The sequence below is a fragment of the Microcaecilia unicolor genome, chromosome 4 (assembly GCF_901765095.1).
Source record: "Microcaecilia unicolor chromosome 4, aMicUni1.1, whole genome shotgun sequence".
Taxonomy (NCBI): Eukaryota; Metazoa; Chordata; class Amphibia; order Gymnophiona; family Siphonopidae; genus Microcaecilia; species Microcaecilia unicolor.
The window spans coordinates 366,074,819-366,182,972 of NC_044034.1; the positions used below are offsets into that span (position 1 = coordinate 366,074,819).

The window sequence follows — 108,154 nt, forward strand, 5'->3', positions numbered from 1 at the left end:
CAATCTAATAGATAAGAGTGAGACAAATATAGGACAATCAAGCCATTGTGACATCACTGATGAGGTTGGCTCTTAGGCATTGGTGGAATGAGGCATTATGACATCACAATCTCAGCTCTGGTTAAATCACTGCTATATGTAATACTACTACTACTACTTAACATTTCTAGAGCGCTACTAGGGTTACGCAGCGTTGTACAATTTAACAAAGAGAGACAGTCCCTGCTCAAAGAGCTTACAATCTAATAGATAAGAGTGAGACAAATATAGGACAATCAAGCCATTGTGACATCACTGATGAGGTTGGCTCTTAGGCATTGGTGGAATGAGGCATTATGACATCACAATCTCAGCTCTGGTTAAATCACTGCTATATGTAATACTACTACTACTACTTAACATTTCTAAAGCGCTACTAGGGTTACGCAGCGCTGTACAATTTAACATGGAAGGACAGTCCCTGCTCGAAGAGCTTACAATCTAAAAAGACAATGTACAGTTAATCAGATAGGTCAGACAGATTGGGGCAACCTATATGTTCGAAAGGTTAGGTTTCCGAACGCAGCATTGAAGAGGTGAGCTTTAAGCAAGGATTTGAAGATGGGTAGGGAGGGGGCTTGGCGTAGGGATTCAGGAAGACTGTTCCAGGCATAGGGTGAGGCAAGGCAAAATGAGCGGAGCCTGGAGTTGGCAATGGTGGAGAAGGGTACTGAGAGGAGGGATTTGTCATGTGAGCGGAGGTTACGGGCAGGAACGTAGGGGGAGATGAGGGTAGAGAGGTAGGGTGGAGCAGCAGAGTGAGTGCATTTGTAAGTAAGGAGGAGAAGCGTGAATTGGATGCGGTATCTGATCGGAAGCCAGTGAAGTGACTTGAGGAGAGGGGTGATATGAGTATATCGGTTCTGGCGGAATATGATAGTAGATTTCGTATGTATATATTGTAATACCATTTCATATCATGTTCATAAATCACACAAGTTTTAATGTATATTCTATATATCCTATATAATAAAACGCACCTCCAACATTCTGAAGCTGACTGCATGGCTGAGGCATTCCTGCTCTCTGTATCCATCTCCTGAATTGACATCACGTACTTCCGGGTTCGTCACAAGCAGAAGTGACCAACCACACGAGGTTTCTCGGCTTCAGAATGTTGGAGGTGCATTCTATTAAATAGGATTTGTCAGTTCCTTGAAGCACAGCCAGAGCTCAGCGTCCTGCACAGTAATGCTCAGACACCAGAGAGAGAGAGGGGGGGGCCTGACACCAGAGAGAGGAGGGGGAGGTATCTCTGTCACACACACACACTCTCTCTCTCTCTCTCTCAGTCAATGTCTTTCTCTCTCTCACTCTCACACACTGTCTCTCACACACTCTATGTCTCACACTGTATTACATTCACTCTGTATGTGTCAAACAGTCACTCACACACTCTCTTGGTCTCATACACTCAGTCTCATAGAGAGTCTGTGTCTCACACACACTCTCTCTCTCGCACACACTGTATCTGTGTGAAACACACTCTCTCTCACACTGTGTCTCACATACGCACTTGCACACACTCTCATTCTCACACACACACTCTCTCTCTCACACACACACTCTCTCTCACACACACTCGAACCCAGACTCACTCTCTCTCTCTCACACACACACACACACACACTTGCACATTCATTCTCTCTCTCACACACAGTCACTCTCACACACACTCTCTCAAACATACACACTCCGAGGAAAACCTTGCTAGCGCCCATTTCATTTGTGACAGAAACGGGCCTTTTTTACTAGTATGTATATATATATATATATATATATATATATATATATATATATATGTATATATATATAGTTTCAGATTCCTGATGCAGGCCTTCTGGCTGAAACACAGCGTTGTGTAGAGTCATTCTTAATTTTTTAATAAGCTTTGTTTTAACTAAGATATTGTGTGCTCCAGTCTCTGGAACTCGTGGTCCTAGTTCCCATTTTTCTTCTCTTCTTGAGTATCTCCGTGGGATCTTTTGAGTTCTCCACATACGTGGATTCTCTTTGGACGTTTCCCATGTGGCCCATGAGACCATGGAAAATATATGTGGAAAGCATCATTCACCAGAGTTTTGGTGATTTTTAAATACTGTATTTTGCAAATGTTTTCAGGATAGCCACTCTAGCAGCTTGTTTCCATTGTTTTTAGACACTTTTTAAATTATTTATATATTTATCAGAGTCTATGAAGTTCTGTGCATTTCCTGTTCCGACATTACATAATGTTGCAACCCACTAGGGGTAGTTCTACTACTACTACTTAACACTTCTATAGCGCTACAAGGCATACGCAGCGGTAGTACTGACATAAGAAGTATACTATGCCATGTTTTTACTGCTGTAATTGCCTGTTGCTAATGTTTGATTTATTTATTTATATGCTGCATTTGTATCTCACATTTTCCCACCCAGGGCCGTGCCTAGGGTCTCTGGCGCCCCCCTGCAGACTATCAGTTGGCGCCCCCCCCCCCCCCCCCGTGAAAATGATCACCCCCCCCCCCCCCCCCATGAAAATGATCGCTCACCACTTGCCACACTGAAAGGAATTATCAGCAATATTCTTAGAAACAAATTGCTATATTCTTAGAAACAAATTGCTAACATTGCAAAATAAGATAGCAGATGTAAATTCTCAAAGTGGACATATTCCAAACGCTAAAATGAAAATAAAATAATTTTTTTCTACCTTTGTTGTCTGGTGACTTTCTTTTTTCAATCATGTTGGTCCAGTATCTGATTCTGCTGCTATCTGTCCTCGTAACTCCATTTCCAGGGCTTCCTTTCCATTTATTTCTTTACTTTTCTCCTTTCTTCTTCATTTCTTGCTCTATATCCATTTCCAGCAATTTCTCCTCTCTCCCTGGGTCCTGCCCTCCCATCCATGTCTATTCTTGTCCCTCTCTGCCCTTCCCTCCTCCATCCATAGCCAGCAATCCTCCTCTCTCCCCTCCCCTCCATTTCCAGCAATTTGTCCTCTCCCTGGGCCCCCATGTCCATCCTTGTCCCTCTCTGCCCTTCCCTCCTCCATCCATAGCCAGCAATCCTCTCTCCCCTCCCCTTCCAGCAATTTGTCCTCTCCCTGGGCCCTGCCCTCCCATCCATGCCTCTCTGCCCTCCCATCCATTCAGGGTCTGCCCTCCCTCTCACTCCCCATTCCATCCAGGATGTATCCCCCCTCTCTCACTGCCCCCTCTTTTCGGCTCCCAGTTCCCACCTGCGGCTGCCCTTAGTTCCAGATCCATTGATTCTCCCATCCACCCCTACCCCAGGCATGACCCTCCTGCTCACTTTTCAGACCCCAGTTCCAGCTCCATGCCCCTTCTCCCATCTGTCTCCCACCCAGTCCCTTCTGCCCATCCGAGTCCCCCTCACCCCATCTGTCTCCCACCCAGTCCCTTCTGCTATCCAAGTACCCCCCACCCTCACCCCATCTGTCGCCCACCCAGTCCCTTCTGCCCATCCGAGTCCCCCTCACCCCATCTGGCTCCCACCCAGTCCCTTCTGCTATCCAAGTGCCCCCCACTCTCACCCCATCTGTCTCCCACCCAGTCCCTTCTGCCCATCCGAGTCCCCCTCACCCCATCTGTCTCCCACCCAGTCCCTTCTGCTATCCAAGTGCCCCCCACTCTCACCCCATCTGGCTCCCACCCAGTCCCTTCTGCCCATCCGAGTCCCCCTCACCCCATCTGGCTCCCACCCAGTCCCTTCTGCTATCCGAGTCCTCCCCCACCTTCACGGTCACCCATCTGTCCCCCACCCTCACCCTGCCTCGTCTTCTCCCTGCCACCCGTCTTTAAAAAGAAATTGCCGACGTGATAGCGAGCGCAGCACCTCGTGTGCAAGTAAAAGAAGCGAATCCGATCATCTCATTGGGCCTTCCTTCACTGTCCCGCCCTAGAGGAAATAGGAAGTTGCGTCAGAGGAGGGCGGGACAGTGAGGGAAGGCCCAATGAGATGATCGGATCCGCTTCTTTTACTTGCACACGAGGTGCTGCGCTCGCTCGGCAAATAAATTTAAAGGGCTGGTGCGGGAGGGGGGGTGCCAGGATGAAGAGCAGCGGGAGCGGCGGCACCCCCCTCTCTGGTGCCAAAAGATTTAAAGTCCTCAGCGGGGCGAGGGTAAGCACCGCGGCGGCGCCCTCCAGAGGTGGGCGCCCCCCTGCGGCGCTTACCTCGCTTACCGCATCGGCACAGCCCTGTTCTCACCTATTTGCAGGCTCAATGTGGCTTACAATATTCCGCCCTGGCTATTACCATGGCTGAGTAGAGATACAATTAATAATAACACAAGAATATGAGTAACGTGGTGGAATAAAACATTGGGTATAACAAGGTCGATGATGAAATAACAATTAGAACAGTAATGTACTAAAGTTCAGGTGATGGGTCATTATGATATGTTCTATTAAAGAGATAGGTCTTCAGTGCTTTCCGAAAATAGATTAGGTCACTTATTTTTTTCACATCAAGTGGTAATTAATGCATTCCAAAACTGCGTTCCTATGTAAGAAAAACTGGATGAATGTATTAATTTATATTTTAGTCCTTTACAGCTAGGGAAGTGTAGATTTAGGTTTACTGTACACCAGTGGCGTAGCCACAGGTGGGCCTGGGTGGGCCAGGGCCCACCCTCTTAGGGCTCAGGCCCATCCAACAGTAGCACACATTTAGCGGTAACTGGTGGGGATCCCAAGCTCCACCAGCTGAAGAGTTTCCCCTGATGTTAATGAAAATGCTACTCTCCACGATACTGGCACCTGCACATGCTCAGTTTTCAGTGCATGCCTGCTGCAGACTGCCAAGGTGGAAAGAAGCGTTTTCCCACTAGCTGAGATTTTTTTTTTTGGGGGGGGGGGGGGAACACTTGGTGTTCACCCACTTCTTGTCTAGGCCCACCCAAAATCTGTTGTCTGGCTACGCCCCTGCTGTACACCGCTTTGAGTGAATTCCTTCAAAAAGGCGGTAAATACATCCTAAGAAAGAAATAAATAAATTCATGCAGCCCTCTGTGTATAAAGGTTACCCACCCCTGTCGTAAGAGAATAACTGTACACCGCCTTGGGTGAATCTCTTCGTAAAGGTGGTTAATAAATCCCAATCAAAAAAAGATTCACATAGTGAGCATTTTATTGATTTTGGGGGGGGGGGGGGCGGTGTTTGGTTTTTTGCGCTGTAAATTGCCTTTGAATATTGGAGTTTTCTGCAGAATTCCATGAGTAAGTCTCTACTCTTATGCCAGAAGTAACTAATCCAAGAGTGATTAGACAATTTTATTTTCTCAAGCTTTTAATTGAAATTTTTGTTTTTATTATTTTTAACTTCTTATTTACACAGTTCAATTACTTTATTTTCAAATCTACAAGCAACTTAATAAACCCCAACCTTAAAAGCCACTAAAAAGAAGCAGGAAGCAATCAGGAAAGAGTCAACATAATTTCAATAATCAACGTGAAGAAAAAGTGAATATAAACAGAACAAGTGCAGCTCAAGCCAAGCTAATACACAAATCACTTTAACCTGGGTAACAGATCAAGGATTTACTACCATGCAAGGAGAACGTTTAGCATCCAAGAACCCCTCAGCAACTGTGGATCATTAAAAAAAACATACTGATTATTATCACGTTACCAAACGTTTACAAACCGAGCAAACATGGTGACTTCAAGAGTTTCCAACTCAGGGTGCATTGAGAGAAATTGCTCCTGTTTATTTTGTGTAAGCAAACTCTGGGTTACGGCCAGACTATCAGGCTCTTTTTTGAAAAAGATGGACGTCCATCTTTCGACATAAATCGAAACATGGACGTCCATCTCCCAGGGACGTCCAAATCGGTATAATCGAGACCCAATTTTGGACATCTCCAACTGCAGTCTGTCGCAAAAACGTCCAAATTTCAAGGGGGCATGTTGGAGGCATGGTTAAGGTGGGACTTGGGTGTGCCTAAGACTTGGACGTCTTTGAGCCATAATCGAAAAAAGCAGGGACGTCCTAAAATAAAACTTGAACTTTTTCACCTGGACATTTTTTTTTTTTTTACGAATAAGGCACAAAAAGGTGCCTGAAATGACCAGATGACCACCGGAAGGAATTGGGATCACCTCCAGTTACTCCCATAGTGGTCACTAACCCCCTCCCACCCTGAAAACATCTTTAAAAATATCTCATGCCAGCCTCTGTGCCGGCCTCAGATGTCACACTCAGGTCCATGACAGCGCATGCAGGTCCCTGGAGCAGTTTTAGTGGGTACTGCAATGCACTTCAGACAGGCGGACCCAGGCCCATACCCCCCCACCTGTTACATTTGTGGAGGAAACAGCGAGCTCTCCAAAACCCACCACAAACCCACTGTACCCACATATAGGTGCCCCTCTTCACCCGTAAGGGCTATGGTAGTGGTGTACAGTTGTGGGTAGTGGAATTTTTTTTTTTTTTTTTTTGGGGGGGGGGGGCTCAGCACACAAGGTAAGGGAGCTATGTACCTGGGAGCAGTTTATGAAGTCCACTGCAGTGCCCCCCTAGTTTGCCCAGTTGGTGTCCTGGCATGTCAGGGGGACCATTGCACTAGAAATGCTGGCTCCTTCCACGTCCAAATGGCTTGCATTTGGACGTTTTTGACATGGACGTCTTTGGTTTCGAAAATCGCCAAAAGTCAAGGACGTCCATGTCTAAGGACGTCCAAATTCAAGGATGCCCTTGGTATTTTCGAAATGAAAGATGGACATCCATCTCTTTTTGAAAATACGCTTTTCCCCGCCTCCGGATTTGGACCTTTTACAAAGACGTCCAAATCCAAACATAGATGTTTCTTTCAAAAATGCCCCTCTTTGTGTCCTACAAAAGACTTGTATTTATTTTGAAAAGTAAAGTTTCAATATCCATCCATGCCCTGTCTGGCTCCAAGATGAATGGAACCAATAAGGGCAGCTCTTAGTCTTCCTTCTACAAGAGAATCCTCCAAAGCCTGTGTTTAATTGAACTATTCGTGTTCTGTGTAGGGTATTGATTGGATTATTTATGGAGCTGATCAAAGGCACTTATCTGGTTTGCAGGTTTGCTAGCTGGAAAAGTGCCGCTGAATATATCTGCTGACCGCTTCAAGTTTTCTTACATCTTTAGCAAGATTCGGCCTCCGAAACTGAACACAATGCTCCAGGTGAGGCCTCACCAACGACTTGTACAGAGGGATCAACACCTCCTTTATGGGCGTAGTTTGACAGTTTCATTTGGGAGGGGGGCGTGTCTATCTCGCTGCAGTAAAAGGGGCCCTGGCATGCCACAAAAAAGGCCACTGCCGCTAGCGCAGGTCCCATTTTTACTGCAGCTTAGTAAACGGGCCCCCTAGTGATTAGCACTTTGGGCAGGAAACATTCTTCACATTGGTATTTCTATGATCTTGCAGCAGTGATTTGTCTTGTTACATCGGGTACTGTCAGCGGGTCTCCCTTCCACTCCTTGGCCCGGGTCAACCCTGCTTAGCAGGAATGCTTCAATGCAGGCTCCTGTTTCCTCTGGCACCTGCCGCCTCTCAGCTTCTGCCTCACACATCCGCGTCTCCCTCAGTTTAGGCGCTCCCTGAGGTTGCACTTAAGTGGCATTCCAACAAATGACCAGCAACTCCCATCATTTCATAAAAAGGATTTTTCTTTTATTTTCCACAGCTCAGTTATCGCCATTTCCACAGCACTTGATACTGCCTCATCTCAAGTCATTGACATTTGTTCAAATTCACAATGCCCAATTGAGGTTGCTCTTAAACCTTGCTGAATATAGTTCATCACACTTTAATGCCACCTTATCCCTCTTCAGATAGCTACCAGTTGTCCTGCTGATCAAAAGTTTTACTTTCCTGCTCCCTTAATGCTCTGGGTTACTCGCTGCCACAGATTCTTTCCCAGCTGCCTCAATTCTCTCCTTCCAATTTTAATCAGTTGAGGAAATACAGCAGCCAGTAAACCCCTCACATTAGCACCGGCAGCCTGGGCGAATGCAGACACCTCCATCCTCTCCTCCTTACCTCCCTTCTGCCTCCTCCATTTTATCCCATTCCATATCTTCCTCCTCCACCCAGGGCTCTCTCAGCTGCTCCTCATCCCCCTGATTGGAAACCATCTCCCAATCTTGCCCCTCCCCCTCCTGTGAGTCCTGTAGTGGGTCAGGTGCATTGTGGGGATGGTAGTCCCTAGCCTTACTCCTCATTCTAATTAATCTCTTACCCACCATGGGCGAGCTTCCCGCCTATAAGGGATGTGTGCCTGCCTCTTTAGCTCCTTCCTGGGCTGCTCTCACTTTCCCTGATGTCGTCCTCTCAGCAACCCCTTACAGTACCCATGTACGTTATAACCTCTTTGGGGAAGAGAATTGTTGCATCCAAATTCTGAAAGCTGCCCTGAGAATTTCTTGGTGGAAAAAAATAGAGCAGATGAGTGGTAGGTGTACATAAACTTTAATAGTAGAGTTTCCAACGAGTATATTACCCGACACAGGCCGTGTTTCGCCCAGAAGGGCTGCATCAGGGGCCATGTTGTTATCGTCACAGTCAAAAACTTGTTAAAAGATGTGTATATTATTCTCCAGCATATTCAAAGCCAAAAGTCAGCCACACCATAGTTAAAAAAACAAAACAAAAAACAGTACTGGGATAATAAATAATGTCAATACATCTACCACTGATCTGTTCTATTTTTTTCCACTTTGGAGTTTGCAGATTGTCTGCCTTGCTCTTTCCTGAGAACTTATTGGAAAGAATATAATTCCAAATTTCCCTTTGGCCACTGCTGAGTGGTGCCCTCTTATTTCTAATGCTCAGATATTTTAGAAATGCTACCATCAGATCAGTGCGTGATGGTTATGGCATTCTGGTGCCAGGAGCTGTAGAGTTTGGATCCGATTTCTTGGGCCAGGCCATCCTTTGAGATGGTGTTTATTCACGTGGCTTCAGAGCGAAGGCAGCCTTACTGCAACACCACCGACCACAGAAATGTCATCTGACTGGAAATCCCAAAGAGGAAGAGAGATTGTGCAATAAACTTATAGGGCTGAGACAGTCCTGTCTCTGGGCACAACATCCTCACGCACTGCCTGCAATTTCTCAGGGATAGAAAGTAGGATTTGTTCTATCCCCGGCAGCCTTGTACTTTTCTTTACAGTGTTTCTCTAAAATGTGTTTAATGCTGTTCTCAACTCATAAGGATTTTTAGTACTGCAGTCACTTCCTTTCATGATATGTGAGCAATGCATTGTGCGTAATGTAGTCCCCCCCATGCTTACTGCAGCCACTCCTGCTTAGTGTATAAGCTTTACACCTAGTGGTAAAGCTTATACACTAAACAGGTTGTAGGATTTCCCTTCTTCTGCACTGACAGACATGGGAAGCAACTGCTTGCCCTGGGATTTGTAGTATGGAATGTTGCTTCTTGATTCTGAATGGAATCTTGTCACTCTTTAGGATTCCAGAATCTTTCTACATGGAATATTGCTACCCTGTGAGATTCTGCGTGGAATCTAGTTACTCTTTAGGATTCCAGAATCTTGATGTTCTTTGGGGTTCTACATGGAATCTTGTCACTTTAGGATTCCAGAATCTTGCTATCCTAACCATGACTCTCTTACTCAACACCCTCACTTATCACCCCTACCACTGCAATTTCCCCACCCCTAGCTGTCTGTTCGTCTGTCCAATTTAGATTGTAAGCTCTGTTGAGCAGGGACTGTCTTTTCATGTTAATTTGTACAGCACTGCGTAAGTCTAGTAGCGCTATAGAAATGTTTAATAGTAGTAGTAGTATTCTTTGGGGTTCTATATGGAATGTTGCTACTCTTTGAGATTCTGCATGGAATCTTGTCACTCTTTAGGATTCCAGAATCTTGCTATTCTTTGGATTTCTACATGGAATGTTGCTACTCTTTGAGATTCTGCGTGGAATCTTGTCACTCTTTAGGATTCCAGAATCTTGCTATTCTTTGGGGTTCTACATAGAATCTTGTCACTCTTTAGGATTTCAGAATAGAATCTTGTCACTCTTTTGGATTCCAGAATGTTGCTATTCTTTGGGGTTCTACATGGAATGTTGCCACGATTTGGGTTCCTGCCAGGTACTTGTGACCTGGCTTGGCCACTGTTTGGAAAACAGGATACTGGGTTACATGGACCATTGGTCTGACCCAGTATGGCTACTCTTATGTTCTAACAGTGTGTACAAAACATTTTCCATGTCTCTATATAAGCCTTGTCCACCTAGCAATGTTCTACTTTTATATCTAATCTCTCTCTCTCTCTTTTTCTTTGCATCAGATACACCAATTCAATCTTTTAATAACCTTAATGATGGGGGGTGTTTCTTCTACACATAAAATAAGGCAACCAAGTCCGCCAAGTTTTTGTATCTGCTAGTGAAATCAGGCAATATTGACAGATCCTCCAAAAGTACCACTTTATCTTAGAAAGATATTTGTAGCCACCTTATTCCTTTCTTAAGTTCTGTTTCTAAATCATTCCCAAAAGAACCATTCGGTGGCATAACAAGACATCATGAATTGTGGTGCCTTTACTTGGTTTGCATTTGAAACAGTTTGGTAATTCATGTAAATCCAACTTAAGTACATAAGTATTGCCATACTGGGATAGACCAAAGGTCCATCAAGCCCAGCATCCTGTTTCCAACAGTGGCCAATCCAGTACAAAACATTTTATACTGCTTATCCCAGAAATAGTGGATTTTCCCCAAGTCCATTTTAATAATAGTCTATGGACTTTTCCTTTAGGAAGCCAGCCAAACCTTTTTTAAACCCCGCTAAGCTAACCTCCTTTACCACATTCTCCGGCAACGAATTCCAGAGTTTAATTACACATTAAGTGAAGAAACATTTTCTCTGATTTAACTTTACTACTTTGTAGCTTCATCGAATGCCCCCTAGTCCTAGTATTTTTGGAAAGAGTAAACAGATGTTTCACATCTAACCTTTCCACTCCACTCATTATTTTATAGACCTCTATCATATCTCCCCTCAGCTGTCTCTTCTCCAAGCTGAAGAGCCCTAGCCACTTTAGCCTTTCCTCATAGTGAAGTCGTCCCATCCCCTTTACCATTTTCGTCGCCCTTCTCTTCACCTTTTCTCAGGGGCGTATCTGAGGTTCTCCGAGGACAAGCAGGCTGCTTGTTCTCACGACTGGGTGACGTCCGCGGCAGCCCCCACCAACCGGAAAGAAGCTTCGCGGGACGGTCGGCACGCAGGGCACGCCCACCGCGCATGCGCGGCCGTCTTCCCGCCCGTGCGCGACCGCTCCCGCCAGTTCCTTTTTTTCCGCGTCTGGAGAGAGTCGTGCCTCGCCGCTCTCTCTGTTCAGCCGCCGGATTTCGATCGCGTTTACGCCGATCGTGCTTTTTTCTTTGTTTATTTCGGTCTAGTTACCGTCCGGTTTCTTTTTTCAAAAAAAAAAAAAAAAAAAAAGAAACCCTGCGCGTGTGGAGCACGCACTCCCCTTTTTCCCTCGCTTCCAGCGGGGACGCTGCGTTGCGGCCTAGTGGCCGCACGGTCGTTTTTCCTTTTCGAGGTGTGATTTCAGCCACCATTGACGACTTTGACTTCGCCGACGCGATTTTTCCGTCGATGTCCTCGAAGGTCCCAAGTGGATTTAAAAAGTGTGGTCGCTGCGGCCGGCCGATCTCGCAGACCGACACCCACGCTTGGTGCCTCCAGTGCCTCGGGCCGGAGCACAATATCAAGTCGTGTTCTCTGTGTCTCGGTCTCCGGAAACGGACTCAGGTTGCGAGGCAAGTTCTGCGGGACCGTCTTTTTGGAACTTGCGCCGGCCCCTCGACGTCGACCTCGAAGGCATCGGTATCGACGCCCGGCCCTTCGGTACCGGTATCGATGCCCGAGACATCGGCACCGATGGCAGCGACCCCAGGAGAACAGGTCCCGTCGGCCCGCCGGTCCTCCGGTGAGAGTGGGGGTGAGAGGCCGCGTGGGCAGTCGGCCCCGGTCACTCCCTCAGCTCGTGGGCCACGGGACCGAACCCTGTCTGACCCGGTACCTCGAGACCGAGGGGGATCGACCTCCTCCTCCTCCATGCCCTCCGGCGCCGGTGACGGGCATCGCAAGAAAGATAAGAAGCGTCGTCACCGGTCGCCCTCGGTGCATCCGGATATCGGAGAGGAGGCGACGCCGAAGCGTCATCGTCGAGAGGAGAGGTCTCCGTCGGTTGTGGAGGTACCGACGCATCGGGGTTCCGGCACCTCGGTGCCGTCTCCTGGCCCCCAGCAGCTTCTGGCGCCGACACCCCTACCGGCCCCACCGCCTTTCCCGGCAGCGGGCCTGGACGAGTGCCTCAGAGCCATCCTTCCGGGGATCCTGGAAGGGCTGATGCGCCAGGCTGTGCCGGCGCCGGGGGTGCTTGCGCCCTCGGCGCCGATGACTGTGGCGCCGGCGAGCTCTAGCCCGGCGCCAGGGCTGTCGACACCGCCGCCGCTTGCGGTGCCGGTCTCGACCGCCACGCAGGTGGAGTCCCCGTCGACGTCGATGGAGGGAGCTCCGTCCCCGCCGGCGCGGGAGTCCACCGCTCGACGACACCGAGACCTTGGTGCCTCGACGTCGAGCCGGGCCCGGTTCAGGACTCAGCTACATGAGCTTATGTCCGACACCGAGGATGAGGACTCGTGGGGGGAAGAGGAGGACCCTAGATATTTCTCCTCAGAGGAGTCTACGGGCCTTCCCTCGGACCCCACGCCTTCACCGGAGAGGAAACTCTCGCCTCCCGAGAGTCTCTCCTTTGCCTCCTTTGTGCGGGATATGTCTATCAGCATTCCCTTCCCCGTGGTCTCTGTGGAAGAGCCGAGGGCCGAGATGCTCGAGGTCCTCGACTATCCATCACCACCTAGAGAGTCCTCCACGGTGCCGCTGCACAATGTCCTTAAGGAGACGCTGCTTCGGAACTGGGTGCGACCATTAACTAACCCCACCATTCCCAAGAAAGCAGAGTCCCAGTACAGGATCCACTCCGACCCAGAGCTAATGCGGCCACAATTGCCCCATGACTCAGCGGTCGTGGATTCTGCTCTCAAGAGGGCACGGAGTTCGAGGGATACCGCCTCGGCGCCCCCGGGGCGGGAGTCTCGCACTCTGGACTCGTTTGGGAGGAAGGCCTACCAATCCTCCATGCTCGTGACCCGCATCCAATCATACCTGCTCTATATGAGCATTCACATGCGGACCTATGTGCAACAACTGGCGGACCTGGTCGAGAAGCTCCCGCCGGAGCAGTCCAGGCCTTATCAGGAGGTGGTCAGGCAGCTGAAGGCGTGCAGAAAGTTCCTGTCCAGGGGTATCTATGACACCTGTGACGTGGCATCTCGTGCTGCGGCCCAAGGTATAGTGATGCGCAGGCTCTCATGGCTGCGTGCCTCTGACCTGGACAACCGCACCCAGCAGAGACTGGCCGACGTCCCTTGCCGGGGGGATAACATTTTTGGTGAGAAGGTCGAGCAGATGGTGGACCAACTGCATCAGCGGGAAACCGCTCTCGACAAGCTCTCCCACCGGGCGCCTTCAGCATCCACCTCCACAGGTGGACGTTTTTCCCGGGCCCGGCAGGCTGCACCCTATTCTTTTGCGAAGCGTAGGTTCAACCAGCCGGCCCGAAGGCCTCGTCAGGCACAGGGACAGCCCCAGCGCGCTCGTTCTCGTCAACAGCGTGCGCCTAAGCAGCCCCCTGCGCCTCCACAGCAAAAGCCGGGGACGGGCTTTTGACTGGATCCACGGGAACATAGCCGCCCTACAAGTGTCCGTACCGGGCGATCTGCCGGTCGGAGGGAGGTTAAAATTTTTTCACCAAAGGTGGCCTCTCATAACCTCCGACCAGTGGGTTCTCCAAATAGTGCGGTGCGGATACGCCCTGAATTTGGCCTCCCTGCCTCCAAATTGTCCTCCGGGAGCTCAGTCTTTCAGCTCCCATCACAAGCAGGTACTTGCAGAGGAACTCTCCGCCCTTCTCAGCGCCAATGCGGTCGAGCCCATACCACCCGGGCAGGAAGGGCAGGGATTCTATTCCAGGTACTTCCTTGTGGAAAAGAAAACAGGGGGGATGCGTCCCATCCTAGACCTGAGAGGCCTGAACAAATTCCTGGTCAAAAAAAAGTTCAGGATGCTTTCCTTGGGCACCCTTCTGCCAATGATTCAGAAAAACGATTGGCTATGTTCCCTGGATTTAAAGGACGCATATACTCACATTCCGATACTGCCAGCTCACAGACAGTATCTCAGATTCCGCCTGGGAGCACGGCACTTTCAGTATTGTGTGCTGCCCTTTGGGCTCGCCTCTGCCCCACGAGTGTTTACCAAGTGCCTCGTGGTGGTAGCGGCCTACCTACGCAAGCTGGGAGTGCACGTGTTCCCATATCTCGACGATTGGCTGGTCAAGAACACCTCGGAGGCAGGAGCCCTCCGGTCCATGCAGTGCACTATTCAGCTTCTGGAGCTGCTGGGGTTTGTGATAAATTACCCAAAGTCCCATCTCCAGCCAACCCAGTCTCTGGAATTCATAGGAGCTCTGCTGAATACCCAGACGGCTCAGGCCTACCTTCCCGAAGCGAGGGCCACCAATCTCCTGGCCCTGGCTTTGAAGACCAGAGCGTCTCAGCAGATCACAGCTCGGCAGATGTTGAGACTTCTGGGTCATATGGCCTCCACAGTTCATGTGACTCCCATGGCTCGTCTTCACATGAGATCTGCTCAATGGGCCCTAGCTTCCCAGTGGTTCCATGCCACCGGGAATCTAGAAGATGTCATCCGCCTCTCCACCAGTTGCCGCACTTCACTGCTCTGGTGGACCATCCGGTCCAATTTGACACTGGGACGTCCATTTCAAATTCCACAGCCCACGAAAGTGTTGACGACGGATGCATCTCGCCTGGGGTGGGGAGCTCATGTCGATGGGCTTCACACCCAGGGTCTGTGGTCCCTCCAGGAAAAGGATCTGCAGATCAACCTCCTGGAGCTCCGAGCGATCTGGAACGCACTGAAGGCTTTCAGAGATCGGCTGTCCTGCCAAATTATCCAAATTCGGACAGACAATCAGGTTGCAATGTATTACGTCAACAAGCAGGGGGGCACCGGATCTCGCCCCCTGTGTCAGGAGGCCGTCGGGATGTGGCGTTGGGCGTGTCGGTTCGGCATGTTCCTCCAAGCCACGTACCTGGCAGGCGTAAACAACAGTCTGGCCGATAGACTGAGCAGAGTCATGCAACCGCACGAGTGGTCGCTCCATGCCAGAGTGGTACGCAAGATCTTCCGAGAGTGGGGCACCCCCTCGGTGGACCTTTTCGCCTCTCAGACCAACCACAAGCTGCCTCTGTTCTGTTCCAGACTTCAGGCACACGGCAGGCTAGCGTCGGACGCCTTTCTCCTCCATTGGGGGACCGGCCTCCTGTATGCTTATCCTCCCCTACCTTTGGTGGGGAAGACCTTACTGAAGCTCAAGCAAGACCGCGGCACCATGATTCTGATAGCGCCCTTTTGGCCCCGTCAGATCTGGTTCCCTCTTCTTCTGGAGTTGTCCTCCGAGGAACCGTGGAGATTGGAGTGTTTTCCGACTCTCATCTCGCAGAACGACGGAGCGTTGCTGCACCCCAACCTTCAGTCCCTGGCTCTCACGGCCTGGATGTTGAGGGCGTAGACTTCACTGCGTTGGGTCTGTCTGAGGGTGTCTCCCGGGTCTTGCTTGCCTCTAGGAAGGATTCCACTAAAAAGAGTTACTTTTTCAAGTGGAGGAGGTTTGTCGTGTGGTGTGAGAGCAAGGCCCTAGAACCTCGTTCTTGCCCTGCACAGAACCTGCTTGAATACCTTCTGCACTTATCAGAGTCTGGCCTCAAGACCAACTCAGTAAGGAATCACCTTAGTGCGATTAGTGCTTACCATTATCGTGTGGAAGGTAAAGCCATCTCTGGAGAGCCTTTAGTCGTTCGATTCATGAGAGGCTTGCTTTTGTCAAAGCCCCCTATCAAGCCTCCTACTGTGTCATGGGATCTCAACGTCGTTCTCACCCAGCTGATGAAACCTCCTTTTGAGCCACTGAATACCTGCCATCTGAAGTACTTGACCTGGAAGGTCATTTTCTTGGTGGCAGTTACTTCCGCTCGTAGGGTCAGTGAGCTTCAAGCCCTAGTAGCTCATGCTCCATATACCAAATTTCATCACAACAGAGTAGTGCTCCGCACCCACCCAAAGTTCCTGCCGAAGGTGGTGTCGGAGTTCCATCTTAACCAGTCAATTGTCTTGCCAACATTCTTCCCCAGGCCGCATACCCGCCCTGCTGAACGTCAGTTGCACACATTGGACTGCAAGAGAGCATTGGCCTTCTACTTGGAGCGGACACAGCCCAACAGACAGTCCGCCCAATTGTTTATTTCTTTCGACCCTAACAGGCTAGGGGTCGCTGTCGGGAAACGCACCATCTCCAATTGGCTAGCAGATTGCATTTCCTTCACTTACGCCCAGGCTGGGCTGACTCTTGAGGGTCATGTCACGGCTCATAGTGTCAGAGCCATGGCAGCGTCGGTGGCCCACTTGAAGTCAGCCACTATTGAAGAGATCTGCAAGGCTGCGACGTGGTCATCTGTCCACACATTCACATCTCATTACTGCCTCCAGCAGGATACCCGACGCGACAGTCGGTTCGGGCAGTCGGTGCTGCAGAATCTGTTTGGGGTGTAAATCCAACTCCACCCTCCAGGACCCGAATTTATTCTGGTCAGGCTGCACTCTCAGTTAGTTGTTCTTCGTAGGTCAATTTCTGTTGTACCCTCGCCGTTGCGAGGTTCAATTGACCTGGGTTCTTGTTTTGAGTGAGCCTGAGAGCTAGGGATACCCCAGTCGTGAGAACAAGCAGCCTGCTTGTCCTCGGAGAAAGTGAATGATACATACCTGTAGCAGGTGTTCTCCGAGGACAGCAGGCTGATTGTTCTCACCTACCCTCCCTCCTCCCCTTTGGAGTTGTGTGTTTCATCTTTTGCTAGTCATTCAACTGGCGGGAGCGGTCGCGCACGGGCGGGAAGACGGCCGCGCATGCGCGGTGGGCGTGCCCTGCGTGCCGACCGTCCCGCGAAGCTTCTTTCCGGTTGGTGGGGGCTGCCGCGGACGTCACCCAGTCGTGAGAACAATCAGCCTGCTGTCCTCGGAGAACACCTGCTACAGGTATGTATCATTCACTTTCAGCGGTAGGGGGTCAGGGGCTAGAGTGAGGGGGCACATTATAGCCCCCCCTACCGCCGTCAACCCTCCCCCGCCTACCGCCGTCACCTACCCCCGCCGAGGTCCACTTCCTCCTGCCGGTGCCTTTAAAAAATTACTTCAGCTGGCGGGAGACCCCAACCCCCGCCAGCCCAGCCGAGGTCTTATTTTAAGTTCTTCTTCCTCGTGCTGTTGAAAGCTGCAGCCTGCATCCCTTCCAGTTTCGGATGTCGCAGCACGTTGTAAGTGCAGGATGTCAACGTGCTGCGACGTCAGACTCCGTCCGAAACTGGAAGGGATGCAGGCTGCAGCTTTCAACAGCACGAGGAAGAACTTAAACAAGACCTCGGCTGGGCTGGTGGGGGTTAGGGTCCCCCGCCAGCTGAAGTAATATTTTTAAAGGCACCGGCAGGAGGAAGCGAACCTTGGCGGGGGTAGGTGACGGCGACGGCGGGGGAGTGGGAGGGTTGACGGCGGTAGGGGGGGGGTCCAGGGCGAAATCTGCGGGGGCCGAGGCCCCCGTGGCCCCACGTAGATACGCCCCTGCCTTTTCTAATTCCACTATATCTTTTTTGAGATGCAGTGACCAGAATTGCACACAATATTCAAGGTGCAGTTGCACTATGGAGCAATACAAGGGCATTATAACGTCCTCATTTTTGTTTTCCATTCCTTTCCTAATAATGCCTAACATTCTATTTGCTTTCTTAGCCGCCACAGCACACTCAGCTTTCACTTCAATGACCACTCCTCACACAGAGGATGGTTTTCCAACTACAAACATTTATTTAAAGTTCAACTTCTTCAAGTATAAGGATCTGAGACAAAACACATTTCTTAGGAAATGAATGCATGTTTTCAAGCTGTATCATCACAATCACATTCTTTCTCAGCTGTATGACTCAGGAAGTGCTATTGAGTGGACTTTGAGGGCTCCTTAACTTTCTGGGATGCCCCTTGGTCCAAACGTCCACCTCCTCTGCTATGATATATTGTGGGACATTTTTCTTGCTCCTAGCTTTAAGACTTTCTCTCTTTTCTTCCCTCAGGAACAGTGGCTGGGTGGCACCGGGCACACTGATTGAAGAAAGTAAGATGACACTCCTCTCTGAAAACTAAAACGGGGTTTGCTCCTAATGAACAAAAGTATTAAGGGGCCCTTTTACTAAGCCACGTAAGCGTGTACGCGCATCAAAATGGAGTTACCGTGTGGCCAAAAAAAATCATTTTTATTTTTGGACGCTTGTATCGGACGCGTGCCAAGTGGCATTTGACTCGCGTAGGTCATTACCGCCCGGTTATCGCGCGAGACTTTACCGCTAGGTCAATGGCTGGCGGTAAGGTCGCAGACCCAAAATGGACACATAGCAGTTTTGATTTTGCCGCACATCCATTTTCGGCAAAAAATTTTTAAAAAGGCCTTTTTTACAGGCACGCTGAAAAATGGATCGACGCGCACCCAAAACCCGCGCCTACACTACCGCAAGTCATTTTTCAGCGCACTTTAGTAAAAGGACCCCAAGTATGAAAGCTGCCATCCAATCTGGGAGAAACTCTCACCCCTTCACCAGTTCCAGCTCTTAGGACCTGGATACTCCAACAGTGACAAATTCAAGAGCCAGTGTCCCCAAAAGATGAACTGATTAACCAATCCATTTCCTTTGAGCTGGTAGCCAGTCTCAGGACACCCCATCTCACATGCTGTCTGTGTCCCTCCTACAGCTCACGGGGGGGGTCCTTTTACAAAGGAACGCTGAAAAATGGCTTGTGGTAGTGTAGGCGCGGGTTTTGGGCGTGCGCCAATCCATTTTTTAGCGTGCCTGTAAAAAAGGATGAAAATGGACATGCGGCAAAATCAAAATTGCCGCGCGTCCATTTTGGGTCTGAGACCTTACCACCGGCCCTTGATCTAGCGGTAAAGAATCCGGGTGGTAAATGACCTACACGCGTCAAATGCCACTTGGCGCGTGTCCGTTATGTGCGCCCAAAAACAAAAAAAATATTTTCCAGACGCGCATATCGAACGTGCGCCAAAAATGAAATTACCGCAAGAGCCACGCGGTAGTCGGGGGTTAATTCCATTTTGGTGCGCATTGGGCACTCGTAGACACTTAAGCAGCTTAGGAAAAGGGCCCCCAGAGCGGAGGGGAGCTATTCTTTTCCTACAAGACTCCCACTTCACTCTTTCCTCTGTGTCTCTCTGCTGCCTGTGGTTGGGAGAAGCCAGCAGTAGTGAAAGACATGGGCAGGACAGTATGCTGGGTTTATGGGGTGTCAGAGACAGAAGCATGTTTTATTAAAATATAAACTATTTTGACATGAAATGTCCTGTGTATGAAATACTGTAAGCAGCAGAGTATTATAAAATTCACCCATTTGATGTGCCCAAACTGTAAAAGCACACTGAAAAACACCACTTTTAAGCATCACCCCCTCCCTCCAACACATACACAAAAGATTCTAATTAGCTGGAAAGTGAACCCTGAAATTTGCATTTTAAAAAAGTGTTAAAAATCAGAAGCTGTATTCGAACTATTTTTGTTCTGTGTGAGGGTGGGATGCAGTTGGTTGCTGGGGTGGGGGGGGGGGGGTTGGGAGGGGCAACGGAGAGACGTGGGGAGGAACTGTATGTATATAATACTCTAAAATTTTAGAAGTATATGTTAGGTTTTGGTATTTCTTCTGTGAGAATATTTTCGTGCTGTTTTTAGGACTATTGAGTTCCTGTTCCCATATCAGCTATTTGTATTCTGATAAGCTATTTCGTGGTTGTAGGCTATCACTTTTGTTGTGTTTTATTCAATAAAGACTTCTTAAAAATAACAAAATAAAAAAATCAGAAGCCCTACTTAAATCTATACCAGTAAATAAAAGACCTTGTTCAAGGTCACACAGAGGGACATTTTCGATATGACATCTAAGTCCGACTGAACGTTTTGGAAAAAATGTCCAAAATCTGAATAGCAAAGAAGGTCATTAAAAAAAAAAAAGTCTATCTTTTATTTTCGAAAATAGAAGGTTTTGTGATTTGGATGTTTTATTTTTTAGGTCCATTAAAAAAAAAAAGTCCAAGTGCAAAACCCACAAAATCAAGCCATTGGGATGTAGGAGGAGCCAGCATTTTTAGTAGACTGGTCCCCCTGACATCCCAGGACAGCAGTAGGGCACCCTAGGGGGGCACTGCGGTGGACTTCATAAAATGCTCCCAGGTACACATCTCACCATTGCTCCCTTACTTTGTCTGCTGAGCCCACCAAAACCCACTACCCCCAACTGTACACCACACTACAATAGCCCTTACGGGTGAAGGGGGCACCTATATGTGGGTACAGTAGGTTTCTGGTGAGTTTTGGAGGGCTCACAGTTTCCTCCACAAGTGTAATAGGTAGGGGGAGGTAGGAGGCGGGGTCCACCTGTCTGCAGTGCACTGCACCCAACACTAGACTACTCCAGGGACCTGAGTATAACATCTGAGGCTGGCAAGTAATATTTACAATCACATTTTCTGGGGGTGGGAGAGGGTTAGTGACCACTGGGGGAATCTGGTTATTTAGGGCACCCTTTTGTGCCTTATTCGTTATAAAAACAGGCCTAGCTCAAAACGTCTTAGTTTTAGTCCTGGACATTTTTGTTTTCTTCCATTATGGCTGAAAAACTAAGTCTCAGGAAAGCCCAATTCCCACCCTAAACATGCCCCTGATAATGCCCCCTTGAGATTTGGACGCACTTCTGAAAGACTTCAAAGAAAAACGTCTAAAAATAAGTTTCGAAAATACTGATTTTGATGTTTTTGTGAGAAAAACATCCAAATGCTTCTTTATGCCACATTTTAGACTTTTTTTTCTGTTTTGAAAATGAACCCAACAATGATGCAAGGTCAAACCAGGATTAGAATCCCCCATATCTAGTTTTCTGTGTCTATACAAGATAATTATTAAAAACAGAGGCAGAAGTTCAGGGAAGCTAGACTAAAAAGCATCTCCCATTAATTCTTGGGAGCCAACACAATTTAACACAGTTTACACGTAAATGGATGAAGGCCTCAACCAGTTCTTTTGTCGCTGAACTGAGCACTCCGTCTGCTACCGGAGTTAGAAGTTCTCTTTGTTAAAAATGAAATGTACGCCCCTCGGGTCAGCGGAAGAGTTACCGATGCTCTGTTTGCTGAGTGTTTCAGCGAGGCTCTCTGGTCCACACAGGAAAACGCCAACCCTGGAGCTTTAATTCAAAAAAAGAATTCCATTTATACGAATGCCTTTGTATAGATACATGCACAGAAAGAAAAACATGAAGAGAATCCACCAATACATTGCTAAGGTCTAACGGCAGTGATGTGAATTTCCATTTCAGTCAAAGCATGGGACTGAATATGGGTCTGGCATTCACTGCTGTCCTGTCCTTGAGGCAAAATGTTCCTTGACACGATTGTGCGCTCTGGGGTTCCTTTTACAAAGCCGCATAGGTGCCTATGCGCGCCCAACACATGCCAAATTAGAGTTACCGCCCGGTTACCACATGGCCTTTGCGGTAATTTCAATTTTGGCGCGTGTCCGCTATGCACATCTGAAAAATATATTTTTATTTTATGACGCATGCCAGCTAAGCACGTCGAGTGGAATTTGACATGCCTAGACCATTACCACCTGAAGGGGCATAATCGAACGGGGCCGGTCATCTCTAACGCCGGCCCCGTAAAGCGGCATACTCAACCGCATTATCGAAAAAAGATGGCCGGCCATCTTGCGTTTCGATAATACGGTCGGAGCCGGCCAAATCTCAACATTTGGGCCGGTCTTAGAGATCGCCGCTATTGGTTTTTGCCGATAATGGAAACTAATGGCGGCCATCTCAAACCCGGCCAAATCCAAGCCATTTGGTCGTGGGAGGAGCCAGCATTCATAGTGCACTGGTCCCCCTCATGTGCCAGGACACCAACCGGGCACCCTAGGGGGCACTGCAGTGGACTTCAGAAATTGCTCCCAAGTGCATAGCTCCCTTACCTTGTGTGCTGAGCCCCCCCCCCCAAAACCCCCCAAACCCACTACCCACAACTGTACAACACTACCATAGCCCTTAAAGGGTAAAGGGGGGCACCTACATGTGGGTACAGTGGGTTTCGGGTTGGTTTTGGAGGGCTCCCATTTACCGCTCTCAGGACAAATCACTCCTATCTGTACCCTTCTCCACCACCGCTAACTCCAGACTCCGTCCCTTCTGCCTCGCATCACCCTATGCCTGGAACAGACTCCCCGAGCCCATACGCCATGCGCCCTCCCTGCCCATCTTTAAGTCCCTACTCAAAACCCATCTCTTCTCCCTTGCTTTTGGCGCCTAACCACCTTCCCCATTCATGATACCTACACTGACTACATAGTTTGCTACCTTTAGATTGTAAGCTCTCTTGAGCAGGGACTGTCCTTCCCCATGTTTTAACTTGTACAGCGCTGCGTAACCCTAGTAGCGCTATAGAAATGCTAAGTAGTAGTAGTAGTGTAACAGGTAGGGGGGGATGGGCCTGGGTCCGCCTGCTGTACGATAGTTTTGCTTATGTTTAACTGTTGCGGCCCACTTTGAACCTGAAGCTTATGCGGGATATAAGTGCTGGAATTAAATTAAATTAATCAAAATTTGGCTTTTAACATGCATGAAAACTGTATCTTCTACTGTGCTAGAGGTAACTTCAATGCAACGTTACTGATATGATACATCATTTGTCCCAACATAAGAAAAATCTTAAATGAGCTGCAGGTAACATCTACTCATTTCCAATCAGGGAAATGGGAATTTGCAGCAGTTTAGTAAACCCCATTGACCCCAGACCATCTTAACACAGCTACAGACGAGCAATAGAAGCATTCTTTGTCTCTGTCGTACACAAAATAAGAATAAAAAGACCTCCAAAGAGAGCTGCTTTACCTCGGGTGTGCACTGGCAATGTTTTTGAATTCATTCTCCCAGTTTGGTCTGCCGTACAAGGTCTTCTGTTTCAGGCCGGTGATCACGTCCTTCTCTTGGTCGTGATGCACTGTAAAGTGAGTGGCCTGTAGAGAAAGAGTGGAAACAGAAACCCAGAGGATGAAACCCTCCATCTGCACCTCTGCTCAGTTCTTTCAAAGTGCAATACTACAGATGGGGACTTCAGCTGTGATTTTACATTCATCTGACCAAATTTTTAAGTACTTAAGTATTGCCATACTGGGACAGACCGAAGGTCCATCAAGCCCAGCATCCTGTTTCCAACAGTGGTCGATTCAGGTCACAAGTACCTGGCAAGATCCCAAAAAAGTACAATACGTTTTATGCTGCTTATCCTAGAAATAAGCGGTGGATTTTACCCAAGTCCATTTTAATAATGGTCTATGGACTTTTCCTTTAGGAAGCCATCCAAACTTTTTTTAAACCCCACTAAGCTAACTGCTTTTACTACATTCTCCAGCATTGAATTCCAGAGTTTAATTACACGTTGAGTGAAGAAAACTTTCTCCAATTTGTTTTAAATTTACTAGTATGTAGCTTCATCGTGTGCCCCCTAGTCCTAGTATTTTTAGAAACAGTAAACAAGCGATTCATGTCTACCCATTCAATTCCACTCATTATTTTATAGACCTCTATCATATCTCCCCTCAGCCATCTTTTCTCCAAGCTGAAGAGCCCTAGCCATTTCAACCTTTCCTCATAGGAAAATCTTCCCATCTCCTTTATCATTTTTGTCTCCCTTCTCTGTACCTTTTCTAATTCCACTATATCTTTTTTGAGATGTGGCAACCAGAATTAAACACAATATTCAAGGTGTGGTCGCACCATGGAGCAGTGTTGTGCAAACCTGCAGTGCTGGGAACAGCAGGGTAGGGGTATTCCCCCTCTTATAAAAATTATGATCAGTTCTCTCAAATCTTAAAGTCTGTTCTTTAAGTTTCTTGATATAAAATATTTAGGATCCTGTACAAAAATATCTTAGGCTGGCAAGTATGTCTCACCCACATAGAAAAGAAATATGAACCAGAAAAGCCAAAATCCAGCTGTTTGCAACATATGTAACTGTTGTGTGGGATATAAATTCAGATCCTGAGCCTTTGAACTGGGTCCCAGGACATTTTACATTGATGAGTTATTGCTATTCTCTGGCCAAAAATAAACATTTCCAACAGGTAGTATCTGTACTTGATTTTACAGCTCTCTCTTTCTCTCTCGCTCTCCCCCCCCCCCCCCCCCCTCCCTCCCCCTCCCTTTCTCTCTAGTCTTTCTCTGCTTCTTTTCTGCTTTTCTCTCTCTGGTTCTCTTTTCTATTCCAGTTCTTTCTGTCTCTGTCTCCTTTTCTTCTTTCTTCTCTTGCTAGCCTTCCTGCCTACTCCCCCCCACCCCCACTTCCTCCTCCTCCTGTTCACCTTGAGCAGGCATAGCCTAGTGATTAAAGCAGCAGGCTTGAACCAGAGAGACAAGGGTTCAAATCCCACTGCTGCTTCTTATGTCTTTGGATGAGTCACTCGACCTTCCATTGCCTCAGTTAGGGGTTTATATTCAAAGCGATTTAATTGGGTAGGAGAGGCTCCTGCAGGGCTGTCCATCTATATTCAGCTAAATTTAACTGGATGGTGTCTCTGAATATCTCTTCTAACTGCATGGCTGCATGGTCGGGAGACAGAGTCAGCACTTATACAGAAGTGCCATTATCCAGCACTTAACCCCGGATTAAGGTAACCGGGTAAATTGGAGTCCCATCTGTGTCTGGTTTCATCTATCCAGTTAAGGGGTAAATATTGACCTTATCCAGATAAATGCCGAGCTGGCCACACATACCCGGATATTCAATTCCGATGCCCTATCCTCCCACCCTTGGCGTTATCACTTTGCCTCCCTTCTTCCCTGAGTGATAAACACAGGTTTGCCCTACCCCAAGGAAGCCGCCAGAGGGCGCTCTTCTACAAGAAACTGGGAAAATGCCATGATAGAGCCAGTAGAGGGAGCTCCAAGGGAATATCTGGGTTATACCCTGAAGGGACAGCTAGAGGGCGCTCATGTCATAGGATCAGCTTTTCCCTATGGAGGCCACCAGGTGGAGCTATTGAAGTGGGGGAGGAAAAGGTAGAGAAGGAGAGTTCTAGACTGAGACCTGACTGGAACCAAAGGGGCAGGGCCTAAAGAGGTGGGGAGGATTATTGATCACCTCATAAATTCCTTTCTCCCAGTGGAGAGAGAAAGGAGGGGGAGCCAGATGCCTAATGTTTGCTGCTTGATGGGGAAGCCTGATGCCTAATGTTTGCGGCTTGATGGGAAGCCAGATGCCTAATGTTTACTGTTTGATGGGGTATGCCTGGTGCCTGGGAGAAAAGGTCTCAAGGAAGGAGGGCCAGGAGGAGCCTCTCAAAACCAGGAAGGTACTAAATGCCCTGATGTTATAAGGCTGTTGGAGCTGATAATTGGCTAAGTATCTTGATGCTATGCAGCTAATAATCCTGGCAGGTTGCTGAAGACTTCAAGCAGGGTCTGTGATGAAATGCTCTGATGTTACAAAGCTGTTGCAACTGATAATTGGCTAAGTAGTGGGAGCAGTGTCCTAAGAGACTGAGCACACATTAAGGACCTCTTGGAGAGGTATTCTGGACTGTGTTAAAGGGCCACGTGCACAATGAAGGTTAGGAATTGTGTGACTAAAGCTTAAACCAAATAAAATTCTTAATTATAAGAAGCATTGGAGTTGCTGTGTGTTTGTCAATGAAACCTGTTAGGAGGAGAACAGAGGGTGATGATCATTTACAAAGAGGGCTGGAACCTGAGAGTGTTGAATGAGTGCTAGACCGTAGAGTAAAGCTTGCCACCCACGTGGTACTTGGAAGGAAGCTAAGCAGGGTGGGTCCTGGAAGGGTGACCCTGTTACACCTGTTAAATATATAATCCATCTCCCAGAGTGCCCGTCCAATTTTCTTCATCCCCTAGAGTCTCCCCAATGTATGATGCAGTGGCGTAGCTAGGTGGGGCCATGGGAGCCTGCCCCCCCCAAAAAATTTGCTCTGGGCCCCTGGTTGGCTGGCGGGGGTCCCCAACCCCCGCCAGCTGAAGACTTCATCCAGCGCTGGTCTGCAGCGGTGCCTGAAATTGAGCATGCTCAGTTTCACCAAAAGGAGGATGCCGGACGTGAGGGGAAGAGAGAGCAGGGCAGGCAATGCAGCGGCACCAGAGACCAGCGCTGGGCAAAGTCTTCAGCTGGCAGGGGTTGGGGACCCCCACTAGCCAAGGTATTCATGGTGGCGGTGCTTCAGCTGGTGGGGGTTGGGGACCCCCGACGTTACAGTGGTGGCAGAGGGGGGTGATAACAAAAATGCGCCCCCCCCCCACCTTGGGCTCTGGCCCCCTCCCACCTCGAGGTCTGGCTACGCCCCTGGTATGATGTCCCCATATAAATCCGTAGAGCATGGTACACAAACCCTCAGGGGCAAGTCTTCCAATACATATTTCCCAGTGCCAAAGATCTCGACAATATAAAACTCCTTCTTCCCAGAGGCCTCAGCTATTCCCCAGCTTGAAGGCTGCTCCTCATCCTTCTCTGGTCTGCTTTCCAGACCACTCTCCCAGTTCTGTTGGGTGTTTCTACGCCAGGGGCGTGGCCAGACCGGCAGGAGGGAGGTCCACAGCCCGAGGTGAGGGGCACATTTTAGCTCCCCCCCTGTGGCGCCAACCCCCCCCCCCTGCCACCACCAACAACAACTTTGACCCACCACCCCCCCGGCTGACGACCCTCTCGACCCCCCCCCCCCTTCTGCCACAACACTCCCCCGCCTACCTTTGCTGGTGGGGGACCCCAACCCCCGCCAGTTGAGGTCCTCTTCTTCCTTCATTCTGATTCTGACGTCCTGCACATTGTACGTGCAGAACGTCAGACTCAGAAACAGAACAAAGGAAGATGAGGACCTCGGCTGGCGGGGGTTGGGGGTCCCCCGCCAGCAAAGGTAGCAGACGGCGGGGGAGGGTTGGCGGCGGGAGGGGGGTCAAGAGGGTCGTTGGCAGGGGGGTCCAGGGCCAAACCTATGGGGGCCCAAGCTCCCGTGGCCCCACGTAGCTACGCCCCTGTTCTACTCATTCCTCCTGCATCCTGTGTGATCTGAACTGCACAAGAAGGCGAGGAATCACTCCAGGAGAAGCAAGTATATCATCGGTCTTTTGTCCTGCCGGTTGGGGGAAGGGGAAAACGCTGCCACTCACAATCAGTCCTGATCCTTTCCCATGCCAGCAGCAGGAACGGTGCTTAATAGCACCTCAGTTTACTATGCCAGTCTGACAAGAATCTGGAAAATAGGATAAGCTGGCGTGAGGGAGGGAAGAATCCTAAGACCAGGTTGAACCGTTGACATTTCACTGCACCTCTCTGAAACTGGGAGAAGGTGGTTAGTGCAGACGGTTTAGCCAGGACCCTGTTCTGAAAGCAGGGACAATCCTGAAACCTTACTATACCTTCACTTCTAATGGCTCAGTGGCCTCATGATTATAGCAATGGGGCTAAAAACCAGAAAACTCAGGATTCAGACTCCACCTTGCATACGATACTCATTACATCGGGTGTTCTGCTCCCATTTACATGGAGGCAGGCTGTTTGTTGTTTCTATATATATATAAGTTAAGCATTGTCTGTAACAGATTACATTGCCTGCGTCTTTAAATAAGGTTGTGCCCTTGAACTACAAATCCCTCTAATCCTGTAGTTCTCTGTAATAGGCTCTTCCAGATCCTTCAGAAAGTGGAGAAGAGAACCAACTGAAAGTAACAGGATAGATCATAAGGAATGCCAAGCCAAATGCAAAGCGGAGATAAGGAGGGCAAAAAAGGACTTTGAGAAGAAATTAGCGTTGGAAGCAAAAATACATAGTAAAAATTTTTTTAGATACATTAAAAGCAGGAAACCGGCCAAAGAGTCGGTTGGGCCGCTGGACGAAAATGGTGTTAAAGGGGCGATCAAGGAGGACAAAGCCGTAGCGGAGAAATTAAATGAATTCTTTGCTTCGGTCTTCACCGAGGAGGATTTGGGGGGGACACCGGTGCCGGAAAGAATATTTGAAGCGGGGGAGTCGGAGAAACTAAACGAATTCTCTGTAACCTTGGAGGATGTAATGGGTCAGTTCAGCAAGCTGAAGAGTAGTAAATCACCGGGACCTGATGGTATTCATCCCAGAGTATTAATAGAACTAAAAAATGAACTTGCGGAGCTACTGTTAGAAATATGCAATCTGTCCCTAAAATCGAGTGTAATACCGGAAGACTGGAGGGTAGCCAATGTTACTCCGATTTTTAAGAAGGGTTCCAGAGGAGATCCGGGAAATTATAGACCGGTGAGTCTGACGTCGGTGCCGGGCAAGATGGTGGAGGCTATTATTAAGAATAAAATTGCAGAGCATATACAAAAACATGGACTGATGAGACAAAGTCAGCACGGATTTAGTGAAGGGAAGTCTTGCCTCACCAATCTAATGCATTTTTTTGAGGGGGTAAGCAAACATGTGGACAATGGGGAGCCGGTTGATATTGTATATCTGGATTTTCAGAAGGCGTTTGACAAAGTGCCGCACGAAAGACTCCTGAAGAAATTGCAGAGTCATGGAATCGGAGGTAGGGTACTATTATGGATTAAGAACTGGTTGAAAGATAGGAAGCAGAGAGTAGGATTGCGTGGCCAGTATTCTCAGTGGAGGAGGGTAGTTAGTGGGGTCCCGCAGGGGTCTGTGCTGGGTCCGTTGCTTTTTAATGTATTTATAAATGACCTAGAGATGGGAATAACTAGTGAGGTAATTAAATTTGCCGATGACACAAAATTATTCAGGGTCGTCAAGTCGCAGGAGGAATGTGAACGATTACAGGAGGACCTTGCGAGACTGGGAGAATGGGCGTGCAAGTGGCAGATGAAGTTCAATGTTGACAAGTGCAAAGTGATGCATGTGGGTAAGAGGAACCCGAATTATAGCTACGTCTTGCAAGGTTCCACGTTAGGAGTTACGGATCAAGAAAGGGATCTGGGTGTCGTCGTCGATGATACGCTGAAACCTTCTGCTCAGTGTGCTGCTGCGGCTAGGAAAGCGAATAGAATGTTGGGTGTTATTAGGAAGGGTATGGAGTCCAGGTGTGCGGATGTTATAATGCCGTTGTATCGCTCCATGGTGCGGCCGCACCTGGAGTATTGTGTTCAATACTGGTCTCCGTATCTCAAAAAAGATATAGTAGAATTGGAAAAGGTACAGCGAAGGGCGACGAAAATGATAGTGGGGATGGGACGACTTTCCTATGAAGAGAGGCTGAGAAGGCTAGGGCTTTTCAGCTTGGAGAAGAGACGGCTGAGGGGAGATATGATAGAAGTGTATAAAATAATGAGTGGAATGGATCGGGTGGATGTGAAGCGACTGTTCACACTATCCAAAAATACTAGGACTAGAGGGCATGAGTTGAAGCTACAGTGTGGTAAATTTAAAACGAATCGGAGAAAATTTTTCTTCACCCAACGTGTAATTAGACTCTGGAATTCGTTGCCGGAGAACGTGGTACGGGCAGTTAGCTTGACGGAGTTTAAAAAGGGGTTAGATAGATTCCTAAAGGACAAGTCCATAGACCGCTATTAAATGGACTTAGAAAAATTCCGCATTTTTAGGTATAACTTGTCTGGAATGTTTTTACGTTTAGGGAGCGTGCCAGGTGCCCTTGACCTGGATTGGCCACTGTCGGTGACAGGATGCTGGGCTAGATGGACCTTTGGTCTTTCCCAGTATGGCACTACTTATGTACTTATGTACTTATGTACATGTGTCTTAATAGTACTCTTTCTATTGGCTTGCCTTGTTTTCTGTGCATGCTGGACTAGTTCCCCCTCCCCCCGTTTTCTCTCCCTATCGGGTCTGTAAGAGTTAGTCTGCAGCATATCTCCTCTGTGAACTGAAACTATCTATGCTGTATTTTGCTATCCAGGCAAGACAGGATACTGGACTAGATGGGCCATTGGTCTCACCCAGTATGGCTATGGCTATTCTTATGCTGTATGACCCCCTTCAAGCTACTGTGACACTATCAAGATTTCACCAGTGTAAAAGTATAAACAGCATCACTATTCAGCATGTTGTTGAATTCCTCCAAATTTCTCTCTTGCAGAGAGCTGGTGAAGAACAGACTCCCATTTTGCAAGGCAAAAACTCTTATCCGGCACATCTGAAAGAAGATTTTGGTTCAAGAGTTCTGAGCAGGGGTGTATTTGCGTGGGGCCACAGGGGCCTGGGCCCCCGCAGATTTCGCCCTGGACCCCCCCTACCGCCGTCAACCCTCCCCCGCCGTCGCCGGACATCGTGCCGCGACGTCAGACTCCGTCCGAAACTGGAAGGGATGCAGGCTGCAGCTTTCAACAGCACGAGGAAGAAGAACTTAAAACAAGACCTCGGCTGGGCTGGTGGGGGTTGGGGTCCCCTGCCAGCTGAAGTAATATTTTTAGAGGCACCGGCAGGAGGAAGTGGACCTCGGCGGGGGTAGGTGACGGCGGTAGGGGGGGCGGCGACTGGGGGGGGGCTATAATGTGCCCCCTCACTCTAGCCCCTGCCCCCTCTACCGCCGAACCTCAGATACGCCCCTGGTTCTGAGCCTTCTCATAGTGTTGTTCTATACTACGGTTTAAGCTGTATGCAAATCATACCCAGAGAGAAGGCAGAACATAAGAATAGCCAAACTGGGTCAGACCAATGACCCATCTAGCCCGGTATCCCGCTTCCTGCAGTGGCCAATCCAGGTCACAAGTACCTGGCAGAAACCCAAATAGTAGCACCATTCCATGCTACCAATCCCAGGGCAAGCAGTGGCTTCCCCCATGTCCATCTCAATAATAGACTATGGACTTTTCCTCCAGGAACTTGCAAACCTTTTTTAAACCCAGATACGCTAACCGCCATTACCACATCCTCCAGCAATGAGTTCCAGAGCTGAACTATTCTTTGAGTGAAAAAATATTTCCTCCTAATTCTTTTAAAAGTATTTCCATGTAATTCCATTGAGTGTCCCTGGTCTTTGTACTTTTTGAACGAGTGAAAAATTGATTCACCTCCACCCGTTCCACACCACTCAGGATATTGACCCCAAAGTACTTTTAGTACTTTCAGTTAGAAAATAAGATACCATTCTGATTCCTCTTACATAGTAACATAGTAGATGACGGCAGAAAAAGACCTGCATGGTCCATCCAGTCTGCCCAACAATAAACTCATATGTCCTACTTTTTGTGTATCCCTTACCTTGATTTGTATCTGTCATTTTCAGGGCACAGACCGTATAAGTCTGCCCAGCACTATCCCCACCTCCCAACCACCAGGCCCGCCTCCCACCACCGGCTCTGCCACCCAATCTTAGGTTTACAGTTGTGAACCTAAGAATAGCTATAGTGGGTCAGAGACCAGTGGTCCATTTAGCCCAGTATCCTGTTTCCAAGTACCTGGCAGAATCCCAAATAGTAGCAAGATCTCATTCTACTAATCTGAGGGCAAGCAGTAGCTTCCCCATCTCAATAACAGACTATGGACTTTTCTTCCAAGAGCTTGTCCATCCTTTTTTTAAACCCAAATATGATAACCACTGTTATCACATCCTCCGGCAACAAGTTCCAGAGCGTAACTATTCGTTGAGTGAAAAAATATTTCCTCCTATTCGTTACCATGTAACTTCATTGAGTGTCCCCTGGTCTTCGTACTTTTTGAAAGAGCAAAAAATCAATTCACTTTTACCCATTCTACACCACTCAGGATTTTGTAGACCTCAATCATATCTCCCCTCATCCATCTCTTTTCCAAGCTGAAGAGCCCTAACCTCTTTAGCCTTTTCTCATATGAGAGGCGTTCTATCCCCTTTACTATTTTGGTCACTCTTCTTTGAATCTTTTCTAATTCCGCTATATCTTTTTTGAGATACGGCAACCAGAACTGAATGCAATACTCAAGGTGCGGTGGCACCATAGAGCAGTACAGAGGCATTATAATATTTATTGTCTTATTTTTCCACCCCTTTCCCAATAATTCCTAACATCCTGTTTGCTTTTTGATTGCCGCTACACACTGGGGCAGAAGATTTCAGCATATTGTCTACAATGACACCTGGATCATTTTCTTGAGTGCTGAGTCCTAAGGCGGACCCCAGCATCAAGTAATTATGATACAGATTATTCTTCCCAATGTGCATCGCTTTGCATTTGTCCACATTAAATTTCATCTGCCATTTGGATGCCCAGTCTTCCGGTTTCCTAAGGTCTTCCTGTTACTTTTCACAGTACACATGTGTTTTACAACTTTGAATAGTTTTGTGTCATCCTCAAATTTAATCACCTCACTTGTCGTTCCAATTTCCAGATCATTTATGAATACGTTAAGCAGTACTCCACTATTCACCCTCCTCCACTGAGAAAAATGGCCAATTAACCCTACCCTCCGTTTTCTGTCCATTAACCGGTTCCTGATCCACAACAGAACCTTGCCTCCTATCCTATGGCTTTTTCATTTTCTCATGAGTCTCTCATGAGGGACTTTGTCAAAAGCCTTATGAAAATCTAAATACGCTATTATCTGGCTCACCTTTATCCACAGGCATTTTTCGCAACCTGGTTCAATCAATGGTGTTGAGTCATCTAGATTATTGCAATGCGTTGTATGCTGGCTGTAAAGAGCATACCATCAAGAAACTTCAGACAGCCCAGAATACCGCACCTAAACTCATTTTTGGAAAGTCAAAATACGAAAGTGCAAAACCCCTAAGAGAGAAGCTCCATTGGCTCCCAGTTAAGGGACGTTCTGTGTTTAAAGTTTGCACTCTGGTTCATAAAGTCATTCATGGAAATGCTCCGGCATACATGTCGGACCTTATTGATTTACCACCCAGGAACGCTAAAAGATCAGCACGCACATTCTCGGGTCTTCACTTCCCTAGCTGTAAAGGTCTAAAATACAAACTGGTTCATGCGTCCTGCTTTTCTTACATTGGCACGCAATTGTGGAATGCATTACCGCTTGCTCTAAAAAAATATTCATGACCTTATTAACTTTCGAAAATCACTAAAGACTTACCTTTTTAACAAAACTTACCATAATAATCAATAATTTTTTTTTGTTGATGTTACATTTCTACCCCACGCTTTCCCACTCATAGCAGGTTCAATGCGGCTTACATGGGGCAATGGAGGGTTAAGTGACTTGCCCAGAGTCACAAGGAGCTGCCTGTGCCTGAAGTGGGAATCGAACTCAAAGTCCACCACCCTAACCACTAGGCCACTCCTCCACTGTTGCTACTATTTGAGATTCTACATGGAATGTTGCTATTCCACTAGCAACATTCCATGTAGAAGTCGGCCCTTGCAGATCACCAATGTGGCCGCGCAGGCTTCTGCTTCTGTGAGTCTGACGTCCTACACAGGACGTCAGACTCACAGAAACAGAAGCCTGCGCAGCCTTCTACATGGAATGTTGCTAGTGGAATAGCAACATTCCATGTAGAATCTCCAATAGTAGCAACATTCCATGTAGAATCTCCAATAGTATCTATTTTATTTTTGTTACATTTGTACCCTGCGCTGTTGCTACTATTGGAGATTCTACATGGAATGTTGCTATTCCACTAGCAACATTCCATGTAGAAGTCGGCCCTTGCAGATCACCAATGTGGCCGCGCAGGCTTCTGCTTCTGTGAGTCTGACGTCCTACACAGGACGTCAGACTCACAGAAACAGAAGCCTGCGCAGCCTTCTACATGGAATGTTGCTAGTGGAATAGCAACATTCCATGTAGAATCTCCAATAGTAGCAACATTCCATGTAGAATCTCCAATAGTATCTATTTTATTTTTGTTACATTTGTACCCTGCGCTGTTGCTACTATTGGAGATTCTACATGGAATGTTGCTATTCCACTAGCAACATTCCATGTAGAAGTCGGCCCTTGCAGATCACCAATGTGGCCGCGCAGGCTTCTACATGGAATGTTGCTAGTGGAATAGCAACATTCCATGTAGAATCTCCAATAGTATCTATTTTATTTTTGTTACATTTGTACCCTGCGCTTTCCCACTCATGGCAGGCTCAATGCGGCTTACATGGGGCAATGGAGGGTTAAGTGACTTGCTCAGAGTCACAAGGAGCTGCCTGTGCCTGAAGTGGGAATCAAACTCAGTTCCTCAGTTCCCCAGGACCAAAGTCCACCACCCTAACCACTAGGCCACTCCTCCAACACATCACTACTTACTAGATAATCTATCTGTTTTCTGATTTATTGACTTGATTATATCCATTTTGTTACGCTTGTTCTTTATGTAACCAATTGTTTATCTACTCTTGATTGACGATTGTCATGATGTATTATTGTAAGCCACATTGAGTCTGCAAATAGGTGGGAAAATGTGGGATACAAATGCAACAAATAAATTCATGCCTTCAAAAAAATGAAACAAATTGGTGAGGCATGACTTCCTTTGGCTGAACCTATGCTGACTCTGTCCCATTAAACCATGTTTGTCTATGTGCTCAGTAATTTTATTTTTTATAATAGTTTCCACTATTTTGTCCAAAATTGAAGTCGGGCTTTAAAAATCAGCATTATTGACCACCCTCCAGGCAGTGTGGACGATTTTAACGACAGGTTACAGATCACTAACAGCAGATTAGCAATTTCATATTTGAGTTCTTTCAGTACCCTAGGGCATATCCGCCTGGTCCAGGCGATTTACTAACTCTTTAATTTGTTGGTTTGGCTCAGTACGTCTTCCTGGTTCACCAAGATTTCTTTCAGTTCCTCCCCATCATCACCTTTAATTCCTGAGTAGTTATCTAGTTAAGGTATATCATGTACTGTCATGTGATCGGGGAACAGGTTATTCCCAGAGCATATATGGAATTTTCTCACTAGTGGTACCCCTTAAGAAAGTGGAGGTGTAAATTCATAGGCCTGACAGAACGTTGGTCATATGCTAGCTAGGAACCTTCCTTCCACGTTGGCTTTTGTCATTCTCTTTGCAAATAGTGGAAACTCCCAAGCAGCCTGAGATAGCATGATACATCAAAAGTCAACGTATTTCTCAAAAGATGCATAGGTCATAACCCCCTCACTTCATGGTTTGTAGTACCACGTGGTCCTATTTCCACTATACCATCACCTTTTGTAACTAAGGATCACCTTGAGCTACTACTGAAAAAGGTGTGAGCAAAAACTAAGTAAATAAATGCTCAAAAGAATAAACCATGTTAACTGTTACTGGCACTGCAACTCTTTGTCAGGGTAGTGTGGGTAGATTAAGCCCTGCCTTTCTCTTATCTCTGCAATACACACCTACTTCTGCCTGCATTCAGTGCATAGTTCCTGTTCTTTTATTTTTAAACTAGTATAAAAGGCCCGTTTCGGTAGGCAATGAAACGGGCGCTAGCAAGGTAATCCCCCCCCCGCAGCGTCCTTCCTGTCTCCCCTGCCCCCCCGCAGCCACCCATCTGGTCTCAGGGCCCCCTCCCCACCAACCCTCCTCTGCCCCTGCAGCCACGCATGTGCAGCGTCCCTTCTGTCTCCCCTGCCCTCCCCTGCAGCCACCCATCTGGTCTCAGGACCCCCTCCCCACCACCCTCTTCCCTGCCCCCCCTGCAGCCATCCATGTCCAGCGACCCTCCTCTCCCCCTGCAGCCACCCATGTCCAGCGACCCTCCCCTCCCCCTGCCTCCCTCCAGCCACCCATGTCCAACGACCCTCCCCTCCCCCCTCGGTGCATCACCCAAACCCCTACCCCCACCAGTGCATCACCCAAGCCCCTACCCCCCCTCGGGCACATCAACCCCCTCGCCACCCGCAGCCGCCAATACTAACGCTGTGCGGCCGCTGCTGCATCTCCTGTTGAGCAGCAGCGGCCGGTGCAAAAAGAAAAAAGCCAAAAAAAGATTTTAAACCTGAAACACGGCTCCGTAGACAGCCATCTGGCATTGGCTGTCATCTCTGCAGCCGCTCATCCTCTCTCCTCTGACGTCGCTGCGCTCCTCCGGGGTCTTCCTGCAGTGGCAGTGACGTGGAGGGGAGAGGAGGAGCGGCTGCAGTGACGACAGCCAATGCCAGATGGCTGTCTACGGAGCCGCGTTTCAGGTTAAAAATCTTTTTTTGGCTTTTTTCTTTTTGTACCAGCCGCTGCTGCTCCACAGGAGAAGCAGCAGCGGCCGGACAGCGTTAGTATTGGCGGCTGCGGGTGGCGAGGGAGTTGATGTGCCCGAGAGGAGGGGGGGTAGGGGCTTTGGTGATGCGCCGGGGGGAGGGTCTTGGGTGATGCGTCGAGGCGGGGGTAGGGGCTTGGGTGCTGCGCCGAGGGGGGGGCACTGAGAGCTGATTGGTAGGCAGGGGGAGGAGTAGGTTACTCCTCCCCCTGCCTGGCTCGCGGTTTTGCAGGGCAGGGGCTTGGGTGTTGCGCCGAGGGGAGGGCACTGACAGCTGTTTCCCAGGCAGGGGGAGGAGTAGTTTCCCTACTCCTCCCCTTGCCTTGGAATCAGCTGTCAGTGACATCACTGACGTCAATGCATTCTAAACTGCCTAGCAGACCACCTCCGAGGGAGCCACGGTACCAGGCACATTAGAACGTTGGAGGTGAGAATTATTATATAGGATTGGTTGAATATGAATGGACGCATGAAAAGTGGTTACATAATCAGAGGTAATTATCTAGGATAAAGATATATGAAGACTCTAATTTTATTTTATTTTTTCTAAAGCATGCATATCAACAAAGTATTATTAAATGATCTCTTAGGAAAAGGAGAAGTTAGTGTTTACTGAGGATGGGCAGACTGGATGGGCCATTTGGCCCTTATCTGCCGTCATATTTCTATGTTTCTAAATACACCGACGCCTCCAGTCAGTTTTCCTAATTCTCTTGCCTCAAGAAAAGCCTTGGTGAGCATTTCAGTAGGAGAGATTTATCCTAGCTCTTTCTCAGTCTTTTTCTCAGTGATCCCAGTAGCGTGTGAACTAGTGGCATAGCCACAGGTGGGTCTGGGTGGGCCAAGGCCCACCCACTTAGGACTCAGGCCCACCCAACCGTAGCACACATTTAGTGGTAGCTAATGGGGATCCCAAGCTCCGCCAGCTGAAGACTTTCCCCTGATGGTAATGGAAATGCACCTGCACATGCTCAGTTTTCAGCGCATACGTGCTGCAGACTGCCAAGGTGGAAAGAAGTGTTTTCCTGCCAGCTGAGATATTGTTTTGATGGGGGAGGGGAGAACACTTGGTGCCCACTCACTTCTTGCCTAGGCTCACCCAAAATCTGTTTTCTGGCTACGCCCCTGGTTGTGAACCAAGTCTGCTGTTGCAATGAACTAGATCATCAACAGACAGCAGTAGAAAGAAAACATCAGGGTGGCTCCTGATTAGAGCATTAGCCAGACCTTCTGCTGACCAGTAGGAGGAAAGTCCTGATACAGACTTCTAATAACCATATGATGGGTACCGAATTCTGATCCTTGACAGCCACGAGCAATCACATTAGCACTGACCCTACATGAAATATTTTTATTTATTTATTTATTTAATGCACTTGTATCCCACATTTTCCCACCTTTTTGCAGGCTCAATGTGGCTTACAATAATCATGAATAGTGGAAATACATTAGAAAATAGACATTTAGTGTAACAGAAGGATCTTGGGTAACATAATGGTGATGATGTGGAGGAGTTGTGTGTATTCACATTGGTTGATCCTTGTGATATGCCTTGTTAAAGAGATGGGTCTTCAGTAGTTTGCAGAAGTTCGTTAATTCGTAAACTGTTTTTAAGTTGCACGGCAATGCATTCCATAACTGTGTACTCACATAGGTAAAGTTTGACGCATGCATTAGTTTGTATTTCAGACCTTTGCAGTTAGGGAAGTGCAGATTAAGGAATGTGCGGGATGATCTTTTGGCATTCCTGGGTGGTAAGTCAGTCAGGTCTGACATGTAGGCTGGTGCATCTCCGTGAATGATTTTGTGAACTAGGGAGCATATTTTGAACGTGATGCGTTCTTTAAGTGGGAGCCAGTGTAGTTTTTCTCGTAGGGGTTTAGCACTTTCGTATTTTGTTTCACCGAATATGAGTCTAGCTGCAGTGTTCTCCGAGGACAAGCAGGCTGCTTGTTCTCACGACTGGGTTGACGTCCACGGCAGCCCCCACCAACCGGAACAAAACTTCGCGGGCGGTCCCGTACCCAGGGCACGCCCACCGCGCATGCGCGGCCGTCTTCCTGCCCGTGCACGACCGTTCCCACTCAGTGTTTTTTTCTATTCCGCGCTGGAGAGAGATGTGTTACCGTCTCTCTCTCTCTCTGTCAGCCCCAGAAACCAGATCGCGGCCTAGCCGCAAGTTTTTTCTTTTTACGAACGCTTTCGCGTATTTTTTATTTCTTCTCTAAAAAAAAAAAAGTTTGTCCCCTTGTCGTCTTTTAGCCGCGGGGGCGCCGCACGGTCGTTTTCTATTTTTGGGTGTGCTTTTCACCGCCACCATCAACGACTTTGACTTCGCCGACGCGATTTTTCCGTCAATGTCCTCGAAGATCCTGAGCGGATTCAAGAAGTGTGGTCGGTGCGGCCGGCAGATCTCGCAAACCGATACCCCCGCTTGGTGCCTCCAGTGCCTTGGGCTGGAGCATAATACCAAGACGTGCACCTTGTGTCTCGGCTTGCGGAAGCGGACACAGGTGGCGAGGCAAGTTCTTCATGACCGTCTTTTTGAAACTTGCACCGGCCCCTCGACGTCGACGGCCGGATCTTTGGTACCGGTACCGATGTCGACGAAATCGACACCGACGATGGCACCGACCCCAGGAGTACAGGTACCGTTGGCCCGCCGGCAACGGCGGGGGTGAGCGGCCGCACGGGCAATTGGCCCCGGCCACTCCCTCTACCCAGGGCCATCGGGACCAAACCCTGTCAGACCTGATCCCTCGAGGCCGGGGGGGGTTCTACCTCCTCTTCATCTCTGCCGCCGAGCGCCGATGACGGGCACCGAAAGAAAAACAAAAAGCACCGTCATCGGTCGCCCACGGCGCACGGGACTACCAGCTCCGGCGCCTCCAGAGATGATTCAACGCCGAGGAAGCGGCAGTGCCGAGAGGAGCGTTCCCCCTCGGTTGAAGAGGTGTCGCTGCATCAGTCCATGGGTGCTTCGGTACCGTCTCCTGGACCCGAGCAGCTTCCGGAGCCAACACCCGCACCGGCCCCCCTGCCTTTCCCGACAGCGGGCCTTGATGAGTGCCTCCGAGCCATCCTTCCAGGGATCCTGGAAGGGCTGATGCGCCAGGCTTTGCTGGCACCGGGGGTGCTTGCGCCCCCGGCGCCGTTGATGGAGGCGCCGGTGTGCTCTAGCCCAATGCCGAGGCCTCCGACACCGACGCCGCTTTCGGCACCGGTGTCGACCGCCACGCAGGTGGAATCCCCGTCGACGTCGATGAAGAGACCTTCATCCCCTTCGGAGTGGGAGTCCACCACTCGACGCCACAATCGAGGACATGGTTTCTCGCAGTCAAGACAGGCCCGGTTCAGGTCTGAGCTGCAAGAGCTCATGTCCGAAACCGAGGAAGAGGCCTCATGGGGGGAGGAGGAGGACCCCAGATATTTCTCCTCAGAGTAGTCTGAGGGCCTTCCCTCCGACCCCACTCCTTCACCGGAGAGGAAGCTCTTGCCCCCTGCGAGCCTCTCCTTTGCCTCCTTCGTCAGGGACATGTCTATTTGCATTCCCTTCCCCGTGGTCTCTGTGGATGAGCCGAGGGTTGAGATGCTCGAGATCCTCGACTATCCATCACCACCTAGAGAGTCTTCCACGGTGCCGTTGCACAATGTCCTCAAAGAGACACTGCTTCGGAACTGGCTGAAGCCCTTATCTAACCCCACCATCCCCAAGAAAGCGGAGTCCCAATACAGGATCCACTCTGACCCAGAGTTGATGCAGCCCCAATTGCCTCATGACTCGGCGGTCGTGGACTCTGCTCTCAAGAGAGCACGGAGTTCCAGGGATACCGCCTCGGCGTCCCCGGGGCGGGAGTCTCGCACTCTGGACTAGTTTGGGAGGAAGGCCTACCAATCTTCCAAGGAAACAAAGGGGCAGACGATCTGCAAGCTCCAAGATGGAAAATATACAAAGCAGATCGTTGATGGATAAAAATGATTTTAATAATAAATTAGAATATGCATACAATAGCCCGACACAGGCCGTGTTTCGCCCTACTGGGCTGCTTCAGGGGCTCTTCAATGTTTCTCCACTACCAAAGGAGGAGTAAAATGATAAAAGCAACTGTGATATAATATACAGTTGATATCTTGAAAAAACGGCTCTCTCAGAGATGTTGAAACCAATGATCAATAGCATACAATCAATCAGACAGTCACTTATCTCCCAGAATGCCGACACGTTTTGCCTTTGCTATCTCAAGGCTTCCCCCTTATTTTGTATCACAGTGCATTTGCATCCTGCTAATCAGCTGTTATAAGAAAGTTACAAAATCTATATGAATTAAAAAAAATTGGACTGATGACGATTTAAGGTGTGTTCGCCCGCTTTCACAATAGGGGTTCGTCCCCCAGTGGAAGGTCACCTCTGATGGTCCGTTAAATCCTAATATGCAATTGTTTAATCATTTCAGTTTATGCAATGATACTATTTTGGGTGGATGAAATGTCATAGGACATGTGACATTTTCCATGTCATTTGAAACAAATGTGCATCCCTAATGCTTAAATCCAAAGATGTTTTACAAGGGAGGGGAAATTCTGCATTTATTTATGTAACATGTAAGATTCTATAGAAATTGTGCAATCTCTCCGGGGCACTTGGGGCTTTCCACTGTTAATAAAGAACCAGGAGGTTATATATCAGGAAGGCTGGCAGCTGACAGCCCTTCTATTAATCAAACCCCATCCTAAAGCTCTAGTCAAGGAGAAATGATTTTTTATTACCTAATCTCTCCTGATTCCAGTAAGCTATGTGTAAATGTTATAAAAGCAGCCAGCAGCTGAGGAAGTCCTGATCATGTGGTCTTGATTTATTTATTTTATTTCATTTATTTATTCATACTTGTATCCAGGGCTTTTTTTGAGGGGGTACTTGGGGGTACTGAGTACCGGCACCTTTTCCATTGTGTGCTTAAGTAGAGGAGCGTGGTAGCCGTGTTAGTCCACTCTTAAGGTTATCAATAGAAATCAAACAAAATAAAACATGGAAAAGAAAATAAGATGATACCTTTTTTATTGGACATATTCTCCCACCCCCATCCTCCCACCCTGTCAGACTGTCATAGTAATGCTTGAATGTTTTCACTTATATACACTGTCAGCTAGCACATTTGCTTATTTCTGATCTGAGGAAGAAGGGCAACCTTCGAAAGCTAATCAAGAAATGTATTAAGTTATGTCCAATAAAAAAGGTATCATCTTATTTTCTTTTCCATGTTTTATTTGGTTTGATTTCCGTTGTGTGCTGAAATTGGCCCATGGTCCCCAAGATTTAATGAAAGAGCTCAGGCTCTACACACCAATTCTGTCTTGTCATAGATTCTGTGACTGGTTGCAGGGGTCCTGGCTATTGTGGGGTGAGTCCCTCAGTGATCACCTCATCCCTGAAGGGTGGCCTGAGATTTGAGTACCGGCACCTTTTTTGCTAGAACAAACACACTGCTTGTATCCCACAATTATCCAAAAACGAGTTTCGCTTCAATGTGGCTTAGATTTAACAGTTGTTAGAGATTACATTGATTCTATTACATTGATACGGTTGAATGATGCTGTGTTTTACAGTGGTTGAAAAGCGGAAAAACCAAAAGAAGCTTTATTTGTCTGCAACACCAAACAGACAAACGGCAAAGCAGACAGGAAAAAGTCTAAACAAATCTTTATTGAATGAGTTCGAGTCCCAGCGTGGCCACATTTCGCCAAATAGGCTGCATCAGGGGATAATATTGACAACTAACCAGGGAAAAACAATTTCTTCCCTAGAATCAACCAACATCAAAAACACTGCACATATAATAAACAAATCAACAGCACATAAAAAGGCACGTAGGAAATAAAGAAATAAATACACAAAAGGCACATTAAAATTAAAAAAATATATAAAAATATAAAAAATGAACTGACTGGATACCGACCATTTATTACATTCAAAGTAAAAGCTAGATCATAAGACATGTTTATATATAAAAAGTATCAAACACATAAGCATCAGACGCATAAAAAGTCCATAATCAGATCATGTGCCCAACTTTGGGGCCCTTTTAGGAAGGTGTGCTGAAAAATGACCTGTGGTAGTGTAGACAAGTGTTTTGGGTGCGCGCAGAATCATTTTTCAGCGCACCTGTAAAAATGCCTTTTTAAAAATTGTTGCCAAAAATGGACATGCGGCAAAATGAAAATTGCCATGTGTCCATTTTGGGTCTGAGACCTTACCGCCAGCCATTGACCTAGCAGTAAGGTCTCACGCGGTAACCGGGCGGTAATGGTCTACACACGTAATATACTTATTACCGCCCGATTACCATCCACGCGCCCAGAAAATAAAAATATTTTCCAGCGCGCATAGCGGACGTGCGTCAAAAATGAAATTACTGCAAGGACCACACGGTAGCCGGGCAGTAGCTAAACTAGGCACGCATTGGGCACACGTAGGGTCCTACGCCTACATGGCTTAGTAAAAGGGCCCCATATTTTGGTATGTACCTGCCTCAGGATATTTTAGGGTTCTTTTATTGAAATGTGCTAGAATCTGGGCTTACCTCACACTAAGCCCAGGACATTGGGGGGAATTTAAAAATATATTTTAGTGCATTTCATGTACTAATGTCATCAGTGCGCAGTACCTGCGTAGAAATAATATGGGAGCAATTGCTGCCTCCTCTCACCTCTATTTAAGAGACACTAATGGCCTCTTTTACTAAACTGCACTATCGATTCCCGGCACAGCAAATGAAAGGAAGCCTATTTGCCGTGCGGTGTAGTAAAAGAAACCCTAAGTGCTCCTGCATTAACTCTGCGTTGGTCAGGTGGTACATGTTAAGTACAATGCGCTAGATGATTAACGCTTCCACGCCCACTCTCTGCCTATGACACGCCCCTTCCCAAAATTTGGATTTTGGATCACAAGTAGCAGCAGTGGGATTTGAACTGGCCACCTCTGGATTGCAAGACAGGGTGGGAGGATGGGGGTGGATAGGAGGTATGCATGGGGACATCAAAGCATATCATTGATATTCTAACAGGATGGGTGTGGATAGGTGAGGGATGGGGTGATCAACAGAGACATACAGCTTTATGGTTTATAATGGGCTAGGAACCCCAGATCCTTGTTAAGTCCTTTCTGTTGGGTGTTAAAATATTCAATCTTTCTGACTTCAAAGGTCTTACTTTCTTGTATGGTTTTAAAGTTACCTTTCAGGATTCTCACTGTGAAGTCACTGGTACAATGTCCTGGTCCTGTAAAATGTTGACCAACAGGTGTGGGAACCCTACTGGCACCAGTATTGTTCATGTGATGTCTATGTAAATTGAATCCCACCCTGTCAGACTGTCATAGTAATGCTTGAATGTTTTCACTTATATACACTGTCAGCTAGCACATTTGCTTATTTTCGATCTGACGAAGAAGGGCAACCTTCGAAAGCTAATCAAGAAATGTATTAAGTTATGTCCAATAAAAAAGGTATCATCTTATTTTCTTTTCCATGTTTGATTTTGTTTGATTTCTATTGATAACCTTAAGAGTGGACTAACACGGCTACCACACTCCTCTACTTAAGATGGAAAATAAGCCTGAAAGTTATTCAAAGTCGTTAAATTGCGGGAGGATTGTGAAAAATTACAAGAGGACCTTATGAGACTGGGAGCCTGGGCGTCTAAATGGCAGATGACGTTTAATGTGAGCAAGTGCAAAGCGATGCTTGTGGGAAAGAGGAACCCGAATTATAGCTACGTCATGCAAGGTTCCACGTTAGGATTCACGGATCAAGAAAGGGATCTAGGTGTCGTCGTAGATGATACGTTGAAACCTTCTGCTCAGTGTGCTGCTGCGGCTAAGAAAGCAAATAGAATGTTAGGTATTATTAGGAAAGGAATGGAAAACAAAAATGAGGATGTTATAATGCCTTTGTATCGCTCCATGGTGCGACCGCACCTCAAATATTGTGTTCAATTCTGGTCACCGCATCTCAAAAAAGATATAGTGGAATTAGAAAAGGTGCAGAGAAGGGCAACGAAAATGATAAGGGGGATGGGACGACTTCCCTATGAGGAAAGGCTAAAGCGGCTAGGGCTCTTCAGCTTGGAGAAAAGGCGGCTGAGGGGAGATATGATAGAGGTCTATAAAATAATGAGTGGAGTGGAACGGGTAGATGTGAAGCGTTTGTATATGCTTTCCAAAAATACTAGGACTAGGGGGCATGCGATAAAGCTACAATGTAGTAAATTTAAAACGAATCGGAGAAAATATTTCTTCACTAAACGTGTAATTAACCTCTGGAATTCGTTGCCAGAGAATGTGGTAAAGGCAGTTAGTTTAGCAGAGTTTAAAAAAGGTTTTGACGAAAAGGGCGGGGGAATGGACAAATGTTGTAATTCAGAGTTGTATTTTTTCCAGGAAATTTAATAAAAATGTTTTAAAATAAAAAAGGTTTTGACAGCTTCCTAAAGGAAAAGTCAATAGACCATTATTAAATGGACTTGGGGAAAATCCACTATTTCTGGGATAAGCAGTATAAATTGTTTTGCACTTTTTGGGGATTTTGCCAGGTATTTGTGACCTGGATTGGCCACTGTTGGAAACAGGATGCTGGGCTTGATAGACCTTTGGTCTTTCCCAGTATGGCAATAAATATGTACTTATAATACCAAGCTTCAAGTACCAAATTTCACAGCAAAGGAATGTGAATGTTTGTTTTTTTGAAGAGGCTTCGTCTGCTCTTAGCACTCACTTAACTCCCCTTAGTTCCTGCTCACCACACACCCTCTGAATAATTTTACATGTTTGAGTATTACAGACAGCAAGTCTTGTTCCTCACACTGTTGAATTTCAAACCTCAGCATTTACATCCTCCTATATAATAACTAGCCGTTCAGCCTGTAAAAATGGGCTAGTATAGGAGGGGGGGTTGAAAGGCCCCCCACCCCGCCGCCGAGTTCACCGCTACCGTTCCCCCTCCGAGTTGGTCCCCCCCCCAGGAGCCGTCGCCACCCACTTTCCACCCGGTCGGGCCCTCGCTCCGCTATTGAAACAGCGAGGGCACGCAGCACACAGCTCTACTGCTGAGCTGCCGTGGCCTTCCTTCTTCTCTGCCTGTGTCCCGCCCTCGTGTGACGTAACGTCGTGGAGGGCGGGACACAGGCAGAGAAGAAGAAGGAAGGCCGACGGCAGCTCAGCAGTAGAGCTGTGTGCTGCGTGCCCTCGCTGTTTCAATAGCGGAGTGAGGGCCTGACCGGGTGGAAGGTGGGTGGCGGCGGCGACTCCGGGTGGGGGGAGCGTTAGCGACGGCAGTGTCCCTCGCAAATGCGCAGTAGAGACCCTCTCTGTTCCGCCCTCATCATCACGTATTGACGCGGGGCGGGGCAGAGAGGGCCTCTACTGCGCATTTGCGAGTGAGTACGACACTCGCCATTTATATATATTGATTCTCACTTCCAACGTTCTATGCTTCTTGCTGCCTGTGTTCATGACTTCTTCGGAGTTGGTCTGCTAGGCTCCGTAGCACAGGCTGACGTCAACATCAGAACCCGGGGTAAAAAAAAATACCATGCCTCACAGCTGATCCAACCACCCCCCCCCCCCTCCCAAACTGCCATACAGCTTGACAGCAACACAAAAAAAAAAAGGTTTGAGCCTGCCTGACGCCACTGACACGCTCAACAGCCGCCCTCCTGAAACACCTGGGGGGGTGCAGCATGACACCCACCCCTCAGCGCATCACCCAAGCCCCTCCCCGAGTGCATTCTTGCCTGCCGTGTGCACGCCGTTGGGGGGGGGGGATGTTGGTTCCGCTGGTTCCCTGCTCCCTCTGCCCCGGAACAGGAAGTAACCTGTTCCAGGGCAGAGGGAGCAGGGAACCAGTGAAGCTGACACCCCCCCAGCAGCGTGCACCTGGGGGGGACCGCCCCACCACCCCGCCCTTGATACGCCACTGGTCAAGGGGAAGATGCTGGATAGAGGAGTAGAGAGAATAGGGAAGACAGGAGATACTGGATCAAGGAAGGATGGAAAGAAAGGAAATATGCTTGCTCAGGGCGAGAAGGGTAGATAGTAGACATGGTGGGAGTAGGGTGACAGAAGGGAGATGCTGAATTGGGATGGAGAAGAAAGAGAGAGGGAGGGAGGGAGGGACCCTGAAACTCGGAGGGAGGGAGACCCTGAACCTCGGAGGGAGAGGGGATGGGCCCTGAACCTCGGAGGGAGGGACAGACCCTGAATTTCGGAGGGAGGGAGGGGACGACCCTGAAACTCGGAGGGAGAGAGGGGATGACCCTGGCAATCGAAGAGAGGGAGGGAGGGGGGGACGACCCTGGAACAGGGAGGGAGGGAGGGGGGCCCCTGGCACACACTCTCATTCTCACACACACACTCTCTCTCTCACAGACACACTCGCACCCAGACTCACTCTCTCTCACACACACACACTCGCACATTCACTCTCTCTCTCTCTCTCTCACAGTCACTCTCACACACACTCTCTCAAACATACACACTCTGAGGAAAACCTTGCTAGCGCCCGTTTCATTTTTGTCAGAAATGGGCCTTTTTTACTAGTTATTGTATAAAATTTTCCTCCTCAATTTCCTGAACCCCCCCTTGGAGCAACCAAGTTTGGGACGATGTCACAGATGACCTGAGACGCAGTGGGATCTGATTGGGTAATGCAGTGTGCTATGTGTATGATGTCATGCTCAATATGAACCAATCAGATCCAATCGGTATTAAGCTACGTTATGACTCCATTCTTATCATGTCTGTTCCAAAGGAATAAGAGAGCAGCTTTAAAATGTTCATTGATTCTAAGTTGGAAATGTTCCATTTTTTTTCACTGTCAGCATTTATTGGTGGTAGTTTACATTTTGTTGTTTAGAGAAAAAAAAAAAAGATTTGTCTAGTTTAAAAGCTAAGCTACCCTTGTGATTTAGAGAGGGAGAGAATTCTCCTAGGAGTGAAAGAGGAAGTAGGGAAAGAAATCTATTTACAGCAAAAAAGATAAACAAGTGATTTTGTGACAGACAATCTGCAACTTGGAAGGATGAAAAATGGCCAGTTTTCTAAAGTCCCCAACACAAGATAAAATTCACTTGCTAACAATATCATTTGAATGCTGAATGCAACTTCAGCTATTGAAAGACAGAATTATCTTGGATTTCACTATTTGGAAAAGGCAACTATGTTTGTTCATTTATTAACTGGAAATTGTTAGAATGTCTTGGAATTTGTCTGCAGTGGGTTAGTTCACAAGTCAGCCTTTCACATGTAGGCACCCTGCTTCTAGTAGCCTATCAATGGCAGGGCGGCTGGAGCAGTCTGCCCCGGGTGCAGGCAGCAAGGGGGTGCGCAGAGCAGGCGTGCGGCTGTCGGCTTTACCGGTCCCCTGCCCCCTCTGATGTTACTTCCTGTACTGGGGTAGGGCACTGGTAGAGCTGACAGCCACGTGCCTGCTCCATGCGCCCCCTTACTAGAAAGAAAGGTGGTGGGGTGACGTGTTTTGGGCGGGGGTGTGGTGCACCTTGGGGAGGTGATTTACCGGGGGGACACAGCGGCAACCCGCCCTGGGTGGTGAACAAGCTAGATATGCCACTGCCTGCTTCTGGAGAAAGAGGGCTCCAGTGAAGTGGCCTCTAGAGAGGGGCATAACCAGCAGAAGAAAGGAGGTGATGCCCCTCTACAAGTGGTTGGTGAGGCCTCACTTGGAGTATTGTGTTCAGTTTTGGAGGCCTTATCTGGCTAAAGATGTAAAAAGACTGGAAGCGGTGCAAAGAAAAGCTACAAAACTGGTATGGGATTTGTGTTGCAAACTGTATGAGGAGAGACGTGCCGACCTGAACATGTATACCTTGGAGGAAAGGAGAAACAGGGGTGACATGATACAGACCTTCAAATATTTGAAAGGTATCAATCTGCAAACAAACCTTTTCCGGAGACGGGATGGCAGTAGAACTAGACGACATGAATTGAGGCTGAAGGGGGGCAGACTCAGGACTAAAGTCAGGAAGTATTTTTTCATGGAAAGGGTGGTAAATATGTGGAATGCCCTCCTGCGGGAGGTGGTGGAGATGAAAATGGTAATGAAATTCAAACATGCATGGGATAAACCAAAAGGAATCCTGCTTAGAAGTAATGGATCCATGGAATCTTAGCAGAGATTGGGTGGCAACATCGGTAATTGGGAAGCAAAATCAGTGCTGGGCAGACTTCTGCGGTCTACGCCCTGATCATGACTGAGTAGATATGGATGGGCTAGAGTGTAAGTTTTAAGAGGCTTCTATGTTAGCTTCAGAACTTTTAGTACAAGAATAATGCTGGGCAGACTTCTACGGTCTGTGCCCTGAGAATGGCAAGGACAAATCAAACTCGGATTTACATATAAAGTATCGTATACCATGTAAAATGAGTTTATCTTGTTGGGCAGACTGGATGGACCATACAGGTTGTTATCTGCCGTCATTTACTATGCTTCTATATGTTCTGACATCTGAACTGTTAACTGGAGTGGAGGAGTAGCCTAGTGATTAGAGCAGCAAGCTAAGAACCCAGAAGAAGTCTGGTCCAAATCCCACTGATGCTCCATGTGACATTTTGGCAAGTCACTTAACCTCTCCTAAATGACTAGGCGTCCCCCCAAGGGTGAGAGAATTGAGAAAGGGGGAAGAGTAGTACTAGCAGCATAGCAGTGGGCCTTTGAGTATCTTTGCGTGCTCAAGGCTGGCTGCTACCGGCCTGAAGTACAGATAGATACTCAAAGACCACCTGATGTGTTTCCTGCTCAAGCAGAAGATGGAGCTATGGAGTGGAGTGCAGAAGTAGCCTAATGGTTAGTGTAGTGGGTTGTAGACCTGGAGAACTGGGTTCAGTTTCCTCTGCAGCTCCGTGTGACCCTGGGCAAGTCACTTAACCCTCCGTTGTCCCAGGTACAACAGTAGTACATTGTACTACTTAGACTGCGAATCCACTAGGGACAGACCCAGTGCCTGTAAAATGAAACTGTAAACTGCTTAGGTCTAAGCGGTATATAAATAATGAAATGATTGAATGAGGTACGGTGTAGAGGGGTGTTACACATGGCAGGAGGGGGGAAGGAGCAATTCTGGGCACATTTTAAGCACTCATAATGCTCCAGATTCTATATATGGTAACTAAAGTTGCATGTGTAAATCAGCACGCATAGCCGATTTGCGTGCGCAACTTAACCGATTCATGAGCCAATCAGGGCCAGTAATTGGCTGCTAACAACCACTTATTGGCGCTAATTGGGCTTAATTGGGATTTAATCACAGATCATATTCTATAACGATTTGCACAAACAGACTCGATACAATATCTCCTAAACTGGGAAAACAGATGTCAAAGCATATTAGACGAAATAGCACCACTACAAACAAGAACCTCCAGCAGACACGACTCGATACCTGTCTCGATTGTGGTCGTGACCCCTCTCAGACTCACCTTATTTCCGGCGGTCAGCTTCTGAGCTGGCTTCTGTCTGGTCTTCCTGAGTTAGTTCTGTCTCTGTGTGCTGGCTGCTTCCAGCATGGCTCTGATTACTCCACTATACTGCGCCTGTGAGTGTTAAGCCTTCAGTATGCTTTCTGCCTGTGTCCTGTAGTTGTGACATCATCAGTCAGGGCCTTGATAAGGAAGTGGTGTTCTTCCATTCAGGGCCTTTGCATCTCCAAAGGTCGAGGGTAGTTTGTATGCAGTTTGCATTTCTGCCTTGCTTCTAGTTGGTGTGCCTGTGGCACTTCTATTTGCTCTTGTTCAGAGTTCTGTTCTGTTCTCTGTCTGTGTTTGTCAGCTACTTGCACTTCAGCCTTGTCTTGTCTGCGTGCCTGTGGGCACCTCTGTTTTGATTCCAACCCTGTCTGCTTTTGGTTTCCTTTCCCTCCTGTCTGAGAACCCTGAATCCTTTGTGCTTAGCACTTCAGCTTTGTTCTAGTCTGGGTGCCTGTTGTTACACTCTGTTCCACTCCTCCAGAGGTGCAGCCTGCTAGCGCAGGGTATGGGCATTCGAGGATGCGGCGGCCATCTTGGATGTGGACTTCCAGGATAGGATGGCCATCTTGGAGATGGGCGTCTCAGGTTGTGGCAGCCATCTTGGAGATGGGCAGCTTCAGGAAGGAAGCCCATATTTGGGCATAGGACCTCTCTTCTGATGGAGGCAGCCATCTTGGATCAGCTGCACATGTTTGAACCTAATTCCTACACTATTTAAAGCCCTGCCTCCAGTCCTTCCTTGCTTCGGCTTCTAGTGCTTAGAGGTCGTGGTCTACGTCTGTGTTCTACAGCCGGCTATCTTTGTTTCTGTGATCCCTGGATTGTTGCCTGACTACGCGCTGTGTTGCTGCCTGCCTAGACCTCGGACTGTTTCTCTGACTATTCGCTGCGCTGCTGATTCCTTGGCTCCTGGACGGTGTCTGCTCTCCCTGCCTGTCGGGTCAGTGGCCGTGCAACCCCGCCGGTTCCGGAAGTCCTGGTGGCCGCCTGCACCTGGGGGCTCAACTCTCAGGGAATGGCGGTCGCTTCCCAGGTGAAGCTAGGGGTTGTCTGGCTGCCTGACTGAGTGCGGTGTCACTCCATCTTCGCCGTGTTCAGTCGGCTCAAGGGCTCACATTCCCAGACATAACACCTGTGGGCACTTCTGTCTTGATTCCAACCCTGTCTGCTTTTGGCTTCCTTTCCCTCCTGTCTGAGAACCCTGTTTCAGTCAAGCTTGTTTCTGTATCCGATACCCTGTCTGAGTCTCCTGAATCCAGAAGTCCAGAACCCTGTTTTAGTCACGCTTGTTTAGAGTCCTGTGTCCGTTGTGAGAATCCTGTTGGTCCAGTCTGTCTGCAGGCTCAGTCCAGTAAGTCCTGCTGGCCGCCTGCACCTGGGGGCTCAACCCCTGGGGAACGGTGGTCAAGCGCAGGGGAAGACCAGCTTCTCTGTCCTGCTTATTCCCTGCTTGCCTACTGCTGTAGTTCCAGTTCGGTTGTTCCAGCTTTGCCAGTCTACAGCTTCTCCTGCCTTCCTTGTTACCCAGTCCTGGTTGGGGTCTTGTCTACTGCTGCCGCTTGTCGGCAGTGGTCCAAGGGCTCACGTTGCTCCAGTGTCCGAGAGTGCGAGACCGTGACAATACCATGGTACAACGAAGAACTGAAAAAACTAAAAACACTAACCAGGAGGCTGGAACGAGCATAGACAAAAACATAAGATGCGCACACACTCAACGAATGGAAGCAAATGCAACGAAAATACAAATATGCAATAAGACAAACTAAAAGATCCTATTACAAAACCAAAATAGGATTAGACTATAAAGACACACATAAATTATACCAACTTGTGAATAAACTACTAGACACCACATCGGTCACCAAAATTAATACAGACACACCATCTGCAGACAAACTCGCCAAATACTTCGAAGAAAAAAATTACAAACCTACGATCTACACTACCTCAGAATTCCACTGACATCGATAAATTCATGGACTACAATTGAGACGCTCCTTGTGCTTCTTTTGGCTGCTTGATACGAGTGTGTTCTTTCCTATTAACTAATGGTGTTCCTTTCTTTAACTGTCTGCTTTTCAGGGCCATTCGCGTAACCAGGCAGTGCTCTAGTCCGTGCAGGACGTCAGGATTCACAGCAACAGAATCCAGATCAGCAACGCGCCAGAGACCGGCGTTGAAGAGGACTTCGACTGGCGGGGATTGGGGACCCCCGCCAGCAAAGGTACCTGACGCCGGGTGAGGGTTGGCGGCAGCGGAAGGGGGGTCGAATGTGGCGGGGTGGGTTGGCGGCGGGGGGGGGGGGTGGTGGTGAAATCAGCGGGGCCAGGGCTAAATCTGCAGGGGCCCATGCTCCCATGGCTCCACCTAGCTACGCCCCTGCCCCCAGTGCCAAGAGTTCAGGTTTCATAGCTAAAAAAGCCTGAGCGGTGTGGCCCGCTTTGGAGGTCTTTTGAACCTAAAATAAACAGAGTAAAGTGAGGTCTGTTTTCAAGGTTTCTGAGGTCTTTTTCTTCCAATTTTCATAGAAAAGGTTTGAATTGTTACTGCTGTATTCAAGATCAGACCTTTTGTGATAATTAAGACAGGGGGATATCTACCATACCTGAATTGTTTTATAGAGTTCATTATACCCCCTTATCTGGCATGCAGGTCAAAGCGATTTACATAAGGAAATTCATAATACAATGGGAGAAACTACAAATGCAAATGATGCCAAGAGGGCAAAGAACATGGAAATGAATCTTAAGTTTTTGCAGGTGGTGTAATAAAAGTGAATTTTAAAGATTGTTTTTCAACTCTGCCTTGACCGACCAGTGCACTCGGGATCTGTATCTTTAATTAGAAGTAATTCTGTTTAACTTTGATTGTGTGAAAATAAGTTGGAATGTAGGAGATAAGACACAGCTCTAATTAATTTGGTATTTGAAGAGACCAAGTCTCCCAATCTCCTTTGCTCATCCCCAATCTTTTCTTCTTCATTTTCCCTACACCATACCCCTCCCTATCTCTTTTCCCCTTGCTTATCCTTCTTTGCTTACCTCTTAATGTTCAATTTGCATATTCTCTAAACCTTATGTTTACTACAGTTTGTAATATTCTCCTTACTAGACTTTGTAACTCTACTTACTATGTAAGCCGCATTGAACCTGCTATGTGTGGGAAAGCGCGGGGTACAAATGTAATAAAATAAATAAATAAATAAAATAAGAGGGGGATGGTGCTTGCTTTCGAGTTCAGACTGGCCACCTGGACTTGGAAACATGTGACCACATTCCCACAGTATGGCTTGTTTATCTATTATCAAGCATTCTGTAATTTTCCTTAGCTCTGAACATGAGTTCTAAACCTAATAAAAAAGGGAGGCCTCTGGCAGTGAAGTGGGAGCTCATCTGGGAGTAACATACGAACTGCGCAGAGAACCTTGTTTCCTGGTCAAAGAAGCTCCTGGCTTTCGCTTTGAACAGCCCCCCCCCCCCCCCCCCCAAGCTGATAAGAGCCTGGATGATGTAAGGACCAGTGATGATTGTATGTAATGTATTATTGCTTCTTTTCCTGGTCTAGGAACTCTTAGCATTGCTTAGATGTAGAGACCAGTGATGTAATGATTGCTTATAGATAGGTATTGTTTCTTTTTAGTTATATAACTAATCATTGTATATGTCTTAATCATTATATATATCTTAATTATTGTAGATTTTAGAACCTCTAATAAAGATCTCATTTACCTAATACGAATCCAAAAGAATCCACAGTAATTACTGAGTAGTCTGTGTTAGTGAAGCAGGCTGTAAATCCATTGCAGTACAGGTGGCATTGCCTTCTCTCACAAGTCCTAGGGCTTGATTAGAAGATAACCGGTTATGTTGATACTCAGACTTAGCCGGTTACTTTCTAACTGGCCAATGATATCCCACATATTCACGCAGCCAAATATAGCTGCTAAAGTGGGGTTGAAAATCTACAGATAGCCGGTTATGTCGGCCGATATAACCGGCTATCTGCTAGACGCTAACCGGCAATATTCAGCAGGAGATAGCCAGCTATCCCCCGCTGAATATCGCCAGATAGCCGGGTATGGGGTATTTAACCAGCCAGTTGCCAGATATTGGGGGGGGGGAGCCTATATCTTCAAGGCAGTTATCCAAAAATTTCTTACGGGACAGTTCAGCATGGACAGGAAGGGGAATAGCATTCCAGAGAGCTGGAGCCATGAAGAAGAAAGCGTTATATCCGGCACACACCAGAAGAGCACGTGATAGCACTAGGAGGACCAATCGGTGGTCCTGAGCCGACCTGATTAATCGCGATGGTCAAATAGCTCCTAAGGCCTGAGCGAAAACATACTAAAGTACCTGTGATTCATCCCAGCCAGTCAAGTAGATATTGTAGCTGAGAAAATCTGCATTGTTCCGTTCCTGAAGCTGAGTCTCTACGGATTGCAGCAGATCGGCAAACCATTCGAAGGCATGTGTGTCTCGGCACAGCCAGTAAAAATAGATCTGAAACAGGCAGTAGAAGAGATGGGTTAGTAACAGCTTTTCTGACTGCAGAGATAAATAATTCAGGGGTCCTTTTACTAAGGCTCACCGAAAAATGGCCTGCATTGGTGTAGGCACGTGTATTGGACGCACCCAGGTCCATTTTTCAACGCACCTGGAAAAAAAGGCCTTTTTTGTGGCCAAAAGTGGGCGTGCGGCAAAATTAAAACCAGCGCACGTCCATTTTCGGCTTAAGACCTTACCGGCACCCATTGACTTAGCGGTAAGGTCTCGTGCGTTAGCCAGGCGGTAATCATCAGCCAGACCTCGCCAGGAGGGGGGGCCAGAGACTGAGGTGGGGGGCACTGTTTAGCCCCCCCCCCCTGAACCGCTCCCGCCACCACCACATTGGACCCCCCTGCCGGCCTGCCGACGATCCCCTTGAACCCCCCTCCCGCCACCAACCCTCCCCTGCTGCCGCATCAGATACCTTGTTTGCTGGCGGGGGTCCACGAACCCCGCCAGCCAAAGAGAGTCTTCTTCAGCGCCAGAGTAGCGCCTTCATTCAACAAAGTTCCTGGTGCGATCAGCTATTTCTGATGCCTTACGTCCTGCAGGGGGCTACATGCATGGTGCAGGACGTAAGGTGTCAGAAACAGATGATCGCACCAGGAACTTCGTTGAACGAAGGCGCTACTCCGGCGCTGAAGAAGACTCTCTTCGGCTGGCGGAGTTCGGGGGACCCCCGCCAGCAAACAAGGTATCTGATGCGGCGGCGGGGGAGGGTTGGTGGCAGGAGGGTAGTAGTAGTAGTAGTAGGGGAGTTCAAGGGGATCGTTGGTAGGGGGGCCAGGGCCAAATCTACTGGGGCCCAGGCCCCACGTAGCTACGCCACTGGCGCATATATTGTTGATTACCGCCCAGATAGCACCATGTGGTACAAAATATGCATTTTGGGCACGTGTCAAAAATAGAATTACCGCCCAGGGCATGCAGTAGCCGGGGAGTAGTTCTAATTTGATGCGTGTTGGGCGCACGTAGGCACCTACGCGCCTTAGTAAAATGGCCCCTTATCCAGGTTATCTAGACAGATGGGGTGACATGTCAGTTGTTGTTAACATAAGAACATAGGCATTGCCATACTGGGATAAACCAAATGTCCATCAAGACCAGTATCCTGTTCCAACAGTGGCCAGTCCAATCCAAGCACCTGGAAAGACCCCAAAAGAATAAAACAGATTTAATGCTGCTTATCCCAGGAATCAGCAGTCGATTTTCCCAAGTCCATCTTAATAATGGCACATGGATTTTTCCTTTAGGGATGTGTCCAAACCTTTTTTAAACCCTGCTATGCTAACTGCTTTTACCACATTCTCTGGCAACGAACTTCAGAGTTTAATTATACAAATCTGACCTAGGAAGATTTCGCTACAAAACATTCCACCTGGGAAAAGGGATGGACCAGTACAGTACAGTAGTTCTCAAATCCACTCCTGGAGTACCTTGAATAGGTCTGGTTTCCAAGAAAGTACCAAAAATTTGATTGGTCAAAGAAATAGGTTAAGTTGAATATTTTGGTGTACTCTGAAACCCAGATCAGTTGGGGATAAGGGAATCACTGGGCCATATTACCTCTTTTGAGTTCACTTCCACCCCTTTCTATGAATCTGTAATACTGAACTGGGTTCCTTGTTTTCTTTCGCACCTATTCTGCAGAGCTGGCCTGTATAGCTTTTATGCAGTACGGATGTGCAAAAACTGAGCATATGCAGGGGGCTGGCAGAGACAGCGGCAGCCACTCTGGGACACTGCCAAATGGCTGCCCACTTTCAAAGAGTTTGGGCCAAGAGAGGTCTTCGATTGGCGGGACCTGAGTATCAACACCAGCTCAAGCAATTGGAGTTGGAGGAGAGGGAGAGGGAGGGGACAGGATGGAGAGCAGGGGAAGGCAGTGGCGTAGCCATAGGTGGGTCTGGGTGGGCCGGGGCCCACCCACTTAGGGCTCAGGCCCACCCAACATTAGCACACGTTTAGCGGTAGCCAGTGGGGATCCCAAGCTCCACCAGACTTCCCCCTGATGGTAACGAAAACGCTACCGTCCACAATACCGGCACCTGCGCATGCTCGGCTTTCAGCGCATGCCTGCTATAGACTGCCAAGGTGGAAAGGAGCATTTTTTTCACCAGCTGAGATTATTTTTTTTTGGGGGGGGGGGGATGAAGGGAACACTTGGTGCCCACCCACTTCTTGTCTAGGCCCACCCAAAATCTGTTGTCTGGCTACGCCTCTGGGGGAAGGGCAGAGGCGGATAGAAAAATTTCATACCCACCCACTTTGGACTCAGGCCCACCTAAAATTAGACATCTGGCTGTGCCACTATATTCTTCCCCGGATTTGGTGCCGAATTTTGTATGCAGTCATGAGATGCGCATCCATCTTATTTCCTTAACAAGCCATTTAACGCCAATAATTGAATGCTAACATTGAATTATTGGTGTTAATTGGCGTCAATTGGGAATTGCGCTCACATCTCACTACAAAAGGGGGCGTGGCCATGGGAGGGGCAAGGGTGGGGCGTGGGCATTCTCACAAGATGCACACAAGTGTTATAGCGTTCGGGGGATCTGCACCTATCAGGATTTATACCCGGTTTTACTTGGCGTAAATCCTCATGACCTAAGTTTGGCGTAGGAATCGGCTCCAAGTGGAATTCTATAAATGGCGTGCAACTCTGAGCACCATTTCTACAATAGCGCTCCGTGCCAGGTTTTTTTCAGAGCCGTTTTTTCAGCACCATTTACTGAATCTAGTCGTCTATGTCTTCCAATGGATATTTGCCATGTTGGGATCTCAACATTTCTCTCTGTCCTGGTTGATATGGAATTATTTCAACACAAGAACACCCTCTCCCCACCTAATTTAGCTGCTGGCCATTAGACCTGGTTTCAGCAGGTGTAAATGCAGATGACTTAAGTTAGGCATGGAATAGGCGTTTAGGCGCTATTCTATAAAATGTGGATATCCGCCATGCATAATTTTTTCTGTCCCAATTTTTTGGCAGAAACAGACCTCACTTTACTCTTTCTCAGGTGTGACCCACCATCTATTTGGCCGGCGCCGTTCGATTATGCCCCTCCATGTTACTCTTTGGGGTTCTACATGGAATGTTGCTACTAGTTGGGAATTCCAGAATCTTCAGAACTTTTAGTACAAGAACAGTGCTGGGCAGACTTCTACGGTCTGTGCCCTGAGAATGGCAAGGACAAATCAAACTTGGGTATAAAGTATCCGGGGCTAATTGAGGGTGTCCTGGCCGCCAGAGCTTATGCGGGTCCTGGGCAATGTTCAGCAGAGCCCACATAAGACAGTTCTACAGGTCCCAACTGAATATTGGCCCAAGACCCGCATAAGTTCCCATCCTAAGAAGAGAGAGCCCAGCGGCATCTACTACTGAGCCTACAGTTTCTGAATGTATGAGTGTGTATTTTCTGTATCCTTTGGTTGAGTGTTTCTTTCCTATTATATTATGGAGTTCTGCTTTTAATTTTCCTGACTTTATTGTACAGTGCTCTGACTTTTCCTTCAAAAAGAGCGGGATATTAAATTTCATAAATGATAACTTTTCATAATGTTTTGATTCTTCTGATTCTCCTCCCAGCTCCCCCCCCCCCCCCCAAGAACGTTCCCCTCTTCTGATCTCCCTCCCACCCACCCGAAACAGCCCCCTCCCACCTCCAGGCCTACTTAGGATTCTTGGTGGTCCAGTGGGGGAGGTGGAGACAGGAGTGAATCCCACTTCCTCCTGCCTCTAACCACTGAAACAGCAAATGACTTCTGCAATCTCCAGCAGCAGCCTTGCAATAGTTGATACTAGTTATATTTATGATTTTTGTAAATGTGTTATATGTTTTTATTTGATTGGTTACTGATAAGAGTTTGCTGTTGCAGTTGACTCTTGACGCAGCCCTAAAGTGAATAAAAGGACCTCAACTGCTCCTGTGTGATTCATAACCCTTCATGAGAAAGTGGTTCTGTCTGACATCAGAGCAGTAAGACCGTGTCTGGATCCTCATGGTTTGGTGTATCCATAGGCTGTGTGGATTCTTCATATTTCCATTATCTTAAATTTTTACTATTTACATTATTTATATTTTTAAACATCTGTTTCAAAATTCTGCCTTTATGTTTTTAGACCCCTGAGGAAGGCTTTGTTGCCGACACACGGACCGTGTAAGGTCCTTTGTGCTAATACACTTTTTCAACCTTTTTACCTTCCAATTGAGCTGGTCTTTTGGACTTGGTTTTGCTTCCACCCCTTGTTGTTGTGCTTTCTTCTTCCCTGTGGAAAGTGTGCCCCCCCTCCCCCCCCCCCCATTTTTCTCCATAGTTTGATCACCCACATTCTACAAGAAACTTGCAACATAATTGTTCAATCAAACTATAAATGTTCTTAGTTTTGTTTTGTTTTTAAATATTCTGATTCCTTGAATGATACAGATTATTCCTCCGTTTAGTTTATATCTTACTAGTAAAAAAAAGGCCCATTTCTGGCTCAAATGAAACGGGCGCTAGCAAGGTTTTCCTCAGAGTGTGTATGTTTGAGAGAATGTATGTGAGAGTGACTGTGTGTGTGTGAGAGAGAGAGTGAATGTGCGAGTGTGTGTGTGTGAGAGAGAGAGTGTGTGTGTGAGAATGAGAGTGTGTGCAAGTGCATATGTGAGACACAGTGTGAGAGAGTGTGTTTCACACAGATACAGTGTGTGCGAGAGATAGAGTGTGTGTAAGACACAGACTGTCTGTGAGACTGAGTGTATGAGACCAAGTGTGTGAGTGACTGTGTGACACATAGAGAGTGAATGTGATACAGTGTGAGACATAGAGTGTGTGAGAATGAGAGAGAGAAAGACATTGACTGTGAGAGAGAGAGAGTGTGTGTGTGACAGAGATACATCCTCCCCCCCTCTGGTGTCAGGCCCCCCCTCTCTCCCTCTCTCTTATGTCAGGCCCCCCTCTCTTTCTCTGGTGTCTGAGCGTTACTGTGCAGGACGCTGAGCTCTGGCTGTGCTTCAAGGAACTGACCAATCCTATTTAATAGAATGCACCTTCAACATTCTGAAGCCGAGAAACCTCGCGTGGTTGGTCACTTCTGCTTGTGACGAACCCGGAAGTACGTGATGTCAATTCAGGAGATGGATACAGAGAGCAGGAATGCCTCAGCCATGCAGTCAGCTTCAGAATGTTGAAGGTGCGTTTTATTATATAGGAAAGGAACTGACCAATCCTATTTAATAGAATGCACCTCCAACATTCTGAAGCCGAGAAACCTCGTGTGGTTGGTCACTTCTGCTTGTGACGAACCCGGAAGTACGTGATGTCAATTCAGGAGATGGATACAGAGAGCAGGAATGCCTCAGCCATGCAGTCAGCTTCAGAATGTTGGAGGTGCGTTATATCATATAGGATATCTCTGTCACAGAGCATTGGGTTAAGGACAAAGTCCTATGATGCAGGGAGATCTACCATTTGAGAGATCAGAGGCTCCCCTACCTTTTTGAGTCTCAGGGTGTCTACATTACTGCAGTATTTGTACCAGACAGATTTGAGGATGGAAGCGAATGGCGTCACCCCTATTCCAGCTCCAACCAGCACCGCGACTTCATAGCTGAACACATCCTCACTGGCCGTGCCAAAGGGGCCATCCACGGCAATCCTAGAAGAGATGCAGAGAGGACAAAGTTGGGGTAAGTGGGGGTTGGGGGGGTTGAATAATGAAAACGTTGATTAGTTCATGAATGGTTTATATCTTACTTTCGCTATGGTTACTTTCTATATATATAGGGTGCAAGGAAAATACACTGAAATCACTGCAAACAGTCCAAAACACAGCAGCATGACTGATTTTCATGAAATCGAAAGGGCAACCCCAATGCTTGAAACACCACATTGGCTACCTATCAATAACTCCAATGCTTGAAACACCACATTGGCTACCTATCAATAACTCCAATGCTTGAAACACCACATTGGCTACCTATCAATAACTCCAATGCTTGAAACACTACATTGGCTCAGGGGCGTATCTGCGTGGGGCCACAGGGGCCTGGGCCCCCGCAGTTTTCGCCCTGGACCCTCCTACCGCTGTCAACCTTCCCCCGCTGCCGTTGCTTACCTTTGCTGGCGGGGGACCCCAGCCCCCGCCAGCCGAGGTCTGCTTCCACCTGCCGCTGCCTTTAAAAATATTTATTCAGCTGGTGGGGGACCCCAACCCCCGCCAGCCGACCCAAGGTCTTTAAAGTTCTTCTTCGTCCTCCGTGGCCGTGCTGCTGTTGAAAGCTGTTGAATCCAGTTCGGAGTCTGACGTCGCAGCGGCAGGTGGAAGCGGACCTCGGCTGGCGGGGGTTGGGGTCTCCCGCCAGTAAAGGTAAGCAACGGCAGCGGGGGAGGGTTGGTGGCGGGAGGGGGGTGGAGAGAGTCGTTGGTGGCGGGAGGGTCTGGCAATGGCGGGGGGGGGGTCTAGCAATGACGGGGGGTCTGGCAATGGCAGGGGGGGTCGGTGGGGGGTGCTAAAATGTGCCCCCTCCCTCTGCCCCCCCCCCTACTGCCAGAGTCCAGATACGCCCCTGCATTGGCTACCTATCAATAACTCCAATGCAATGCTTGAAACACTGCATTGGCTACCTATCAATAACTCCAATGCAATGCTTGAAACACTACATTGGCTACCTATCACTAACTCCAATGCAATGCTTGAAACACTGCATTGGCTACCTATCAATAACTCCAATGCTTGAAACACCGCATTGGCTACCTATCAATAACTCCAATGCTTGAAACACTGCATTGGCTACCTATCACTAACTCCAATGCTTGAAACACCGCATTGGCTACCTATCACTAACTCCAATGCTTGAAACACCGCATTGGCTACCTATCACTAACTCCAATGCGTGAAACACCGCATTAGCTACCTATCAATAACTCCAATGCGTGAAACACCGCATTGGCTACCTATCAATAACTCCAATGCGTGAAACACCGCATTGGCTACCTATCAATAACTCCAATGCGTGAAACACAGCATTGGCTACCTATCAATAACTCCAATGCTTGAAACACCGCATTGGCTACCTATCAATAACTCCAATGCTTGAAACACTGCATTGGCTACCTATCAAGGCAAGACTAATTTTCAAAGCGAGAACACTAATCTTCAAGATACTATTTGGCATGGCACCCAAATGCATGCTTGACTTAATCGAACTATCCCCAAGGAACGCAAATCCAGAAAACAGAAACTACCTACTCCTACGTCTTCCTAACTGCAAAGACACCATCTAGAAAACCATCTACACAGCAGGCTTCAGCTCCCTGGGTTCCAAATGGTGGAACTCGGTACCAAAAACCATAAGAAACATCATGATTGTCCAATTCAGCGAAGAACTGAAATCCTACGTCTTCGAAAAATTCTACAACTAAACACAGAGGGGTCCTTTTACTAAGGTGCGCTGAAAAATGGCCTGCGGTAGTGTAGACACGTGTTTTGGATGCACACAGAATTATTTTTTAGCACACCTACAAAAAATGCCTTTTTATTTTTGCCGAAAACAGACATTCGGCAAAATGAAAATTGCCGCGCTTCCATTTTGGGTCTGAGACCTTACCGCAAGCCATTGACCTAGCGGTAAGGTCTCACACGGTAACTGGGCGGTAATGGTCTATGCGCATCAAATTCCACTTGACACGCGTAGCTGGTGTGCGTCAAAAAATAAAAACTATTTTTCAGATGTGCGTAGTGAACACGTGCCAAAATTGAAATTGCCACAAGGGCCACGTGGTAACCGGGCGGTAACTCCAATTTGGCGTGCGTCGGGAGCACATAGGCGCCCACGTGGCTTACTGAAAGGGCCCCAGGGTGACCACCACTTTCCACTCCAAATCGACTTCTTCTAAATCCATATGGAAAAATCACCAAAGCTCTACAACTAAATACAAAAGCTGCCTTTGTTTACATAAGTACATAAGTATTGCCACACTGGGACAGACCAAAGGTCCATCAAGCCCAGCATCCTGTTTCCAACAGTGGCCAATGCAGGTCACAAATACCTGGCAAGATCCCAAAAAAGTAAAAACATTTTATGCTGCCCATCCCAGAAAACAAGTAGTGGACCCTCCCCAAGTCCACTTCAACAATGGTCCACGGACTTGTCCCTTAGGAAGCCATCCAAACCTTTTTTAAACCCTGCTAAGCTAACCACCCCCACCACATTCAATTTAACTCTCCTAAAACTCCTTGAATAAACTATAAATGCCCTCCCCACACTGGAAAACCCTATAGTAACTTCACCAAAATGTAAATTGCAATGTAATGAAATGTAAATTGTGAGCCACTTTGAACCGAAACTTGTTTTTGGATAATAGTGGGATACAAGAATGTATAAATAAATAAAATAAATACTCTACATGTTAAGTTGGTAACTGCTCAATAAAAAATATTTTCAAAAACAATAATACATAAACCACTTTGATGGAGATATGAAAGGCGGCTGAGCGGAGATATGATAGAGGTCTATAAAATAATGAGTGGAGTTGAATAGGTAGATGTGAAGCGTCTGTTCACGCTTTCCAAAAATACTAGGACTAGGGGACATGCGATGAAGCTACAATGTAGTAAATTTAAAACAAATCGGAGAAAATCTTTCACTCAATGTGTAATTAAACTCTGGAATTCGTTGCCAGAGAATGTGGTAAAGGCGGTTAGCTTAGCGGAGTTTAAAAAAGGTTTGGACGGCTTTCTAAAGGAAAAGTCCATAGACCGTTATTAAATGGACTTGGGGAAAATCCACTATTTCTGGGATAAGCGGTATAAAATGTTTTGTACATTTTTGGGATCCTGCCGGGTATTTGTGACCTGGATTGGCCACTGTTGGAAACAGGATGCTGGACTCGATGGACCTTTGATCTTTCCCAGTATGGCAATACTTATGTACACAAGTACCTGGCAAGTGCCCAAAAAAGTACACAACATTTAATACTGCTTATCCCAGAAATAGTGGATTTTCCCCAAGTCCATTTTAATAATGGTCTATGGACTTTTCCTTTAGGAAGCCAGCCAAACCTTTTTTAAACCCCGCTAAGCTAACTGCTTTTTTTTTTTTTTTTTACTACATTCTCTGGTAACGAATTCCAGAGTTTAATTACATGTTGAGTGAAGAAATATTTTCTCCAATTTGTTTTATTTTCTCCTCTGTGGATATTGAAAACAAAGGACTTCAGTAACTAATCAGGCACCTTTCATTATCACTAAAATTTACCTAAAATGTGAAAAAAAATAAAGTAAACAAAACTACTTACATTAAGTCCACAATTTGGCTCTTTAGCCTGGTAAGAAACCATTGGTAGACACTATCCTACCTGAAACCTCAAGAAACTGCAAATACTTTAGAATGAGTAACCTAGGTACTCACTAGATGATTTGGGCTGTAGCGTCCTTCTAATGGCATCACTATTTCCCCTGTTTACAAAGACCTACTAGCGACTGTCAGTGTGCTAATCCCAACACAGCCCATTCACTTTGAATGAGCTGTGTGTCAGCATTGCCGTGCGGCAGCTAGCAGCTTTGTAAACAGGGAGGTGTACGATTTGGGATGTAGGGTCTTTCTAATGGCATCAGTAGGCACCAGTGTCGTTACTCTACCCCCTCCCCTTCGCACGTTCAACCTTCCCCATCAGCTTCTTCTCCCCTCACCCTTCCTGCTCCATTGCCAAATTTTATCCTGGTCCTGGACCTCCTCCAGCATCCCTCTCTAGCCTCGCAACATATTTTTGATGGTGCGATTTTGCCATCGTGCCTACACACAAGCCTCCATTGAGTTCTTCATTTCCTTATTCTTTGAAAGCAGCTCAATGGCATCTCTTCACGCCAAATCACTTTTGACTTACTTTGGCAGTTTCCACGCCTCCTGGAATTCAGTTTTATCACATCCACAGGCTTTAAACAAACCCTCCGTCCAGTCACCGACAATACGTATGTGAATGCTGAAGTAGTCCTCTTCTGGGGCCGAAGTCAGCGTAAAAGGGTGCCATTCCAGGTGGGACACCGCAGGGCACTGGACAAAAATGTACTGCCCTACTTCCATCTTGAAGCCTTTCTTCTTCATCTGAATCTCATACGTTTTAAAAGGATGAGTAACCACCTAATTCGAGAAGAAAGAAAACAAATAGATGGCGATGCTGTGATCGATAAATCGATAGGAAATGAAAGACAGAAGCAGTGTGGAAATGAAATATTTCGGTGGTCTTGTTCCACAAATGAGCGTGTAACACATGCAACGTTAGGAAACATTGTGGAATTAATAATCATTTGCGTTATCGTATTTGCCCAACTCGTACAGCGATGAAGAGGATATACATTGCTGGCTATTCCGAAGCTGAATTCTGATCTCGGAGAGTCCTTTGGCTAATCAGAGTAAACCAATAGGAGCCCCATTGCCTCAGAATTCACTGCTCCCTCCAGCCAGCTGATTTCAGCAGACATCCGCCCACACTAAGGGAATAATTGTATAAATGGCGCTAAAGGTTAGGTACAAAGGAAAAAAACCACCGAAATGGAGGAACAGAAGAAACCTTACGGAGTCCGTAACAGGGGCGTAGCCAGACACCCAATTTTGGGTGGGCCTGGGCCCAAGATGGGTGGGCAGAAGAACTCCGCCTTGTCCCACAAGTGATTTGGTCTCTCCCTCACTCGCCTGCATGCCATATGGTCTCTTAAACATCCCCCCCATCCCCTGCATACCTTTTAAATAGCAGCTTTTCATCGGCAGCGAGCAGCAACTAATACACACTGCTCAAGTTGACCTCACAGCCTTCCCCTCTGATGCAACTTCCTGTTTCCGCATAGGCGGAAGTATATCAGAGGGAAGGCTGTGGGGCTGGTTTGAGCAGTATGTATCAGTCGCTACTCACTGCAGGCGAAGATCTGCTATTTACAAGGTATGCAGGAGGAACGACTCTGGGAGAAGGATGTCCATCTTCAGTTTTATGCCAAAAGATAGACGTCTTTCTCTTTCGAAAATGAGCCCAATGGTCTCTCAAACATCCACCCCTCCCCTGCATACCTTTTAAATAGCAGCTTTTCATCGGCAGCGAGCAGCAACTAATACACACTGCTCAAGTTGACCTCACAGCCTTCCCCTCTGATGCAACTTCCTGTTTCCGCATAGGCGGAAGTATATCAGAGGGAAGGCTGTGGGGCTTTTGTGAGCGTATGTATCAGTTGCTGCAGGCGAAGATCTGCTATTTATAAGGTATGCAGGAGGGACAGTTGTTGGGAGTTTTCGGCTGCTGGGGCTTGGGGATCCTTGCCATCATAGGTGTGCTGCTACTGGGTGGGCCTGAGCCCAAAATGGATGGGCCCGGGCCCACCCTTGGCTACGCCACTGGTCCGTAAAAAATAAAGAGTCAAACGGTAAGGCAAATGGATGAGTCTTCCAATGCTTAATCACACATACAATTGGTGGGTTCTCAAGGATGTAGTTTATTAAGGAGCAAAAAGGGACCATGTTTCAGCTTGAAAAAGCCTGCCTCAGGGGTCAGTAAACAATACATAAATATACCAAATCCCAAAAAAAACAACCTAAAAATATAATTATATAAAATAAATGGCATCATAAAAACATAAATTGGCATGAACAAAATCATTATACAACGTAAATAGAATCATACAAATATAATTGTTACATTATTGCTTATTGTAGGATTGGTAGTATGGAATGTTGCTACTCTGAGATTTCTGCATGGAATCTTGTCACTCTTTAGGATTCCAGAATCTTGCTATTCTTTGGAGTTCTACATGGAATGTTGCTACTAACCGGGTTTCTGCCAGGTACTCGTGACCTTGATTGGCCACTGTTGGAAGCAGGATACTAGGCTGGATGGACCATTGGTTTGACCCAGTGTGGCTGTTCTTATCAGAACCCACTAATTGTACGTGTGATTACATATTGGAAGACTCATCCATTTGCCTTACTGTTTGACTGGGTTTTTTTTTTACCAAAGGTTAGGTGCCAAGTTGCAGAGCACTAAGTACTAATTGTACGACGGCATCTGGGTGCCCACATTCCATTACAGAATACTAGCATAAGCTGGCATGTTCATGCCAACATTTAAATGCGCCCACTTATGCCATGTCAATAGCAGACCTTTATCCCATCCAGACAAAGGGACTGAGAAAGCTTCAAGGCCAAAAGAGCCAGATTGGAAGAACAGAGATGGGCTCCTTCACCCACCAATCAGAAGCTGGCTAAGAGCCCATTGGCTGAAAAGAGGCACTGGGAGAATGTCTTAAAACCAGTTGGAAAATCTAATCAGGAAATCACTCAAGACCAGCTTATTCGGAAAGGCCTATCCCAAGGATTCAACATACATCCCTACATCCTACAACACAGCAAATTAATGGACCATTTTGGACATTCTTAACCTTCCCTCCTTTTTCCCTGTGTACCCTGTTCTTTTGATGCTCCCTGATCACTACACTATATTGTATTTGTATATTTACCGGGTTGGCGATTGCCTCTATGATTTGATGTAAGCCACATTGAGCCTGCAAATAGGCGAGAAAATGTGTGGTACAAATGTGATAGATAGATAAATAAATAAATGTGGTACCTTAATGTGTAACTCAGTGACGTAGCCACGGGGGGAGGGGGATTCAAAGGCCTCCCACCCGCCACGTTGGGCTCAAGCCCCCTTCAAACCTTTTTTTTTTGTCATACCTTGAGTGTTTTATCAGTGTTTCATCAGTTCAAACCTAAAATCAGAAGCCCTATCTATAATGAAGTTGAAGGGAATTGTCCTGGGAACAATTAATAATAAACCCAGAGGAGCCTGAACTCCTTATGCCTCAGAAGTCTGCTTAGTACCTGAATAACGTGTCCCCAGGAAATGCTGAATTGCAGAAGGCAAAAGCTAACATCTACTGTATTCTGCCCGATGAAAAGGTCATCCAATCCTCAACATGCAGAAATGCACAGAAAGAGACCAAGCGTAAAACAGAGGGACAGGACACTGGACAAAACCACTGTACCTTGGTGACGACAACCTTCTGATTTGATCGCCAAAACCGCAGCAACCTCTCCAAGACGTACAGAATCATAGGACCCAAAACCCACTTCCATGTCTGCAGAGAAAGTGCATGTGAGTGAGTAACAATACAGTAAAACATGAAGAGGTTGGTTCACCCAGTGATGTAGCTGTGGGGGTGGGGGGGGGGTGGGGTTCTGGGCTCCTCCCAATGTCTGCTGCATTGGCTGGTGGGGGTTCCCAAACCCACCAGTGGAAGTTTGTTTGTTTGTTTCATTTGTACCCCACGCTTTCCCACTCATGGCAGGCTCAATGCGGCTTACATGGGGCAATGGAGGGTTAAGTGACTTGCCCAGAGTCACAAGGAACTGCCTGTGCCTGAAGTGGGAATTGAACTCAGTTCCTCAGTTCCCCAGGACCAAAGTCCACCACCCTAACCACTAGGCCACTCCTCCACTCCTCCTCCTCCACCTGTGCCATGCACTTTCCCCTGGCCGCCACCACCAGGCCGGGCCAGCATATGCTCACTTTCCATAACACTGACCGTGCATGGTGGGGCGGGCTTCTGCACAACTGAGCATGTGCTGGAGGGGAAGGTCCAGCATGGCAGCAGCGGCCAGAGCTGCCGAGAGACTGAGCCGGGCCCAGGGCAAGGCCGCCCCCGCGGCCCCACCGCCACCTCCCCGCCCTCCCCCAATCACCACTCAGGCCACCCGGCGCCGCAGTTCCCAGTCTCACCCACCCGCCCTCGGCTCCATCGACCGCCACCGGGCCCCCTGCATTGAAATCGGCAGCGCTGCAGCCTCACCTCCCTTCGAGCCTTCCCTCCCTGTGTCCCGCCCTCATCTGATGTAACTGCCTGTTTCCGCGAGGGCAGAGGGCGAACGAGTGAGACCGGGGACTGCAGCGCCGGGCCCCCCTTGGAGTGATCATGTCCCGACAGGAGCAGGAGAGAGAAAACTCCAGCGCTGCGGCTGGGCCCCCCTTGGAGGCTGGGGAGGACCTGGAGGAGCACCTCCAGCGCTGTTCTTCTGCCCAGCTGAGTGGCTGCTTTTCCTATCGGGTGCACATGCTCGGTTTTGAAACCGAGCATGCCCTGAGAGAAAAAGCAGCCGCAGGGGCAGGCGATCGGCAGAAGAGCAGCGCTGGAAGAAGACATCTTCTGCTGGCGGGGCCTCGGGATCCCCACCAGCCAACGAGGTATTTCAGCCACGATCTGGGGGGGAGGGGAGCGGCGGTGGCCCTGCCCCGGGCCCGGTTCAGTCTCTCGGTGGCCCTGTTGCATACCAAGGAGGCAGTGCATGCAAATCTCTCTCATGCATATTCATTGTGAATATCCTGTAAACCTTGAAGACTGGAATCGAGTAGCTCTGCTTTTTTAGATTGTATGCCGCCCAGAAGGCTTGCTCTGTTGGGCAGGATAGAAGGTCTTAAATAAACTTGAAAATTGAACCCATCAGCCCTAAACTCACTAATGAAAGAAATCCTACCACGGGGGCATTTCCAGCAAACTGTGGCTTCGGACAGGTACTGTTGCGTCCCCAGAGAGTGAAGTCTGTACACAGAGTTATATTGTGCTCTCCCAGGCTCTTTTCAGTCTGTCCTCGGACAATGAGCCTGGAAATTGAAGAGATTCATCAGAGAAAATGAATGAGTATTTTTATTGCCAAAGTTCTGACTATATCTTTAGAAAATCACACCACAAAAACAGTTGACTTTCAGGGCATCGCTGTTTCCTGTTTGTTCCTGGACGTTCTTACAGCACTCTTCCAAAATACCAAATGTTTAAATACGCCAACCCCTTGCTTTGTAACAGGTCGCCTACATTTAAATACCTGTTGTGCACTTAAATTTATCGAATATTAGCTTGCACGCCAGGGGCGGACTGAGAGTGGTCTGGGCCCCCCCGCCTGGCTGCTGCCTGACACCCCCCCCCCCCACCACTGCACTGCTGCCCCCATACCACCACAGCCGACGCCCCCCCCCCCGATGACCCGGTCCTACCTGAAGGGCCCTGGTGGTCTAGTGGTCTCTGCAAGGAGGGAGAAGCATGTTTATTTTCTGCCTGCTGGCGCCACCATGTTTTCGAAATGGCGGCCGAGACTTCCCACAGTAGTTTCACGGGTCTCGACAGTCTTGTGAGACTTCTGCAAGGAGTCTGGGCCACCATTTTTAAAATACGGTGGTGCTGGGCAGGGGGAATAGTGACAGCACAATGGGCAGGAAAGAACATGTTCCTCACCCTCCCCCCCCCTCCCGCAGAGGCCACTAGATCACCAGCAGCACGCCTTTAAAGGTAGAACCAGGGAGGGCTGTAGTGTGCAGTGGGCATCCGGGAAGAGCCTCTGGGCCCTCAGGCACTGCCCGGTTGCCCAAATGGCCGGTCCTCCTCTGTTGCATGCACATAAGAGCACATTCACAGACATAAATGGCTATTCTCTAATTACTCTCTAAAATGCTACAGCATGTAATTGTCAGGAGACAAACATTTACTCTTTCCAAAAATACTAGGGCTAGGGGGCAAGCAATGAAGTTACTAAGAAGTACATTTAAAAGAAACCAGTGAAAATATTTCTTCACTCAATGTTAATAAATAGAAATAAATCAAAACAGAGAAAAGAAAATAAGATGATACCTTTTCTATTAGATTAACTTAATACATTTTTTGATTAGCTTTCAAAGGTAACCCTTTAAAAGAAGGGTTACATTGGAAAGTTAATTAAAAAATCTATTAAGAGGAGAGCACGTGACGTGATGAGCTGAGTGGACGTGCGCTGCTTTAGCTCTTGGGCCCTCGCTCCAGAAATCGCTTGAATACTGCAACACGAGTGATTAAAAAGAAAAATTTAAAGCTGGCGTACCTTTATGGACAAATATCTTAGACAGTCTCCAACCGGAATGGCGCTACGAACGGGAAAAAAAGAAAAAGAGAAAAGTAAAGTGTCAGCGCCAGACCCGAAAATGGCGGAGGACCTGCTTCCGGCGCACCAAAATTTTACAGCGTCGCAACTCGAACAGTTAACGCTTGCAGTTGCAAATGCTTGGCAGCCAAAATGGGACGCTTTAGACTTAAAGTTGGACGCTTACAATACGAAAATAGAAGGTTTGGAAACCCGAATGGAGGATGTAGAGACCAGGGTGTCCGCCTTGGAAGATGATTCGCAAGGCTACAGCACAGATCTGCGGGAGGTAAAGCGGCAGCTTCAAGAGCACATGGATAAGTTGGAAGATCTTGAAAATCGCTCCCGCAGGAACAATGTGCGGATAGTGGGCCTTTCCGAGAAAATACCTGACAAGAACCTGGTGGATTGGCTCACGGGATGGTTATCTAAGGAATTGGCCTTGACAGACTCTTTTGGGCAGTTGGTCATTGAAAGGGCACATCGAATTGGCCGAAACAGAGAAAATCAGGAGCGACCAAGAGTGGTGGTTGCGCGGCTGCTCAATTATCGTCATAAAATGGAAGTCCTACAGGGATTTAAGATACGTAGAGGTGAATTAAAACATGAAGGACGGCAAATCCTGATCTTTCAGGATTACTCAACGGGAGTGCAGGAGAGACGACGTAAATTTCACCCTATATGCTCATCGCTGGCCCAAAAGCAAGTCCGATTTGTTTTGCAGTACCCAGCCTCCCTGAAAGTGCAAGTTCAAGGACAATGGCAGACTTTTAAATCACTGGAAGAAGCAAAAACAAGCCTCCGAGATCAAGGCATGCTAGAAGGAGACTAAAGATGCTGGTAATATAAAGGGGACCAGATATCAAAAATGCCAAATGTTGCAGTAATTATAGTTATAAATATGTGCCATATATAGGAGTTGGGGGCTCTCGACACGCTAGGTGCTCTCTTGCTAATTCCGGGGCTAGGCCTGGGAATCTGGCTGAAGGGTTAGAACGGTGGGGGGGGATTGAGGGGGTTCAGGGAGAAGGGTTTATATTACGAGAACAAGTATTAGACACTAAAGAGAAGCGGAACTTATTACATGGGAACCGGGAGAAGTGTATTATGGAACTGGGAGGTACTTTTAGAGTTCGTTCTAGAGTGTGGGGTCTTGGAGCTGAGGAGACCTGTAAAACCTGGGGCGCAGCATGGACACTGGAAATGGGGTGGTTTAAAGGATGACCGTTAGACTAATATCTTGGAACGTGGGTGGGATTAGTTCCCCAATTAAAAGATCTAAGATACTCTCTGCACTTAAGAGACACAGAGCGGATATTGCGTGCTTACAAGAGACGCGGTTAACTGATCTGGAACATTCTAAACTACAAAAACATTGGGTAGGAGAAGTATTTGCAGCGTCAACACAGAGTCGTAGGGGGGGGGGTGGCGGTGCTATTTAGAAAGGGACTCCCATATAAAGCTACAGTATTGGAGAGGGGGGCCCGGGGGGACCATATCATGTTGAAGGTTTGGTTAGCGGGGAGAACCTTGTTGCTTTTGGTTTTATATGGGCCTAATAATCATGATGCTTCCTTCCTCACCAACCTAGCAGGGAAATGCCTGCAAAGTCACGGTGGAGAATTGATTGTGGTTGGGGATTTCAATGCAGTCCTGGATCCCCGACAAGATTGTTCTAGCACAAAGGATTCTCAGTATAGAGGAGTGCGAGCTAGAGAATTGCAGTCATTCACCAAGACCCTTGATCTGGTAGATCCGTGGAGGATTTATCATCCAGGAGAGAAAGATTACACGCACAGGTCAAGGGCGCATGGCACGTTTGCCCGGATAGACTATATTTTGCTAGCCCGCAACATGTTTCACCTAGTAGACACAGCACATATAGGCCCAGAAGAAGTGGCAGATCATGCTATGATATGGACAGATATTAAAGTTACCACAGACACTACGGGACAGAGAGGGTGGAGATACCCGGCGGGCCTATATCATGACACACGGTTGCGGTCACATGTGCAGCGGAACTGGGCTCATTATATAGAACATAATAAATGGCATGCCACACATCAGCCCGAGCTGTTCTGGATGGCCTCTAAGGCGGTCATCCGGGGAGCTATTATAGCTTATTGTAGTGCTAAGAATAAGAAGAGGGCTGTGGGCATATTGAATTTAGAGCGCCAGTTGCAGAGGGCTAAGAGAATTCATCTACATCACCCCACAATGGTTACTTTGGAAAATTTGAAGGCTACACAGGTGGCCCTGAATAGTCTATTACATGAAAAGGAATTGAGATCGGCCCTTTTTTACAAATACAAATTACATAAATATGGCAATCGGGCAGGTAGAATGTTAGGGCGCTTAATAAAAAATTCAGGAGCCCCGAGGACAGTGACTGCATTGAAAGATAAAAAAGGGAACTTAATTACGGACCGTCAAAAGATTGGGCAAGCATTCACAGATTATTTCTCAGCCCTATATAAAGCAAGGCAAGCTCCCACGGAGCGAGAGATGCAACAATATATAGCACAGGCAAAGCTCCCAAAAATAACAGGGGAACAGTTGGGGAACTTGAATAAACCTTTGACAATGACGGAATTACAAGCTGTGATTAAAACATTGAGGCTCTGGTCAGCTCCCGGGCCAGATGGATTTTCAGGAGAGTACTACAAAATACTATCAGGGAAGGCCCTAGCATCTCTGCTGGAATACTACCGGGAGGTAGTAGAAAAAAGGGAATTCCCACAGTATGCAAATTCAGCGCTCATAACCTTAATACCCAAGCCAGGGAAGCCCTTAGACAATGTTGAATCCTATAGACCAATTTCGCTGTTAAATGTTGATACAAAAATTTTGGCAAAACTGATGGCTGTGAGGTTGGCGGAATATCTACCATCATTGATAGGTCCCGAACAGGTGGGGTTTGTGAAAGGCCGCCAGTCCGTACATAATATCAGGAAAACTTTGATGGCCATGGCGATCAGCCAACAACATGGGGCGCCCACCCTGGTATTAAGTTTAGACGCTGAAAAGGCGTTTGACCAGGTTGGGTGGACGTTCATGTACCAGACACTGGCGGCCATGGGTATAGAGGGCTGGTTCATGTACGCAGTTCAAACGCTTTATTGTCAACCCAAAGCGGGAGTGTTCATTAATGGTGTCCGGGAACCAGAGTTTGCAATACAGCGTGGTACTAGACAAGGTTGTCCCCTATCCCCTTTGCTGTTTATCATGACCCTGGAACCTCTACTGCGTATGGTCTCTTTGGCTCCAGATCTCCAAGGGGTTAAATTAGCAGGGCAGGATATCAGAATATTAGCTTATGCAGATGATTTGTTAGTAATCCTACGAGAGCCCCCACGGACCTTACCAAGATTGTTGCAGCAAATTGAACAGTATGGGAATTACTCAGGTTTTTGTCTAAATCTACATAAATCTATGGCCTTGCCAGTATTGCCAGAAGAACAGATAAATTGGCTGGGGACTTTCCCATTACAGTGGACACAAAACTCTTTGAAATATTTGGGAGTCACTGTCACCAGGGATCTAACAAAACTTTATGGGCAGAATGTGCAGAGATTGTTGCAGGACACTACCAAACAGTTGGAGGCCTGGGGGAACCTACCACTCTCACTCATGGGAAGAATTGCGCTATTTAATATGGTGATGGCCCCCAGGTGGTTATACACTTTCCAATCACTCCCACTGTTCCTAAAAAAGGTGGACGAACAGAAGTTGATAAAATTGGTGCAAACCTTCCTTTGGAGAAAGAAAAAGCCACGACTGTCTTACTCAGCGTTAACTGTCCCGGTGGAGCATGGAGGCCTGGGCTTGCTGAATATTAAATATATGACGGTGGCAAGTGGAATGCGTCATATAAATGACTGGTTTCGTGGAACCCAGGATTATTCGGATACTCATATAGAGTTGCAGCTATATCCTGAGACGCACTTCAGTGCCTTTTTACATACAGCGGGGCCTTCCCTACCATATATACTACAGCGGACAGGAATGTTGAGGTCGGCGAAAGCGGTGTGGCAATGGGTTTGTAAATTGCACAAATTTTCATCAAAAACTACCCCATTTCTGCCGATTTGTGGGAATCCCGCCTTTCCACCTGGAACTTTGTACCCAGCTTTTCAAAGATGGAAGCGTAAAGGGATGGTATACCTATTACATGCAGTTACCCTTGAAGGACGGATAAAGCCGTTCCAAGAGCTCCGGGAGGAATTTGATCTGCTCCCCTCAGATGAGTTTCATTATGGTCAGCTAAAACACTACATACAGTCCTTACCCTGGGAGGATTTAGCTGAAGATGTTCAAGAAGAGCTGGCTTCGGCATTTTCTCTAACAGCGCAACAACGGGTTCCACTAAAATTCCATCATAGACATATCAGGGATACTGTTCCGGAACCTGATTTTGTAAAGTTGTTAACGCAGTGGAAAGAGGATATTCCGTTGGATCTTACAGTAGCGCAATTTAAAGCTTATATTTTGACTATGAAGAGACATACCATCATGATGTCGCATTGGGAGACTCAATATAAAGTGGCACTCAGACTCTATATCCCCCCCAGGAGGGCTTTTCATATGGGGGTCTCCCCGTGGGGGGAGTGCCCTAAATGCAAGGAAGCTGGAGCCACCTTGGGGCATATGCTTTGGACATGCAGAGGCATAGCTAAATTTTGGAAACAGCTTACACAATATGTCTCTTCTATTTGGCGAGCCAGATGGGCATGTAATTCGGGATTGTTGCTGGGACACCCGGTGTTTATCCATCCAATACCAAAAGGATTCACAGCTTTTGTATACAGGGCTACTGTGACTGCCATGCAGGTGATTTTGTCTGAATGGGTGACCAGTCAATACCCGTCATACTCTCAGTGGCGGACACGAATGATTTTGATGATGCGGATGGAGAGGATGGGAGTGGTTGACTTTAGCTCCAGGACAGGGTTGCGGTTCCAGAATATATGGAGCCCGCTATTAAATACATTGACCCCGGTTGCGAGAAGTAGATTGTTGAATTTCTAGTCTTAAGTGTTGTTCACACAGGAGAGAGGGAAGGGAGGGAGAGGGAGGGGATTATTGGGGGAAAGGTTGGGGGGGTTTGTTGGGAAGGGAGGGAATATAATAAAAAAACAAAATAAAAGAGAAAAATAATTTGTTTCTGTAGATTCCGGCAAACTCACACTACCTGTAATAAATAAGGAATTGTTATTGTGAATGCAAGTGACAAAGTTGTATAGTGATATATGTACAGGATACTGATTTTGAATAAAAATGATAAACCATAAAAAATCTATTAAGTTAGTCTAATAAAAAAGGTATCATCTTATTTTTCTATGTTCAGCGCTGGTCTCCAGCACAGCCACGTTCGCTGCCTTGCTTTTTCTTCTTGCTGACATCCTGTGCACGCACGTTCCTTTACGTGAAACTGGGCTCAGTTTCACTTAAAGGAACGTGCACAGGACATCAGCAAGAAGAAAAAACAAGACAGCGAACGCGGCTGCGCCAGAGACCGGCGCTGAAGAAGGCTTCAGCTGGCGGGGGCTGTGGACCCCCACCAACAAAACCAGGGGCCCGGACGAAATTTGCAAAGGCCCAGGCTCCTGTGGCCCCCACCTAGCTACGCCCCTGATTCCACGTATCCACCACCCTTTTCCGTAAAGAAATGCTAGGCTGACATTGCTCCTGAGTCTGCCTCCCTTCAACCTCAATTCGTGTCCTCTACCATCCAAATGAGTGTCAGACCCTTTTAAAAGTAATAGCAAACAGAACTTACCCGACTCCGTGGATGACAAGGCCAATGAAGAAAACAATGAAGAGGTGGTGGGTGAACCAGAAGACTTCAAAGTACGACCTCCGAATGGTTTCCGTGGATGAAGTAATTATTAATATGAGCGCCAGTGTAATGACGACTCCTGTGAGCCCCGCCAGAAACGTAAAAGCCACATTTAAGCCACCTGTGGGGTTCTGATCCAAAAGGAATAACAGCATTAGTTATGAATGCACATCACAGTGTGGATTCATCAGTAGTGTAATCAGCAGTCAATTTCTGGGTGGCCCCGCACATTTCCTCTCCAGCCCTGTTACCACCCTCCCTAAATACCTTGGCTCAGTGGGGCCATGGGGGCCTGGGCCCCCATATATTTAGCCCTGGACCCCCCTGCTGATGACCCTCTCGACCCAACTCCCGCCGCCCACCCGCCGCCACCGTCGCTGTGGGCTACCTTTGCTGGTGGGGGACCCAATCCCCAACAGCCAAGGTCCTCTTCTGGTGCAAGGCTTCATTCTGTTTCTGAGTCTGACATCCTGCACATTGTATGTATGTGCAGAACGTCAGAAACAGAATGAAGCCTTGCGCCAGAAGAAGAGGACCTGGGCTGGCGGGGTTGGGGTCCCCCGCCAGCAAAGGTAGGCAGCGGCGGGGGAGGGTTGGCAGTGGGAGGGGGAGTAAAGAGGGTCGGCGGTGGGGGGGGGGGTCAAAGTTGTTGTTGGTGGTGGTGGTGGTGGTGGTGGTGGCAGCAGCGCCGGGGGGGGGGGGGGGGTCGGCGGCACCTGGGAGGCTAAAATGTGCCCCCTCACCTTGGGCTCTGGACCCCCCTCCCGCTGAAGTCTGGCTATGCCCCTGCCTTGGCTGCTGGGGATCCCTAAGCCCCACCAGCTGAAGACCTCTACCAGAAACCCCTGGGTCGCCTGAACACTGGAAGTCGGTGGTGCAAAGGGAGTGTTAACGACAGCAGCTGGGAGTGCGCTTGTGACTTCCATAGTGGTCAGATGGCCTGGGAATTCTGGAAGAGGAGGTTTTCAGCTAACAGGGCTTGGGGATCCTTGCCAGCTACTTGGAAAATGTGTGTTGCTGCTGGGTGGGCCTAAATTCAAAGTAGGGGGCCTTGCCCACCAGTGCCCACCTGTGGCTATGCCACCAATACTCATCAATGCTCTGCATGTTTGAGCCAGGCTTTGACTTATAACAGATTCCAGCTTGTGAGCAGCATAGACCTTTGACCTTCTAGTTCTCTGGTAGAAGCGTGTATGTATAATCAGTGGCATTCCTTAGTTGGCTGCCACCCGGGACAGATCGCCGCTGCAGACCCCCCCCCCCCCCCCCCCCGGCGCATCACCTCCAAGCTCTCCCCCCCCCCCCCCCCCAGTGCATTCTTCCTACCTGCTGGGAGTAGCCACGCGGCTGTTGGCTCCGCTGGTTCCCCGCTCCCTTTGCCCTGGAACAGGAAGTAACAGCAGAGGGAGCGGGGAACCAGCGGAGCTGACAGCCACGTGGCTGCCGCGTGCACTCGGGGTGGACTGCACCCACCACCCCGCCCTCGGTACGTCACTGTGTATAATATAAAAAGCGTTGTGGATTTACGGAAGAAGATGATGGTCCTGGCTTACAAAGGCTTTTCCACTATTCTGTGTCTAGAGAATTAGTCTTAGTGAATCCTTGGCATTAATTCAAAGAACCTGATGTTGCTGCACATGAAATTATCATGGGAGTGGTACTAAACAGGAGAGACAGTGATATTCTGGGGTCTGTATCCTATGTTCCCAACTTTGGCCGTTCAGTGGAGTGTGGAAGTAGCCTGATTCATTTTAAATTTACTACTTTGTAGCTTTATTGTATGCCCCCTAGTCCTAGTCTTTTTGGAAAGAGTAAACAGATGCTTCACATCTACCCGTTCCACTCCACATTAATTTATAGACCTCTATCATATCTCCCCTCAGCCAGCCTCTAATGTAGTTCCAGTTATTTACATTCCTGCCTGTTTTTTTTTTTTTTTGGAAGACTGGTCCCCTATATCTAACTACTCTGTCCTAGTCAGATTCAAATCCTCCAGCATCTAAAGATCAGTGCCTCCGCGTCTCAGTAATGCTCACAAGCCCTTTGACAAATCTGTTGGGCTATCAAATAAGTCCCAAATATTTACATGCCTAAATTTGTCTAGAAACTTTCTCATGAAATACCTTCTGCAACTAGTTTGGAAGGTCCAGGCAGGGAAATCACCAGAACAACAGCCACTTGCATTAGGAGTGATTAGGTATCATTAGAACATACATTAAATCAGAGTGAATGAACACTCATGAAAGGCGCTTACCTGGACTTTGGATCGGACAAAGTTGAGGTAGGTTTCACCTTCTTTGTCCTCGAGGTCAGAGAGCACAGCCTGAATGGTTCCGTTTGCCTCTGCTCGCGCATCCACACACCTCTCCACGTTAAACAAATGTGCAGCGGTGTGAATAGCTGGGGAGGAGAGGGAAAAAAGACGAAAGAGTTGCTCAGCCTCTCATGTATGACATCTGATGTACTGGGCTGTAAATCAGTCATTCCAAAAACTGTGTATTTTTAACGAAAGAAGATGGATCATCTAACATCATCACAAGCGAGAAAATCCAGCTCATCCTGTCATACCCTGATATTTGGTGGAAGGTTTGCTCCAGTAGCATAGCCAAGGGTGGGCCCGAGTGGGCCCAGGCCCACCCACCTTGGGCTCAGGCCCACCCAGTAGCAGCACACCTATGATGTGACTGGCAGGGATCCCCAAGCCCCACCAACCGAAAACTCCCAACAACTGTCCCTCCTGCATACCTTATAAATAGCAGATATTCGCCTGCAGCAACTGATACATACGCTCACAAAAGCCCCACAGCCTTCCCTCTGATGTATTCCCGCCTATGCGAAAACAGGAAGTTGCATCAGATGGAAGGTTGTGGGGCCAACATGAGCAGTGTGTATTAGATGCTGATTGTTGCCAGTGAAAATCTGCTACTTAAAAGGTATGCAGGGGAGGGGTGGATGTTTGAGAGACCATTGGGCTCATTTTCGAAAGAGAAAGACGTCTATCTTTTGGCATAAAACTGAAGATGGACGTCCTTCTCCCAGAGTCGTCCAAATCGGTATAATCGAAACCCGATTTTGGACGTCTCCAACTGCAGTCCATCGCAAGGATGTCCAAAGTTCAAGGGGGCATGTCGGAGGCGTAGCGAAGGCGGGACTTGGGCATGCCTGACACTTGGACATCTTTGACCCATAATTCGAAAAAAACAAGGACATCCCTGATGAACACTTGGACGTTTTCAACCGGACCTGTTTTTCTTATGAATAAGGCACAAAAAGGTGCCCGAAATGACCAGATGACCACCGGAGGGAATCGGGGATGATCTCCCGTTATTCCCCCAGTGGTCACTAACCCCCTCCCACCCTCAAAAAAGCATCTTTAAAAATATGTCGTGCCAGCCTCAGATGTCATACTCAGGTCCATGATAATGCATGAAGGTCCCAGGAGCAGTTTTAATGGGTACTGCAGTGCACTTCAGACAGGCGGACCTAGGCCCATCCCCCCCCCCCCCCCCCACCTGTTACATTTGTGGAGGAAAGAGCGAGCTCTCCAAAACCCATTACAAACCCACTGTACCCACATCTAGGTGCCCCCCCTTTTTTTTTTTGTTACATTTGTACCCCGCGCTTTCCCACTCATGGCAGGCTCAATGCGGCAGGCAATGGAGGGTTAAGTGACTTGCCCAGAGTCACAAGGAGCTGCCTGTGCTGGGAATCGAACTCAGTTCCTCAGTTCCCCAGGACCAAAGTCCACCACCCTAACCACTAGGCCACTCCCCTTCATCCGTAAGGGCTATGGTGGTGGTGTACAGTTCGGGGTAGTGGGTTTTGGGGAGCTCTGCACACAAGGTAAGGGAGCTATGTTCCTGGGAGCATTTTATGAAGGCCACTGTAGTGCCCCCTAGGGTGCCCAGTTGCTCTCCTGGCATGTCAGGGGGACCAGTGCACTACAAATGCTGGCTCCTCCCATGACCAAATGGCTTGCATTTGGCCGTTTTTGACATGGACGTGTTTGGTTTTGAAAATCGCCAAAAGTCAGAAACGTCCATGTCTAGGGACGTCCAAATTTAAGGATTTGGACATCTCTGACGGTATTTTCGAAATGGACGTCCATCTTGTTTTGAAAATACGGGTTTCCCCGCCCCTGGATTTCGCCGTTTTGCAAGCACGTCCAAATCACAACACTTGGACCTTTCTTTCTAAAATGCCCCTCTATATGGCATGCAGGCGAGAGGGAGAGACCAAATCACTTGTGGGACAAGGTGGAGTTCTTCTGCCTACCCATCTTGGGCCCAGACCCACCCAAAATTGGGTGTCTGGCTACGCCCCTGGTTTGCTCACTATCAAAAATTAAGCTTTCCTTCCCCATATCTGGTTTATCAAGGAGTTTGTACATGATATTACTTTATTAACCCATAAACATTTACAAATTAGAGTCGATTCATACAAACCTTAAAAAGTAGCAATATTTCAGCTCCAAGTAACCAGTCACTAGTCATTTTTTAAGAGGTCAATATTTGAAAACCAATGTCCAAAGTTCAAAATTAAAAAAAAATTCTCTCTAGATTTACTCCCCTGTTGCCTAAACTGCACGGCTTAGTAAGCGGGGATTAGAATTTAACTTTCAACATTTGTGAATTTATTTATTTATTTATTGCATTTCTACCCCAAATTTTCCCACTGGTTGGTAGTTTCAATGTGGCTTACATGGTAAAATGCAACGGTTACAATGTGTCACGTATAGTTAGAAGTTCATGGAGGGGGGGAGGACAGCAAGAGTCTTGGGAAGTCTTTCATTGAGGTGTTCCTTAGGGTGGGTACCTTAGATGTTTCAGTGTGGTGGAGTGTTAAATGGTACAGGTTAGCTAGGGAGAAGGGTTGAATCTAAGTAAGTTGAGATGGTTGTGGTTTGAGTTGGGCCTATTCCGTTTATTTCTATCCGGTTGGTTGGTGGGATCCATTCAGCTCTCTGTGTGTTGTGTCAGTTCAACTGGGATTTTTTTTTTTTTTTTTAATAGGTAGGCCTTTAGGTGTTTACGAAAGTTTAGGTACTTCTCTTCCATTTTCAGGGTTTTGAGAAGTGCATTCCAGGATTTGGTGCTGATGTAGGGGAAGCTAAGTTGAGAGAGTCGATTTGTATTTGATGTTTTTGAATGAGGGGAAGTGAAGGGTAAGGTAGGATCTTACTGATTTGCTAATGTTGCGAATTGGTAAGTCAATTAGGTTGGTCATATGGCTTGGTGAGAGGCCAAATATAATCCTGTATACCAGTGTGATGATCTTGAAGGCTATTCGATCTTTGATTGGTAGCCAATGTAGTTTCAGGAGGAGGGGTTTGGCACTGTCGAATCTTGATTTTCCGAAGAGGAGAGTCTTGCTGCTGTGTTTTGTGCAGTTTGCAATTTGTTTAGGATTTGTTTTGTGCACCCTGCGTAAATGCTGTTGCAGTAATCTACATGGGCCAAGATCATAGTCTGGGTTAGGTTACGAAAAGCATCTCTGGGGAAGTATTGTTTTATGCATTTGAGTTTCCACGTAGATTGAAACATTTTCTTTGTAGTGATTTTAACTTGTTCCTCGAGTGATAGGATCCGGTCTACGATGATGCCTAGTATCTTCAACTTGTCTGCGATGGGGAGGATTGTGTCTAGTGTGCTGATTGGTTCGAATTGTGTAGTGTTGTATGGAGATGAGAGAATCAGGCAGTGTGTTTTGTCCCTGTTCAGTTTGAGCTTGAAAGCTAAAGCCCAGGTTTCCATGATTTTCATGCCGGTTGTGATTTTGGTAATGATTTCAGTTGGATTGTTTTTGAACGGAATGTAGATTGTAAGGTCGTCAGCGTATATGAATGGGTTGAGATTGTGGGAGGATAAGGACTTGGCTAGAGAGGGGCATCATTGTAAAGATTCCAAAGAGGAACCATTACATGAATCAATTATTGACCTCTTAAAAAATGGTCGACGGGAGGTGTTTATGTCTGTGAGAAGCTCCGAAAGGATCTGTGAGAACATTTAAAGTTGTGGATTGGGGTCTGAGGACTTTTCCTTTCCATTGAATCAGTATTCTCTAACGTTAATATTTTTGGTTCAGTCACAGTGGTTGGTTTTTGTTTCTGATTGATTAGTGTTGACCAGTTTCTTTTTGTTTTTGAACTGTTTCTACAGAGACCCAGCAATTCATACCAAAACCTAGGTAGGAACACGTATTTTATCATTCCCACCTTAGTAATTCCCTTACCTCTTATTTGTCCTGTTTGTCTGTCCTAATTAGATTGTAAGCTCTGTCAAGCAGGGACTGTCTCTTTATGTTCAAGTGTACAGCGTTGCGTATGTCTTGTAGCGCTATAGAAATAAGTAGTAGTAGTAGTATGGAGGCGAGAAGGAGAGATGGGGAGAAAAGGAAGATGGAGAAAACAGCACAGAAGAGACAGGGAGAGGAACTTGGAGGGGGCGATATATCAGTTACAGGAAGACAGAGAGAGAGGACGGGGGAGCAATTGAGGTGGAGGGGTGAGAATCGCAAGGAGTGGAGGGAATGTGATCGAGAGATAAGGGAACTCTAGAAAAGAAATGGAGAGTAGTGGAAGGAAGGAAGGAAGGCGAATGGTAGAAAGAGCAATGGAGGAGGAAGGACGAAGGAGGGAGGAGGGCAGTGATCACTTTTTTCGTCACACCACCTGCGTTCGCTCCCATTGCCACTGTCTCCTGAGCATATTCAGACTCTCAGAGAAGCATGATGGGGTCTTTCCCTTCTGCTCTGCCCCCCCCCCCCCTCCCAAATCCAAAGGACGGGAAGAGCCAGTGCACTTGTGATTCGTAGAACTGCTTAAGTCACTTACTGGTATGGAGCGCGATCATCCAGGCCACCATCTTATGAAATGTGAGGTTTCTGTCCAGCTGTCTCCTGATGTTCCGTCCACAGCACTACAGCGGAATTCAAGAAAAACTCTTATTTCTGCTATTAAAAGAACAGCCATCATCACCTTAAGAGTGTCCTTAGTATGTGTCCCTTTTATTAAAGCAACTTCTGTTTTAACGCATAAACTCTCCTGAACCCAGGCTTCAGCTGTCTGTGCTGTATTCATGCTTTACACGTGTCACGGTTATACCTGCCTGAGAGGCTGATGCAGAAAGTTTGTGCAGAAAGCATAGGGGTAGCATGACATCTGTGTGCAACTTTATGACCGGGCAATGCACGCAGAAGATTTTCATTTCATTTTCACTTAATACAATTCCTATTCTGCCATTATCCATAGCAGATTACAAACGTGTAATTAAACTCTGGAAGTCGTTGCCAGAGAATGTGGTAAAGGCGGTTAGCTTAGCGGGGTTTTAAAAAGGTTTGGACGGCTTCCTAAAGGATAAGTCCATAGATCATTATTAAAATGACTGGGGGAAAATCTATTGCTTATTTCTGAGATAAGCAGCATAAAATGTTTTGTACTTTTTTGGGATCTCGCCAGGTATTTGTGACCTGGATTGGCCACTGTTGGAAACAGGATGCTGGGCTTGATGGACCTTCTGTCTGTCCCAGTATGGCAATACTTATGTACTTATGTACTAAATCACTAGTATGCAAATTTAAATGATCATCTTTCTGCACAGAAAACACATGATATGATATAGACGCTCAAACGTTTTCAGAGATGGGAAGGTTGTAGAACCAGAGAACGTGAATTGAGGTTGAAAGGGGGCTGACTCAGGAATAATGTCAGGAAGTATTTTTTCTCCGAGAGGGTGATAGATACCTGGAATGCCCTCCTGCGGGAGGTGGTAGAGATAAAAATGGTAACGGTATTCAAAAATGTGTGGGACAAACCAAAGGAATCCTGAAGGATCAGATTCAAAGAAGCTTAGTGGAGGTTAGGTAGGAAAGCTGGTGCTGGGCAGACTTCTACAGTCTGTGCCCTGATCGAGGCTGAATAGATTTGGATGGGCTGGAGTGGAGCTTTTCAGGGGTTCTGACAACAGGTTCAGAAATTTCAGAACAAGGCCAGTGCCGGGCAGACTTCTATGGTCTTTGCCCTAAAAACGGCAAAGATAAATCGAGATCAGGTACCATATGTAATGAGTTTATCTTGCTGGGCAGACTGGATGGACTATACTGGTCTTTTCTGCCGTCATCTACTATGTTAAGTTCACCACAATACATTTTTAGGCCCCACATCGTATAAAAAATTGACAAAAGTAGCTTTTTTTTCTAAAAAAAAAAAAAGAAATTAAAATACAATTAATTACTTTTAAAGTTACTTCATTGTAAATATCTCGTGCCCCCCCCCCCAACATAACCTCTGTGACGCAGCCCATGCCCCCCAGTTGGAGAACCACTGTTTTACAAAACTCTTGATTAAAAATCCTGAAGTTACTGTATTCTTATGGAAGGTGGAAAAATACAGAGAGAGTCAGAAAACTGTAATACACAGCCACACTCCAGTTTTATAGAGAACCACTCCACGCCCGCAGAAACTTCCTTAAGGAACGGTGCGGCAGAACTAAGGTACTTCCCCTTCCCTACTCACCACTCAAAGAATGTTCAAACCTTGGTATCGTGTCAATAAAAGTGACATTGCAAAACTTATTTAAACATCAAGCACTTTGCAAAGCAATGGAATTCCCCACGAAAACACAATCGATGTCTGTGCAGAAACCTACCATAACTTCCAAAAAGTAAACAGCAACAACTGTAACTAGGAAAAGACAACACTGCAAATATTACAATGGGGGTCTAGAACAGCAAAACACCTTCTACTTGGAAAGAAGAACGAGCCGGACCGCAGAGGCGTAGCCAGGCTTGGTATTTTGGATGGGCCCAGAGGTAAATTGGATGAACCCCTTCCACTCGCACGTGCCCCCCTCCCACCACCACACTACAAATATCTTCCTGGAGATATTTTTTAATAACACAGATGTTTTTTTCACCTACCCCCACATCTCCTCTCCTCTCCCCCGCAGCGTCCCAGCATCTGCACTCTTGTCTATGAACCCTGTCTCTCTCCAGTGTCGATACAGGCATCCTTGGCGCCTGCAGTGATTCATTCTCGCTGCTTGCGCCAACCCCTCAGATTTCCATCTGCCGTGTCCTGCCCTCGCTGACATGGATGGGAGGGAGAGAATGGGACAAGCTGCTCACGGATGGAACGTGGCAGGTGGAAGCCTGTGGGGCTGGCACAAGCAGCGAGAATGAATCGCTGCAGGCCCTGATGACACCTGAACCAACACCGGGGAGGGAAGGAGGTTCAGAGACAGGAGCACAAACACCTTTGAGGAGAGGGGATGAAGAGAGCAATGTGGCATTGCCACTGTGCCCACTCAGGCCCACCCATAGCAACTCCACTGGCCAGACTGCTACAGATCTCTACAGCAGAATCCCTCACTAAATACACTAAATGAGAAATAGAAGCATGCAGATGAAAACGGACTTGGAAACTCAAGAATTAAGACTCTGCCTGCAGTTCAACAACATAAAAACAGAAATAGAAATGTATTTCCTGCTGGACTGTACCCAATATAAAGGTAGAGGAGGTGCACATTCCCCAGTGGCTTAAGGAGGAGTGAGTGGACATCCCTCCTGCTTTCTGACTTAGAGATGCCTGGGGAGAGGGTTTGGAGGGGGGGGCTCAGGGTAGGCTTACACTTACCATATGTGCAGAGACAAAAAGAGGATGACAGGACGTCAAAAATAAAATGCTGCCCCCCTCCAGCCTTGCATTGCACCCTGCCACACAGTCACCTTGACCCCCCCCCCCCCCCCCAAGAAAGCCAGATTCCATAAGCAGTGAAAATACTGGTAAAAATAACAAAGATGCATTTTCTTCCATACTCTGCTACAATACAAAATTAGCAGCTTCTCCCATTCTTTCCCTCCCACCCATGAGCATAGGGTTACCATCAGGCTTATTTTCGAAAGAGTAGGGCGCCTATCTTTCGACACAAATCGGGAGACGGGCGTCCTTCACCCAGGGTCGCCCAAATCGGCATAATCGAAAGCCAATTTTGGGCATCCTCAACTGCTTTCCGTCATGGGGACGACCAAAGTTCACGGGGGCATGTCGGAAGCATAGCGAAGGCGGGACGGGGCGTGCTTAACACATGGCGCCCTCGGCCGATAATGGAAAAAAGAAGGGTGTCCCTGACGAACACTTGGACGACTTTACTTGGTCCTTTTTTTTACGACCAAGCCACAAAAATGTGCCCTAAATGACCAGATGACCACCGGAGGAAATTGGGGATGACCTCCCCTTACTCCCCCAGTGGTCACTAACCCCCTCCAACCCTAAAAAAAAAAATTATATTTTTTTCCAGTCTCTATGCCAGCCTCAAATGTCATACCCAGCTCCATGATAGCAGTATGCAGGTCTCTGGAGCAGTTTTAGTGGGTGCAGTACACTTCAGGCAGGCGGACCCAGGCCCATCCCCCCACACCTGTTACGCTTGTGGTGGTGAATGTGAGGCCTCCAAAACCCACTGTACCCACATGTAGGTGCCCCCCTTCATCCCTAAGGGCTATGGTAGTGGTGTACAGTTGTGGGGAGTGGGTTTTGGGGGGCTCAGCACACACGGTAAGGAAGCTACAGTATGCACCTGGAAGCAATTTCTGAAGTCCACTGCAGTGTCCCCTAGGGTGCCCGGTTGATGTCCTGGCATGTGAGGGGGACCAGTGCACTACGAATGCTGGCTCCTCCCACGACCAAATGGCTTGGATTTGGTTGTTTCTGAGATGGGCGTCCTCGGTTTCCATTATCGCCGAAAATTGGGGACGACCATCTCTAAGGATGACCTACATGTTGAGATTTGGGCGTCCCCGACCGTATTATCGAAATGAAAGATGGATGCTCATCTTGTTTCGATAATACGGGTTTCCCCGTCCCTTTGCGGGGACGTCCTGCGAGGACATCCTCAGGAAAACTTGGGCGCCCAGTTCGATATATGCCCCTCCACATAACCCACAGTGACCTAAATATCACCACAGTAGGGGAAGACAAGCCGATTTTGAGCATCCCCAACTGCTTTCCGTCGCGGAGATGACCAAAGTTCACGGGGTCGTTTTGGAGGCGTAGCGAAGGCGGGTCTTGGGTGTGCCTAACACATGGGCATCCTCGACCCATAGTGGAAAAAAAAGGACGCCCCTGACGAGCACTTGGACGACTTTACCTGGTCCTGTTTTTCTTACGACCAAGGCACAAAAAAGTGCCCGAACTGACCAGATGACCACCGGAGAGAATCGGGGATGACCTCCCCTTACTCCCCTCAGTGGTCACTAACCCCCTCCCACCCTCAAAAAAACATCTTTAAACATCTTTTGTGCCAGCCTCAAATGTCAAGTGTCTAAAAGGTGCTGTATCAAAAAAAAGTTCTGTGGGTGGGGCCATCAAAATGATACAGTCTGATAAATTCAAACCCCTAAGAGAAAAACTACATTGGCTTCCATTAAAAGAACGAATTGCGTTCAAAGTCTGCACCGTGGTCCACAAAATTATACACGGGGAAGGGAAGCCCCGACTTACATGTCAAACCTTATAGGCCTACTTACCAGGAACGCAAAAAGATCAGCACGCACATTCTTCAATCTCCACTACCCCAACTGCAAAGGACTAAAATACAAGTCCACTTACGCAACCAGTTTCTCCTACATTTGCACACAACTATGGAACGCACTACCGAAGACCATAAAAACAACGCAAGACCTAGCTATCTTCCGAAGGCTACTGAAAACTGACCTGTTCAAGAAGGCATACCATAAACAACCATCCTAATTCCCAAACAATAAGACTGATCACGAACGAGACAGAACCGAACTCTTATCACTTGACTGACTAACCTCATTGCTATTCATGAACAAACACTACCACTTCTACCCTAATGTCGAAAATGATTTCTCTATAACTGAAGACCTAACAAAGGTTACAAACCAATCTATTACTCAGGAACTTATATGCAATACCATAATGTATTCTTCTTTACCATGTATATACGCACCTTAATGCAATACCACTTTAATCCTTATGTCGAAACGATCTCTCTATAATTGATGACCTAACATACGCTACAATCTAATCTATCACTCAGGAACCTTTATGCAATACCATAATGTATTATTCCTTACCATGTATGTACGCACATTATGCAATACCATTTGTAATTCTGTTAACTGGAAATGGCAACCACCACTACGGCAAATGTAAGCCACATTGAGCCTGCAAATTGGTGGGAAAATGTGGGATACAAATGCTACAAATAAATAAATTAATTCAACAATCAGATTCCACTAGAATATAATTTTCCTTTTGTAAATGTAACTATTCCCACTAATTACAGCAGTTAAATCAATGTAAAATGCTAATTTATAACCAGTTGGGAGACTAAGGCTGCTTTTTTTTTTTTTTGCCTAGGATTGGCAGAACCTGTCCACAAAATTAGAATGCTACAGCAAGGGTGTAGGACAGTGATGGGCAACCTTTTGAGCTTGGTGTGTCAAAATTCGCCAAAAAACCGAGCATAACTCGGGTGGTGTGTCACTTCGAGAAAAAAAACATAATTTTGCGATATTTATAGTTTAAATAACAAAAATGTATAATTGTAATATATAACTGTATTTAATAAACCAAAACCTAATTATTTAACTTACCTGCTTAGTGACTTCTTTGTTCATCTGTCAGTCGGTTTCTTTTGTTGGTCTTGATATTATTTAACTTGTGTGGGGTGCCGTGAACTAAGATAAGTGAGGGGGAGGGGGAATTCTTTAACTAATCTGCCTATTAGTGACTTTTTTGTTGCTGAATTTCATTGACTAAATCTTCAATTGAAGGTTGGTATTTTGTACACTTCAAGCCCAAGCTACTAACTTCATCTTTCAATCTGTTTCTTTTGTTGGTTTTGATATTATTTAACGTTGAGAATAAGGTTTCACAAAAGTACGTAGAGGGAAAAATTGTGAGTAAAGCCATTGCTATATTTTTCAGGGTGCTAAAAGTGTCTGGTAATCGGATCCAGGCACTCCAAATTTCCTGGTAACTCAGATATTCTCTTAATAATTGCATCTTTATTCTGCAAATCGTGAAATAGAACTGGTGCACATCTTAGGAGAGTTTCTTTAATAAATCCTCCCTCACTGAGTGCTTTTCCAAGCTGAGCTATGGAATGAGCAATGCTCAAACTTGCAGATGTTAAATTTGTAGAACCTTTTACAAATGTAAGGATGGAATTAGATTGGCTCTTATAAAAGTGTAGCTGCCTGGAAATGTATTCCTTCCTTTCATCCTCACTTTTTTTCAAGAGCTGGGAATGATTAGTTTCAAAATGTCTATTTATATTCCACGTTCTGCTTACTACCGTTTCAGTACATGGAACGCAAAATGATCTGACATTTTTTTCTATAATGCCATACATCTCGGTCCATGTCTCTTGAAAGGGTTGGCTACTGCTACTACCACTTCCTTTACTTAACCTTGTTTTTTTTTATTTTTTGGGTTCTCCATCAGGGGGGCAGTGACAGAAGATAGAATTATAGATAGCCTGTTAGCCCTGCAGGCAATTAGGGGTTAACTAGCCTAACTGACCACCTTATGTAAATTAAGATGGCTGCCGCTATTTCTAATGGCGGGAAACGGCACCCATAGCACATGCCCTCGCCTCTCCCAGCCTCCCCCTCACCTATCTCAGTAATGATGGTCAATTAGAAATCCACAACACCCCAGAACAGTAGATTGGATGATGGTTGCTGTGGTTATGTGGTTGCTGGTAATGGCGATCACAGGGCCCTCAGAGATGCGTCCCCCACGGCATTCCGCTGCTCTCTGCTCCGCTGGCCGGAAGTGAGGTCAAACGGCCATGCAGGAGCCGGGGCAGAGGGAGCAGCAGGGAGGGAACAAGCGGAGGACTCGGAGGGAGCCAATAGGAGCGCACACGGGTAAACATGCACCGGGGGGGGGGGGTGATTTCGCCGGGGGGGGGTGCATCGGCGATCCGCCCGGGTGTCAGCAAGGAACGCCGCTGCTTCTCTGTATGCGGCCACATGCGGCCGCCTGTCATCGAAAATGGCTACGCGTGTCAGTACTGACACGCGTGTCATAGGTTCGCCATCAGGGGTGTAGGACAAGATGCAGTTAGAAAAACCTATCCTCTCTACTGTCAGAGCTAGGCAGGAAGGGAAAGATTTGTTGTTGTTGTTGTTGTTGTCTGTTTTTTTTTGGGGGGGGGGCAGGATTAGAAGACAGATTCACAGGGCAACTTAATTAAGCAATAACCAATACATTCAAGAGAATAAATATATCAGATAGCTAAACCTGTAGACAGAAAGTTGATAAATTAGAATAAAATAATCAGAAATCACTTGGCAGTATTTTGGTTCAGGTCCAGCGAGAGTTTTCTTCCTCTTGTATGCAGGGTAAAATAACCTATGTTAACGGTAGCTTCAGCACTGCTGCATTTCCTGCCCTGCTCAATTTCACTAAAAGGAGCGTGCAGGACGTGAGGGGAAGACAGAGCAGGGCAGGCAACGCGTCAGCGGTGCTGGAGACCGGCGCTGGACAATGCTTCAGCTGGCGGGGGTTGGGGACCCTCGCCAGCCAAGGTATTTGCTGTGGCAGTGGGTGGAGAGCAGCAGGGTGGCAGGCGAGGCGGCGGCAGACCAAAATGTGCCCCCCCTCATCTTGGGCTCTGGCCCCCTCCCACCACAAAGTCTGGCTACACTCCTGTTTATTACATAATAACATAGTAAGTGACTGCAGATAAAGACCTGAATGGTCCATCCAGTCTGCCTAACAGTTACATTCATTCTCAGTTCTAGATTAAATCATCAATGAATGTGATATTATATACTTGATCGTGGTTTTTCTTTGGTGTTTCTGGGACGTAGACCGTAGAAGTCCACCAGGCTCTGTCCTTATGTTCCAACTACTGGAGTTGCCGTCAAAGCCCACTCCAGCCTATCTGAATCCATCTTGTCATTTGCGAGACTAATCAGAATACCGCTGCCAGACTCATATTTGGAAAACCAAAATATGAAAGCGCAAAACCCTTAAGAGAGAAACTTCACTGGCTCCCACTTAAGGGACGGATCGTGTTCAAGATCTGCACGATTGTACACAAAATCATCCACGGAGACGCCCCAACCTACATGCTAAACCTTGTAGACCTGCCTCCCAGAAATGCCAAAAGATAATCCTGAAAATTTCTTAATCTACACTTCCCCAGCTGTAAAGGACTAAAATACAAGCTTATACATGCAACTTCCTTCTCTTACATGAGTACGTAGTTGTGGAACGCACTACCAACTGACCTGAAAACAATCGACGAAATATCTAACTTTCGTAAATCCCTGAAGACGTATCTCTTCAACATAGTAACATAGTAGATGATGGCAGAAAAAGACCTGCACGGTCCACCCAGTCTGCCCAACAAGATAAACTCATATGTGCTACTTTTTGTGTATACTTTACCTTGATTTGTACCTGTCTTTTTCAGGGCACAGACCGTATAAGTCTGCCCAGCACTATCCCCGCCTCCCAACCACCAGCCCCGCCTCCCACCACCAGCTCTGGCACAGACCGTATAAGTCTGGCCAGCACTATCCCCACCTCCCAACCACCAGCCCTGCCTCCCACCACCGGCTAAGCTTCTGGGGATCCATTCCTTCTGAGGAGGATTCCTTTATGTTTATCCCACACATGTTTGAACAAGGCTTACAAAGAGGACCCATAGCTTAACTATACCACCTCACCAATCCACCCCAGTCTGAAAGTCATCTTTCTATATCTATTTTCTTAGAACTTCTTTCCCATCCTTAATCTCTTTGCATCACCAATTGTATCTGATATCCTGGAATAGCAATGCCATAATAGATCTCTGTAAGCCACATTGAGCCTGCAAATAGGTGGGAAATTGTGGGATACAAATGCAATAAATAAATAAATAAAAATCATCAGCAGAATCTCTTTTTTTGTGTGTGGAAGGACCAAACAAATGAAGTGAATGCTGCCTCACCCTCTTCTTATGCTCTTATCATGGGTTTTCAGTGATGTCAATGGCATGTTCCCCCTGCCTATGCGCTATTATCTAAACTGCATCTTACAAGCTATAAACAGGATGGGGTTAAGCACCATATAAGGAAGAAAACTCCTTATATGGTGCTTAGCCCCGCCCAGTGCATCCCAGGATGCACCCACCCGCCCTCCTGCCTCAATCTTTTTCCAGGTATGGGGGGGTCAGGAGGAGGGAGAAGGGGGCAGGTCACTAGACCACCAGAGCCATCATTGCGTTTGGGGAGCGTCAGGAAGGGGGCCTGGTGGTTTGGGGTCACTAGACCACCAGGGCCATTCTTGCCTTGTGAGGACTGGGACGAGGTTTGGGTTTGCGATTCTTGCTTGGGGGAGGGGAGGGTTAGGAGGGAGTTTGGAGGATTGGCAGAGGAATCAGGGTCCACTGGGAGCACCAGGGAATTTTTTGCGGGGGGGGGGGGGGGTCGAGAGGCACAGGGGGATCTGGGTGTGTCGGGGTTGGGTCGGTTCTGCATTGGGAGTGGTAAAATGCATTTGACAGCTCAGAGTCGCAAACAGTTCATTTGCATGTGATCTCCTTTGTGCATCAGTCGCTGTCTGCGACTTGCTATATTTTACCGAGACAGCCGTATTTTATATTTCAAGGTATGCATTTTTGATTAGAACAAAAACATTCCACAGAAAACAACAACAGTAAAAAGCAAAGACGGTCAGTTTTCTTCAAACCGGCCGAAAAAAACCTGAATAATCAATGCCCGTCACCAAAAATGGTCCAGCATTGAATATCCAGGTTCAGTGCAGACCACGGCAGACAGCCCGACTATCTCTTGTGGTTTGAATATTGGAGCCAACGTGGCCACAAACCTTAACCTCTCATAGAATCGGTTGTTCCAGCAATTCAAAATGGCATTGAAACAGAAAGTCTTCACAAGCTCACTCCTTCATTCAGTGGTGTTCCTAGGTCTGCAGCCACCTGGGGCGGATTGCCGCTGCACCCCCCCCCCCCAGGCACATCACCCCCACCCCCAACCAGGAAATCACCTTCCCCTGCCACATCACCTCTCCCCCCCCCAAGCGCAGCCCCCTCCTGGGGCCACAGGTTGGAGCTGCGCAGTTGTCAGCTCCGCCAGCTCCCTGTCCTGGAACAGGAAGTAATGTCAGAGGGAGCAGGGAAGCGTCAGAGCCAACAGCCACACAGCTGCTCCCTGTACCCCCTTGCAGCATGCACCCGGGGCGGACCACCCCACCCTTGGTACACCACTGCATTCATGGTCTACAATAAAATATATAACCAGAGTTATATATAGAGAGAGATATAGTCAGTGGTGTGCTGGTAAATTTTTAAAAACAGGATCTCTCCCCGGTCCACCTCGGCACCCCCCCTCCCCCCGTCCACCACTGCGCCCCCCCGTCCACCTCTGCGCCCCCCCCCCAAAAAAAAATTGCAGAGCTGGCTATAGCCGGGGGGGGGGGGGGGGAGCAATGCATTACTCTCTCCAGGAACAAAAATTAAATGATCCCAGGTTCCAATCTAATTCTTGTTTAATGTGTGATAAAATGCCATAAATAAGTAAATAAATATAAACTTTTAATGTTGAGCACCTGATTCTCAAAGTGAACATATTCCAAACACTGTAATGAAAATAAAATGATTTTTTTCTACCTTTGTTTTTCTGATCATGCTGGCCCAGTATCCGATTCTGCTGCTATCTGTCCTCTTAACTCCGTTTCCAGGGCTTCCTTTCCATTTATTTCTTTCCTCCTTTCTTCTTCATTTCTGGTCCTCAGCTTCTGCCTATTTTCTTCATCCATGTGCAGTTTTCCTCCTCTCTTCCTTTTCCCTCATCTCATCTCCTTCCTCACTCTTCTCTCCCCTCCATCCATGTCCAGCATTTCTTCTCTCTTCCCTCCTCTCCCCTGCCCTGCATGCACCCATGTCCAGCAGTGACCCTCCTCTCCCCTGCCCTGCGTGCACCCATACCCAGCGACCCTCCTCTGCCCAGCCCTGCATGCACCCAGATGTCCAGCAGTGAACCTTCTCTCCCCTGCATGCACCCATGTCCAGCAGTGTACCCTTCTTTCTCCTGCCCTGCATGCACCCATGTCCAGCAGTGACCCTCCTCTCCCCTGCCCTGCATGCACCCATACCCAGCGACCCTCCTCTGCCCTGCATGCACCCAGATGTCCAGCAGTGACCCTCCTCTCCCCTGCATGCACCCATGTCCAGCAGTGACCCTTCTTTCCCCTGCCCTGCATGCACCCATGTCCAGCAGTGACCCTCCTCTCCCCTGCCCTGCATGCACCCATACCCAGCGACCCCCTCCATCCACCCATGCCCAGCAGCGACTCCCTTTTCCCCCCTGCAACCCCCTCCCAAGTTGTTTCGCAAATTCTTCTCCTCCCTCCCTCCCGATCCGGTCCCTCACCACCCGCTTGTTTTTTGAATTTTTTGGGGCAGGCAGTCTTGCCTGCCCGCTTCCAGCGCCGACTGTCCTCCCTTGCCGATTCGCGCTTCAAAATGGCCACCGAGACTTCAGCTGAAGTCTCGCGAGGCCCCCTCTGGAAGTCTCGGCGCCATTTTTAATGCGCGAATTGGCAAGGGAGGACAGTCAGCGCTGGAAGCGGGCAGGCAAGACTGCCTGCCCCGAAGAATTCAAAAAACAAGCGGGCGGTGAGGCGGATCCGGAGGGAGGGAGAGAGGAGAGCCAGAGCCGGCTCGCTATTTTCAACAACCGGCTCGCAAGCCGGCTCCAGCACACCACTGGATATAGTAGAATTGGAAAAGGTGCAGCGAAGGGCGACTAAAATGATAGCGGGGATAGGACGGCTTCCCTATGAAGAAAGACTAAGGAGGCTAGGGCTTTTCAGCTTGGAGAAGAGACGGCTAAGGGGAGACATGATAGAGGTATATAAAATAATGAGTGGAGTGGAACAGGTGGATGTGAAGCATCTGTTCACGCTTTCCAAAAATACTAGGACTAAGGGGCATGCGATGAAACTACAGTGTAGTAAATTTAAAACAAATCGGGGAAAATGTTTCTTCACCCAACGTGTAATTAAACTCTGGAATTCATTGCCGGAAAATGTGGTGAAGGCGGTTAGCTTAGCAGAGTTTAAAAAGGGGTTGGACGGTTTCCTAAAGGACAAGTCCATAAACCGCTACTAAACGGACTTGGAAAAATCCAAAATCCCAGGAATAACATGTATAGAATGTTTGGGAAGCTCGCCAGGTGCCCTTGGTCTGGATTGGCCGCTGTCGGGGTCAGGATGCTGGGCTCGATGGACCCTTGGTCTTTTCCCAGTGTGGCATTACTTATAATTATACAGTACTTATGATACAACATTAACCCCCTGGGCACCTCCAATTTTTGCTGTTCGTGCATTTTTGATTTGCCAGGATCAGGACCAGCTTAAGGCATGAGTCACGGCACCCAAACTCAAGGCTTCACAATGGCGAGAGGTGTTACATAATAACATAGTAGATGACGGTAGATACAGACCTGCACTGTCCATCCAGTCTGCCCAACATGATAAAACTCATAGCATGTGATATGATGTGATGCATATACAGACATGCATGTTGCTTTGCTCTCGCCATTGAGCTTTCCTCCCTATGCTGCCACCAGCACCACTGCAGATTTAAATAAATAAACGTGTACCGTACTTTGCGTTCTCATTTTAAACCTGCAGCTTCGAGAAAAGAGCAAAGCAGAACACACCTGCCCATGTTTAAAGGACAAGGTAAGGAGCTGATGTGGCCAGGAGGAGGAGGGAGTAAGGTGATTTGGGTCCCAAGTCGACTCAGGGTACCACAATCCCTTGAGCTGGCCCTGGCCAGGGTGCATGGTGGAAGGTTGTGGGAGTCAGTTTAACTCACACTGTACCATTGAAATGAGACAATAAGGAAGAGCCAGTTTTTTTGCAATAGACTTATAAGTGGTTCATTGTTGCATAGACCACAAAATCTTACCACACTGGAGCCACGCAGGAAGGACAGCAGATTGCGACAGACGGGCAGCAGAATCAGCATGCAGTTGAAGTTTAGACAAGCTGCCGGTGCTCTAGCCCAGGCCAGCGCCTCCTGTAGCATGATGGAAGCAATACATTCAGACTGGAGTTTATTAATCTAACATTACACTTTAAATCAAGCGTGCTGCATTTAACAGTCTGTTGTCTGGCTATGCCCCTGGCCCAAAGTTGGGCTTGGGAATCAGCAATAAGTACTATCCTATATAGGATGCTTGGCACGGATCCTTCCATGTCTAAATTTGGGTACCACTTACTGAATCTGGCTCTGTGTGTCCACAAAGATGAAGGCAGGACTGGCCGGGCTTATCCTAGGTAATTCTCACAGGGGAAGGGAAGAGCAGGAATGGGTGACAATACAGGGGGCCTGGTAATTCGGCTGGTCACTGATTTGCTTTCTTGTAATTTCCCTTTTGGGTACTTACCCCATAGATCTGTCTGGAGTAGTGGAACCTAATCCCTTCATTATAAAACAGATAGGCGTTCACAAAAAGATAAGCGTTTATTGCCAGCCACACAAGCTAAAAGAGAGGAGAAACACAGATCAGAATGAAACTTCAGATGCCCCCTCATCCTAATTAGAAAGCGTTCAGTGCTATCTGTGCATTTCGGGAGGTAAAACCATCCAGTGCAGTAGAAAAGGTGAAAACGGCTGTTATTTTGCATAATTGCTTGTGTGTTTTGCAATACTGAAATATTTCTTCTTTAGAAGTCTTTCACTGCATCTCTGTTTGTAATGAAAAATGGACAAGTTGAAAAGTGCATGGTGTGACACAACAAACCAGTTCCTCTTTGTCTGCAGGCTGAGGGGTCTGTGTGAGGAGCAAGGGGTTGACTTGTGAAGTGTGTCTCTCACTAGGGAGGGCAGGAGGGGTGTATGTGTGGTGGGGGTGGTGTCTGACAGCTACAGCATATATATGCAAATGTGAGGTCTCCCTTGAGTATGTCTCTAGCAGGGGTTTCTCAACCCAGAGCCAGATGCATCAACCAAACGTAAAAAAAGCAAAAACGTAAAAGCTGTTACCAAATTTGAAAAAACGAACAATGCAGCAAAAAAACAAGTTGCACATGTTCGGTGCGGTATTTGAAAGTACAATGCATCAATCTGCTGGAATCCCCGTCGGTAATCGGGCCCTAAAGCATGCACAGAGCAGCCAAGCATTATGCTGGCTGCTCTGCGCATGCCACACACGTCAACCCCCCCCCCCAAAAAAAAAAACCAAAACACAAACACTTGGATCGGGAGGGGGCAAAGGCGCCCCCCCCCCCCGCCCGTGGTCGCTGCTGCTGCTCCCCGCTTCCTCCCCCAGCATTAAATAAAAACACAAAACAAAACTCAAAGCTTTAGGAGCCCTGACCCCCCTCCCTTCTTGTCTCTAAACTCTTTCTCCATACAGCTCCGCCTCTGCATGCACTACCTCCACGGTATGCAAATTTAACTCATGCCTATTTATCATCATTTATTTATTTTATATACCGTTTCTTATTGCTGTTGCAAAACAGAACAGTTAACATTAAAATTATATGTATATATATATATATATATATATATATATATATCATACAAACAAACAAGTAGGAACTCCAATCATTGATAGAAAAGCACAGCAAACCATAAATGACAAAGAAAGACATAACTAATAAAAACACAATTAACTAAATTAAATACAGTTTAGCCTAAACTTTTACACCTTCCCTACTCTCATAGGTTCTGTTCAATAAAGTTTGTGAAAAGAAAAGTTTTCAAAAGTTTTTGAAAGTGAATGTAGGAATTCTCTAATCTAATCTCTTGTGAGTATCCTGAAAACAGGGGCGGAGTGAGAGTGCTCTGGGCCTCTACTGCCCCGATCCTACCTGAAGGGCCCTGGTGGTCTCTGCGGGGGAAGAGCATGTTCTTTTCTGCCCGCTGCACTGCCGCTATTCCCCCCGCTGTGTTTTCAAACTGGCGGCTGAGATGTCCTGCGGTAGTCTCGTGGGCCTCAATAGTCACACCAGACTTCTGCAGGGAGTCTTGGATGCCATTTTAAAGTACGGCGGTGCCAGGCAGGGGAAATAGAGGCAGCACAATGGGCAGGAAAGAACATGCCCCCTCCCCCCGCCCGCAGAGGCCACTAGATCACCAGTGGCATGCCTTTAAAGATAGGACCAGGGGGGGCTGTAGTGTGCAGCGAGCATCCGGGCAGAGCCTCTGGGCCCTCGGACACTGCCTGGTTGCCCAAATGGTCAATCCGCCCCTGCCTGAAAACCTGACTGGCTAGATGTGTTCCAAGGACTGGATTAAGAATCCCTGGTTTATAGGGATATCTGTGGGGTGAGTGTGGTGAAATATATTTGGGGTAAGGAGAGTGGCCTGTGTGTAGACTATATGGAGATGTAGAGTGTGGGGATGAGTGGTGAGGGGTGGGGTAAGGGTGTAAGAGAGTATGGGGGATTGCAGGGTTTGTGGAGGGAGTGAAGTGTGTTGAATAGGGTTACCATACACTCTCTTTTTAAGAGGATATGCCCTCCATGTTTTTAAATTTTGAATTAGTGGGAAGAAGAGACCTGAAGTTATGACAGATGAAGGCTCAAGGCACTGTAGAGCAATGGGGACAAGTTCTGAGTTCAAAGAAAATCAACTGATGGACACCTTGTGACAAGGCAAGCCCCAGAGATTCCCCAGTGAAGCAGTTGAGCCCAGAACTACAGGTCCCAGAAGTCCTTGCAAGAATGAGTGAGGAGAGTAGTCCTAAAAAGATGGAATGGATTCCCAGCCCCAGCAGGGGGAGCAATGGCTCGAGGCAGGGTGAGCCTGTTCCTCCTTTCCCCACTAGAGGGAGAGGGAAGGATGAAGCTCAGTTTCCCTGGCTTCGCCATCAGTATATAATTCCCCCCAGCTGTGAGAAGGGGAGAGCAGATTTCCTGGAGGCTCTCAGTCACCAGGAGAGAGGGGAGACGAATGGAGGAAGGAAGTAGCCTGCCACTAGAGCTGCCTACGGGAGAGGAGCCAGCTACCATGGAATGGGAGAATTCAAAGGTTGCCCTGCCCGGCACTTGAAGGCAGTGGAGGAGGCCACACCGGGCGTGGTGCTGAGAGATGGGAGAAACTGCCAACCCTGCTCCTTACAGGGTTCCCTCTGTGCAGGTGATTTCTGGTATTGGTTTGATGTGCAAAGACTGTCCATGAAGATTTATTCTGAACTGTTGTGCTATATTGGAAATGTGCTGAACTCTTACTAAACCCTTCTGAAGGAGGGGGAAGGGAAAGCTAAGTTGGGAGGCGAGGATAGGGGAGGGCAGACTTATACGGTCTGTACCAGAGCCGGTGATGGGAGGCGGGACTGGTGGTTGGGAGGCGGGAAATACTGCTGGGCAGACTTATACGGTCTGTGCCCTGAAAAGGATAGTTACAAATTCAAGGTAAGGTATACACATATGAGTTTGTCTTGGGCAGACTGGATGGACCATGCAGGTCTTTTTCTGCCGTCATCTACTATGTTACTATGTAATAGAAGACCTGAGGTCTTGAGGAGCTGAGCGTTTGCTGAGGGATTTTGAGACCTGGACTGTACCTTTTTTTTCTTTTGAAGATTATCTTATGAGGACTGTACCTTTTGTTATGAAGAATTAATTATGATTTTTGGTATGAAATTGCCTTGACAATAAAATACTTTGGCCCTGAGTCCCAGTATCAGCAATAGTCTGGCCAGGCCCAGGAACCCTGGGAGCCCCCCCAGGCTTGCTGGCTCCATCCAAGAAGAGGAAGCGGACCCCCCTCTCATTCCTCCTAAACAGAAAGCAGTGATTTAAACAACTTACAGCCTGGTAATACGAAACACTGATTTTGTTTTAAATCAGAAGTCCTCATCATGTTGTCAAATATTTACTGTTGCAAAATGGGTACTAATGGGTCAGCTTTTATGGAGCAGTTTTGAACCCCTGCAGCCAGGTTTGTCAGAGGGAAACCCTGAAAATGCTTTGAAGCAGTAGTTAGTTTCTGAAATACAGAAAATGCATGACTGAAAGCCTGGCGCTTGCCCTTCTCCCTCCACCACCCCCTGCGGGCTGCAGGTGAAAGTACCCAAATGTTGTGATCAAGGTGGGGATTTTTACTCGGGGTGAGAGTAGGATTTTCAGCAGTTCATTTTCTGCAGGCAAACAGCTGTTTGTTTTTGCAACTCACTGTCTTAAAGCACAGTGCAGAGCTGGTGCAGTGTCAGTGATGAGGTGACTTCCTCTCTTAAACAGTGTTACCACCACTTTATACAAAATGAGCAATTCAGCTATAAAATGGAAATAAACATAAAAATTGGAAGTGTTTAAACCTTTGGGGCATGGGTACAAGAAAAACATGTATTAGAGGGGGGGAAATGTGTTATGTGCCCATCTTCAAGTCTTTGCCTAAAGCCCACCTCTTCAATGCTGCTTTCGGCACCTAACTCTTACCTTTCAGGAAATCCAGACTGCCCCAATTTGATTGCCCCTATCGGACTGACTGTTCGCTTGTCCTTTAGATTGTAAGCTCCTTGAGCAGGGACTGTCCTTCTATGTTAAATTGTACAGCGCTGCGTAACCCTAGTAGCGCTTTAGAAATGTTAAGTAGTAGTAGTAGTAGTAAAAATGAGTTATCTGGAGGAAGAAGTCTCCTGGTATCTTTTAATAATATGGATCAAGGGAGGAGGAAGGGTGCATTTTAAATACTATCAAAATGAAAAGATGTCTATTTTGTCGTTAAAGTGATCGTGTTTTTGTTCATTGTTACATCTCTGGATTTTGTTGTTGTATGTTTTCCTTAACAAAGCATATTGACATATACAGGAGGAACTTCTGTATATGGCTTTTTAAAAAATCGATACTGAAATTAGCGCCAATTAAGCATATTCTATAATTGGCACCTAAAGTTAGCCGCTGATTATAGAATACTCAGTTGATATTTCAGCACCTAAATCTATGCGCATTCATTTACACCAAGGAAAACATGGCGTAAATCTCGGCACATTGATTTAGGCGCCTAAATTTTGGAACACCCACGAAACACCCATTTCCCCGCCCATAGCCATGCCCCTTTTTGCCCGCATGTGTTAGAAGTTCGATGCACATCGTTACAGAATACGCTTAGCGAGTTGTGCGCCTAAATTCTAATTAGTGCCAATTAGTGTTCATTATTGCTTGTTAAGTGCTGTTATCAGCGCTCATTAGCTAGTTAAGCTTGTCAAATCGCTTTCCAAAATTTGGCGCCGATCTCTAGGCACGCTATATAGAATCTGGGGGAAAGTGGAAATGAACTCAACAAATACATCGTAGCTGATGTATTAAATTAATCCAATAAAAAAGGTATCAGATGCAACATGTTTCCGTTTTTTTGCCCCATATCCAAACGTACTAATACAGCAACTGCACTTAAGTACATAAGTTCATAAGTAATGCCACACTGGGAAAAGACCAAAGGTCCATCAAGCCCAGCATCCTGTCCATGACAGCGGCCAATCCATGCCAAGGGCACCTGGCAAGCTTCCCAAACGTACAAACATTCTATACATGTTATTCCTGGAATTGTGGATTTTTCCCAAGTCCATTTAGTAGCGGTTTATGGTCCATTTAGTACCGGTTTATGGAGTTGTCCTTTAGGAAACCGTCTAACCCCTTTTTAAACTCTGCCAAGCTAACCGCCTTCACCACGTTCTCCGGCAACGAATTCCAGAGTTTAATTACGCGTTGGGTGAAGAAGCATTTTCTCCGATTTGTTTTAAATTTACTACACTGTAGTTTCATCGCATGCCCCCTAGTCCTAGTATTTTTGGAAAGCGTGAACAGACGCTTCACATCCACCTGTTCCACTCCACTCATTATTTTATATACCTCTTATCATGTCTTTGCTAAAGATGGGTGGTGTGGCTATAAAGTGGAATTTTAAATGCAGTAACAAGATAACATGGAAGATGACAGCAGAAAAAGATGAAATGGTCTATCCAGTCTGCGGACAAACTACTTACGGAGATGAATTTGGTGGATGACTTATAGCAACCATGTTGAAAGCTTCTCAACCCAAATGGTGCAGTGACAAGTCGTCATTTTTTTCCTATGCACGTGCAGCAATGTTTTGGACATTATTTCAGTTATTTATTGGTTTTGAATCTAACACTAACCCTAGTGTTTTTTTTCTCAGTCTCTTCCACTCTGGTTTTTTTGGTCTCAGTGTTTTTTTCTCCAATGGAGTTGTTTTCCGCTGAGGTGTGTTTCCAGAGTCTTTGATTGAAACCTATGTTAAGTGCCAATGCAGAGGTAAGCCATTCATGTAGGCTCTCTGGGCTATTCAGGTTTCCTTTTTTACTACTACTGCTTCTACTTATCATTTCTATAGTGCTACTAGACGTACGCAGCACTGTACACTTGAACATGAAGAGACAGTCCCTGCTCGACAGAGCTTACAATCTAATTAGGACAAACAGGACAAATAAGGGATAAGGACAAAGAGTAGCAAGATTGCGGAATCCCAAAGAGTAGCAAGATTCCATGCAGAATCCCAAAGAGTAGCAACATTCTGTGCAGAATCCCAAACAGTAGCAAGATTCCAGAATCCCAAAGAGTAGAAAGATTCCAGAATCCCAAAGGCTACTACTACTTATCATTTCTATAGTGCTACTAGACGTACGCAGCGCTGTACACTTGAACGTGAAGAGACAGTCTCTGCTCGACAGAGCTTACAATCTAATTTGGACAGACAAACAGGACAAACAAGAGATACGGGAATATTAAAACTACTAATTGGGATTCCAGACTCTTGTAACTCTTTAGGATTCCAGAATCTTCAGAACTTTTAGTGCAAGAGACTTCTACAGTCTGTGCCCTGAAAATGGCAGGGACAAATCAAACTCGAGTATACATATAAAGTATTTTTTTATTTCTAATTAAGAGCTATTTATCTCTGGGGTTACTGTTAGTATTTTTGAGTAAGTTTAGCAGAAAAAGGTCTACTCAGTCAGCTAAAGACAGTCTTTATCAAAATAGCTCCCAACCCCTCTTGTGAATGCTGAGTGGATGAGATAACACCTGATTTCTAAAACAGAACTACAGCCCTCACACAGCTGTTGTCTGCCTGCCACCTTATTTGCAAAAGGACAGATGAGTGGCAAGGCACATATAAGAAGGTAACTCAGAGAAGAAGGATACTTACAATCACAAAGACGGAGGGCCCTTCGTTAATAAACCAGTTGCCCATGATTGCAGGAGGCTTGGCACTGACCTTGCTGCTCTGGCACGTCTGTATCTTTTCATGCAGGGAAGTGAAATTAACAGCTAATTTCCCGTTTCAGAAATGAAGCTGCAGCCCATTGGCCAACAAAAAATGTTCAGTCCTTCTTTCTTGTCAATAATAGTGCTAAACTGCCAGACTGGTTTCAGTTCACTTCCCGGCTCTGCTGCTGGGTATGGCCGTTTTCAGTATGAGAGATGCAAGACGCAGAGATGTCTGGACAGATGAGTTACATAATGGATGGATGGATGGATGGATGCATGTATGAGCAACTAGATGCATGACAGAAGAAGAGATGGAGGGTAGATGAGAGACCAGTTGGCTATCTAGTCTGACCACTTTTCTCTGTCCATACTGCAAAGATAGATCCCACTGCTTGCAATAGAGGCTTGGTTGTAGGATTTAATTCCTTAAATAATAATAAAACAAAGTTTACCTTGCCCCCCCCCCCTTCTGGCAGGAGGAGGGGGTGGTTGCCAACATCGGGGAAGACCTGGGGGGGGGTGAGGAGCCTCGTTATGCAGGCAAGCCTGGGCACCAGAAAACAGCTGCAAAAATTTAATATATTATTGTGTGCACATGAATTTATCTCAAAAAAATCTCAGATCTGAGCACACTAACCACCAGTACACACTCACCATAAAATACAGTACTTCAGGGAAGTCTGGGTGTGTGTGAATCCGGGCACCCCGACGGACAAAATAGCCCAGAGCCAAACACAAAAATAAGAAGTATAGTGAAAAACCGTCTGACGGTCCAGCATCTCTTTACTCCCTCTATTCCCACCTCCCAACAAATTCCAACATGTCTCCCTCTTCTTCCTCCTGCCTGCCCTCTGCGGTCTGGTATCTCTACTGACCTTCCCCCCCACCCCCATCTCACCCAGCAATCCTCCAAAAGATATACCTTGGCTTAAAGCAGGAGCAGGACTCAGAAAGACACACAGAGTTGCAGGAGCAGATAAAATATTCGCGGGGGTGGACCCTTTTCTCAGGGGTTAATTTGCTAGGGGGGTGGGGGGGCTTTTTTGTCTTTTTGTTTTTGTCAGGGCTATTTTGACCCAGTACTGTGATTCCAACAAATTCCCATTTCATGCACAGGCAACTCCTTGTGACTCTGGGCAAGTCACTTAACCCTCCATTGCCCCATGGATGCCGCATTGAGCCTGCCATGAGTGGGAAAGCGTGGGGTACAAATGTAACAAAAATAAAATAGATACTATTGGAGATTCTACATGGAATGTTGCTATTCCCCTAGCAACATTCCATGTAGAAGGCTGCGCAGGCTTCTGTTTCTGTGAGTCTGACGTCCTGCACGTGCAGGACGTCAGACTCACAGAAGCAGAAGCCTGCGCGGCCTCATTGGTGATCTGCAAGGGCCGACCTCTACATGGAATGTTGCTATGGAATAGCAACATTCCGTGTAGAATCTCCAATAGTAGCAACATTCCATGTAGAATCTCAAATAGTAGCAACAGTGGAGGAGTGGCCTAGTGGTTAGGGTGGTGGAATTTGGTCCTGAGGAACTGAGTTTGATTCCCACTTCAGGCACAGGCAGCTCCTTGTGACTCTGGGCAAGCCACATTGAGCCTGCCATGAGTGGGAAAGCGCGGGGTACAAATGTAACAAAAAAAAAAAAACCCTCAAAACATCAACACCATGGAAACCTGAATGCGGAGTACCACAAGGATCACCGTTCTCACTGACTCTTTTTAACAATGATGATACCATTAGCCAAATCGCTCTCCAACCAAGGACTCAACCCATACATCTATGCAGACGATGTCACGATATACATTCCGTTAAAAAAGATATAACCGAATTCACACTAAGCCTCCAAATAATGAACTCATGGGCGGACGCATTCCAACTAAAGCTGACCGCAGAAAAAACACAATGTCTCATCCTGTCCTCACAATATAACACAAACAAACCCAATACCATAAACACCCCAGATTACACCCTCCCGGTCTCAGACAGCTTAAAAAGTTTGGGAGTCATAATCGACCGAAATCTCACATTTGAAGATCATGCGAAAAATACAACAACAAAAAATGTTCTGCTCAATGTGGAAACTTAAAAGAATCAAACCTTTCTTCCCAAGGGAAGTATTCCGCAGCCTAGTACAATCAATAGTGTTAAGCCATCTAGACTACTGCAATACCATTTATGCTGGATGCAAAGAACAAATCATTAAGAAGCTCCAAACCGCTCAAAACACAGCAGCCAGACTCATATTTGGGAAAGCGAAATACGAAAGCGCCAAACCCCTAAGAGAGAAACTACACTGGCTCCCACTAAAAGAACGAATCGTGTTCAAAGTCTGCACCCTGGTCCACAAAATCGTTCACGGGGAAGCCCCAAACTACATGTCAGACCTTATAGACTTGCCTACTAGGAATGCAAAAAGATCAGCACGCACATTCCTCAATCTTCATTACCCTAACTGCAAAGGGCTAAAATATAAATCCACATACGTGACCAGGATGCTGGGCTCGATGGACCTTTGGTCTTTCCCAGTATGGCAATACTTATGTACTTATGTCTTAGCACCAAACTCTAATAATCTGCACAGCCAGTCTCTTGATGGATGTTGATGTCCACCACCAACATGCTGGTTCTGGCCTGTGCAGTTGAGCCTGCTGGTACCAATCCAGCTACCTCATGGCAATACTTATGTACTTATGTCTTAGCACCAAACTCTAATAATCTGCACAGCCAGTCTCTTGATGGATGTTGATGTCCACCACCAACATGCTGGTTCTGGCCTGTGCAGTTGAGCCTGCTGGTACCAATCCAGCTACCTCATGGCCTGCTGGGCCACTAGGTCATGTGCACTTTTTTTTTTTTTTTTAATAATCTTCCCCTCATTTTCACCTTGTTGCACAGCAGGGGCGGGGACTGACCATTCGAGCAACCGGGTAGTGCCCGAGGGCCCAGAGGCTCTAGGGGACCCAGCCCTCCCCGGTCCTCCTTTTAAAGGCACACCGCTGATGATCTAGTGATCTCTGCGGTGTGAGGGTGGGGGGGGGGGACATGTTCTTTCCTGCCCGTTGTGCTGTCGCTATTCCCCCTGCCCGGCACCACCGTATTTTAAAAATGGCGGCCTGCGGAAGTCTCGCGAGATTGTTGAGAACAGAATAGCGGCAGCACAGCAGGCAGGAAAGAACATGCTTACCCCCCCCCCCCCCCCCCCCCCCCGCAGAGACCACTAGACCACCAGGGCCCTTCAGGTAGAACCGGGGCTGCGGCGGTAGGTGGAGTGTCAGGCAGCGGCCGGGCAGGGGAGCCAGATCACTCTCAGTCTGCCCATGTTGCACAGTACCTGGCCAGACCTGACCCAGTTAGTTTCTAGAGAGTTGTAGCCTTCTGGTTTCCAACTGGCTATCGAATGGCTTGCAGGGTTTATATTTCCCTTACTTTCCGTAGCCCAGCCACCCCCACCCCACCCCCCAGCTGGCCTTGCTTGAAAGAATGATGAAGGGCTCTTTCCACTGCTTCCATCTGCCCTATCTGTACATGACTTGGTATCCCAACAAGTTCATGAAAGGAGCAGAAGCTGGCTCTGTGTTGTTATATTGGGTTATGCTGCTAAAAATCCAGTTTCTGTGGAAACGATAATTACTTAAAGTTGTGGTAACCGATGAAGGAAGGGAAGGGGAATATAAAGGATTGGTGTAAGAGCTACAGCTAGAGGATGTACAAACTGATGGTTTTGAAGGCATGAAGCACTGGGGCTTGGTGGCTGATGCAAGGGCAGCGTTTTCAAGGAAACAGCAACTTCTGCTAAACTACTCTGTCTTATGTTCCAACAAGTTCCATTATCTAGTGGTCAAAAAAAAACAAACCACATTCTTTACTTGTGTGAGTTAATTTTCTTCTTTCTAATCTAATCGAATCTCCACCTTTATGTTCCGCTAAATCTTCATTACAGCACAAAGCAGATTACAATTTTTAAAAAACAATAAGTATAACTGGGAATTACAAATCTCACTCAAAGTTACAATATTATGGAATATAAACTACATTACACATATAATTTAGTAAAAAATTCTAAAATGAGAAGGTTTTTAATTAATGTTGAAAAACTGAATAAGATGGTTGATTTCTACTACTACTACTATTTAGCATTTCTATAGCGCTACAAGGCGTACGCAGCGCTGCACAAACATAGAAGAAAGACAGTCCCTGCTCAAAGAGCTTACAATCTAATAGACAAAAAATAAAGTAAGCAAATCAAATCAATTAATGTGTCCAGGAAGGAGGAGAGGAGGGTAGGTGGAGGCGAGTGGTTACGAGTCAAAAGCAATGTTAAAGAGGTGGGCTTTCAGTCTAGATTTAAAGGTGGCCAAGGATGGGGCAAGACGTAGGGGCTCAGGAAGTTTGTTCCAGGCGTAGGGTGCAGCGAGACAGAAGGCGCGAAGTCTGGAGTTGGCAGTAGTGGAGAAGGGAACAGATAAGAAGGATTTATCCATGGAGCGGAGTGCACGGGAAGGGGTGTAGGGAAGGACGAGTGTGGAGAGATACTGGGGAGCAGCAGAGTGAATACATTTATAGGTTAGTAGAAGAAGTTTGAACAGGATGCGAAAACGGATAGGGAGCCAGTGAAGGGAGGAGAGGGGTAGTATGAGTAAAGCGACCCT

General features: G+C 47.3%; 1 protein-coding gene and 1 long non-coding RNA gene across 2 annotated transcripts in view; one reads left to right on the plus strand and one right to left on the minus strand.

The window, feature by feature from the left end:
* The window catches only part of LOC115468212, a 2,356-nt gene extending 416 nt beyond the window's left edge, over positions 1–1,940 (plus strand). Inside the window, exon 2 of the long non-coding RNA XR_003941831.1 lies at positions 1,862–1,940. This is a non-coding gene — a long non-coding RNA (uncharacterized LOC115468212). The remainder of the gene's footprint in view (positions 1–1,861) is intronic.
* A 19,104-nt stretch (positions 1,941–21,044) lies between these two features.
* LOC115468160 (cytochrome b-245 heavy chain) lies at positions 21,045–103,525 on the minus strand. Its single transcript, XM_030199704.1, has 13 exons — positions 103,435–103,525; positions 96,707–96,802; positions 96,226–96,336; positions 83,100–83,184; positions 78,522–78,667; positions 76,208–76,398; positions 69,019–69,145; positions 67,533–67,625; positions 64,391–64,644; positions 59,999–60,161; positions 54,326–54,472; positions 23,188–23,312; positions 21,045–21,489 (listed from the first exon to the last, which is right to left on the minus strand). Exons 1-13 carry the CDS (start codon positions 103,477–103,479, stop codon positions 21,363–21,365), a joined length of 1,710 nt encoding a protein of 569 aa, XP_030055564.1. The 5' UTR covers positions 103,480–103,525; the 3' UTR covers positions 21,045–21,362.
* Between the last annotated feature and the right edge of the window lie 4,629 nt (positions 103,526–108,154).

Bases quoted from the DNA above. Each gene is read 5' to 3' on its own strand.
- LOC115468160 (XM_030199704.1), bottom strand. From the start codon at position 103,479: ATGGGCAACTGGTTTATTAACGAAGGGCCCTCCGTCTTTGTGATT. The intron at 83,185-96,225 runs GTAAGATTTTGT...ATTCCGCTGTAG, and splicing joins TCCTGCGTGGCTCCAGTGTG to TGCTGTGGACGGAACATCAG. The intron at 67,626-69,018 runs GTAGGATTTCTT...CTTTCTCTGCAG, and splicing joins TTGCTGGAAATGCCCCCGTG to ACATGGAAGTGGGTTTTGGG.